At 47.7% G+C, this 117,905-nt stretch overlaps 3 protein-coding genes and 1 long non-coding RNA gene across 10 annotated transcripts; all 4 read left to right on the top strand.

The window, feature by feature from the left end:
• The first annotated feature begins 622 nt into the window (after nt 1-622).
• On the top strand, nt 623-21,623 carry SCAMP3 (secretory carrier membrane protein 3). Of its 2 annotated transcripts, none has more exons than XM_081841286.1 (9): nt 623-772; nt 6,283-6,360; nt 7,428-7,559; nt 9,989-10,109; nt 11,219-11,347; nt 12,748-12,907; nt 14,273-14,374; nt 18,026-18,143; nt 19,315-21,623. In XM_081841286.1, exons 1-9 carry the CDS (start codon nt 716-718, stop codon nt 19,459-19,461), a joined length of 1,044 nt encoding a protein of 347 aa, XP_081697412.1. In that variant the 5' UTR covers nt 623-715; the 3' UTR covers nt 19,462-21,623. The 2 variants fall into 2 exon arrangements, with proteins under 2 accessions (XP_081697412.1, XP_081697411.1); XM_081841285.1 differs by having other exon boundaries at nt 7,425-7,559.
• Nucleotides 21,624-26,902: 5,279 nt separating this feature from the next.
• Nucleotides 26,903-27,530, top strand: LOC309330166. Its single transcript, XR_014151334.1, has 2 exons — nt 26,903-27,065; nt 27,421-27,530. It is a non-coding gene; the product is annotated as an uncharacterized lncRNA (long non-coding RNA).
• A 482-nt stretch (nt 27,531-28,012) lies between these two features.
• Nucleotides 28,013-62,062, top strand: ENTREP3 (endosomal transmembrane epsin interactor 3). 4 transcript variants are annotated; one of them, XM_081840981.1, is made up of 12 exons: nt 28,013-29,065; nt 32,765-32,821; nt 36,995-37,108; nt 38,115-38,216; nt 41,124-41,231; nt 42,449-42,609; nt 44,125-44,224; nt 45,433-45,520; nt 48,920-49,459; nt 52,083-52,154; nt 53,933-54,198; nt 59,075-62,062. In XM_081840981.1, exons 1-12 carry the CDS (start codon nt 28,841-28,843, stop codon nt 59,237-59,239), a joined length of 1,998 nt encoding a protein of 665 aa, XP_081697107.1. In that variant the 5' UTR covers nt 28,013-28,840; the 3' UTR covers nt 59,240-62,062. The 4 variants fall into 4 exon arrangements, with proteins under 4 accessions (XP_081697107.1, XP_081697106.1, XP_081697105.1 ...); XM_081840980.1 differs by having other exon boundaries at nt 38,112-38,216; XM_081840979.1 differs by having other exon boundaries at nt 36,995-37,171.
• Nucleotides 62,063-72,901: 10,839 nt separating this feature from the next.
• LOC309329887 (lysosomal acid glucosylceramidase-like) lies at nt 72,902-115,455 on the top strand. Of its 3 annotated transcripts, none has more exons than XM_081841090.1 (11): nt 72,902-73,000; nt 97,530-97,676; nt 100,065-100,256; nt 102,423-102,569; nt 105,393-105,526; nt 106,940-107,112; nt 108,794-109,031; nt 111,141-111,368; nt 111,918-112,081; nt 113,175-113,300; nt 114,837-115,455. In XM_081841090.1, the coding sequence occupies exons 2-11, from the start codon at nt 97,613-97,615 to the stop codon at nt 114,937-114,939; spliced, it is 1,569 nt and encodes a 522-aa protein (XP_081697216.1). In that variant the 5' UTR covers nt 72,902-73,000; nt 97,530-97,612; the 3' UTR covers nt 114,940-115,455. The 3 variants fall into 3 exon arrangements, with proteins under 3 accessions (XP_081697216.1, XP_081697215.1, XP_081697214.1); XM_081841089.1 differs by lacking the exon at nt 72,902-73,000 and adding an exon at nt 88,150-88,228; XM_081841088.1 differs by lacking the exon at nt 72,902-73,000 and adding an exon at nt 93,755-93,861.
• The last annotated feature ends 2,450 nt before the right edge of the window (nt 115,456-117,905 follow it).

The raw sequence follows: 117,905 nt of genomic DNA, 5'->3' as shown, positions 1-117,905 counted from the left end.
ATGAACGCTCAACAAATTTGGTCACCTGGAGGCCATCACTGAGCTAAGTAGCCATTTCTGGAAACTTAGGCTGCGCCTATGTCATACATTTAAAGCACACAGCTTCCCCGGGAAAAAACCTTGGAACTGCAGTTCCCAGAGCTACAATTCCCAGCACCCTTAACAAACTACAATTCCCAGGATTTTGCGGAGGTGCCACGTGCTTTTCAAGCAAAGTGTGTAGGGCACGGAATCTGTTGCTGGACTCCAACTCCCACCAGCCCCAACCAGCACGGCCAATGGCTACGGACGATGGGAGTTGTAATCCAGCAACTACAACTCCCATCAAGCCTAGCCGCCGGCCATTCTGGCTGGGGCTGATGGGAGTTGGAGTCCATCAGCTCCATGTTGCCTAACCCCTGGTGCGGAGCCTGACTGATACCCTTTTCTTCTTCCGTATCCTATATGGAACTACAGCCCCCAGCATGCCCTGCGCCCAGTCGCCTCTAAACTCAAACTCTGTAGAGAACTACATCTCCCATCATCCCCCGCGCGGGTGACATCTCCCTTTGGGCGTCACGGCGCCACTTCCCCCGTTTCCTCTCAGTCACGTGCGTAGGAATCCCCTCCCTCTCTGCGGGTGACGCGCAGAACCTCGGCAGCCAATGGGCGTTGAGCATCGCAGGCGAGGCGACGCAGTCGAACGCTCGGCGGAGGGAGGGCAGGACGGGCAGGCATGGCCCTGAACGGCGGGGGAAACCCCTTCGAGGGGGAGACGGGGAATCCCTTCCAGGTGCGTCTGGCGGGGGGCGCGCGGGGGGGGGCGGCGGCTTCTCCTCCCCTCCCCCGGGGTGGTGGTGCCCATTCCGGGGTAAAAGGGGCTCTTTACCCGGATAAGGACCGGGGACTCGGGGAGCAGGATTTCCCCTGGGGCGTTGAACTCGTTGAGCCCCTGCCCGTTGTCTTGAGGTGTGGGGGGGTCCTCGTAGCTTACCTGCCCCCAGTCCCTCGGGGGGGGGGTGAGCAGAGGGGTTTTCACCTCCCACTACCCTCCCGTGGTAAGTCCCGAAGTTGGGAGTAAGTCGGGCGCCTGCTTGGCTCTCCCGTTTTGGGTTTGCTTTTGCCCCTGGTACAGTGGTACCTCGGGTTACAGACGCTTCAGGTTACAGACTCCGCTAACCCAGAAATAGTACCTTGGGTTAAGAACTTGGCTTCAGGATGAGAACAGAAATCGTGCTCTGGCGGTGCAGCGGCAGCAGGAGGCCCCATTAGCTAAAGTGGTGCTTCAGGTTAAGAACAATGTCAGGTTAAGAACAGTTACAGATAGGTAGCCGTGTTGTCTGCCATAATCAAAACAAAACAAATTCCTTCCAGTAGCACCTTAAAGACCAACTAAGTCAGACCAAGAACTGACTTAGTTGGTCTTTAAGGTGCTACTGGAAGGAATTTGTTTTGTTTAGGTTAAGAACAGACCTCCAGAACGAATTAAGTACTTAACCCGAGGTACCACTGTACTGTGATTGTGGGGTGCTGGTGTCTCTCCCATCCCCAACCACTGCCAATAAACCAACTTGAATATAATACTGGAGGGGCAGGTAAGCCCCTCCCCACATAATCGATCCCAAGACACGCACACGCATACTATTTGAATGGCAATGCCCATCAACTTGGGCGGGGAGCGGGTGGCCTCGCCCCCTCAAATATTTTATTGGGGAGAGGCGTAAGGGACCTCGGGCCCCTAGGAGTTGGCTCCTAGGAACCAACGTCTGCTTCTTCCCCCATCCCGACTCCTCAGAAGCCACTCTTCCTCCTGGCGACTGTTGGCAGAGCAAGAGCGAGATGTCAGTCAATTGTTGTTGGCGTTTGCTGCTGCTTTGAATCTGGTGGTCAATGGATCCTTTGTAGCCGAGCCTGTAGAGCAGGCTTAATTTTTTTAAATGACCCTTTATTAGTGGAATGAGGGCCTCTCCACTCCCGTCTCATCAGTTGGGGTAAGAAACGCTTGATCTGGCTGGATTTGCTATCCCCATCTCTGTTTAGTCAACCATACTACTCTAGAACGCTGCAGTGTTTGTGCCTGCCCTGCCTTAAAAATAAATTAAAAATCCTCAGGAATAACTGGAGGCTGCCTGTTACGGAGCTAACCGAGCCCTAGAATAACTGAGGGGCTTTACACATACAGCTACTTCTTCAAATGGTATTTCCCGTGGTGCCTTCGTTTATCTCCACCTCCTGAGAATTGCTGCATTCTGTCCTATCTCTGGATTAAATAAACCTAGTTGCTCGCCCAGCCCAGATCTCTTTGGATAATTGGCCGCTTGGCTTCATTCTAATTGCCTCTTCCGCCTTTCAACTCCACGGCTGTGAAACTCTTAAGGTTTGGCCTGGTCCACTGCGTCACTTATCTCTCCTAGAGATAACTAGGATCTGAGGTAGGGTAAACTATTGTCAACTCGATAAGGTTATTAACCTTGGGGTTTTATCGTATGAGACCCCAAGCACGTGGTTCCTTCAAAGCTGTAGGCCTGTTGTTGACTATCTTTTCAAGTGTGGTCGTTTTTTATTGTCAAATAGTGTCTTCTCCGGACTGGGAAATATTTCTGAGATGTTGGTCATCTTGCACGTTGTCTTCCTGTCACTTCTACTGTTCTTTGGGCCCAACCCAACTTTTCTAAGCAAAATGGGTTGCCTAACTTCCATAGGCAATGAGTCTGGGTCAATATTTATCCCTTGGTCAAAAGAGAGGGATGTAAACAGTGCTTGGAGGTCTTGCTTTCCACAAGCTTTTTTCTTTAGGGAAGTTTTTAATGTCTGATGTTTTATTGTATTTTTTACATTTTTACATTTTGTTGGAAGCCACCCAGAGGGGCTGGGGGAACCCAGCCAGATGGGCGGGGTATAAATTATCATTGTTATTATTAATCATCATCATCATCATTATTAAGCCTCTGTGTGGGTGCTATCTTTGGGTGCTCAGAGGTACTCTTATCCATTGTTAGAAATTCAGATATATACAGTGGTACTTTGGGTTACATACGCTTCAGGTTACAGATGCTTCAGGTTACAGACTCCGCTAACCCAGAAATAATACCTTGGGTTAAGTACTTTGCTTTAGGATGCGAACAGAAATCGTGCTCTGGTGGCAGCAGGAGGCCCCATTAGCTAAAGTGGTATTCAGGTTAAGAACAGTTTCAGGTTAAGAACGGACCTCCGGAACGAATTAAGTACTTAACCTGAGGTACCACTGTAAGCTAAGCGCCAAATGGCTCCTTAAACCAAGGGTACAGTCACCATTTTGGGGCAAGACGGCTCTCAAGTCTTATTTTTCAAATAATGGACTGGCTGTGATTGATTCTCAGTTAAACATCTGGCTAGTTCAGATGGCAACTTTGAGCTCAGTTAAGAGCTTAGAGAACTGAAAGAAGAAAAGTCACTTGACCCAGGGACAGTCCACATGTATATTGGCTTATCTCGACCTCTTTTTCTTAATGGCGACAAAGGCCATTCATAACGCCGGGATATTCTTCACAACCGTGATCAGGGCAGCCATGTGGGCTAAGTGAAGACCAGCGACAACAACTCACTGGAACTCCATTCGCTGTTCCTGCCCAGGCTGGCACAGAAAAAAAGCATTTTGGTTCCAGAAATGCTTTCCAGTTGTGCAGGAAAAAATATAACTGACAGAATTTTACAGGATGGGTTATTAGTGTGTGGAAACAGTCCAGATCCAATGATTCCCAGATGGTGGAGATGTCAGGCCCCCTCCTGGCCCCCAGACAGCCTCACTTGGTCACAAGTGGCCAATAGCTTGGTGCAAAATGTGCCTGGCTCATTTTGAACACTGCGCACTAGCAGAGGTCTACTGCACTAAGGTCCTGCTAGTATATGTCCCAGAAGGCAACTGGTTGTAGAATCATAGAATTGGGAAGAGGCCTCGAGGGACCTCTGTGTGCTGGGCCTGGGGGTAACCCGTGAAACGCGGTTCAGGACCAGTCCAGAATCCGAAGGTTCTGCTAGGAGTCAGTCCGACAGGGCCAAGGTGGGACACGAGGCAGGAAACCAGGCAAGGACAGGTACAGGATCTCAGGCAGGGTCAAGCACACAGCAACGTTGCTCCCGCAACCTGGGGCGGGGTCCGACAGCCTTTTATCTTTGTCGGGGTATCGGCCGGTCCTGATCCCCCAACGACTCACATCCCTGTCTCGCCCGAAGGCAAGCACTCCTCCTGCGAGTACTCAGGTCTCTCCTTCTCTCAGACCTCAATCTCTGCAGCTCGGGAGACGTTGGTGGGTTACTAGACCCAGAGGCCGCCTCAGCCTCCCCTGACCCAACCGGTAGTAGAGCAGCTGTAAGTGATGGCCCAGCTGAAGGCGATGAGGTAACCCCGCATCTGGAGCTAGGGCAGGCTCAGGGCCCTGACTCGGCCCAGCTGGTGTTTGTTGCAGGGGAACCTGTGCAGACTGGGACTCTTCAGGATCAGGCCTCAGACTTGGTTCAGATGATGCCTGAGGCAAAGGATCTGGTGCAGACTGAGACTCCTCTGGTTCTGAGTCCGAGTCCCAGGCCATCACACTCTAGTCCAGTGTTTTTCAACCACTGTTCCGCGGCACACTAATGTGCAGCGAGATGTTGCCTGGTGTGCCGTGGGAAAAAATGAAAAATTCGAAAGATTTAAAAATAAAGTATTTTATAATTTTTCATATTTCTGTTTACTTACTATTTCATAATAAAGTAATTATAAAATACTTTCTTTGTGTTTATTTGATTCCTGTTCAAGAGAATTACTTTATATATAGTCAATATAGGCACAGAGTTAATTTTTTAAACATTTTCTAATGGTGGTGTGCCTCGTGATTTTTTTCGTGAAACAAGTGTGCCTTTGCCCCAAAAAGGTTGAAAAACACTGCTCTAGTCCTTCAATGCAAGGAATCACAGCTAAAGGATCGCTGCAAGATGGCCAGCCGAGCTCTGTTTACAAACCTCCAATGAAGGGGTGTCTGTTCCACTGTTTGGCCTCTGTGAGAATAGGATGTTGGACTTAGACGAACCATTAGGCTCAATCTGGCGACGCTGTTGACAGAGGCAGAGAGTTCGAGCATTCTCCTCCACATCCTGCCCATCTCAGGAAGCCATGCGAGAGCTGAGCCACCCGCTTCAGACAGGCTCCGAAGGCAAGCTTCAAATCAAAACATGTAGCTTTAGAGCGCTCCATTACAACACTCCTTTCCCACAAGGTTTTTTTGTGTGCAGAGTTACAATAACAGCGACTGGTCAGCATATAAGCGATTAAAACACAGGGCCTGCTTTGCGAAATCAGAACCAACATCCTGTTTCCAACAACAGCTGGCCGGAAGCTTCCAGAAAGCCGACAAGCGGGGGGGGGGGGCACACCCTCCCTTCTCCGCCCTCCCAGCAAACAGAGTATTCAGAGGTAGACTTCCCCAGCAGATGGGGGCTCCATTCAGCTGCTATCACAGCGAACAGCAAAAAGATAGTGCTGGCGTATTTTGTTCCTAAAAGTTTTTGCAAACCACCAACTCACAGAAGAAACATACGAAGGCAGCGTACAAGGGAATCCTTAAAGCATCACAAACGTTTAAGATTATGAAATTCAGAATGAATGAATCATATTAATTCTCTGAAAACGCTGGGTGAAGCAGAAATGTTTTCTGCAGAATTGCAGGTGCCTCTGTGCTTTCAACAGGAAAAAGCCTTTCAGAGAACTGACACGAAAAGCTTTGATTCTATGTAGGCACTACTAGATGAATACGACTTAAATGTGCAGAGGTCAGGGGGTTTCTAGGGAAGATCTCAAGCGATCAGGGGGTGATATCCATGCCACACATTCAAAGTGTTCCCCCACCTTCTTCCTTTATGTGGAATTGGCAGGGCACAATATGGCCTCCAAAACGAATTAAGTTCTTAACCCAAGGTACCACTGTATTATTATTTATTATTTATTATTTATTATTTATTATTTATTATTTATTATTTATTATTTATTATTTATTATTTATTATTTATTATTTATTATTTATTATTTATTATTTATTATTTATTATTAAGAGTAGGAGCCACTGAGAGCCATTTCCCAACTTCGAGTCTTCCGGTGTTGTTGGACTACAATTCCCATCATGGCTCAGTGACCAGGGATTATGGGAATTGTAGTCCACCAATATCTGGGGATCCAAAGTCAGGGAAGGCTAGTCTACCGTATCAGAGACGGCCTCCGGAGGTGGTGGCGGCCATTGCAACATCTACACCAGTTCTCGAATCTAAACGCAACTTCTTTTGTCTTCTCAGGACCCCGCCATCGTACAGCACAGGCCGACGTCGGATTACGCCACCTTGGATGTCTACAACCCTTTTGACAACACAGCGGTAGGAGGGCTATTCTTTTATTACACCAGTTTCGCTGTTGCTTCTTTTTACAGGGTGAGGGAAGGTCTCCGAGGCCCAGTTTGCAGCTAGGCTGAGCTTGCACTCAGCATATGGGGTACTGAGGGGAAACTCTCTAGAACTGGTGTGCCTTTGAGAGAAATTGCCGTGTCTCTCTTTACACGGGCGCATGGTGGCTGGGGTTCTTTTGAGGCCATCAGGGCAGAATATAGGGAGCCCAAAAGCATGTTAAACTATGGAACTCTCTGCCACAGGAAACTGTGATGGCCGCCATCCTGGATGGCTTTGAAAGAGGATGAGGCAGTTTTTAGCTAATTCTAAAAACTGGAAGAAAAAAACTGTGCCAAAAAAAATGGGAACGGCAAGACAAACAGAGTATATTGAACTGGCTATTAGAGGCAATTAGAGATCACACTAGACAAGAGTTTCAAAAAGCATGGGGGAAATGCAGAGAATCCTTCACAAAACAGTGCCCTAAAATACATACCTGGACTTGTTTCGATTAATGTCTGCAGGAGACTTTGTGGATATTTAAGTTATAATTAGAAAAATCTTGATATAAGTTATTCATAAAGGAAACAGCTTATAAGAAGTAAATAAGGAGGCTAGGTACAGGATAAAGGAAGTCTTTTATTTGGTTGTTTGTATTGTTGTACGTTATGCTTATTGTATGTTATGTTCGTGTTTAATGAGGGTGGATTTCTGTATTTGGGGGGGTTTATGTTATTTATGTTGTAAATACCATTTCCAATAAAAATTAAAAAAAATAAAATAAAAGAGGATGAGGATGAGGGGAAGGCTGCCAGTAGCCTAACTAGCCATGGCGGCTATTCTCTGCCTCAACAGTTGGAGGCGGGAATGCTTTTGAATCCCAGTTGCTGGGAACCGCAGGCGGGGAAAGCGGTCTTGTGTTTGAATCTTGCCTGAGAGTTTTCCATTGGGGCATCTGGTTGGCCGCGGGAAGAACAGGATGCTGGGCTCAGTGGGTCATTGGCCTGATCCAGCAATCAGGCTCATCTTATGTTCTTACGTTCTCCCCTCTGCAGCAGCTGCCCCCTCCGTACGCTGCCCCTCCCTCGGCTTCACCGGCCCCCCTTGCGGCACCGCCAGCTCCTGCCTCGCAGCCCGCCAAGAAGCCAAGCCCCACCGAGCCCAAGAATTACGGCTCCTATGGCACTCAGGTAAGGGGGAAGCGCCTGCGCTTAAACGCTCCTGGGTTCGAGACTATAAATCCAGGATGGTCCCTTTTTATTTTACGTTCTTATTTCCGTTTCTTAAATCCTCCGAAACGGCTTCTGTTTTCTGCACGAGTTCAGACGAATCGGTTTGTTTCCTCGCGGCATTGCTTTTGTGACGGAAATCACAAAAGAGGAATTTAAATACAGTGGTACCTCGGGTTACATACGCTTCAGGTTACAGACTCCGCTAACCCAGAAATAGTGCTTCAGGTTAAGAAGTTTGCTTCAGGATGAGAACAGAAATTGTGCTCCGGCGGCGCGGTGGCAGCGGGAGGCCCCATTAGCTAAAGTGGTGCTTCAGGTTAAGAACAGTTTCAGGTTGAGTATGGACTGACATGGACTCAGCGTTAGTCATCTGAGGCCATTATTTGTGCTCTTCCTCCATGAGAGGTCTGGAGTGGGGGCAACACGCAAAAGGGCCTTTTCTGTGGTGGCTCCGTGTTTGTGGAATGATTTCCCCAGGGAGGTTTGCATTGTGCCTTCATTATATATTTTTAAGTGTCAGGCAAAAGCATTCCTCTTCTCTCAGGCCTTTAAACAATCTATGGCCTTTTAAACTCTCTCTCTCTCTGTGTGGGGGTATTTTTGTTTTGTTTTGTTACTATGTTATGTATTTTTGTGTTTTTATATAGTAAACTGCCCTGTGATCTTTGGACGAAGGGTGGTATAGCAATAATAATAATATAATAATAATAATATAATAATAATTTAATAATAATATGAAGAAACAGTGGTGAAACTTGCACTCTTTGATTCCCCAAGCATGCTGCTCATTTGCTCTTTTCAGCTTCTGAGTTTCTTTCCGGTTTTTTTGCTTGTCTTCCTTCAGTCCAATCTTCAGGACTAGCAACTTGTCATTGTGTGGGTTTTTTAAAAAAATGAAACTGGTATTCTTATAATGCTGCTTTCTGAGGCCACTGCCACTTTCTGTGATTACGTGATGTTGCGCCGGCCAAGGCTTTCTTAACCAGAATGATGGTTCTCCGAAGCTTGGCTTCTTTTTTTAACAAAGATCTATTTTGATTCACTGGCAAACTTCGTTTACATCAAGCAGAAGGCTGCTTTTACAGAAGAAAAGGAAATGAACGAGCGGGGAAAAAGAAACCCAGTTGCTATCATTTCTCAGAAGACTCAACGAGTGCAAGTTAACTCAGAGATATCAGACCACTCTCCCTGTGTCACTCCCAAACCACTTCTCTTAAAGAAACAGCACACCGTTTCCATAGATGGGTTACAGTGCACCTGATTCGGCCGATTAGGGACCTTCTGATGTGTCACAGGCAGGAATTGTTTGTTTGTTTGTTTGTTTGTTTTGTTTTCAATGCAAAATTACAACAAAAATTACAAACATAAAATCCAAAAACAAACAAACAAAAAACAAAGCAAAACAAACAGAAACCAAAAATGAAAAAAAACTAACACATCTACAAAGAAAACTATGCCATCATAAGAATCTTTACATATGTAGGCAGGAAACTATAATAGTTTTCTCATTTTCCCTTTGGAGCAATAGTTTAAGGCTCTTTTTCCAGGGCTGTTAAACAAGACTGCCTTTCTGTGCGTGGATGCTCTGCAGTTAGAGGGGGACCTTGGTTCTCAAACTTGATCCGTTCCGGAAGTCCGTTCCAAAACCAAGGCGCGCTTTCCCATAGAAAGTAATGCAAAACGGATTAATCCGTTCCAGACTTTTAAAAACAACTCCTAAAACAGCAATTTAACATGAATTTTACTACCTAACAAGACCAACTGATCCACAAAATGAAAGCAATAATCAATGTACTGTACTATAAAATAAATAAAACAGTATTGTAGATGATAAAAATTAAAAAAAAAAAAAAACCTGCGCTGATGTTAGTCATTGTTTGGATGGGGGGCTTTTATCCATTTACGCAGTCACACAATCAATCGATCAGTAGCTGAACTGGGATTCACACAGTCACAAAAACAAATTAACGGAAAAAGCCTCAAAACAAAAAACGCAAAATAAATAGCAAAAACAAAAGCACCAAATATAAGCTCCAAATATCACCTTAAAACACTGCAATCTGAAATGGAAGACTTGAATTACAATGGGGGGACTCAAATTAGCAGTGCAACAGTTCTAAAAAACAGTTCGCAAACTGGAACACTTACTTCCGGGTTTGCAGTGTTTGGGTTCCAAGTTGTTTGAGTACGAAGGTGTTTGAGAACCAAGGTACCACTATATTGATACGCATTTTACATATCAATTGTGCGCTGCTTTGAGCATATTCATACGGAAAAGTGGCATAGACATTTAAATAATAATAAAAAATCAATTGGATGAAAAATACACATGGGGAAGGACTGTCCCTCTTTCATTCCTGCTGATTTTTCTCTTGCTTTCCCCCCAGGAGTCGACTGCAGCAGCCACGGCAGAGCTTTTGAAACGGCAAGAGGAGCTGAACCGCAAAGCTGAGGAGCTGGACCGGCGGGAGCGAGAACTGCAGAACGCTGCTCTGAGTGGCGGAGCAGGTATAGCCCACCCTGGCAGGAATAAAAACCCTGACCTCACTCTGGGGGTGTAGTGATCTGGGGCCACAGGGACGCAGTGCCAAAGACCACGACTGTTTCCTGCAGCAGGGTTTGTCGCAGAGTTGCCCAGTCAACAAGAAAGGGGAGCTTTTTAGCCACACGCTCCAGTTGAAGCCCGTCAGAGTGAAAGGAGGGGAATCAGCCTCTGAGGATGGGCTCCAAGGGTCAGTCTGGAGAAAAAAGAGGAGGTTGTTTTGTAGGCTGCAAAGCGAAGTGTTTAGGAACACCGAAACCACAAGGTGCTTCAGTTTCAAGAGAACGACATGCGAGTTCTGTTACCTACAGTGGTTGCGAACGGGATCCATTCCAGAGGCCCGTTCGCAACATGAAAAGAACGCAACCTGCCGCGGTTCATTCGTGTTTGCACAGGTTGCGATTCACCCTTCTGCGCATGTGCATGACATCATTTTGCGTGCATGCGCAAGCGGCGAAACCCGGAAGTAACCCTTTCCGGTACTTCCGGGACGTAACCTGAAAAAACGTAACATGAAGCGGACATAACATGAGGTATGACTGTACAATGGAAAAGTCTACTTTTTCGTGGGACCAAGACAGCACATCGCACATCGACGGAGCGACCAATCGTCTGAACGCTCGCCAGCAACAAATGGCAATCGCCTGCCCAATTGCCGCAGCAGCCAATAGTCTGTGGAACTTGCCGCAACAACAAATCACCCGCCAAAATGCTGCTGACAATCTCCGGCTCAATCACCTGTCCAGCCACATCACTATCCATGTATAAGACAACCCCAATTTTTAAGCTTAGTTTTTGAAGGAAAAAAAACCCTAGTCTTATAAATGGAAAAATACTGTAAGTTACTCTAAAAAAAAAGAAGATATTGGAGTACTCCAAATCATTTCCCCCCATGTAGGTGCGCAGAAAATAGTAGATCTAGTTGATCTGCATGGTGGAGATCTGCATGGATCGTTGCGATGTATTATTCGAGTATTATTGCATAATCTTAGAGGGGTCTTGGCTGTGAGTATCGTGAAAGGACCCTGAATTTGCCACTTGCCTCACTCTTGTTTTTCTGCTTTTGGATTCGCAGCCCATCAGAACAACTGGCCTCCATTGCCTTCCTTCTGTCCGGTGAAGCCGTGTTTCTATCAGGATATCCCTGTGGAGATTCCCGTGGAATCACAGAAAACGGTCACGACCATGTACTACCTGTGGATGAGTAAGTCCTTGAAGCACAGCACAGCGGCAGAGGAGTCCATGTCTTGCAGGCCGAAGGTTGAGTCCCCAGCAGCCACAGGGAGAATTTAGAGCAGACGTGGTCTTAATCCTGCTGGATCAAGCCAAAGGCCCATCACTGTTCCAGTTGAGCCAGTGTGGTGTAGTGGTTAAAAGCGGTGGACTTGTAATCTGGTGAACCGGGTTCGCTTCCCCGCTCCTCCACAAGCAGCTGCTGGGTGACCTTGGGCTAGTCACACTTCTCTGAAGTCTCTCAGCCCCACTCACCCCACAGAGTGTTTGTTGCGGGAGAGGAAGGGAAAGGAGAATGTTAGCCGCTTTGAGACTCCTTCAGGTAGTCATAAAGCAGGATATCAAATCCAAACTCCTCTTCTTCTTCTTCTTCTTCTTCTTCTTCTTCTTCAGCGTCCTCTTTCTCACAGCGGCCAGCCAGGTGTTTAGGGACAGCCCAGGAAGGGGGCCTGAGGGCAACAACAACTGTAAATCTCAAACCTTTATAGACCATTGAGACAGAGTTGATCATAAGGATATAAAGCTCTGAAGTAGAGGATATAAAGTGTGACACAAAGATTTGAATATTAAAAACCGGTTGAAGGGTTGGAGGGCAGTCACGAGCTCAGTAAAGCAAAGAATTTATGTGTTTTGTTATTGGTATGCTGAAATATTGTGTTAAAAAAGAAATTAATAAAAAATCGTATTGAAAAACAACAACAACTTGAGGTTCACGGCAACTGGTCATTCAGAGGCATGCTGCCTCTGACAGTGCAGGGAGAACGTAGATAAACTAGCCTAAGGCCACTGTGTCAATGGGGATCCTCCTCACATGCTTTAGTTAATTTGCAGGTTCAACAGGAAACAAACAGCCACCTGAAGAAGCGTTCTGTGTGCCCTGCAAGCTTGCACACACACACACACACACTCATGTCATAAGTACAAATTAACTAGGAAACACGAGCCATATCATTTTATGTGTGTGCGCTTTTAAATGCTTTTTGGTGTTTTCACTGAATAGGGGTACTGATTTGTTTTTTTTTAATATTTATATTTATTGTGGGGTGCTTTTTGTTTTGTTGTTGTATCTTTTCAAATTTATCCTCTGTGCTGCCTTGGGTTCTGCACTGTGGGAAAAAGGCAGGATAGTAAACAAGCCCAAGCCACAAATAAATAAACGAGCCGCCATTGAGAGCAGATTGCACAGAATTAAAAAGAATGGTTAGTCTTAACTCTGTACAGGGCAGAGAGAGGGGTCACAGCTGCGTCCCGACGGAGGGCTTTAGCTTTCGCCCCCCACCCCGTGGCTGCAGTTTGTGGGGGCCGCCTTTGCCTCTCTCCCCCCACTTCCTCGAGATAAGCTAACCCACACTGCCTTTCTCGTCCCCACAGCCGGCATTGTGACCCTCTTCTTCAACTTCCTGGCTTCCCTGGCCTTTTTCTGTGTGGATTCTGGGGGCGGCTCGGGTTTTGGCCTCTCAATCCTCTGGGCCTTGATTTTCACGCCCTGCTCCTTCCTCTGCTGGTATCGGCCCATGTACAAGGCCTTCAGGTACGGTGGGTGTGCGGCTGCGAGGCCCGATGCTGCCATGGAGTGGGGTAACTTGATGCCAGGCAAATTGGGCAGGGATATTTTGGGAGTTTGTTTCTGCCGCCTAAGGAATGAGGGAACCTTTGGCTCCACCCGAATGTTAACTGGGCTCACAACTCCCTTCAGTCCCAGGCAGCCTAGTCAGGGGAGCACCACATTTTGAAGAGCAAAAACGAGGATGCTACGACGACTCTCATTTTTAAATACTATATGTAGAAGGGATGTGGGTGGAGCTGTGGGTTAAACCACAGAGCCTAGGGCTTGCCGATCAGAAGGTCGGCGGTTCGAATCCCCGCAACGGGGTGAGCTCCCGTTGCTCGGTCCCTGCTCCTGCCAACCTAGCAGTTCGAAAGCACCTCAAAGTGCAAGTAGATAAATAGGTACCGCTCCGGCGGGAAGGTAAATAGCGTTTCTGTGCGCTGCTCTGGTTCGCCGGAAGCGGCTTAGTCATGCTGGCCACATGACCCAGAAGCTGTACTCCAGCTCCCTCGGCCAATAAAGCGAGATGAGCGCCGCAACCCCAGAGTCAGCCACGACTGGACCTAATGGTCAGGGGTCCCTTTACCTTTACCTTTACTATATGTAGGCTATAGAAGCTGTGATCTGTTGCTGAGGGGAGGCAGAAGAAAAGAAGAAAGCAAGTCTTCAACCACCGGTTATGTCTGTGTCTCATCCAGAAGTCATAGCCAGAGACAATTTGGCAAATATTTAAAAAATCCGCCCAGACAGAAGTTTTACCCCTGTAAAAGATGATGTGTCCTGGAAAAAGGGGACACATGACAACGCTGCTCAACAACATTTGAAGTGTCACTGATTTCCCATTCTTGTGGACAGTTTTATATGGATATTTTTTACTGTCTGGTTTTATGTATGACTATTGTGAACCACTCTGACATTTATTTATTTCAATGGAACAGCAGTACAGTGGTGCCCCGCAAGACGAATGCCTCGCAAGACGGAAAACCCGCTAGACGAAAGGGTTTTCCGTTTTGGAGGCGCTTCGCAAAACGAATTTCATATGGGCTTGCTTCGCAAGACGAAAATGTCTTGCGAGTTCCTGCGTTTCCCCCCCCTTTCCCCCCTTTATCTAAGCCGCTTATCTGCTTATCCGCTAAACCGATAAGCTGCTAAAAGCCGCTAATAGCGCTAATCCGCTAAGCCGTCAATGGGCTTGCTTCGCAAGACGAAAAAACCGCTAGACGAAGAAACTCGCAGAACGGATTCCTTTCGTCTTGCGAGGCACCACTGTATCTAAATATTCTTATAAACAGACATAACCCTGTTACAGCAATAGGGTCCTAACTCTTCCTTTCTCTCCTCTTTCAGGAGTGACAGCTCTTTCAACTTCTTTGTCTTCTTCTTCATTTTCTTTGCGCAAGATGTGGTGTACGTTCTCCAAGCCATTGGCATCCCAGGCTGGGGGTTCAGGTAAGGGCGCCATGTTCTTGCTGTCTCGGTGGCCTGCAGTCTTGTGACTTTAATTTATTACCTGCACATCGCCATAAGGTCCCAGGGCAAGCTATAAACAAATTAAGCACTTATGTTGAAAACAGTTTAAATCAACTGGCGATCACAGAAATAAGGTGGGTCCTGGAAATATATGTCTCTGGTTTCAAAAGTCCAGGGATATAAAGGAGGCACACCTTCAGCACTGGCTGAAAGCTGTATAATGAAGGTGGTGGGTTGCGTCTCTGTGGGGAGGGAACTTCACAGCTAAAGGGCAGGGCCACAGGTTTGCCCACAGCCAAGGAGGGAGCCTTCTCTCTTTTTAAAAAAATCAAATTTATTAAAGGTTTTCAACTGAATATACCATGAAATTCAAACTAAGCGAAAAAGAATAAGAGAAAACAATATATCAAACAGAAAAAAACACCAAAGAGAAAAAGAAAGATACATAATCCTCATATAAGATCCTCAGACAGTCGTACCGTGGTTGTTGAACTTAATCCATTCCGGGAGTTCGTTTGACTCCCGAAACATTTCAAAAACCAAGGCGCGGCTTCCAATTGGCTGCACTCAGTCAGAAGCTGCGTTGAACATTCGGCTTCCAAAAAACATTCTCAAACTGGAACACTCGCTTCTGGGCGGGTTTGCAGTGTTTGGGAGCCAAAACGTCCCAGTACCAAGGTGTTTGACAACCAAAGTACGGCTGTATAACACAAAATTATAAATATATCTGTGTGGCCCTCAGTTACCATTTTATCGTAATCTTCACACATACAGAGACCTGATTTCTCTCATCTGGGAGAGGCTTTTCCTCAGCCTCCCACCCTGAGAAAACCCACTCTGACCGGCCTCTCATACAGGCCCCTTCCTTGTCTTTCTGTCAGCTCAGAAGGGCACCTTCTCAAAGCCTGGTTGAGCCGGCTTCGGGAAGGAGGCACGAGGGCCCTGACAGAGTCCTGTCTCCTTCCCAAAACCGGAGAAGCATTTTCTGGGCTTCGGGAAGGAGTCACGGCATGGAGAGGCAAACTAAGGCCCGGGGGCCAGATCTGACCCATTCGCCTTCTAAATCTGGCCTGCGGACGGTCCAGGAATCAGCGTATTTTTACATGGGTAGAATGTGTCCTTTTATTTAAAATGCATCTCTGGGTTATTTGTGGGGCATAGGAATTCGTTTATTTCCCCCCAAAAAAATATAGTCCGGCCCCCCACAAGGTCTGAGGGTCAGTGGACCAGCCCCCTGCTGAAAAAGTTTGCTGACCCCTGATCTAAAGCATGGGTAGGCAAACTAAGGCCCAGGGGCCGGATCCGGCCCAATCGCCTTCTAAATCCAGCCCGTGGACAGTCCGGGAATCAGTGTGTTTTTACATGAGTAGAATGTGTGCTTTTATTTAAAATGCATCTCTGGGTTATTTGTGGGGCATAGGAATTTGTTCATTTCTTTTCCTTTCCAAAATATAGTCCGGCCCCCCACAAGGTCTGAGGGACAGTGGACCGGCCCCCTGCTGAAAAAGTTTGCTGACCCCTGAGTTACGGGGACTCTAGGACCCTGCTAGAGCCACGCAACTCCTTCCCAAAGCCCTGCTTTAAGTGGGTGCCATGAGGGCTGTGAGGAGGGCATCAAATGTTGGCCTCATGCAGGGCGGCCATATTACCATGGTCCGCCCCATCTGCCACAGAGAAGGCCCTCTCTTGGGCCGCCTCCACCACCCAAGCTTCTGAGGGCAGTGGAAGAACCAAGAGGATCCCTTTTGCTGATCTTAACACCCAAGGGGGTCTGTAGGGAAGGAGGCGGCTTTTCAGACGGGGTGGGGGTTTTTTAAGCCGGAACTTTCCGGAACTCTGTTCCAGCCATTGGACGCCATTGCCATTCTGAGGGGATGAGGGAAAGTGTTTACAGTCAGTTCCGGCACCTCTTTTTCTAGAAAAATAGCACTGCTTTCGGGAACCCCAAGCTTGCATCAGAATGAAATGTGGGTGGGGGGACCCTAATGGATTTGGGGAACAACAGCCCAGCAGCAAGGGCTGAGGAAACTCTAGGCACCATACTTCTGACTTGAATGGGGAGTGAATACATATTGGGTGAGGCAGGGAGTGGGGTTGCTCAATCAATCAAATGTATAATTACAGTCAACTGACCATGGAAGATTTGCAGACGATTAAAAAACAGAGGAAAAAACATACAACAGCCTTCAAAGAGCGAAGGTGACAAATTAGGAGCTAACTGTCTCAGTGGGTGTAATATAAGTTACACCCCCTCTGATCTATTGCCACCTTGTTTCATAATAGGTAATAGATTACAGCCTCTCAAGGAAGGAGTTCAATAGTGTCTTTAGGGATGGACCAGGAAACTGGCTCCTAAGGGGATGAATTTAGCGTTCTCTAACACTTTAATAATGCGTACAATAGGGAAAACACGTGAGGGACTGTTTCAAGCTCTTAAGTATATGCAAAGGCAGCACTGATCTTTGAAAAGAAAGTTTAGCAAATCTGCTCTCTGGGGCCTTTGCGGGGAAAGTGTTACAAATGTGCCAACCAAGCAGAATTCATGGAACAGAAGCAGTCCCTGCTTTCCTGGGTTTTTAAAAATTTATTTAGACATTTCATATACAGTGGTACCTCGGGTTAAGTACTTAATTTGTTCTGGAGGTCTGTTCTTAACCTGAAACTGTTCTTAACCTGAAGCACCACTTTAGCTAATGGGGCCTCCTGCTGCCGCCGCACGATTTCTGTTCTCATCCTGAAGCAAAGTTCTTAACCACAGAGCCTAGGGCTTGCTGATCAGAAGGTTGGAGGCTCAAATCCCCGCGACGGGGGTGAGCTCCCGTTGCTCGGTCCCTGCTCCTGCCAACCTAGCAGTTCGAAAGCACATCAAAGTGCAAATAGGTACCGCTCTGGTGGGAAGGTAAACGGCGTTTCTGTGTGCTGCTCTGGTTCGCCAGAAGCGGCTTAGTCCTACTGGCCACATGACCCAGAAGCTGTACGCCAGCTCCCTCGGCCAGTAAAGCGAGATGAGTGCCACAACCCCAGAGTCGGTCACGACTGGACCTAATGGTCAGGGGTCCCTTTACCTTTACCTTTTACTATTTCTGTGTGAGCGGAGTCTGTAACCTGAAGCGTATGTAACCTGAAGCGTCGGTAACACAAGATACTACTGTACTGCTTAATTGCAGAGTTCTCTTAAGCAATGTACAAGGAACGCAATACAACAAAAGCAAAAATCGGTCCAAACTGTAAAACTGGAATTCAATTAAAATGTCTGCTGCATTATTTATCAAAAACAAAAACAAAAAACAAAAAAATGATTGATTGATTGATTGATTGATTGCATTTGTATACTACCTCTATCTTCCAAGGATCTCAAGGTAGTATATGTGGTCCTCCTTCTCTTCCCTGTTTCATCCTCACAACGACCCTATGAGGTAGGGTTAGGCTAAGAGATGGTGACTGGCCATCTTTAAACTCTTATTCTTTGTTTTTAAAATGGTTTGCAAGTTGCTTTGTGTGAGGGGGCGAAATCCAGGGATGTAAGTAATAATTACGCTTTGTGGCTGCTTTTAGGGGAGATTTTCTTTATGCCTAAAATTGCTGGGTTGCACACAGTTATCAATTGCCGCTTCCTCCTCTCAACTGCAGTGGTTGGATCGTCAGCCTCACAGCGCTGAAGCTGAACACTGGGGTGGCCATTCTCATGATGCTGGTGGCCACACTCTTCACGGTTGTTGCCGGACTCGGTATCATCATGCTGAAGCGAGTGAGTATGGCAGCTGCAGGTTGCTGAGTTCCCAGTCTGTTTCTCCTTCCTCCCTTCCTTCCTCCCACATACAATATCAAGGAAGTCATAAAACACGATAGGGATACATTTGAATTTGCAGTTAGGTATAACAGGGACAATACAGATATATCAGCAGTTTAAAAATATATAAATTAAAACATAGTCATTAACATATAACCTAAAATTATCATTTAAAACCTTAATCATTATGGTAGCACAGCTTGTTCCCTAAGTTCCTTCCTTCCTTCCTTCCTTCCTTCCTTCCTTCCTTCCTTCCTTCCTTCCTTGGCAACTGGCCATAGATTTCTTGTGGTTTTGTGGCCACATTTGCACCACGTTACAGGACACCAATACCTCAAGGACTGCCTCTTTCCATACGAACCTACCTGAACCCTGAGATCATCATCTCAGGCCCTTCTTTATGTGCCTCCTCCTTGAGAGGTCTGGAGGGTGGCAACATGAGAACGGGGCCTTCTCTGCAGTGGCTCCCAGCCTGCGGAATGCTCTCCTCAGAGAAGTTCGCCTTCATTATACACCTTTAGGCACCAGGCAAAAACGTTCCTTTTTAACCAGGCCTTTGGTGGATCTGAGTTACATCCTATGCCCTTTTAAAATGTGTTTCTTTGTGGGGAGGAGCCTATTGGGTTGTTGTTTTTATTTTTATTATGTATTTTGTGGTTTTATATGTTGATTTTATACTGTGAGCCGCCCTGAGAGCCCTGGGTATAGGGCAGAATATAAATTCAATAAATAATAATACCTGAGGATCTTGGCACCTGTGCAGGTAGAATGGTAGAGTTGGAAAGGGACCCTGAGAGACATCTAGTCCAACCCCCTGCAGTGCAGGAATCCTGTCCGCAGCCATCCCTGGGTGGGCTCGAACCACCAACCTTCTGGTTGCGTGGAGGAAGTTAACGTCCGTCACCTGGCTGACACCATCCAGGGCAGGCACAGGCAAACTCCGGCCCTCCAGATGTTTGGGACTACAATTCCCATCATCCCTGACCACTGGTCCTGTTAGCTAAGGATGATGGGAATCGTAGTACCAAACAATCTGGAGGGCCAGAGTTTTGCCTATGCCTGATCTAGGGCTTTTATAGGACACAGCCAGCACTTTGAACAACCATCTCCGGTCAATCTCTCCCCACAGATCCACTCTCTCTACCGCCGCACAGGCGCCAGCTTCCAGAAAGCCCAGGAGGAGTTTGCCGCCGGCGTCTTCTCCAACCAAGCGGTGCGCACGGCGGCCGCCAACGCAGCGACCGGGGCGGCGAGCAACGCTTTCCGGCCTTCGTAAAGGCGTGCGTGTGTGTGCGAGCGCGCATGTGTTAGAAATCTGCCGCTGCTCTTCCTCTTCCGGCCCCCTTCCAACCAGGGTGGGGGCAGCTTCGACCGACAAGCCGAGTTGCACTTTCTCTCTCCTTCTCTCCCTCGTCGGAAGTCCTTCCTGTGTGTGCTGATTTTAGAAGGCTGTGCTCTCCCTGCCCGCCCCCGTCCTTTCACTCTCCACCCCCCTCCCCCTGCACCACCACCACCCAGCATGGAATCGGCAACTGCGCCTCGTCTCCTGCAACCGCAACCGTTCTGCGAGAAGTTTTGAACCTCTTTGCCTCGGCGCCGGAGATTGCAGCAGGGGACCTCTCTGCCTTTTCTCCCAAGGCCGCGTGGAGGATGGAGGCCTTGCTAGGAGCAACTCTTCAACTGCTGAAGCCTCTTCACGTGCCCCACCCCCCCTTCAGCTTAGCCCAGGTGGGGTGAGGCAGGGGCCACTTCTCCAAGTTCCCCAAATTTCTTCCTTTGAGCTGCAACCATGGGCTGCCAGATCCTCGCATCTCCCACAATTCTCTCTGCCTCCCTTGCTTCCTTATTGGTTGCCCCCCTTAAATGGCAAGGGGCTCTGATGCCTCGAACATCTTCCCTGCTGTTGGAAAACAGAGCAGGGAGAACTACACTGGCAGGATAAGGGGTCCTCCTCCTCCTGTTTGGTGCAGAGGGGTGCTTCCTGGACCCTTGCTTGTGTGTGTTTGCGGCCTCCTCTGCACTATGCATTTAAAGCAGGATCACACCGCTTTATAAACAGTCACGGCTTCCCCCCAAAGGATCCTGGGAAACTAGTCTGTCAACGGCGCCGAGACCTGTTAGCAGGCCTTCTTTCCCCTCACACAGTTACTACTAGAGGGGTTTAGCGATCGGTCCCTCTTCCCAGGGAACTCTGGGAATTGTAGTCCTCTAATGTGTCCTAGCAGCTCTTGGTACGCTTAACAAACTACAGCTCCCAGGATTCCTTGGGGGAAGCCAAAGTAGCTGCTTAAAGCGGTATGACACAAATGTAAAATGTATATAGTGCAGATTGGGGGCCTGTGCGTGTGGGTCCGTCTGTGGGAGAAGAGGCGCTTGGCTTTTTCTGCTGTGCCCTCTTTATTAGCTAACTGCTGCTCTCAGAGCGGCCATTGCTTCTGCTGTGCTCCCTTTCTAGGCTTTCTCCTCCATCAAGTTTTATAGGGCTTTTTCTTGCCGGTGCTGGCCACTGGAGGGTGGTGTTGGCCTACATCTGTTTTATTTTAGTAAATAGAACAGTACTGGGTTATTTTTCCCCCCTTGTTGTTGAGCTGAACCCTTGCGGGTGATGCCACAGAATTTCATCTCCATGCCTCCTGCTTTCCCCACATGGCCTGTGGGTGGGGAGCTCTGTACCCCAAATCTTTGTACCCCAACTCTCCCTAGGTTTTTCATCCATTACAGCCCTGCCTTGTCTTCATTTTTTAAAGTGGGGGTGAGGGACTGATATAAATAGGTATCTGTTTTGGGTTTGGCACCCTTTTAGAGGTTTCCCAGCACTCCCCGTTCCTTCTCTGCCTCCAGATCTGAGGGGGGAGCCTGCACCCCACTATCCAAATTCTGCTTAAAATGGTCTATTCCTTCTTTCCGTCCCCATCTGCGCTCGCCTTATTCTCCTGAACCATGGCTTAAGGAAAGGAAACAGGTGAAGGTTGGGGGTCTGAGGCCCAGCCTGGTCCCCTTCCTCTCCCTGTGCCTCGAAGGCCTGCTTTTGTGGCCTGGGATGCTCTGAAGAGCAAAAAGAACCTGCCGATTCTTCTCCCCCTGGTCTCGGTTTCACAGCTGTGCTCTTTCTGTCTCTCTTTCTCTCCGCTCCTGCCGGTTCCAGGTCTCAGCCCAGAGGCTTTAGATCCTCTCTTCCGTGGCTCATTCCGTTTGTTTGACCCCCGAAGGCCGACCGCCCTTCTCCTTTTCCCTGCGTCTGAAATTACCGGGTCTGTGCCGCGTAGCCAATGTTTCCCTGACTCACTCGATGCCCTTCCTCTCCCCCCATGTTGGACTTTCTTGTCCGTGCGTGCGTGGTTCTTCCTCCACCCCAACTTTTTTATTATTTATTTTGCTGTGCCAAATGCAAGATGACTTAACGGAACTTTATTTAAGGAATAAACTACATTTTAACTCGCTGGTCTCCTGGGTTGATGTATAAGGGGCTTCGGGGGGGCGGGGAGCCATATTGCATTAGCTTTCCTGATTGTAACGCCAGCGCTTTGTCCTGCCACCCTAACAACAACAACAACAACAACAACAACAACAACAACAACTTTATTATTTATACCCCACCCATCTGCCTGGTTTTTACAACAACAACTTTATTATTTATACCCCACCCATCTGCCTGGGTTTTCCCAGCTGGGTGGTTTACCGTACAGCAAGTTGTTTCTTCTCAGAAACCCAAGAAGCCATTTTTATCTATCTGTTCTCTTAAGCATCCTTTGTTTGCTAAGACGCCAAATGCATGTTCAGCAAGTTTTCAGTTTCAACAACTTGAGTTCATCTGACAAACAATCTTCTGAGTATGTGAGCCCACCTAGAGATCTGCATTGATTGTTGCAGTACAGTGGTACCTCAGGTTAAGAACTTCATTCGTTCTGGAGGTCTGTTCTTAACCTGAAACTGTTCTTAACCTGAAGCACCACTTTAGCTAATGGGGCCTCCCACTGCTGCGGCTGCTGCTGCTAGATTTCTGTTCCATAGCTGTCAACCTTCCCCTTTTTTGCGGGAAATTCCCTTATTCCAGCGCTGCTTCCTGCTGCTATCCCGGATTGTTAGATATCCCGTAGACTGTCCCTGGGACAGGTGAGGATGCTGATCCCTTATTTTCGAGGCTGCTGATCCCTTATTTTCAAATCTGAAAGTTGACAGCTATGTTCTGTTCTCATCCTGAAGCAAAATTCTTAACCCAAGGTACTATTTCTGGGTTAGTGGAGTCTGTAACCTGAAGCGTCTGTAACCCGAGGTACCACTCTACATCCCTGGCGACTATTATTGCATAATTATAAGATTTAATGTGTAATCTTGGAAGGTTGCAGAATATTAAGAAGAGGCTGTGACTTAACCATGAAGGAGGGGCACCCCACCGCTGCTTCAGAGAACCCCCACACATCCGAAAACCCCAGAGAAGACCTTCCTGGTCACACAGGGTGTTGTTGTTGTTGTCAGGCAGATCTGAGCCCTGCTGGCATCGATTTCAATAAATAAGACACGTTTGGGGGGGGGTGAGGCTAATGGCTCCCGCTTTGCTTGGAAGCCTGGGAGCCCTGGCTGGTGTTTTCATGAAAAGACTTCTTGGCACCTCTTGCCACCACCTGCCTGGCCGTTTCCCACTGGTGCCAGGGAACGGGGGAGGCAGTTGGGGGGTGGCGGATGAGCAGGGAGCCACCGGGCCTGGCCCATTTGGGGTTTCCGCCAGCTCTGGCGAGCTGCACTTAGCGTAGGGCGGGGAAGGAGCTGGGCTGCGGCTGGTGGTGGAGGAGCATCCATTAAGCAGCAACGGAGGGCCTCTGGGGAGCTGTCTTGATGGCAGGAGAGGAGAGCTAAAAGCTGGAGTTGCTGGGCTTTCGCTGCCTCTTCCTTCCCGCAGAACAAACCTCTCAGAACGGCTGCAGCATTTGTGGACCAGGCCACGTCGCATATTATATTTCCCCAAGTAGCATCCTCTGGAACCTCGCAAGCAGGGCATGTGTAGACGGCGGCCTTCCTTTGTTTGGTTGCCTCTTTAGGATTTGGAGGTATAGTGTTGCTGGAGCTGGAGGTTCTACTTGGCTACTGAAGCCAATAGCCTCCCTTGTTCGCCCAAGGTAGCTGGAGTTGGTTCTGACCTGGGCACCCCATGAATTTAAATAATCATGTTATTCCTTCCTCCCCTCCACAAAGAATCATGGGAACTTTAGCTTGGTAAGGGTGCTGAATTGCAGTTCTGTGTGGGGAAAACTCCCAGGATTCTTTGGGGGAAATAATATGCTTTTAAAAAATATTTATTTCTTAGTTTTTATTGATACAACAAGAAAAAACAACAACACAAATACCAAATTACACACAGGAATAACGATAGACACATAATTTTCTTAGCAAACAATAAAACATATATTGGTCTTAACACTGAAAGACCCAACCTCCCGTCTATTCCATATTTCAACTTCATATTACTTACTGCCAATACACACTTTTATCATAATTAAACTTATTCCTAATAAACCTAATTTCTTATATCTACCTTGCAACTATTACTGAAGTTCCTCGAATGCTGCAACAGAACTGGAAATAATATGCTTTAAATGTGTATTTTTTGTGTAATGTGCACAGCGCAAGTAACTCGGCATGTTTGCCAACAGAAGTTTTAGTCTCTAGTTAAATGGGGGCAGATACCTAGTGACGGGAAAGAGAGCCTTCCATGCTTGAGACTTCGGGGTGTTGCTGCCAGTCTGAGCCAGCAATACTGAGTCAGGTGGTGGGAACTGGTACTGCGACAGCTGCCGCTTATCCCGTATTTGTAAGAAATTTATCCTCTAGTGTGGCAGAGCCCAACCTTGGGAACTCCCTGCCTATTGACATCAGGTAGGTGCCTTCTCTCTGCTTTTTTCAATGCCTGCTGAAAACATTTTTGCTTGCACAAGCCTTACACAAGGTGCTCCCAGTTTGTGGGACCTTCTCCCCAGGGAGACTGGCCTGGCATCTTCATTGTACACCTTTAGGCGCCAGGAAAAGATGTTCCCTTTCAACCAGGCCTTTTATATAATAATAATGCTGCTGCTGATGATGATGATGATGATGATGATGATAATAATTTATTATTTATACCCCTCTCACCTGGCTGGGTTTTTCCAGCCACTCTGGGCGCCTCCCAACAAAATATTAAAAACACGATAAAACATCAAACATTAAAAACTTCCCTAAACAGGTCTGCCTTCAGATGTCTTCTAAAAGTCAGATAGTTGTTTATTTCCTTCACATCTGATGGGAGGGCATTCCGCAAGACAGGTACAACTACCGATAAGGCCCTCTGCCTGGTTTTAAATATGTTGTGGAAGTGGGGGGAGTTAATGGGTTCTCTTTGTTCTTATTTTTGTTATGTGTTTTGTGTTTTTTTAATTGTAATTTTCTGTTGTGAAGCGCCTCTTTACAGGTATACAGCAATATACAAATTTAATGAACAACAACCTAGTCAGATGGGCAGGGTATAAAAAAAATAAAATTATTATTATTATTAAATAGGACACCCTTATTTTCATCGGAGAAATATTGGAGGATGTGATATCTTTGGACCGTATATAACACGGCACCAAGCGCTTTGCAAATGCTCCCTTTAGCTGGAAGAACAAACACCTACATGGCTTTTAAATCGGCGGAGAAGCTAGCGCAGAGAGAGGAAACAAATAATGGGAGACTCAGCAATGTGCAATTTCAGGCCCTGATGAGAAGAGGGAGGGAGTTGAACTGTAAGATGCTCGTATGAGAACAAGCATTTTACAAAGAGGTCCTCTCTCAAAGAAAAAAAATAATCTGTGAAATGGACAAATGGATGCAGAATGGCCATTTCCAGAGCATAAAAGGGGCCCTGGCGGATCAGGCCAAATGCCCCATTTAGCCCCAGCATCCTGTTCTCGTGTAGCCAGCTCAGTGCCTCTTGGGAAACTCGCAAGCAGTAACTGATTACAACAGCAGTTCTTCCCAACTGCGATTCCCAGCAATTGGCTTTCAAAGACATTCTGCCTGTGACACTGGAAGCAGCACGTGGCTGATAATAATAATAATAATAATAATAATAATAATAATAATAATAATAATATTTATTTATACCCCGCCTTCCCCCGCCAGAGCCAGGTTCAGGGCGGCTAACACCAGTAAAATTTCAGTAAAAACAGTAAGAAAAAGAGAAAAAAAAACAATTTAAAATACAGGTTAAAATGCACCGACAGCCTTTTCCTCCATGAATTTCATAGAAGTGTAGACTTGGAAGGGACCCTGAGGATCATCTAGTCCAACCCTCCTGCAATGCAGGTATAAGCAGCTGTCCCATACAGGGATCAAACCTGCAACCTTGGGGTTATTTGTCCAATCCTCTTTGAGAGGGATAGTCACTTTAGTCTGCTGCAGCAAAAACAGGAAAAAACCCAACTTTGCGACACCTTAAACGTGAACAAATTTGTATTTCTGTTCATGTATGAAAGTGGAAATGCATTAAACCACGAGTGATTAGTTGCTTATATGATGGCAAAAAACACCCCCAAAACCTACTGCGGATAGGGATGGCCACTGGCGTGGGTTGGAACCTGCACCTTGAATAATCCTCAAATAAAAACATATCATCAAGACCATGGGTAGGCAAACTAAGGCCCGGGGGCCGGATCCGGCCCAATCACCTTCTAAATCCGGCCCGTCGATGGTCCAGGAATCAGTGTGTTTTTACATGAGTAGAATGTGTCCTTTTATTTAAAATGCATCTCTGGGTTATTTGTGGGGCATAGGAATTCGTTCATATTTCCCCCCAAAAAAATATAGTCCGGCCCCCCACAAGGTCTGAGGGACAGTGGACCAGCCCCCTGCTGGAAAAGTTTGCTGACCCCTGATCAAGATCCTTTCCAAATGGTCATTGGAACAACATTGATTTCCCCCATTCCCTGAAGTGAGGTGACTAGCTGTATTTATTCAAAAGAAGAGGCACTCTGTGCATGCTCAGATGCAGACACACCCACATGACCTTTGGTGTCAGGTTAAAATTCCAGCTCCTCTTTCTCAGCATAAGGGTTGTGAACAGAGGCAGATTTAAGGGAGTGCAACCAGTTCACTCCCACTGAGCTGAGAGGGCGCTGCTGCGGGTGCTACAACAATGACTTAGAACGGAAGCTGAACGACGGAGGGTGGGGGGTGAATTTTGGCGTTGTGCAGGGTGCTGCTGAAATCTGAAAGCCCAAATTACTGCTTGTAAATTTGGACAGGCCAGATGATACGATTTTATGGGACAGCTGAAGCCTAATGCAGACCTTGAGTTTATTACCCTGTTTTGGAAGCAGAGGATGACTGAACAGATTTCTCCTTAAATACAGCGTCTATGCATTATTATTATTATTATTATTATTATTATTATTATTATTATTAAAAATGTGTATGCACTTATGCCAGGATTAGCACATGAGTCGAGTTCTCAATCAAAACAATACAAAACTAAAAAAAAATCAGCACTGGTCCTGTTAAAGTGGGCAGGCTACTACCAACAATACCTAGCTCATTCCTGAAAGATCTGAGATTTTCCCTGTTCTCCTTATGTCCCCATGCCCCTTGTCATCCAAACAGGGAAACTCTGGAAACACAATTCTCCACACCCACCCTGCCCAAGCTGGGCTCCCTGTACCCTTCCCCTGGCAGGGCAAAAGCATGGGATCCTAGTCCTTGGCTGATTAACTACAACTCCCAAGATGCATCACGGCAGGGCGTGCCCTTCCTTCTTGCAGCATCAGGACCAGCCGAGCATCCTCCAGAGAGAGGGATGCAGGGGGTGGTGGCTCCTGGAACATCCCTAGCCAAGAGCTGCCCTGCAGCTGGGCAGGCAGACTCCTCCCATGCCTGGTAAGTCTGCAGCTGTGTTTAGCTCCTGTGTTTTTTTTTTGGGGGGGGGGAGGAAGAAAGATGAGATGGGGAGCAGAGGGGAGCGGCGTGGGGTGAGGTGGAGGGTGTAGAAGAATCTGTAGCAAGCCAGCCAAGCTGATGGCTGGTCTCTTCCTTTTAGAAACAGTTTAGATGGAGGGATTTGGGTGTTTTGCAAAGTTGGGGGCTTCCCAGTAGACCTCTGGGGTGGGGTGGGGCAGACCAAAGTTTATAGGGAGAAGCTGAGGGGGGTGAGCCCCACTATGATAGGGAAGCCAAGGTGCCCAGCTTTTAACCAAGACGGTTTATTTTATCCTGTGGCAATTCTGTTTTTCAGACGGCTCGGAGTTTTGTGGCCTCTTTAAGAGCTGACGCCTTCTGTCTGCACGGCGCAGAAGAACAAGCCTCTCCCCCCACGGCTGGGACCCTCTCCCCCCCCACCCCCCACCCCCCAAAAAACTTTTCCTGGGTAATGCTTGAACTCTGGCAATTGCCAACCTCTGTGCCGGATGAGACTGGTGCCTTCTGCTGTACCAAGCCGAGCTGCCACCATCTCCTTCTCGGGGTGGTTACCGCAGCGTCAGGTCGGTTTGCCAGCGGTTCAGTGAGAATCCTCTGGGGTTTTGGAGCTGACTCCGGACATCTTTTCCTGATCCATCTGCCAACACTGGGTTGAGGGGAGGAGGCAAGCCGCGTGGATGGCAGCGGTGGTGCCAGGCCGCCCGTCAGAGGAGCAGCGGTCGGCTGAGAATCCATCGCTCGTCCGGGAACCGCTTGGTGTTTCTCATCCGTCGGAAACAGCATCAACCGCTTGCTGCTGCTCTTGCGATTCTCTCTCCTCCTTGGGAGCAAACTCCTGTCTGGATAAACAACCACTCCATGGCTGCCAGGCAAGGGTCCCCTTTGGGCCATGATGATCCCTGATCCAGTCCTTCATCTCCTGGCGGCCTGGAGGCCTTCTTCCAAAGGGAGAGCGCAAAGGCCTGCAGATTCAAAACTGCACGGTGCGTTTTAACCACAGCCAGGGTGAGAAAAAGGGCTAACTTTCCCCATTCGACTCCCAAGTGATGTGGTTAGATGCTGTTCACGTGGGACCTGGAGGATTCACATTCTGCTGGACCGATTCACGTGGAGGATGGGAGGGTTGGGTTGGTGGCTCTGTCTCTCCAACCTCTGGGCTTTTGAGATTGGGATGATCCCTATGCTGAAGCCAAGCTCTGATGTTCCTTCTCCTGGGCAGTGGCTTTCTTGGGCGGGGGGAGATCTGGAAGTTGGCATCTCCTTCTCCCCGGAGGCGGCGTCCAGCTAAAAGCGAAAGTGTGCCAGGGCCAAACTCTCCTCGTCACCCCTCGTCTCCTCCCCTGGAATCCCTCTCCCGTCGGATGCATTTATGTGTGTGTTTGCTCAGGGCAGGGGCCCTCCACGCATGCTCAGAGGCACCCTTTCACCGTTGAGATATCTTCTAGGGCGGTGCCCTGGTGAAGCCGTGTTGCTGCCTTGGAATTATACACCAACATCCGCCCTCCTTTTCGTCGGTTTCTTCTCAAATATACAGAGCCTAGAGAGTCAAGTGGATTTGGGGTTAGCCAACGAGAAGCTGCTTTTGGGAAAGCCATAAAAAACTTGCCTCTTTTGAAAAGCAGGTCCTGTGCCTTACGCAGGAGGGTTCAAGGCCTAGCCTTTGAGGACCAGGGTCGCTTCTGTTTACGGCTGCTTCTGGGGTCCCTCCAGAAGCCGCCCTCCTTTGGGCCAGAGTCATGCCCTCCAGGAGCGATTCCAGCTACTCGCTGACGGCCCGCACAACGTCCCGCAGCTTCACGCACCTCCGCGTCCGGCGGGCCTGGCTCCAGATCATCCTCCTCCTCGGCTTCGTTCAGATGATCCTGGGCGTCCTGATTGTTACGTTGAGCCTGCTGGTAACCACCAACATGCCCTCGCAGAGCCACATCCGGAACGCATGTCCTATCTGGGCTGGTTTTCCGGTGAGTGCATCTTGCATAGCACAGCTGGGTGAAACCTCAGGCTTTCCCCAGATCCATTTTTGGATCCATTATTGATAGATATTGGGCTTCCCCCACCTTCCCCATCCAGCACACATTGATTTAAATGTTTCTAGCCATTTGCAGATGATGTTTTAAAAGAAGAAGGGGGAAAGGCAAAAAAAGCCTGGTGTTATTTACTTATTTAACAGATTTCTGGGATGCCATCCACCAGCCAACACTTCCAAGAAAGATCTTTTTAAAAAACAAACTACCCACTAATTAACACTGAAATCAGCAGCAAAACTGAAAGCAAGTTGATAAGTAGCAATCATAATTAAAATATACAGCAGAAAATCCACTGAAAGCCCAGGGAAATCAAAAACATGTAAGCTGGATCTGGAGAGACAAACAAAATAGATACCAGCTAACTGTCCCAAGGTTAAGAATTATACAGTTAGGGAGCCACCACTATAAAGGCCCTGTCTGATTTCACCACCCACCTCACCTCTGGCAGAGGCGCCTGGAAGCTGGGCCTCTGATGCAGATTGCCATTAATAGGCAATAGGTTCACATGACAGCACTGAGAGCAAGTAGTCATTCCAGTTCATTAATTACTCATTAATTACTCAATAAAAGAGAATAAACTACTCTGCAGACACTGTGGGTGTTTCACCAGGGGGGTTCTGAATTTCAAGTTCTCCCTGGTTTGGCAAACTTTTATTTGGTCTCTCATCATGTCTATTTGATTTAGGCATTTTAACGTTGGTTAGCGTTGGTTTTTACTTTTATAGGGTTAAACTTGTGGGTATAGGGTGGTATATAAGTTCAAACAACAACAACAACGTAATTATTTACAGACACATTTCTAAATACTGCCATATTGTAAAATATCAAGGCGATGTTGTGTGACAAACTGGTGAACTGGAATATTCACTCCCCCATGAATGGGAAGTCAATTGGGGGCCACAGGCAGTGGTGGGGTGGACCCACAGCCAAAAGACCATGTTGGACCTCTGAGGGTGGCAGAGGGCCTCCTCTGCTGATCTCAGCACCCAAGGGGGTCTCAAGGGAAGGAGCCAGCCTCCAGTCCTTTAGAGCTTCAAACTAGTGTGAACACCTTAAATTATGCCCAAAAAGCAACCGGCAATGCATCTGCTTTAGAACACGGTTTTATGAGTTCCGCCTGGCCTTTCAGATGGACTCAGTCTATCCCCCCTCTCATTTATTATTATTATTATTATTATTATTATTATTATTATTATTATTATTATTATTAGGAACCCCTTATATGGGATTTGTAAATAAATTTTCCCTTGGCTCTTTTTGCTGGCCCATGTAGGACCAGCATGGATAGTTGGCCCCGGTGAATATTTGACGTTTTCTCCCCTTATGGCTTTGATCTATGGGCTACCACTAAAACGAGGCTGCATTTTAAGCTGTATTTTAAACTGTATTCTAACCATAGCTGTCAACTTTTCCCTTTTCTTGCGAGGAATCCTATTCGGAATAAGGGAATTTCCCTTTAAAAAAAGGGGAAAGTTGACAGCTATGATTCTAACTTATATTTTAATCAACTGTTTTTTGTTTTAATGTTTTTACTGTATTTATATTCGGTGTTAGCCGCCCTGAGCCCAGTCTTGGCCAGGGAGGGTGGGCTATAAATAAAAAATTATTATTATTATTATTATTATTATTATTATTATTATTATTATTACTATTATTATAATAAAGGCAACCCCAACCAGTAATCTGGCTGCTGCCATTTTGCACCAAATAGAGTCGTCTTCTAGGGCAGTCCCACGTACAGCACACGGCAGTCCTCTAGCACCCAATCTCTAAATATCTCTGAGAGGAGGGCCTGGAACCTCAAACGACACAAAGATACTTGGCCCCCGCCCCCTTCTGAGCATTGTTTACACTGAGATCTAACAAAATCCTGCTCAGAATAGACCCATTGCAGCCAGTTGGCCTCAGTTAACCCTTGAGCATTAATATCAGTGGGTCTCCTCGGAGCAGGACTTAGCTTTAGGCACCAATCCTCCGTTTCCTCAGCTCGAGGCAGTTTCTGCCGGCTCTGTTTTCAATCACATCGCTTATAAAAAAAATGTAATCATGAATAATTTAGAGCGAATGAACTCCATTATAAAATAATAATAATAAAATCCACAGCCTACTGAGAAATGTTGCATCCCTCCTCTGCTATCAGAGTCAACTCGACTGCCAGCAGCCATGGGAAAGAACGCTGAGCTTTGCAGCCTCTCTCCCCTGTTTAATCCGGGACAGAGATGTGCCGACTTATTCCAGGAGGTCCTTCCTAGCAACTGCTAAAAAAAATCTCTGATTCGGTCACGCTTTTTGCAACTGTATTCGAGCTGAAACAGCTTCGAAACCGGCACTTCTCCAGATTTTTTTGTTTGTAGCGCAGTTCTGCAGCTGAGCAACGTGCATGAAAATGCATGCGCTGAGGTAAAGCGTGCCTAAAAATGCGTATGCTAAAGAAAAGAGCAGGCCAAAATGCATTGCGTGTGGGGAAATGTAAATGTGAGGGGAATACACTTTGCAAAAATGTGTATTTTAGGCAATGCTGCATAGAAAAGCATGCCCGTTAGGTTCGCACTAAAATGCTGGCAATTTATTGCGAAGAAATGGTTGTCTTTTAAAACAAACCATACAGTGATGTGAAAATAGGGGAGAACTGAGCTTAAGATAGATAGATAGATAGATAGATAGATAGATAGATAGATAGATAGATAGATAGATAGATTCTTTATTCTTTACTGAAAAATAGTTTCTATCCAAGAGCTGTGGCCTTCTTAAATGCAGTAACTCGATAGTGTGACCTGGGAGTTTGATGGGTGTGGGTGTGGGTGTGGCTGGAATGTGGTTTGTTTGGTTGTTGTTGTTGTTTTGCTTTTGTTGTTTTTAAGGGATGGCATCCAATTTCGTTGCACTTGTGCAATGTTGCACTTGTGTAATGACAATAAAGAATCTATCTATCTATCTATCTATCTATCTATCTATCTATCTATCTATCAAAAGGGCATCGGATGTCAGCTCAGGGCCTGGTTAAATAGGAACGCTTTCTCCTGGTGCCTAAAAGTTTATAATGAGGGCACCAGGCAAGCCTCCCGGGGGAGGGCATTCCACAATTGGGAGCCACCACAGAAAAGGCCTGTTCTCGTGTTGTCGCCATCCAGACCTCTCGTGGAGGAGGCACTCAATGAAGGGCCTCATAAGATGATCTCAGGGTCTGGGCAGGTTCATATGGAAAGAGGTGGTGCTTGAGGTATTGCGGTCCTGAGCTGTTTAAGGCTTTATAGATCAAAAACAGCACTTTGAATTGGGCCTGGAAACTAATTGGCAGCCAGTGCAGTCGGACCAGGATTGGTGTGATATGCTCAAATTGCCGTGCCCCGCTGAGCAACCTGACCGCCGAATTCAGCACTTGCTGAAGTTTCCGGACCATCTTCAGAGCCAGCCCTTTGGGAAAATGAGAAAAGCTTCAATTAATGGAGCGAAAGCTTCCAGTTTGAGGAGACATGTTTCTTCTTTTAAAAACAAAATGGGCCATCCCACCCCTGGCCAAGCTCTCAGCAGCTTCCTTCTCACCTAGAGAGGACCAGCAGTGGTCACTCAAAGCCACTGGTAGATCTTTGGCAATCAGGGCAACCTCTCTTCTCTGTCTGTCTTGATCTCTAGTTGGCATTCTCCGGAGTGGTTGGCATCGTCTCCTGGAGGCGCCCGTTCACCCCGGTGGTAAGTATTGACGCTTCATTTGTGTTTGGAATGAACTAGTCTAGTGTGGTGTAGTGGTTAAGAGCGGAGAACTCGTAATCTGGTGAACCGGGTTCGATTCCCCGCTCCTCCACATGCAGCTGCTGGGTGACCTTGGGCCAGTCACACTTCTCTGAAGTCTTTCAGCCCCACTTACCTCACAGAGTGTTTGTTAGGAGGGAGGGAGGGAAAGGAGATAGTTTGAGCTTTGAGACTCCTTAAGGGGAGTGAAATGCGGGATATCAAGTCCAAACTCTTCTTCTTCTTCTTCTTCTTCCTTCTTCTTCTTCTTCTTCTTCTTCTTCTTCTTCTTCTTCCTTCTTCTTCTTCTTCTTCTTCTTCTTCTTCTTCTTCTTCTTCTTCTTCTTCTTCTTCACACAGTTAACTGAATTAGTTCAGAAATCTGTGGGCTGTGCCTGAAAGTCGTTCCCTTAACTGCCAAGTTAAATGAACACAAAGAAAGTTCTTTTGGCGGTGGAACTTTGGAAGGTTTCTAGTTCATCTTCAAGTCAGTGGCGTAGCGTGGGATGTCAGCACCCGGGGCAAGGCAAGTAATTTTCGCCCCCTAACCTGTGGATTTTAGCACTCGGGCAGAGAGCTGCGAGTGCGAGCACCCCCCCAGATGTTGCGCCAGGTGCGGCCGGCCCCCCCCCCTGCACCCACGCTACGCCACTGCTTCAAGTTCATTCTCTTCATTTGCTTTTTTTAAAAAATAAGCTTTGGACTTTTCGGGCCATTAAAGTACATAATTGATGGGGGAAATACATTGGAAAAAACCATTCATACGCCACCATGTGTTTTGATGTTTTCTTCGTCTTCTTTAAGTATACAGTGGTACCTTGGGTTATGAACTTAATTCATTCCGGAGGTCCGTTTTTAACCCGAAACCATTCTTAACCTGAGGCGCACTTTAGCTAATGGGGGCCTCCTGCTGCTGCCGTGCCGCCGCCACACAATTTCCGTTCTCATCCTGGGGCAAAGTTCTCAACCTGAAGTACTATTTCCGGGTTAGCGGAGTTTGTAACCCGAAGTGTTTGTAACCTGAGGTACCACTGTATTCTATACTTCAGCAGCTTGAAACTGTCTGAATATTGAGGATCATTCGGACAAAGAATCGAACTCTGGCCTGAAAGAGTTTGCTTTGTAAAGGGATGGTATTTTGCTAGAATTTGTTCTTCTTTGGACATCTTGAACATGAACCAAAACAAGTTCTGTTTCAGAACGAACTTCCCAAGCTCTGAAAAGCAAATGTTCTTAGGAAACACAATGGGGGGAAAGGGTTGATGTGCAGAAGGAAGGCTAAGCAGGCATAAATGGAAACAAATTGTCAAGAAGCGCATTTATACTTAGGATTCCTTCCAGCTGAGGTTGTGCCAAAGGCTTTATGGAAAAGGTGGGTTCTGAGGAGGCCTCTGAATGGAAGGCGGGTGGAGAGAGGCATTATCATTCCAAAAGTGGGGCATCATGAGATCGAGAGAAAAAAGAGAGGGGGGGGGGAGTTGTCTTAGAAGGAAACCAACAGACAGGTGAGAGGGACATGATTAGGGCTGGGCAATATATTAATATATTGTCCCAAACTGGTTTGAAGTCCCTATCATGATATCAGATTCATAATTTTTGACCTAGCAATATATCAAAAATCATAATGTGTGTGTGCGTTTGTGTGCTAATCACACAAAACCACAAGGCATGAAAAACCGTGAAGCCAGCCAAGCTCCATCCTTATTTCAGACATTGTGATATATCAGTATATTGCGATGTTGATGAACCAGATATAGCGATGTTGAAAATCAGATATCGCCCAGCCTTGGACATGATTGATGTGCTTAAAATGCTGCATAGCATAAGGAAAGTGGATAAGAGGAAGGTTTTTCTCTCTCCTATAACGCTGGAATTTGAGGACATTGGATGAAGCCAACTGAGGGGAAGATTTGGGTGTCAGACAAAAGATTTGGTTTTCCCCCGCATGGCATCTACTGTGGAACTCACTCCTGCAAGAATTTGCGACGGCCACTAACCTGGACGGCCGTAAAAGGGAATTTTGTGGAGGATAAGTGTTATGTACTGAGTTGAATAGGATCCAAACTGCAGCAGTCTGATTGGTCCTAGAACAATAGGATCCAAATTGCAGCAGTCTGATTGGTCCTAGAACAATAGGATTCAGAATGCAGCAGTCTGATTGGTCCTAGAACAATGCAGCAGTATGATTGGTTGGCAGGAACCACCCAATCATGCTCCAGATATAAGTGAATCCACAACCTGATTGGCTTACAGTAGAATTCCAGAATTAGCCAATCATGTGCAGCCCATTGTGTAAATAATGTATATAAAGCAGATACTTTGAGGGGAACATTCATTCATTCCTCCTCACCACTATGAGCTGAATAAAGAGCATCAAAATGCTACTAGCCAGGATGAAATTTGTTCTCCCTCTGCTTTGTGCTGTTGTGGAAGTCCTCCTTTCCCAGCTCTACTCTGTAGGGTCTAACCCTACTGGTAGCACCTTCCATTGCATGGTGAGCCCCCCCCCCCAGAAATAAAGACACATGACACAAATATTTAGGTTAATGGGCAAAAAATGGCCACAACTTTATTGGTTACAGGAATGAACGGTATTGGCTTAGGTATTGGTCCTAACCGACTATCCGGCTTCAGCCTGATTGCTTGAAGACCGGGAAGGGTTAACCACCAGTAGGGGGAGTCCTGCTGATGCACATCAACTAGGGACTCCCCTGGGGTCACTGATAGGGGGCGTGCCTTAGGCCCTCAGCTCCCTAGGCTTCGGACAGGGCCACGCCCCCCGGAATCCTTTACAGGAATACCCTTCGATATTCGGTGGAGGTGATGGCGCTTCCCATCTACATGCTATTACCCCTACCAATGCCTAACCGCCAATGCCAAGGAAGTTGTGATGATTTGCTACGAGGTAGGTGAAAAACCAAGTGGCTGGTGCCAATTTGCCAAGTGGGAAAAATTCCTACCAGGCCCCTTAATGGCGACCAACCGAGGTCCAGAGCAAGGTCAAAAGGAAAACCTAAGGGGTGGGAGGGTGGGAAAGCTAAAGGGTGATGAGCTGAGGTGGCAAAAGAGGGAGATCCCCGGCCGTGCTAGTGTGATGTCACGCCAGCCACACACCCCCTAGGCCAGCCAATCCCAGGGGATGTCGCGGCCAGGGATCCCCTCAATCGTGCGGAGGCTGAGAGCCGGCCCCCGCGCACGTGGAGAGGGCATGAAGCCTGCAACTCCACCTCCTCTCGAGTTCGGAAGTGGTTTTCTGCACACTTAATCAGCCTGGGGTGGAAGGAAATCTGCCGTCTGAAGATATTCCTCACTGTGACTGTTTGGGGATGGGCTGTAGCTCAGGGGGCACAGTATCTTCTTTCCATGCAGAAGGTCCTGGGTTCGGTCCTCAGCATCTCCAGCTAGGGCTGGGAGGGAGAGAGACCCCTGCCTGGAACCCCGGAGAGCTTCTGCCAACCTGTGTGGACTACAACCTGTGCAGCCTAGGACCCATGTACCTACGGGACCGCCTCTCCTGGTATGCCCCGCGGAGGACCTTACGGTCCACAAATAACAACACTTTGGAGGTCCTGAGCCTCAAGGAGGTTAGATTGGTTTCAACTAGGGCCAGGGCCTTTTCAGCCCTGGCCCCGACGTGGTGGAACGCTCTGTCACAAGAGACTAGGGGGACTTGACATCTTTCCTCAGGGCCTGCAAGACAGAGCTGTTCCGTCTGGCCTTTGGTTTGGACTCGGTCTGACCCTTATGTTTCCCTCCCCTTATGGTCTTGATTTATCAGCTACTTTAAAATGAGGCTGCATTTTAAATTGCATTTTAACCTGTATTTTAAATTGTTTTTTTCCCCTTTTCCTTCCCACCCCCTTTTTCCTCTATTATGTTTTTACTGTGATTTTATTGGTGTTAGCAGCCCTGAGCCCGACTCTGGCTGGGGAGGGCAGGGTATAAATAAATTTATTTATTATTATTATTATTATTATTATTATTATTATTATTATTATTATTATTACTGAGCTAGATGGGACAGCGTTCTGGCTTTGTACAAGACACCTTCTTCCTCCATTTCCTGTGTGTGTCTCTTCCCCCTTCGTTTTCCTTAGGGATTTAACGGCCTTCTTTCTCCCCGCCACCCCCCAGATTACCTTCTTCACGCTCCTCTCAGTCCTCGGAGTCATGCTTACCCTGGCTGGCTCCATCCTCTCCTGCCAAAATGCCCAGCAGCAGGTGAAGTCCCTGGAGGCTTGCGAGCCGGTAAGACAACGGGACCGTTATGCGGTCTGGAAGGAGCAGGGGATACGGAGCCTGGACTTCCAGGTGGGGTTTGACGTAGAGCAGAGCTAATACGTTACGTTCTTCCTCCAGCACAGCCTTCCACAACCAAGTGCTCTCCAGGCATCGCCAAGCTCCCGGCAGCCCTCTGGCAGCTGGCACGGCTAATGCTGAGGGATGATGGGAGTTGTAGTTCAGCCATGTTCTTGGACTCCCGCTCCCATCAGCCTCGGCCAGCCTGGCCAATGGTCACCCATGATGGGGGTTGTGGTTCAACAATGTTATTGGGTTTCCAGCTCCCGTCAGCCTCAGCTAACGCAGCCAATGGTTACGGACGATGGGAGTTGTAGTTCAATGACGGTCTTCGATGATGGGAGTTGTAGTTCAGCAATGTTCTTGGGCTCCAGTTCTCATCATTCTCAAGCGGTGTGGCCAGTGATCAGGGAGAATGACTCCAGCGACATCTGGAGGGCACCTGGTTGGGGAAGGTGGCTTCAAAGGGGGAAAAGCAGCTTTCGAAGGGGGCGCTTTGGAGCAGAGGGATTGGGGAGGAGGGCCCCCTTAACTCTTTCTCTGCCAGCTGCGCCCCCCCCAAAACGCCCCGCTGCATCCCTCTTCCCTCTTCCAAGCATGCATGTACCATTTTACATTAGAGTATTTCTTTGCGTATTTATAGCAATGGGAATATGAATTGTTTTAGTTGCCGCGTAGTTCGGTTTAGTCGCGACAGGGCTGTGGAGACTTGCATGGTTGTGCGCCAAACGCTTCGTGGAAAAGGTGGGTGTCGAAAGAAGTAAGAGGGGAGGCTTCAAAAGTTGTTTTGGGGTGGGGGCAATTCCAAGGATAAAGGAGCAACAGAAGAGGAAGGGAGGAGACTACGAGGCCCATGGTGCTGTGCAACTGCAGGCAGGCCCAGAAACCTTGCCTCGTGTTAAAGTACAACATTTGCCAGCAGCACACTTACAAACTTTTCTTGCCTCCCCAGCAGGGCACCTCTCCATCTCAGCTGTGCCCTTGCTGCCAGCTCGGAAGCTGCGGAAGTAACGCAGAACTGGATCCAAATTGCTCCAAGGTCCGCCTGGTCCTCAAGGTGAGTAAACAAGGGTGCTCCTGATTGCAGACGGATCTATTGGCGGTTTTTGATGAAGGTTACATTCTGCATCCAACGTTTTATGGGAGGTGTGTGTGTGTGTGTGTGTGTGTGTGTGTGAGAATGAGAGTGTAAGAAACAAAAATCTGCCCTTATTCCCTTATGGGGGGCACAAGAGCCCTCATAGAGTCCTTTGTAGGTTCTCCATTGGTGGAGAAAATAACAGAGGCCAACCAGAGAATATTGAGAAGCAAAGCAGCTAGTAAGCCTGATCTTTATTGACTGTTGCAACAGGGTGCTCCCCTCACATACAGGAAAGGAGGAGGACCCAGAACAAAGGTGTGCCTGCCCTTATATAGACATTTTAAATTCCCCACCCTGGAGTCCAAGACCACCCCCAGAAACTTCATACATACATCACAGAAGGGGTGTAGCTCAAGACCACCCCCCAGATACATACCTACATCACAAAAAGGGCGGTCTACAACAGAAATCTGAGTGCGTTGTTTATCTCCTGTCTGGCAGGTTACCTGTTAATGGTCACTTGATTGAATTACCTGGGGAGCCTGGCCAGTCTTTTGTAATGATAAATACTTAATTTCCTGAGCCAGGTCACAGCTCACCCTATTCATACACAGACATACCCTTAAGACGGGATTTGTGAACAAAAGGACAATGGGGAGGCTTTTCCATTTTCCTTCGACCTAACAGAGAAATATTTGAGGTCAATTTGGGAGGGACAAAATGGTTTCAGGAATTTTTCTGTGGGGTTTCAGACATGTGGTTTATATATGCAGTTATGAACATTTATTATATATATATAAGACCTTAAATTTTTTATTTCAAGAGAAAGAAGGAGATTAGGCTTCTGAGATTTAAGTGGGTCTTTCCCCCGCGACGTTGTGTTGTAGAATAAATGGAGCCTGAGGCCAGTGGCTTTCAAATTTCAGCTGTGCCCTGTTGGATGCCAAAATTCGGCGCCCCTCTGCCTCTTGCCGCATTACATCATTGTGGTGGCGCCCTTTGGGCTCGGCACTCAGTGTGGGCAAACCAGCCACACTCCCCGAAATCTGCCTCTTCTGAGGCCGCTTTTACACCATGCATTTAAAGTACCACAACACCACTCTAAACAGAATCCTGGAACCTGTAGTTTGTTTAGGGCACCGAGAGTTGTTGATGTTTTATTGCATTTTTAATATTCTGTTGGAAGCCGCCCAGAGTGGCTGGGGAAGCCCAGCCAGATGGGCAGGTATAAATAAATTATTATTATTATTATTATTATTATTATTATTATTATTATTATTATCATTAGGCAGCCCCTATTCCCCTCACAAAACTACAATTCCCAGAGTGGCTTACAGTCACATGCTGCTTCAAATCCATAGCGTGAACATAGCCTCAGTCCTTTATTCTGCATGGTCCACACACAATCTAGCTTAAAGCGGCCCAGACTCTCGGACCAAATGGACCGCAAGAGCAGTGTTTCCCATCCTTCAGTCTCCAGCTGTTTTCAGACTACAATTCCCATCATCCCTGACCACTGGTCTTGCTAGCTAGGGATGATGGGAGTTGTAGTCCAAAAACAGCTGGAGACCCAAGGTTGGGAAACACTGCGCAAGAGAACTCCGACACAGAACCTTTGGGCCACGCACTGAATTAAATTCCCATATCGTACATTAAGGTGCTTGCAATATATTTAATATTACTAGATATACACAGTTATATTTAATTAAATATATGAAATACACAGTTAATACGTACACAGCAAGGCTATAATAATTTTTAACGTCAATAATTAAATACATGTTAAATACATGTTATCAATAATTAAATACATGTTACCAATAATTTTTTAGATTTTTTAGATTTTTTAGATTTTTAAGGTGTTTTTTTCTTGAGGGTGGCCAAAAAAGGCCGGGGGGGGGGGCACAAGCAGAGGTTCAACTACCCGAATCTAGATCTTTTGCCCCTTTGTTTCCTCTTGAAAGGCCCTTATTGAGAAACTGATTTTGTTCTGAAAATAAAAACTTGTGGCAGATTGCTTATGTATTACTCTGTGATGTGTATAACAGATGTAAGTTGTCCTGCAATGGGGTGTGGGTGTGGGTGTGGGTGTGTGTGGGTGTGTGTTTGTGTTTGTGTGTGTGCCCCACACCAGCCCAGTGCAGTTGTGGGTGGGCAGTACATCAAGCTTGCAATCGCTAATTCCTTCTTCATTAAGGTTACCAGATTTTTTTCAATGAGTCCTGTTATGTACTGAAGTTCTCACCCTGGGCCAGCAGGGGGATACTGTAGATAGTTTTCACTCAGGTCTGCACATGCAAATAAGGAACTGAAAGTGACGTTCAGTGATTGGATAGTTACAGAATGTTGTTACTGTTGCTTTGTAGTTGAGCTCTATATAAGCAGGTTGGCTGAACCCTTCAGTTCAGTTCTGTTCTGGCCTGTGAATAAACAAGAGCCGTCTGAAGAATCGCTGTGTGGTCTGATATGTTCACCCACAACTTAACAAACCCAGGGACACTTTTCAGCTTCAATGGATTTTGTATGGGGACTGGTTTGTAAATCCGGGGACTGTCCCCGGGAAACGGGGACGTCTGGTAACCTTATTCTTCATTCACTTGGGGCCTGGGCAGGGAGAAAAAGGCATGGATAACCAACCCGATCAAGGGAAGGTTTTCCAAATGTGTATCAACTTGATGGCAGGACCTAGAATCAAATCTAGATGAAAAGCAGAGTGTTTAGGGTCCGCAACAAGCTCTTCCGGGTCGAGGAAAGCTACCTTTGTGTGCCGCAAACGGGTTAGTGTCTAGGCAGCCAGACTTATCATCAAGTGTTCCTTTGCAACCGCAGTGACAATGATCTGTTTTGACACCCCCCCACCTCCCCACTTCCCTGCCCCTTCAGGACCTCCTCTTCAGTGTGTGTGGCCTGACTGTTTTCGCCATCGTGGTGTGCACCCTCTCTGCCATTATGTGTTGTATCCAAATCTTCTCTTTCGACATCCTCTATGCGGTGAGTTCCAGAGACAGCCGGCCTTCTCCCAGCTTGCCTCAGATTCACTTGGGAACAATCTGAGCGCTTTCAAAACCTCTCCTTATCCTCTCAAAATCTTTTCAGGGCTGTCTTTCACACCCCCATTTACTGCAAACTCACTGCCAGTTTAGAAATAATAATTTAAATTTATTTTATTTTTATTTTTTTAAAAATAAATTAACATTAATTTTTTTTAATTAAAATGTTTTTTAACGAATTTAAATTAAAAAATTAAAATTATCAATTTACCCCACCTTTTTCCCTGACAGGTAAAATCTTCATGCAAACTGCACATGCATCCTGTATTTTGTTATGAAATACTACTCTAATAACTTTTCTCAAACCAGCTCCACGCAAATTAGGAGTATTTAAGCTTCTCCTAAGTCATCTCTAGCCGAGGTGTGAATGCCTTTACGTAGGGTAATGATGCCCTGGTTCTGCTGTGTAGCCAAACAGAAACAAATCTGACACGGATGAAGTTGTGCTGATGTGAACAGCTGGAATGGGGCGAGGTGGGCCTGTGAAATGCACCAGATGTGTGTGTGGGGGAGAGAAACAACTTCACAGCTGATGGCGGATCAGAACGTTTGCTATCCCTGCCATTCCTGTATGCTAAGACAGAGCCCTCCCGGCCAATCTTTAAACCCCCACCCTCCTGAAAAAACCCACCCCTCACTCACCACTTCCCTTTTGAGCAGTGGGATTGAAAGAAGAATTCCCAGCACCCTCAGCAACAATTCCCAGCACCCTCAGCAAACTAGAGTTCTCAGGATTCTTCATTTGGATGTGACTCTTTCCCCCCCCCCCAATAATATTTATTCAAATTTGGATGTGACTCTTAGACAAGTTTCCCAGGTTCTGATAAATCCAATTTCTGGGCTTCTTTGGGACTGATGGGTTGCAAATTATGCCCAGGAAACAGACTTAACCCCAGGGCTGCATACCCACCATACATTTAAAGCACACACCCGCTTAAAAAAACCTGGAAACCGTAGTTTGTTAAGGGTGCTGGGAACCGTAGTGTGGTGAGGGATAGACTAAAAGTTCCCAGGATCCTTTGAGGGACGCCGTGTGCTTTAGACACATGGTGTGTATCCAGCCTATGTCAACAAGAGAAAGGGCTCCTCAGAACATCAGGAGCCTTTCAGATCTTGCCCAGCCCCCTCACTTACCCTGTTTTCTGTCTCCTTCCACAGCTGTCCCCTCCACGTTCCAGCTCCGTGACGCTGGATTGCACGTCACCCCCGGACACGTTCTTGCAGCATATGTTGGACCTGGAAGAGTTTGTTCCCCCAGTGCCACCTCCGCCCTATTACCCTCCAGAGTACACCTGCAGTTCAGAGACGGATGCCCAAAGGTGGGGGGGGGGGTTGGAGAGGTGGGGGAGATAAGAGGGGGGGCCTGGGAGCAGTTTGGGGGACAAAGAGGCTGAGGATGGAAAGAAGTCTTCCTTGTTTTTAAATACAGAGGTACCTTGGTTCTCAAACAGCTTACCGTATTTTTCGCTCTATAGGACGCACTTTTCCCCTCCTAAAAAGTAAGGGGAAATGTGTGTGCGTCTTACGGAGTGAATGCAGGCTGCGCAGCTTTAGCTGAAGCCAGGAGAGCAAGAGGGATCGATCCCTTTTGCTCTCCTGGCTTCACTTCGCTGGAGAGCCACTGCGCAGCTTTCCCTCTCTGCGCAGCACCCCTTTAGCGAAGGAGCCCCTTCCGTTTCTCCTCCCGCTTTGCTGGAGAGGCGCTGAGCAGAGAGGGAGAGAACATTTTTTTTCTTGTTCTCCTCTAAAACTAGGTGCGTCTTATAGAGCGGAAAATACGGTAGTTGTTGAACAAATCAGCTCCCAAACGCCGCAAACCCAGAGGAGAGTTCCGGTGTGCTGGTCCCAAGGGTTAATCGTGCGGTGAGGTCCAAGTCCAGTTCGAGGTTGACGGTGTGGTATGGAGGCTGTCGGTCAAAGCTGAAGCAGGGTCCAAGGCAGGGAGTCGGGTGGGGTCAGGAACTCTGGCAGAAGAGCAGGACAGGGTGCAGGCAGGAACAGGCTACCAACAATGTTGCTTCCGCAACTTGGAACTGGGGCTGACTGGCTTTTATCTGCCCCGAGGCATAGGGCGGCCCCAGTCCACAGGTGGCTCGCCTCTCCTGGCCTGGAGGCGAGCACTCCTCCTGCGGGAACTTAGTTCCCTCCGCCTTTCTGCCCTGAGCCTCTGCAGCTCAGGAGAGGCTGGAGGGTTACCGGACTCAGAGGCAAACTCAGCTTCCCCTGACGGGGCTGAGAGTGGAATCCCTGTAGGCAATGGGTCCTCCATCACCTCAGGAGCCAGAGCGGACTCAGCTGGTGCCTGCACCTGAGGATCCAGCACAGGTGAGGACCCTTCAGGCTCAAGCCCCAGCCCTGGCTCAGCTGGTTCTGGAGCCGGGGACTCCTGTGCAGGCTGGGATTCCTCAGGTTCAGCCTCCGAGTCCGAATCCCAGGCCATCACATCCGATCTGTGAATGTTTTTCGGAACCCAAACATTTGACGCTGCTTCTGCGTCAATCAGAAGCCGCACCTTGGTTTTCGAATGGTTTCAGGATTTGAATGGACACCCGGAATGGATTAGGTTCGAGAACCAAGGTACCACTGTATGCAGGTTCCTAGTCCTTACTGATGCAAAATGCAGGCTTGAAACTGTACGGATTGTGTGTCTCTCACAGGTGCTTCAGAGCATCTCATCTCTTACTTTTAAAAAACTAATGCTTCCCCCCACCCCACCCCGCTGTTTTCACTGCATACCATTCTGACCTCCTTAAGGGAAAGAGTGAGATATAAATGCATAACCGAGAAGGAAAGTGTGTCATGGACAATGAGGTTATTATTTCTCCTCCTGACAGCATAACCTACAATGGCTCAATGGACAGCCCCGTTCCTCTCTACCCCACTGACTTCCCTCCCAGTTACGAGGCCGTCATGGGACTCCACGGAGACAGCCAGGTATTACATTGGTACAATTCAAGGCAGGAAGGTCTTCCTTTGGGTAGTGGTGGACTTACGTGTTTGTAGCCCTGAAGCTTGAAGTGTCATGGGGACCCCTTTGCAACCAGCAACGAGGTCTGGGTAGCCCCTGCTACCTGGTTACAAGGGGGTTGTTCCATGACAGATTACCACACCTTTACAATATCTGGGCTATATATATATATCAATATATTCCAGGTTCTTTCCCTGGAGGGAAACCAATGTCTTCCTAGAGGAAGTGAAGGAGACTTGAGATAATAATATTAATAATAATAATAATAATAATAATAATAATAATAATAATAATATATGCCACCCATCTGACTGGCTTGCTCCAGACAATCTAGGCAGCTCCCAACAGAAAATAGTAAAAGCACAACACAACAACAAACATTAAAAATTTCCCGATACAGGGCTGCCTTTAGATGTCTTCTAAAAGTCAGAGACCGTTTTACCTCGGTTTTCAAACTCGAACACCGTAAACCCGGAAGTAAATGGTTCGGTTTTCGAATGCGCTTCAGAAGTCGAACTGTAAACACAGCTTCCGTATTGAGTTTTTCGTATTGAGATTTCCATTTTGAGGCTTCCGTTTTGAGTTTTCGGTTTTCAAACGTTTCGGAACTCAAACGGTCTTCCAGAACGGATTACGTTCGAAAATTGAGGTACCACTGCAGTTGTTTATCTCCTTGACATCTGATGGGAGGGCGTTCCACAGGGTGGGTGCCACTACCGAGAAGGCCCTCTGCCTGTAACTTCGCTTCTCGCAGGGAGGGAACTGCCAGAAGGCCCCCGGCGCTGGACCTCGGTGTCCGAGCTGAGCAATGGGGGTGGAGAAACTCCTTCAAGTATACTGGACCGAGGCCATTTAGGGCTTTAAAGGTCAGCACCAACACTTTGAACTGTGCTCGGAAATGTACTGGGAGCCAATGCAGGTCTTAGGACCAGTCGTAAGCTAGTTTCTATCACCTAGCCAGGCAAGTGAGAGACATGGCTGCAATGTGATGGGACGCATTTCAGCCAGGCAAGAACCCGTGAGGAAGGCTTGAAGCCGGACCCAGTAGGGGGTGTGGCTTGGGGAACAGTCATGAGGGCCAGAAAGAGAGGCTTGCAGGGGCCGCATTCAGCCCCCAGGGGCGAGGTGTTCCCGAGTTTGCTGCGCACCAACATTTTCTGCCTTTGCTCTGCAGGTGACTCTGTTTGACTCGCAGTTTACAGATCCCTCACATGGTCCTTGTTCCTGCAACCGGGTCCCATCTGTTGTCCTCAGTGGCGAAGGTAAGGACCTTTGTAGGCATGCATCCCTAATGATAGCATCAGGTCTGGGTGGACCGGATCTCTGACAGGTACAGTGAGGGGGGAAAGTATTTGATCCCCTGCTAAATTTGCCTGTTTGCCCTCTGACGAAGGAATGACCAGTCCATAATTTTAATGGTAGGTTTATTGTAGCTGTGAGAGACAGAATAACAACAGGAAAACCCCCAGAAACCCAGAAGAATAATAATAAATAAATTTTATTTATATCCCGCCCTCCCCAGCCGAAGCTGGCCTCAGGGCGGCTAACAACAATCAAAATAATCCAACGATTCTAAAAACATTTCATTATAAAAATGAATTAAAATCAAATTGATGGCAACCATTAAGCAAAATTCTGTGCAGATTGCCAGAGGAGGGGGGTCAGGCTGCGCCCTGACCAAAGGCCTGGTGGAACAGCTCTGTCTTGCAGGCCCTGCAGAAAGATGTCAAGTCCCGCAGGGCCCTAGTCTCTTGTGACAGAGCGTTCCACCAGATGGGAGCCACCAGATTGGATTTGTCTTTTTGAAGACAAAAGTCAGAGATTGATGTGCATTATAATGAGTGATAGGTGATGGGAGAAAGGCGATGGCAAACCTAGACAGCATCTTCAAAAGCAGAGACATCACCTTGCCAACAAAGGTCCATATAGTTAAAGCCATGGTTTTCCCAGTAGTAATGTATGGAAGTGAGAGCTGGACCATAAAGAAGGCTGATCGCCGAAGAATTTATGCTTTTGAATTATGGTGCTGGAGGAGACTCTTGAGAGTCCCATGGACTGCAAGAAGATCAAACCTCTCCATTCTGAAGGAAATCAGCCCTGAGTGCTCACTGGAAGGACAGATCCTGAAGCTGAGGCTCCAATACTTTGGCCACCTCATGAGAAGAGAAGACTCCCTGGAAAAGACCCTGATGTTGGGAAAGATGGAGGGCAGAAGGAGAAGGGGACGACAGAGGACGAGATGGTTGGACAGTGTTCTCGAAGCTACAAACATGAGTTTGACCAAACTGCGGGAGGCAGTGGAAGACAGGGGTGCCTGGCGTGCTCTGGTCCAGGGGGTCACGAAGAGTCGGACATGACTAAACGACTAAACAACAACAAGAATGAGTGAAATAAGTATTTGATCCCCTATCAACCAGACAGATATCAGGCTACCTGGTATCTTCAATGTATGTAACGAGCTGAGATTAGAAGCACCTGCTGTAAGGAAGAGGTCTTACCTGTAATCCCAGCTCGTTACAGTACCTGTACAAAAGACACCTGTCAACAGAAGCCATCAATCCAGCAGATTCCAAAGTAGCCACCATGACCAAGACCAAAGAGCTGTCCAAGGATGTCAGGGACAAGATTGTAGTATGTATTTTGATGAAGTGATCTGGAATATTTACTTTGCTGCCCCCTCCCCCACCCAAAAAATTCCTGCGGACGCCTGTACTTGGTTGCCCTACTCTAGGCGGGGGGGGGGGGGAGAGAAATTTGATTTCACTTCGCATTCAAAGGCCTAATTGGTACTTTGCAGAACTATACGTGAATCCACACTTCAGAATCCACACTGAATCCACAGTGCATTTCTCCACTGAAATAATGTGTGGAAGAATAGGAACACCAGATGACTATTTTGATAGACAGTAGATTCATATTTCTATCTCCTGCCCATCGAAATGTGATTCACCCTATTGCGTTTGTTTTGTTGCTTTCTGAACTATGTGCAAAATGAGAAAAGAGTATTTTTAACAAAATAAAACACGCATGCACTCAGGCAAAATGTCCATGAAAGGCATACACTCGTGAAAAGAACACACCCCAAAATGCATTATATATGGGGAAATTGCTTTCCCAAAATGCACATGATAGGGGGAATTGCATATGAAAATGTGCACACAGGGAATTTGTGCTAGAATGCGGATGAGTTTAATGAGGACTTCACTTTCTTTTTCTTTTTGATATTAATTTTTATTTGGTTTTGCTTATTTTCATACCACCACACATCCGAAGTTACAAGATTCTCCCAAATCTCTGGACCTCCCACCTTCCCCTCGATGGGTTCTGTTATTAAACCTTTCCTACTGTATCTTTTTAAAACAAACCAAGTTGTTAGGTTTTTTTAAGTAACTCCATTATATCCATAGTTCTTGTTACATTACAAGTGTTATTGCAATCCTGCTAAAGTTTTCAGCTGCTTACAGTGACCTTTAAGGTAAATTGTAAATTTCCCCCTCTCCTTATTAAATTTTTGGTCTTTCTGGTTCCGGAGCTTTCCGGTCAGTTTTGCCATTTCGGCATAGTCCAACAGCTTCATCTGCCATTCTTCTCTGGAAAGAACTTTATCTTCCTCCACGAGGACTTCAAAGATGGGAACGATAAAAATCCCAAACTAGCATGGAAGAACGGGACCTGAGATGGGGAATATGCAAAACGGAGAGGGCTGCAAATGGACAGATTTGATATTAATATTAAAAATAATTTATTATTTATACCCCGCCCATCTGGCTGGTCCTCCCAGCCACTCTGGGCGGCTTCCAACAAAACACCAAAATACAATAACCTGTTAAACATTAAAAGTTTCACTAAACAGGGCTGCCTTCAGATGTCTTCTAAAAGTTTGGTAGTTATTTTTCTCATTGACATCTGGTGGGAGGGCGTTCCACAGGGCGGGTGCCACTACCGAAAAGGCCCTCTGCCTGGTTCCCTGTAACCTGGCTTCTCGCAGTGAGGGAACCGCCAGAAGGCCCTTGGCGATGGACCTCAGCATCCGGGCTGGATGATGAGGGTGGAGACGCTCCTTCAGGTATACTGGGCCAAGGCCGTTTAGGGCTTTAAAGGTCAGCACCAACACTTTGAATTGTGCTCGGAAACGTACTGGGAGCCAGTGTAGGTCTTTCAAGACCGGTGTTATATGGTCTCGGCGGCCACTCCCAGTCACCAGTCTAGCTGCCGCATTCTGGATTAGTTGTAGTTTCCAGGTCAGCTTCAAAGGTAGCCCCACATAGAGCGCATTGCAGTAGTCCAAGCGAGATATAACCAGAGCATGCACCACTCTGGCGAGACAGTCCGCGGGCAGGTAGGGTCTCAGCCTGCGTACCAGATGGAGCTGGTAGACAGCTGCCCTGAACACAGAATTGACCTGTGCCTCCATGGACAGCTGTGAGTCCAGAATGACTCCCAGGCTGCGCACCTGGTCCTTCAGGGGCACAGTTACCCCATTCAAAACCAGGGAGTCCCCCACACCTGCCTGCCTCCTGTCCCCCAAAAACAGTACTCTTGTCTTGTCAGGATTCAACCTCAATCTGTTAGCCGCCATCCATCCTCCAACCGTTTCCCCTGACCCTGGAAGCGTGCCATTTTTACTAAAAGTGCGCTCTCTCGCTCTCTCTCCCCTGCAGCGGTTTCCATGGACAGCGGCTCCCTGATTATGTCGGAGATCGTGGACATTCCTGGCGACAGCAGCCCATCCGAGGACTCCTGCCTGCTGGACGCCAGCGGTTCTGTCTGCTCGGTGGATTACGTCTTGTTCCGCTCCATCCAGCGCAGCCGGGCTGACTACTGCTTGAGCGTGGACTGCGGGCAGTGCAGCTTGCACCCTCAGAGCCCCACCCTGCAGGGCCCTTTTGAGGAGACGCCCCAGGCACGCTTGCGCGGGGAGCGCTCGTACTCCTGCTCCACGCCCGGCTCCACGGGCTACGAGGGCTTGCGGGAGGCGGGCAGTGCCCACACGCACAGCTGCCAGCGCCTGGAGAGCTTAGGCCAAAGTGCCGGGCCTTGCTTCCCCGAGGTGCGGGTCAAGCCCAAGGCCTTGCTGCCGGGACGCAAAGGCGCTGGGCGGCAGCGCCGGAGCAGCGAGGCCTCGTACCGCCTGCCTTCTGTTCGGAGTCCTCTGCTGAGGTCTCACAGCGATCCCGGGATCGTCACGGCCTGCGAGAGTGGTGAGTAGACCGGGTGGGAGGAAGTTGGATGGCGGAGAATGTGGCATGGGTGTGTTTCGTTGCGATGCGGACAGATGCTGGGAAAGGATATACAATGGTACCTCGGGTTACAGACCCTTCAGGTTACATACGCTTCAGGTTACAGACTCCGCTAACCCAGAAATAGTACCTCGGGTTAAGAACTTTGCTTCAGGATGAGAACAGAAATTGGGCGGTGGCGGCGCAGTAGGAGGCCCCATTTGCTAAAGTGGTGCTTCAGGTTAAGAACAGTTTCAGGTTAAGAACGGACCTCCGGAACAAATTAAGTACTTAACCCGAGGTCTCACTGTATGTATTAGATATTATCAGTGCTGTTTTTTTCTAGAAAAAGAGGTACTGGAACTCACCATGAGCGCCTCCCTTGTTCTCTTATAATGGCAATGGTGCCAGTGGCGGAGGAAGGGGGTGTGGGCCGCCCTGGGTGTCATCACTGATGGGGGTGTGTGACGAAATGACAAAAATATGAGTTAAAAAAAATTGGGCTCATGAAACTTTTTAGTTCAGTCAACAAACGTAATGAAACGCAGCCGGCACTGGCAGACTGGCATGTTCCCTCCCTCCTGGTCGATCGTTTGGGAGCTTCAAAAGCTTTCTTCAGCCCGAACACCACAGCGACTGATGCCAACAGACATCCGCACACTTAGGGATCTGCAGAGTCCGCGCAGTTTGTGTGACAGACCTCAGCAACTCAGCATTATGGCTAATCTACTTTATTTACATATAAACACACACGGAGCACTGCAACATGGCTCCCTCTCTCTCTAGCACCAGACAGCAAAGAGAAAAAGAACAAAGGACAATAGTCCCACTTCACGGCACACAGTAACACAAACATCCTGTCTCTGTCACTTCCCACTCTGTGGAGTCAAAACATACACCGTCATGTGAAAGACAACAGTCCCATGACTGCAATCACGGAGCAGGAATTCTAACACTTACCGCAGGGCCTGCAGCGTGCCCAAGCCACGTGTCTCTCCTGGGAGTGACGTGGTGGCTTGGGCACCTGCAAGTTCCACACGGCCTGAAACGGTAGCATGGGGCTTGACCTGCCTACTGCCTCTCCCTCAGCCGCCCTACAGCTGAGGGGGAGGCGGCGGAGAGGCTCCACACAGCGCCCCCGCCCCCATGGGTGGCTCACCCATGCAGCACGAGCGTGCCGCTCCGGGCACCCCAGCAGCTAGCTATGCCGCTGAATGGCGCCCACCTGGAAAAAAACCCAACCCCTGGATATTATCCTTCCTTCCTCAAGTTTGAGTTCAGCAGAATTCCATCCTTTTGCAGCTTCAAAGGAAACTTGGCCTAGTTTTAGCCTTTTGGTTTGAGTAATGCAGGATGCTGTAAGGCAGACTGGATTTTCCTGGCATTTCTCCCCTTAAAATGACAAGCACACAGTCTCGTAAAAGGTAAAATTAACATTTACTTTCTCGGAATACTTGTTGAAGAGTAACCGGTACAGCCAGTGGCGTAGCGTGGGTTGTCAGCACCCAGGGCAAGGCAAGTAATTTGCGCCCCTTAACCCGTGGATTTGCGCCCCCTAACCCTACCCCTAACCCCCAGATGTTGCGCCCGGTGCGGCCGGCCCCCCCTGCACCCCCCACGCTACGCCACTGGGTACAGCAGCTTTGCTCAGGCAGGCGTCAATTGGTAATTCAGCTACAAAGGCTTACTTAAATGGTAAAGGGACCCCTGACCATTAGGTCCAGTAGTGGCTGACTCTGGGGTTGCGGCGCTCATCTCGCTTTATTGGCCGAGGGAGCCGGCGTACAGCTTCCAGGTCATGTGGCCAGCAGGACTAAGCCACTTCTGGTGAATCAGCAGCGCATGGAAACGCCGTTTACCTTCCCACCGGAGCGGTACCTATTTATCTACTTGCACTTTGACGTGCTTTTGAACTGCTAGGTTGGCAGAAGCAGGGACCGAGCCCGGGAGCCCACCCTGTCTTGGGGATTCGAACCGCCGACCTTCTGATCGGCAAGTCCTAGGCTCTGTGGTTTAACCCATAGCGTCCCCAAGGCATACTTAAGCCTGTCTTAAAATGTAGTCTGAGCTTGGAGCTCAAATATGGCAGATGTCGTCACATCTACCTACCCCAGGTAGGAGAATATATAGCTATGCCCACCCCCAGTGTCAGGGCACAATAGGCTTGTCTCTCACCAAATTCTCTCTAGCAGGTTTACAGGAAAACTCTGTGAGCTTCAGCTCCTTTTATGTACCTATCAGCAAAACACAAATTGTTGGTTTGTCTGCATCTTAAATATCCCATACGTGCTGTTTTAAAGGCCGTGCTTTCTCACAAGAGCATGTGCTACGTATTATTGCGTCCTCCCCAGCATTTTTGGGGGTGAGATCTCAGTGCGAAATCACACAAGATCACAGCACTCAAAGTGGCCAGCATGTTCGCACACAGAAAAATGGGATTTCCCGGGTTTTTCCCCCACGGGACACTTGCAAGTTATGTACCACAAGATGCTGGGGATTGAATCTGGGATCTGAATGCAAAAGGTGTTCTCTGCTTCTGAGCTACAAAAATGCCCCCATTTAAAACCATTTCTTTCCCGCCTTTCATTTCCTCACTCCCCACCAGAAGCCGACTTCCAGGAGGTATTCTGCGCCAAGGCGTCGGAGGAGGATGGGCCCAACTCCTCAGCAGATACAGGTGAGGGAAGTGGCTTGCTTTGGTAGCCATCTTTGGACCTGGCTGTTTGTGATCAGGCAGATCCAGCTGAAGGTGCTGGCTGCTGAAGCTGAGTGAGGTTGCCATCTTTGAACCTGGCAAATAATGAGCCAGGGGATACAGGTTGAGGTCAGCGACTGCTTGAATCATGAGGACTGCCACCTTGGAATCCAGACAGTTCCCACCCACCTGTTCCTCCGTGCAGATAAAACATGTCAGGAGTTCAAGGAGTTAATTGCCCTCACAGGATGTCTTGTCTCTAGTTACATCGTTTTATTTTAAGACACAAAGCAGATGATTAATGACAAATTGCCTTGAGTATTATTACTAACAGTTTTTGGCATCATTCTTCTTACGAAAGTGTAGTAAGTCTGAACGCTGTACTCATTCTTACTACAGTGCAGCCTAAAACATTGTGAACATGCTCATCCTTGCATGGCAACTGTGATCCTCAGAAGGGGCACTGCTGAGAGTAACCACCTGCCCTAGCAGTGTCTTTAGCCTGCACTAGAAACTGGACTTTTAGTGTTGCAGCTTCAGCCCTCTGTAATCAATTAACAGCTGAAATGAGACAGGTGTCTAGCGCCTTGAAATCGAGGTGGCTATTGTAAACACTGTACGTTTAAGAAGTATTTCCTGCTTCTGTGACTCAGGGTTCTTCCAGACCTCCTCCTTATTGTCTCTCCATAGCTATTTGTGCTCATTATGGTGTCAGGAAGGTTATAAGGACGACTCCTCACATGTGAGCGATCTACTTGTGTGTGACGGAGCCAGGAACCTAGAAGTGGAACCCGGAAGTGGGGAGCACTCTGGAGAGTCCTTGTGGCTCGTAAGGAGACCCTCCCCAAAGACTCGGGCTCTGGGGAGGATCTTCTCACGAGCCACAGTGCTCCCCGCTTTCATGCGTTCCACTTCTGCGTGCAGGGGCCCTGAATATAAACCCCTCGTAAGTGGGGAGTTGCCTGTGCACAATCCCACTTCCAATATTGTTTTTGCATGAAGAAGTTTCAGGGCGGACGTATTGCTTATTTTCCAGATGGTTTGTGTCCCATCACAATCCCAGTGGGGTGCCATCGCGGCTGCCCCCCTGCCCGCGCTGGGTGCCACGCCCCCAGGAAGCGTGCCATGACCCTATGGGCGGCACGCCCCGCCCCCAGGACAGGTGCCAGCCCTGCCCCCACCTGCTCTCCGCCCCCCCCCCCCGGTGCTGGAGCATAAAGCTCCGCAACTGTGTCCCATAGCATCCTGCAGAAATCACACAACCTCTGATACCCGTGTCCTGTACCCCACCATCAATTGTGATGTTCAGAGGTAGAGTGCCTCTGAAGATGGAGGCTCTTATTAAAGGTAAAGGGTAAAGGGACCCCTGACCATTAGGTCCAGTCGTGACCAACTCTGGGGTTGCAGCGCTCATCTCGCTTTATTGGCCGAGGGAGCCGGTGTACAGCTTCCAGGTCATGTGGCCAGCAGGACAAAGCCGCTTCTGGCAAACCAGAGCAGCGCACGGAAACGCCGTTTACCTTCCTGCCGGAGCAGTACCTATTTATCTACTTGCACTTTGATGTGCTTTCGAACTGCTAGGTTGGCAGGAGCAGGGACCGAGCAACGGAGCTCACCCCATCGCGGGGATTCGAACCGCCGACCTTCTGATCGGCAAGTCCTAGGCTCTGTGGTTTAACCCACAGTGCCACCCGCATCCCGGAGGCTCTTATTACCTGCCATTAATACCTTGCCTCCCTCCTTCCTCCCTCTCTTCCCAGGGCCCTGCTCGGAAGCTTGCCTTTTACACCCGTCACTCTGCGAGCTGCCCCTGCAGGCTCGCTTGGCAGGGAAGGCCAAGCTGGAGGTGCCACGGAAAGCGCCGCTGCAGCACCTGTCCAAGACTGGCACGCGCTCCCTGGGGGACCTGAAGGTGTGCCGTGGGACCCGTGGGCTCGTGGCCCGTTTCCTGCACAGGTCCAAGCGCAACCTGGCTCTGGCGGGAGCAGAAATGGCAGGGCGAAGCAGCACTCCGGGGCGCAAGCAGGTACGGAGGGCAAAACAAGTTTTCACCAGGTAGTGGAATTTCCTATGCTGTTTATTTTTTGTTTTGCGTGAAATGGAGTTGTAATCAACTCACCATTCGCGGTGGCTGGTGGGACAGAAGGCAAGTAAGTGATGATTATGATAATTATTACTTATACCCGGCCCTTTTGACTGAGTTGCACCAGCCACTCTGGTCAGCTCCCGGTAGAATACAGTTGTACCTTGGTTTACGAACTTAATCCGTTCTGGAAGTCCGTTCTTAAACCAAAGGCGTGCTTTCCCATAGCAGCGGGGGACTCAGTTTACAAATGGAGCACACTCAACAGGAAGCGGAACATGTTCTGCTTCCAAGGCAAAGTTTACAAACCAAAGCACCTACTTCCGGGTTTGCAGTGTTCTTAATCCAAGTTGTTCATAAACTAAGCTGTTCTTAAACCAAGGTACCACTGTATAAGAAACACAGCAAGACATCAGACATTAAAAACTCCCCGAGTTGGTAGAGCACGAGACTTTAATCTCAGGGTTGTGGGTTCGAGTCCCAGGCTGGGCAAAAAGATTCCTGCGTTGCAAGGGGTTGGACTAGATGACCCTTGTGGTCCCCCCCCCATTCTACAATGTTTTGTTCCTTTTTGTTCTCTTCATTTGGACAAGAATTCTTTTGTTTTGTCTTAAGAAAGCCCCTTCCCTCTAATAGTGGGGTAGGAGAGCTGGGCGGGGGGGGGGGGATTAACATCTGGCAACCCATGCGCCACTTTGGTTTCAGATACTACATGGGTAGACGAGTCTAAAAAGGCCCAGGGCACAAATTCTCACGGCCCTCTAGTGGTGAATTTACCAGAAGTAATGTATTTAGTATTAACTCTGGAAAAGTATACTCGATTCTGACCAAACTTAGCCTCTGGAGCTACTTGTAAGCTGCCTGTGTGCTATTCCCCCCCCCCAAAAAAACCTCCCCTCCCTCAAATAACAAATGTAATAAATTAAAATCCACCCACAGTGGATTGTTAGGGAAAAATCTAGGTGCGAGGCTGCTCAGTCACCCAGCTCGTCGGGCAGAGCCCGCGGGTCCCTGCGGAATAAAGGAAGGAGTCCAGCCAACCGGAGCAAATAGTTGTAGACCAAAGTTTATTGCACAATAGGTTCAAAGAGCAAATTTTGAACCCCGAGGATGGGGTGACTTTTAAACTTTCCCACCACATCCCAGAATACAGTTCGAAGGGGAGGGGTTAACCTTGGCAAACATGTCCAGACAAGTCCTTGGTACAAGATTAGCATAAGCAGACAGGGCAGGGCAAGACTCAGGTATAAGATTACCATAGACAAATATGTCTTAAGTACCCACCACCCAAAAGTACAATAGAAGTTCCTTTGCATGTCTGGAGCCAGAGGCGAGTCAGGTGATGAGATTTGGCTTCCTTTGGCTAACAATGAGCCCAGCAATTGTCACCTCTGAGAACTCCCTGGAGTCCTTTTGCAAGGAGAAAATAGCTTTGGAATGGGGGGAACTGGGAAAGGAGACGATTTTATATTATTTTTAAAGCTAGGTGACTTCCCTGAGCTGTCAAGTTGGAAGGATATATTTAGGCATAATATTTGTAATATTTATCTTTAAAGATGTGCCCCCCCCATAATTTCCGTAACATAAGAAAGCCCTTTCCCTCTAATAGTGGGGTAGGAGAACTGGGTGGGGGGTGGAATTAATATCTGGCAACCCATGCATCACTTTGGTTTCAGATACTACATGGGTAGACGAGTCTAAAAAAGCCTGGGGCACAAATTGTCACGGCCCTCTAGCGGCTAATTTACCAGAAGTAATGTATTTATCATTAACTCTGGAAAAGTATAGCCTCTGGAGCTACTTGTAAGCTGCCTGTGTGCTATTCCCCCCCCCCACAAAAAATAAACTTCCCCCCTCAAATAACAAGTGTAATAAATTAAAATCCACCTGCAGTGGATGGAAACGGGAAAGAACCCATCAGGAAGGACTCCATGATTAGGCTGTCAAAGGCAAAAATATAACCCCCCCACGCCCAGTTTTGAAAGGCTGGGAAACCCCCATATGATGTGGGCCATTTCAGGTATTTAAGGAGGCAAATTGATGGTGCTGACTAATTAGGGTTAAACATCCTAATTGCCCGAGCCTTAGGGAACAGCTCTTGAAAGAAGGCGACAAAGGAACTGAACCAGCTCCTGTTTAGGTTTCACAATGAATTCTTCCTTGATTAAATCCCGGGTATGTGGGAGGCTGCTTCAGAAATTGAACACCCCTTCTGACTTTTCCCTGAGAGTAAGCCCAAGTATAAAGTCTACCCTCATCAATACTCCCTGATCTCTTGGCGCAAATTGTGGAGGTTACTTCGACGATGCCCTGTCTTTGCTGAGCGTTCCTTCAGACTGGATTGCAGGGGAGTTATACAAGAACAAACATTGCACTGTGCTCACATGCCTCCCTGTTAATCTTTCATGTCTTCCTGTTAAACACGCTTCAGCTCATTTCGCCATCCTTAATCGGAATGTTACCGTAAATGTCTGGTGTTGTTTTTGCAAATGGATGTGTTGCGGTCGGTGACAGAATAAGCCCATCCTCTTTAGTTGCGCAAACCTAAATTTCTGATAAGTGCTTTAACCCCTCCCACAAAATCCCGAGAGACTGCGCCTATGCTGTAAATTTAAAGCACATTTCCCCACCCACAAAGCATCATGGGAACCGTAGTTCGCCCCGCACTGGTGTGCAATGCCCAGTACCCTGAGCAAACTACAGTTCCCAGGATTCTTTGGAGGGAAATAAATAATGTGTGCGCAGCCATGTTGTGGCCTAAAACACGCATTGCGCTTTTTATCCCTCAACAACAGCAAAGCAGGAATAGACATAAAGCTGAAAAAGCATTGGCCACAGATGCAGCAGGCTTCCCAGAGTCGTGCCATTTTGGCTAAGATGGCTCCTTTCTTGACCCTTGCTACCAGATGAAGAACTTGTTGTTTCTGACCAACTCATAGACCTGAGCGAAACATAGGGAAGGCAAGGGTTAAAGGCACAGCAATTGCATTGCATGGTTTAAGCCAGGGGTCAGCAAACTTTTTCAGCAGGGGGCCGGTCCACTGACCCTCAGACCTTGTGGGGGCTGGACTATATTTTCTGGAGGGGAATGAACGAATTCCTATGTCCCACAAATAACCCAGAGATGCATTTTAAATAAAAGGACACATTTTACTCATGTAAAAACATGCTGATTCCCGGACCGTCTGCAGGCCAGATTTACCGTAGAAGGCGATTGGGCCTGATCCGGCCCTCAGGCCTTAGTTTGCCTACTCATGGCTTGGTGTGAGCTGAGATGTTGAGCCAGCAAGTGGCACCTTGGTGAAGTATACCTGAAGGAGCGTCTCCACCCCCATCGTCCAGTCTGGACACTGAGGTCCAGTGCTGAGGGCCTTCTGGCGGTTCCCTCACTGGGAGAAGTGAGGTTACAGGGAACCAGGCAGAGGGCCTTCTCGGTAGTGGCACCCGCCCCGTGGAACGCCCTCCCATCAGATGTGAAGGAAATAAACAACTACCAGACTTTTAGAAGATGCCTGACGGGAGCCCTGTTTACGGAAGTTTTTAATGTTTGATGTTTTATCGTGTTTTAATATTCTGTTGGGAGCCGCCCCGAGTGGCTGGGGAAACCCAGCCAGATGGACAGGGTATAAATAATAAATAATAAATAATATATTATTATTATTATTATTATTATTATTATTATTATTATTATTATTATCATTATTATTATTATTATTATGCAGAGTGGGGTGGGCACAGCAAACAACACACACATATATTAAAATTGCTTTGCAAAAGCATTATTAGTGAAAATAATGTAGAAAAAAGCTATATATGTGTGTGGGTGTGTGCGTGTCTATTTTCTACATTATTTTCACTAATATCTGTATTTATTTTATTAAATTTCTATACCGCCCTTCATCCAAGAGTGGTTTACAGTACAAGGACACATAGCATAGCAACGAACAAGAAAACAACTGTGACATAGGTATCTCTGTACCCATTAATTAGCTGGAGAACTGTGTTGCAAAATTTGGAGAACTGTGAATTTGGAGGGACGGCTCCATGTATTGCTTCAGAAGGTATTTGCTAGGTTCGCCTTTGAATGCAGCCTGAACTGAATCCCTCCCTCCTGTTAACAACACAGTACAGTATCTGAAAATGCAACGCAGCCGGCTTAGCTTCAGGCTTGTGGAGGGTGGGGAGGCGAGCAACCACCAGCATAACCTCTTGTGCAACAGCTGCTAGGTCTGCATTTTTGGAGCAGGAGGATGGAAAAAAAGAAGTATCTCTGGAGAAATCTCCATGGGCCCCTAAGACAATTTTTTACTTTTCTGCCTCGCCCGCCTAAAAAGAAGAGCTGAACTTCTGTTGCGAACCTCTCTGAAACAAGTCTGGCTCTTCAATAATAATAATAATAATAATAATAATAATAATAATAATAATAATAATAATAATAATTTATTATTTATACCCCGCCCATCTGGCCGGGCTTCCCCAGCCACTCTGGGTGGCTTCCCAAAAAATATTAAAATATTGCAATACATTTAGCTGCTAGAAGCCGTGATTCCTGTTTTGAAAGCGCCGCTTGCCAATCTCTCTGTGAGGTCAGAGCTGCTCTCCTTTCAGTATGATTTCTCTTTAAAAATAAATTATTAATGTTATAGAGTACAAATTAGAAAAATTACAAATATACATTTTATACAATTTTTTTTTTAGTACGATTTCTCAAGCTGCACGGCCAAACCTTAGCACTGCTAACAGGGTTCAAGGGCAGGGAAGAAAATTGCAGCTCTGGCTTCATCTTCCTTTACAGGCTGTCATTTTGTTTTTCTCTCAGGTGCCCAGGCAGAGGCTGGAGCGGAGCTCTCCGGAAGGGATTCACCTGCAGAGCTGCGGGGACCTGAGCTCTACCTCCTCCTTGCGGCGCTTGCTCTCTGGCCGCCGGCTGGAGCGAAGGCGCCCCCACAGCCTTAGCGGACTCGTCCGAGAGAGTAACCTGTAAAAGGGCGTTCAACGTGCGTCTTCCTGATGCCAACGATTGGGGCTGCTTCGGGCCTCGGATCAGGAAGCCTGGGGCTAGATTTCTGGAGGAACAGGATTGGGGCTCCTGTAGCAAAAACAAGCAAAAAACCACCCACTCTCCCACCTCAGTCAGGAAGACAGAAGAAAGGAATGCAGTGTGCAGGAGTTCCGCCCTGCGGAGATGGTGCAATGACCAGGTGTTGATTGATGGGCCCATGAGAAGCATCGTTCTCATTCGCTCTGCAACCTCCTCCAGGTTGTGTGGCGTGGGAAGGAGCACTCGCTCTCCAGTGACTCCTGAGGACTTGTACGATGGGGAGCTGGCAAACGCTGCAGTCAGCAGCACTCTTGGCTCCCGCAAATTGACTTGTATGTATCCAAGGAAATGTTGACTGCCTGCCAGCCAGCTGCGGCACGCAGCGGCAGAGGCGGATGCCTTGCACAGGGCAATGGCTCGCTTCCCCACATCCTGATGCTTCACGGCGTTGTGTGGCGGGGTGTGTGTGTGCATGGCAGCCGCTGTCCCGTCTGAAGAGATGCGCGCCCAGGAATCCCGCTTGACCTGGCAAAGGTTTCCTTGGCACGAGAAGAGGGGTGGGGTGGGAATGATCCCAGCTCTTCTATGCACATTTAATTGACATCACCAGGGATTTCCCTGCATGGCCACCTGAGAGGTACCCTACCTGGACTTCTCACCTCCAGCTGCTGCTCCCCCTCCCACAGCCCCCCCATGCACACACACCATGTCCAGGAGCTCAGCTGCCCTAGCGTATGTGTAACAACAAACCCTTTGCCTACTACTGATACCTCACTTTTAGCTGTGCCTTTGATTGACTGTTTGGTTGGTTGGTTGCTTCCTCTCTCTACCCAGGTGCTGGGACAGGGCCAGATGAATTCTCTGGAATCACTTTGGAGAGAAAGAGAGCTTCCCACTAGGGTTGCCGGGTCTCCCAAGACTCGTAAAGACCAAAGCTGACTCATCTGCCCCAAAGCTGCCTCTTTCTCACAGTGGCCCCAAACAGAGATGCCTTTGGGACTCCCAGAAAGCAGGGCATGAGGGCAAGAGCCGTCCCTCTGCTGCCTCACCTCTGCCCTGCAAAAATAGACTGCCTCTAAGCCTGCAGGTTCTGTTGATAGCCACCTCCTCCTTCCCTAACCTTTTAAAGCAATGAGGCAGAAGGTGCCGAGCCTAGGAGCTTAAAGGGTGAGGCCTGGCCACTGGTGGGGCAAGATGGGGCTTAGCATTGCACGGTGTGGGGTGGAGCAGAGCAGGTCTGGCTCCAGATCTGAGGCAAGCCCCAGCCTACCCCAGTCTCGTGTCATGAGTGTATTTTTCCCAGAATGCCCTTCCAATGACCCTGTCGTGGGGCACTGTGGGAATTTTGTTTCAGCGGGCGGCAGGCAGCTATCAAACCACCACTGGGTTTCTGGCAACTGCGGTCAACCCTGTGGACATGCGGGGGCCTCAGTGGCTGCCCTCGGGTGCTGAGTGCTGGCGCCAGCCCTGGGCAAAGGATGGCACATCTCAGGCGGCAGGGGGAAGGGAGTCAAGTTACACCTGCTGCCTCTGCGCAAGAGGAGTCAGAGCGAATAACAAAATGTTCTCAAGTCAAGCAGCGACTTTCCCCACTTCCTTCACTTGACGCTGACCCCTTCTCATACTGATCTATTTTACTCCTCACCTCCCGTTAATAATTCGGATTAATCGTCTACTGTCACAATCAATAGGAAGAGTTGAGCAGACAAATAAATGCTATCTACATTGTTAACAAGGGACACGGGTGGCGCTGTGGGTTAAACCACAGAGCCTAGGGCTTGCCGATCAGAAGGTCGGCGGTTCGAATCCCCGCCATGGGGTGAGCTCCTGTTGCTCGGTCCCTGCTCCTGCCGACCTAGCAATTCGAAAACACGTCAAAGTGCAAGTAGATAACTAGGTACCTCTCCAGTGGGAAGGTAAACAGTGTTTCCGTGCGCTGCTCTGGTTCGCCAGAAGCAGCTTAGTCATGCTGGCCACATGACCCGGAAGCTGTACGCCGGCTCCCTCGGCCAATAAAGCGAGATGAGCGCTGCAACCCCAGAGTTGGCCACGACTGGACCTAATGGTCAGGGGTCCCTTTACCTTTAGATTGTTAACAGTTTCAGTTAACAAGCATTCTTCCTTGCAGAGTCCCTTACTCCGTCCCAACCCAAAACTTACAACTCCTGCCCCCCCCCCCGGCACCTGCTCTGGCCTTCTTCACTTGAAGACTCTGAGAAGGGAGGCTTTTTAGCCCCTGGCAACCTCAGATCAAACTCCGCAAGACCCGGCAACCCTATTTCCTGTTGAAGGAGGAAGTCTGCATGTACACCAATGCCACACACAGCCCCCAACCGGTTTGGTTCCACGCTTTCCTCTGTCGTGTGTCCTCCCACTCTTACCTCGCTCTTTTGCAACACAGGTGCGCACATCTGTAAGATGACAGGGCTCCCTTTTCTCTCTCTCCTTTTTGCAGAGCTGTGGGGAGTACGTGGCGGGGGGGCAAGGGTGGGGTGGAGAGCTCGGTTGGCAAGGAGGGCTACTGACTCTCCCCTCCTTGCAATGATGCCTATGTTCCCTTTAGCAGTCGCATGTGTCAAACAGGCGGCATTTGGCCTGCGAAATGTGGCGATGCAGGTGTTGCCAAATTTCCAACCGTGGCTGCTAAGAAGCAAAGGAGCCAAGTGGAGTTGGGAAAGCTGGCGCCCTGGGAGACGCTCACCACTGTCAGTTTGAGTTGCACAAATACTTATCTGAGATAAACCAAATAAAGCCATATCTATCTAATCTGTAGCTGCTGGTTTTTGTAAGAGGACTTCATTAAAAAAACACCTACACACAGCTAAGATCTCTCGCAGACCTTGTTTAACATCTGATTTGGTTGCGCTACGCTGATGTAGGAATTAGGCAATGCTTTGTCTTTAGTAGAACATCATGCGATTGTTGTTGACATGTCTTCCCATTATACAGTACATTGAACCCACACATTTCACAGCCGTTCCTTATTACTTTCTAGGTTGAATCTGCATGAGGTCTTATCACTTCTCACCTCCCAGACTGGAGTCTGGTGTAATTAGCAATTGCTTGACACCTGCAGTTCACCAAGTGAAGCCTTTTCTCCTGTTGCTGCATGCCCTGTATTGCCTGTCTGCTAATTTAATAGCACAGGAGCCAAGCCAGATGGAAAACGGTGGCTACCCAGGTTGTCACGGAGTCCTGACAATCAAATTGTCGGATGTCCAATGAAGACTGGAAATGAAACTAAAAGCATAAAGAAGTCAGGAGGGGATGGAGGGCTGATGGGGTGGGGTAGGGAACCGATTCTACTCATTTGAATGTGGCAAAATGTGAATTATTTGCAGACGCTGTTCAAAACCACGGAGGGCTCTTCAGTGCAAACTCATTAACTGAAGGACGACCTTTCAGTGGGCTTGGGTGCTGTGTTCACCCCAAGAAGTTAGAATTTTTAGTTTGTGTCCTACTTAGTTGGGGTTGCTTTCCTTTGAAAAAAATGTCACCGGACGATTATTGGGGGGGGGTTCTTTTTTAAAAATGGTGATTATTTAGAAATATACAGGTCTGTCAATATATGGCAGTGATGGGGAGCTGTTTTCAGACTGAGGGCCACATTCTCTTCTGAGCTACCTTTCAGGGGCCACCTGCCAGGGGTAGGTGGGGCTGGAGGGGAACAAGGAGTGTGAATTTTACCTCAGTATAGGAGGCTAGTTTCTGCACACACTCGCTATTGCTGATATTAATATTGTGCAGCATGAAGTGTTTGGATGCATAAGAACTGGCTCGTTTTGGAAAGAAAGCATTGTCCAGACCCATAAAACTATTATTCAGAGTTTACTTGCAGAACTCATCAAAAATGGAACAAAAAAAACAGGAAATGATACACCCAAAATATCCATTAGATCTTGGGCAATGTCCAGCACAGGCTCAGCATCTTCTTAGAAACAAAAGATAATTTAAAAAAAAATCCAAACTGTGTCTCTTCCCCCAAAGCCTGCATTCCAGCCCCCATCGGCCTAAGGCTATGCAGCTTTTGGAGAGCCATTTGCATCCTTTTGTTCTCTGTCGGGTTCAGAGAAACACTGAAGCCACCAACCAACCTTCCAAGATGGCAGTTTTGGAATCCCACACCTTCGTCACCTGATCTAAGGTTACAATACTCACCTGTTTGCTGGCAGGAAACAACCATTAGTTAATTTATCAACTCAGCAGAAGCTCAGAGAGAGCTTGCCATTCCATTGCCTCCAACATTTCTCCAATGAAAATAGGGACATCCTGTTCCATAATAATACATAATAGTTTTATTATTTATACCACGCCAACCTGACTGGGTTGCGCCAGCCACTCTGGACGGCTTCCAACATATAAAAATAATATCAAAACATTAAAAAATAATAATACAGGGCTGCCTTCAGATGTCTTTTAAAGGTTGTAGCGTTACTGATCTCCTTCGCTCATGAGTGGCATAACTCTATACCCTCCAATTTTTCTCAGATGAAAATAAGGAAAAACAGGACATTCAGGGATCAACTCAGAAACCGGGATGGCTTCTGTAAATCCGGGACTGTTCCCTGGAAAACAGGGACACTTGGAAGGTCTGCTATTGTTTAGCTTCAGTGGAATCTCCCCTTGTTAAACCTTTTCACCAGTACACAGACATTCCTATTTCGGTGTCAATTCAGCCAAGACCTAACACTGACACAACCCTCTTTGCCCACCATCCAGGACTGTAGAGAGTCTTGAAAGCCAGAGGGGGAGGCATAGACGGCCGCATTTGACCCCCAACACTTCACTCTGAGTGCTGCCCCCCCAGTCCTGGTTTGCAATAGACCCTGCTAACACACACACACACACACACACACACACAGAGCTCTGTCTTTATTTTTTTGAATGAAATGAGTTAAGCAATTGGATTCGAATTCCAAGCGAAAGAATAGGGCAAACGTGTGGCTCACAGTATAATCAGCAGTGGCTGATAAAATGCCATTAGAACGAGGTGATCAAGATTGTAAGGACGTTGAAGGAGAGATAATTGTTTTCATTAATGAGATTTCTGTGCCAAGTATTTGTTGAGGCCGAGTCACACAAAGTGTGCAATTTGTTTATGGATTTGACACGGTGCCAACTGTTTACAGCAAGGGTGCATAACTAGGGCACCCCAATGTTTTCCCCCCCTAGATCCCATCATCGCTGACCATTGGCCATGCTGGCCACTGGGACTGATGGGAGTCCAGCAACATCTGGAGGGCCACAGCTCCCCACCCCTGTTCCACAGAGCACAGTAGATTTGTAAATATATCAGCAGCTTCAGACTGGAATCCCCATTTGAAACTATTTTTGGGGATTCTGGGGAATGTGGCATTATACATTTCTTCATCCTAAAAACCGCATCAGCACTATGCCTTTAAAGTGCTGTGATACCATTTTAAACAGTCATGGCTTCCCCCAAAGAACCCTGGGAACTGTAGTTTGTTACAGGTGCTGAAAGTTGTTAGGAGTGGGGGGGCCACCAGGTGGCGCGTTGGAAGATGGCCGACAATAACATCTCTCTGACCCATACGAGGTAATTAAGGGACTGCTATGGGAAGTATGCAGTCTTCCTACCCCCCCAGGAGACGGGGGGCGCTGCCTTGCCAGCGGTGTTCACAATGCACCCCCTGATCCGAGAGATGGGGGTGCCGAACACTTGGCACGAGCCCTCGGTGAAGTCAGATCTTCCTGACGCCAATTCCAATTAGCGTGTGCTGGTTAGCTTCAGCTCAGAATTATAATTGGAAACATACGATTGGAATGAAGCTGAAGCACATACATCAAGTAATGTTCGAGAGATAAGACTGCTGATTAATGGATCTCTGTGACCGGGAGTGACGGATGGATAAGTAAATCTTCTGATGAATCACCACTAGGAGACTGTATGTTTGGAATGAAGGGGGCGGGTGGAGGAAAAAACTTTTTTTTCTTTGCACGATGTGATATTAATAACCCTTCACCCCAGATAGAAATAAGATCGTTGCGTTTTTACTAATCACAAGCAGGAATTCAAGAACTGTGTGGGATGGATTATAACAGGAGAGAGGATTGGTGAACGGTGAGAAAGAGGAAAATTTTTATGACGCAGTTAAAAAATGACGTCTCGCCAAGACAGGCTTGCCGGAGAAAGAAGGACAGGGGGAGAAGAATCAGGACCATTCGAAAGAGAAGGAATGTTGGAACGCAAGATTGACCTAACAGAGCCTCCTGATTCATTTGATTTATTTGGCAAGCCTGAGAAAAGTAAAGGACAGACCAAAGATCAAATATTTTTTTATGGAAGCGTTGAACAGAAGCTGTCCCTGAGCGATATGGTCTTTGGAGAGTACAAAACCCACACAGAGGATGCCTGTTTTCAATCTGCTTGTGAAAATGATCAGAGATTGCAAAGAAAGGAATATACGATAATAACAAGAGAAAGAAAGTAATAAAGGACTATCTGGATTGAACTGGATAGAACTGTCTAATTAAAGCAGTAATATAAGTGATGTTTGGACTCGTTCGGAGTTTTGGACTCGTGCAAAGCTTGATGTATGGGTACCCCCAACAAAATTTAAAATTTGGCTGTATAATTTGGAACTAATGTGATTTGGATAATGTGATGTGATTGGCCTGTTAATAATTTTTTTTTTTAAGTTGTTAGGAGAAACACACCCCTTCCCCTCACCAAAGTACAATTCCCAGAGTTCCCTGGGCAGAGGGATTGATTGTTAAACCACTCTGCCCAGGGAATTGTAGCTCTGTCAGGGGAATGGGGGGGGTCTCCTAACAACTCCCACCACCTGTAATAAATTACAGTTCCCAGGAGTCTGGGAGGGGGGAGGTCATGATTGCTTAAAGTGGTATAAAGGTAAAAGGTAAAGGGACCCCTGACCATTAGGTCCAGTCGTGGCCAACTCTGGGGTTGCAGCGCTCATCTCGCTTTATTGGCTGAGGGAGCTGGTGTACAGCTTCTGGGTCATGTGGCCAGCATGACTAAGCCGCTTCTGGCGAACCAGAGCAGCGCACGGAAACGCTGTTTACCTTCCCGTCAGAGCGGTTCCTATTCATCTACTTGCACTTTGACATGCTTTCGAACTGCTAGGTTGGCAGGAGCAGGGACCGAGCAATGGGAGCTCACCCCGTGGCGGGGATTCAAACTGCCGACCTTCTGATTGGCAAGTCCTAGGCTCTGTGGTTTAACCCACAGTGCCACCAGCGTCCCTTTAAAGTGGTATAAACAGCTTTCAATTTCTAGCACAGATAAGGTCTAAGCGTCCATTAGACTCTCTCTGTTGTTTTTGCTGCAACGAAAACAAAGATGACAGCTACGTTTCTGGAATTTGGCAGATTTAGGAATGAGAGGTTTGAGGGATGTCAAAATCTATTTAAAATGGCATGTTGGTACATCGACTAGGATAGGTTATGGAAAACCCATTGATCAGTTAAAAAGATGGCCTGGGTGGTGCTGAAAAAGATTTTTAAAAATGAAATACAGTAAATGTAACTATGATTAATAAATAATGTGTGCAAAAACATCGCCTTGGTGGCTAGCCCCACCTCGTTCCTTCCTACCTCCCACATGGAAGATGACAGTGGCCAAAATATGTGATGACTTCCCATTCCATACTGTACTTGAATGATGATCTGTCCCACAGGAAAGAGGAATTTGGTTGAGGGTTGATTCCACCCTGCTACCCGCAACAGGGTCATGTGCCATTGACATGTAAGGCCAACATTTTTGGGCCGGTAGGAACATAAGGAACATGCCCTCCAACATTTTTCTGATGAAATAGGAGCAGTTTTGTAATTTATACTCTGTCTACCTGAGTGGTTTCCCCAGCCACTCTGGGCTGCTTCCAACATATACAAACACACACACACACACACACACACACACACACACATTAAACTTTTTTTAAACAAACCTTCTCTGTATAGAGCCACCTTCAGATGTCTACTTAAGGTTGTATAGTTACTTATCTCCTAGGCCTGGGGGGGGGGTCGCATAACTCCATAAGGTAAAGGTAAAGAGACCCCTGACCATTAGGTCCAGTCGTGGCCGACTCTGAGGTTGCGGCGCTCATCTCGCTTTACTGGCCGAGGGAGTCGGCGTACAGCTTCCGGGTCATGTGGCCAGCATGACTAAGCTGCTTCTGGCGAACCAGAGCAGCGCACGGAAACGCCATTTACCTTCCCGCCGGAGCGGTACCTATTTATCTACTTGCACTTTGAGGTGCTTTCGAACTGCTAGGTGGGCAGGAGCAGGGACCGAGCACCAGGAGCTCACCCCTTCGCGGGGATTCGAACCGCTGACCTTCTGATCGGCAAGCCCAAGAGGCTCAGTGGTTTAGACCACAGCGCCACCCGCGTCCCATGCACAACTCCATACCCTCCAACATTTCTTTGATGAAAACAGAGACGTCCTAGGGGAAAGTGGGACATTCCGGGATCAAAATGATGATGACGACGAAGATGAAACAGGACATCCCTGTTTTCATCAGAGAAATGTTGGAGGGAATGGGCTCATTCGCCTAAGAATGCCCCTGATTCTGGCAATGGACATAAGGATATGTACACTGGAGTCTGGTTCCCAAGCTCTTCCTTCTCTTCTTTCAATGCCAAGATGGCAAAAAAACTGTGCTAACTCAGCACGCTTGGGTATCAGTACTTGCACTGAATTTATGGAGAAGCTCAGACTCTTCTCTGGCATTTCTGAGGGAGGTTCCTGGCCTTGGGAGAGAATAGACATTAATCCACCCTTCCCCACCCTGTTTAATAGGCCAAGTGTACACTTAATTAAGTGCTTAAGAAGTCAGACATCAGAAGAGCCGTGGCAGACTTTGGTGCCTTCAATTTCAGAGGTCCTCTGCCTGACAATTTTCACGACCAGCCTTGATCCTCAAGAGCCCTGCTGGATCACACCAATGGATCATCTCTTTCCGTATCCTGTTCTCACAGTGGCCAACCAGAAGCCTATGGGAGGAGGCTGTGTGAGCTGGATCTGAGCGCAAGAACACTTTCTCTGCTTGTGGTTTCCAGCAACTGGTTTTTAAAGGCTTAATACCTCTGAAAGTGGAACATAGCCTTGATGGCTCCTAGCCACGGATAGCCTTGTCCTCCATGAGTTTTCCTCGTCCTCATTTAAAGCAATCCAAGTTGGTGCTCCATCACAGCCTCATGTGGGAGGGAGTTCCATAGTCTAAGTATGCGCTGCGTGAAAAACAACATTCTTTTATCTGCCCTGAATATTCCAACATTCAGCTTCTTAACCAGACCTTCCCAGTGTCCCTATTTTCCAGGGACAGTCCCGGATTTACAGAAGCTGTCCCTGTTTCTGATCTGACCCCAGAATGTCCCGCTTTTCCTTAGGACGTCCCTATTGTCAACCGAGAAATGTGGGAGGGTACGGAGTTATGTGACCCACGCCAAGCCTTTAGAAGACATCTGAAGGCAGCCCTGTATAGGAAAGTTTTAAAATGTTTAATGTTTCATTATTATTTTATATATGTTGGATTCAGACATGAATCGATTCAAAGCCTTTTCATAAAAACAAGGTTCGATCAGAGCAGCATTTAACAACAATAACAAAAAGCCTTGTGCTTGCCATCTCCTGCAATGTACCATTTTCAGTGTAAGCGCCTCGGGGCAGGAAGCTTATTCTGATTTTTCGTTTATAAGGTAAAGGGTAAAGGGACCTCTGACCATTAGGTCCAGTCATGGCTGACTCTGGGGTTGCGGCGCTCATCTCGCTTTATTGGCCGAGGGAGCTGGTGTACAGCTTCTGGGTCATGTGGCCAGCATGACTAAGCCGCTTCTGGCGAACCAGAGCAGCACACGGAAACACTGTTTACCTTCCCGCCAGAGCGGTACCTATTTATCTACTTGCACTTTGACATGTTTTCGAATTGCTAGGTCGGCAGGAGCAGGGACCGAGCAACGGGAGCTCACCCCGTCGTGGGGATTCGAACCGCTGACCTTCTGATCGGCAAGTCCTAGGCTCTGTGGTTTAACCCACAGCGCCATCAGCTAATCAGCAATTTAGTCACTGCCCCAGTGAGCAGGTTTTAACAATTCTTTCTCTGTGTTTTGCCCTCTTAACGGTCTTACAACACACCTCTTTTAATCGCTTGTCTTTTTTGCCTCTTGGTACAGAAAAAAATGTTCCAGTGCGGAATGTTCTCTATTTCAGCCAGGTGCGCCCTCTTCTAGGAGACACCATTCCGTTTTAAGAACCTGCACATTCTGTCAGAGGGAGGGTCTGTGTTCCCTTGAGAATCAAGACGTGGCCGACCTGTTCTCTTGCATTGCCAGTGGCCCCCAGTGACCTGGGTATTGTTTCTTAATGTCCTAGGCTAGCTCAGGAATTCCTCTGTAGCTTGTATTTCTCTTTTCCCATCCCAAATAGAGTGGTACCTTGGTTCTCGAATGGCTTGGCTCCCGAACAAATTGGCTCCCAAACACTGCAAACCTGGAAGTAACTGTTCCGGTTCGCGAACGTTTTTTGGAAGCCGAAGGTCCGACGCGACTTCCGCTTGAGTGCAGCCAATCAGAAGCTGCGCCTTGGTTTTTGAACGGTTCCGGGACTTCCGGAACAGATTGCATTTGAGAACCAAGACACCACTGTAATCAAAATCCCACCATTTATTTATATCAATATACAGTCACACCTCGGGTTACAGAAGCATCAGGTTGCGTTTTTTTCAGGTTACGGATGCTCCGAAACCCAGAAGTACCGGAACGAGTTGCTTCCAGGTTTTGGAGTTTGCGCATGTGCAAAAGCGTTAAATCGCGCTTTGCCAGTGGCGTAGCGTGGGTTGTCAGCACCCGGGGCAAGGCAAGTAATTTGCGCCCCCTAACCCATGGATTTGCGCCCCCTAACCCGTGGATTTGCGCCCCCTAACCCTAACCCCCAGATGTTGCGCCCGGTGCGGCCGGCCCCCCCTGCACCCCCCACGCTACGCCAGTGCGCTTTGCGCATGCACAGAAGCGCCGAATCGCAACCCGCGTGTGCGCAGACACGCCGCCGCAGGTTGTGAACGCTGTGGCTTGCAAACGTGCATCCCGCACGGATCATGTTCGCAACCCGAGCGTCCACTGCACACAACTTGCCCATGTGCAGAGGGACATCCTAAGAGGAAGCAGGGCATTCCGGGATCAAATCAGAAACCAGGACGGCTTCTGTAAATCCGGGACTGTCCCTGGGAAACAGGGACTCTTGGAAGGTCTGGAATGTGTCCTTGAGCTCTTGACTTGCTTTGTGGGTGAAGTGAGTCTGTGTAGAAACCAGCCTGCTGGACAAAGACAGAGGAGCTGTTTCCAACTTATTCCTGCTCAGAGTAGGCCTGTTGAAGATAATAGGCCCGAGTTCACCATGCCCACTGGTTTTAGTTTGTCCACTTTGAGCAGAACCAATGCTGATGCAACCCCATAACAACCCTGTTCCGTTTTGCCTCTGGCTGCTCTCGCCCCAGTCATATGTGGACCCCAGAAGAGAATGCAGCCCCCAAGCTGTATTCAATTTTACCCTGTGTCAGTTTTATCACATGCGTATCACAACTTTGTCCTCACAAGGAGCCTGCGAGGGAGGTTAGGTTGATGGCCTATGAGATTTGTGGCTGCCTTCCATGTTCCCCATTTGAACCACAACACCACATTTGGCTTCTCAGGACTGCAATCCCAGTTTATGATAACGTTATGTGCTTTTAAAATTAAAAACTAGACAGCATCTTAAAACTAGACGGCATCTTAAGAAGCAGAGACATCACCTTGCCAACAAAGGTCTGTATAGTTAAAGCTATGGTTTTCCCAGTAGTGATGTATGGAAGTGAGAGCTGGACCATAAAGAAGGCTGATGGCCGAAGAATTGATGCTTTTGAATTCTGGTGCTGGAGGAGACTATTGAGAGTCCCATGGACTGAAAGAAGATCAAACCTCTCCATTCTGAAGGAAATCAGCCCTGAGTGCTCACTGGAAGGACAGATCCTGAAGCTAAGGCTCCAATACTTTGGCCACCTCATGAGAAGAGAAGACTCCCTGGAAAAGACCCTGATGTTGGGAAAGATGGAGGGCACAAGGAGAAGGGGATGACAGAGGACGAGATGGTTGGATACTGTTCTTGAAGCTACGAACATGAGTTTGACCAAACTGTGGAAGGCAGTGGAAGACAGGAGTGCCTGGCGTGCTCTGGTCCATGGGGTCACGAAGAGTCAGACACGACTAAACGACTAAACAACAACAAAATTAAAAATGGTGGAGAGCAAGCCTGATGAGAGGGAAGCCTTTCCCTGAAGGCCTTAAACCATGGGTAGGCAAACTAAGGCTCGGGGGCCGGATCCAGCCCAATCGTCTTCTAAATTTGACCCGCGGACAGTCCGGGAATCAGCGTATTTTTACATGAGTATTTTTATTTATTTACTTATTTTGGGGAGGCAACAGCTCCTGTGCCCCCTGGCAACACCCATGCTCCCCACCCAGCCGCCAATCCTTTGAAAGTCCAAAATGGCCAGAGGTGAAAAACTCCAAATTAAAAGGGTGCGAGAGGTCAGGAACCACACAGAGATGGTGAGGACATCATGTGGACCCCTTGCTTTAACTGGGAGACAGGGAGGTACAAATGCATTTAAGCCACATACCATAGCTGTCAACCTTCCCTTTTTTTGCAGGAAATTCCCTTATTCCAGCGCCGTTTCCCGCTGCTTCCCGCTTATTTCCCAGATTGTTAGATATCCCGTAGACTGTCCCCGGGACAGGTGAGGCTGCTGATCCTTTATTTTTGAATGGCACATACATTTAAGCCACATCCCACAGCACATTTCAAACACATTACTTGCACCACAGAATCCTGGGAACTGTAGTTCTCTCTCTCTCTCTTTCTCACACACACACAGCCATTCCCAGCATCCTTAAACTACAGTTCCCAGGATTCTTTTTTTGGGGGGCGGGGGTCATGTGTTTTAAACATGCATTGATTAAATGTATGGCGTAGTAGATCTACCCATATTATATTCACCATGGAGTCAGCGAGCTGTATTTTTACAGATGACGTTTCTGTATATGATGGAAGCTGTTAAAGAGTAGCTGGGGCGACCCAGTCAGATGGGCGGCGGTACAAATAATAAAATTATTATTATTATTATTAAACACTTTTCCGGGCTTATTTTTTTGTGGGAGGGGGGGGAGCGGAGCGATGAAAGGAGGCTGGGGGAGGCTACGACAGCAGATGACCGATCACGATTTACCAATTATTATGAATCACGATTAATTCCAGAGGGTGAATGACAACGGGAGTCTCCGCGGCAGCCAAGAAAACTGGGTCGACCCTTTTGCAACCCAACAGATCGATTGGGGAGAGGAAGCAAAACTTTCCCACGCCGGGAGAAATTTCCTTGTTTTAAGTCTCTTTGCAGGGCGGATCCGACCCTGCGGCATCTTTTTTGCTCCGAAGCAAGCAACTGCCTCCCTCGAGCCTAGGCTTGCTCCTAAGTAAACGAGCCCCTTCTGCTCCCATGGGGTTAATTGCTCGGCGGATGCCCGGTGCCGGCAGGGCGAAGCCCGCCCCGCCCGCAGGTGTCATGTGACCGCAGATCATATGATCACCTCGCCTTGGGCTGGCTGTAAAAGTCTAGCTGTAAAATCGTAATCGGCTGCTTCCTGGTGGCTGCTGGAAAAGGAAAAAGATACCGACTTTCGTCTTGCTGGGTAAGTGGGTCTCTTTATATTTTTATCTTATTGCTGGGGAGAGATGCTTCTGACCCAACCCACTGCGTTTCCTGGCACCAACTCTTTTATGAGCTGGCTTAAAAGAAGGCTACCAGATTTTTTTCAATGAATCCGGGGACACTTTAAATAAAAAATAAAGTAAAATAAAATAAAATAAAATAAATACTACACGTTCAGGACGTTGATGCAGCGATGGCGGTGGCAGAGGGGCAGCCTCCGCCTTGACCTCAACCGCCACCTTTCCCCTTCCTCTGAGGCTTTTATCTCCTTTCTCCATGAGCCTGGGCAGCCCCTGACTTGTTGGTTCTTCGGTGGTGGTGGGGTGGGGGAAGCGGTGTGCGGTGGGTCAGGCATGGAAGGCAGAGAAGGAGGGCGGAGAGCGGCCCCAATCCCATTCCTACTTGCGTGCAAGCAGCAGGGGGTGGGGTTCACATTGCCTTTCGGCATAGCTGTCAACCTTCCCTTTTTTTGCGGGAAATTCCCTTATTTCAGCGCTGTTTCTCGCTGCTATCCCAGATTGTTAGATATCCCATAGACTGTCTCCGGGACAGGTGAGGCTGCTGATCCCTTATTTTCAAATCCGAAAGTTGACAGCTATGCTGCTGACCTCTTATTTTTGAGGCTGCTGATCCCTTGTTTTCAAATCTGAAAGTTGACAGCTATGCCTTTCGGAGCAGCCCCATCCCAACTCCTACTTGTGTGCAAGCAGGAAGGGGCAGGGATCTCTCAGGCAGCACGATGCCTCCCTTTCCATCGGAGCAGCCCCAATCCCGTTCCTACTTGCCTGCAAGCAGAAGGGTGTGGGGATCCCTCAGCTGGGAAGGGAGGCTTCCCGTTGCCTAACTGAGAGATCCCTGCCCTGATTCCTCTTGCATGCAAGTAGGAGTTGGGATCAGGGTTGCTCCGATAGGCATCATGAAGCCTCCCTTCACAGCTTAGTTGCTGGGGTCAGGGAAGGTGGAGGCAGCCCGGAAGCTGCATCTTTGAGGCCCTGCACCACCATTGTATGGGGACTTCGGAGCAGCCCCTGAAGCCAGCAAGAGTCAACTGCTCTGGGCTGCTGAGACTGCCGCTGCTGCGTTTCCCAGGGGACATTCCAGGGATGGAATTTGTCCGGGGACTTATTCGCAAATCTGGGGACTGTCCCCAGGAAACGGGGATGTCTCTAGCTTAAAACTAACGTCAAGTCTCTCACCCCCACCTCACCTCCTACCTTTAAATAATTATTGTTAGGGTGGCCATATTCCAAAGGTTCCTGTGCATTGTAATTATTGTGTATAGAAAAGGGGATTCCGGCTTCTCTGGTGAAATCCAGCTGCTTAAAGACGCCTGCATGGGACACGGGTGGCGCTGTGGGTAAAACCTCAGCGCCTAGGACTTGCCGATTGCATGGTCGGTGGTTTGAATCCCCACGGCGGGGTGCACTCCCGTCGTTCGGTCCCAGCGCCTGCCAACCTAGCAGTTCGAAAGCACCTCCGGGTGCAAGTAGATAAATAGGGACCGCTTACCAGCGGGAAGGTAAACAGCGTTTCCGTGTGCTGCGCTGGCTCACCAGATGCAGCTTGTCACGCTGGCCACGTGACCCGGAAGTGTCTGCGGACAGCGCTGGCTCCCGGCCTATAGAGTGAGATGAGTGCACAACCCTAGAGTCTGTCAAGACTGGCCCGTACGGGCAGGGGTACCTTTACCTTTTTAAAGACGCCTGCCCCCTATTATTATTATTATTATTATTATTATTCGCCTTGCCTTATAATGCTTGTCAGTTCATTAATAGAAGGCGGGAGGTCTCTGCCCCTAGATGCTTACAGTCAAAAAATCGCTGCAGAAGAGAGAACACCCGAGGGAATGGAGTGGGAAGGAGGCTTAGGTGGATTATTTAGATTTCATAGCGTTAGGCTTAGATACTGTAGGTGTAGGAAAAGGAGAAATTTGGAGGGAGGGAGAGTCCCCACTGCTATATGTACATGCTGTGTGATTTATAGGAGGTTTGTTGCAGTTTTCTACTGCGGGCCGGAGGGTCACCTCAGCAGCATATATTCAAAGCACTAGACCAGCCTTTCTCAACCTGTGGGTCCCCAGATGTTGTTGAACTACAACTCCCATCACCCTAGCTAGCAAGGCCAGAGCTCAGGGACGATGGGAGTTGTAGTCCAACAACATCTGGGGACCCACAGGTTGAGAACCGCTGCACTAGACAGTCACAGTTTGTCCCCCCCCAAAAGAATTCTGGGAATTGTAGTTTGTTCAGAGAGTTTGGGGGAGGCCCCTATTTCCCCATATGATTCCAGTTAAATGGAGCATCCCTCTTCCCGGGGAATTCCCCCCTTTGTGAGTGGGCAAGGTGCAGAGTGGGTGGAACCAGTTCCGCTTCTTCAGGCGTGCTGGGACTGAGTCAACAAACCAAATCCTGTAAAGCCAGATGTCAAACCGGGTGACAAAGTACAGGAACATAGCATTGTAGAGTTGGAAGGGGACTCCTACGGTCATCTAGTCCAACCCCCTGCAATGCAGGAATCCTTCACCCAATGTGGAGATCGAACCCCCAACCCTGAGATTAAGAGTCCCATGCTTTGCAAGGTTTCTTCAACCTTTTCAGACCTGGGGCCACTTTTAACCCAAACAGGGCTGCTGTCAAGGTTACTGAGGCACCGAGATGCTTAAGGTCTTCTGCTGAGGCTCTTTTCCATGGAACTAACGCAGTGTTGTCTACACTGACTGGCAGCAGCACTTCAGGCAAGGGTTTCCACCCGCAACCCCACCTGGGAATGCTGGGGATTTTGTTTGGGACTTTCTGCATGTATAGGAGATGTTCTGCCACTGAGTTTAAAAGGTAAAGGGAACCCGGACCATTAGGTCCAGTCGTGGCCGACTCTGGGGTTGCGGCGCTCATCTCGCTTTATTGGCCGATGGAGCTGGCGTACAGCTTCCGGGTCATGTGGCGAGCATCACTAAGCCGCTTCTGGCGAACCAGAGCAGCGCATGGAAACGCCATTTACCTTCCCGCTGGAGCAGTACCTATTTATCTACTTGCACTGGTGTGCTTTCGAACTGCTAGGTTGGCAGGAGCAGGGACCAAGCAATGGGAGCTCACCCCGTCACAGGGATTCGAACTGCTGACCTTCTGATCAGCAAGCCCTAGGCTCTGTGGTTTAACCCACAGCGCCACCTGCGTCCCTGCCATCGAGTTTATGGCCCTTCTATTCTGCATGGGGATTTGCAAACTGCTTGGCTAGGCCTGCCCCTTTAAGAGCAGCCTAGGGTGTGGGAATTCAAGCAGTGATGCTTTTCTTGTTATGGAGATAAAAATGCAGATAAAATCTTGGGCTGGAACTGAAGTGACTGGGAGGCGGGGCGAGAGCACTTCAAGTGCGGGATTTCTATCTAGCGTGTTGTATTTTGTAAAAAAAACCCCACACACTGTAGAGCATGGGTAGGCAAACTAAGGCCTGGGGGCCGGATGCGGCCCAATCGCCACGGGTGGTCCGGGAATCAGTGTGTTTTCACATGAGTAGAATGTGTCCTTTTATTTAAAATGCATCTCTAGGTTACTTGTGGGGCATAGGAATTCGTTAAAATTTTCCCCAAAATATAGTCCAGCCCCCCACAAGGTCTGAGGGACAGTGGACCGGCCCCCTGCTGAAAAGGTTTGCTGACCCCTTCTGTAGGTAAAGGTAAAGGGAACCCTTACCATTAGGTCCAGTCATGACCGATTTACTCATCTCAATTTACTGGCCGAGGGAGCTGGCATTTGTCCACAGACAGCTTCCGGGTCATGTGGCCAGCGTGACTAAGCCGCTTCTGGCGAACCAGAGCAGCGCACAGAAACGCCGTTTACCTTCCCGCCGGAGTGGTACCTATTTATCTACTTGCACTTTGACGTGCTTTCAAACTGCTAGGTTGGCAGGAGCAGAGACCGAGCAACGGGAGCTCACCCCATCGTGGGGATTCGAACCGCCGACCTTCTGATCGGCAAGTCCTAGGCTCTGTGGTTTAACCCACAGCACCACCCTACTCTAGAGGAAGGGTAATGTTCTGTCTGAGGCAGTTTGTTCACCTGTGGTTCCCAACCTTGCACTCAGCTCTCACCTGTGGCTCCTGGAAGCTGTCAGCATGTGACAGCAGCCATACCCTGGGAATGGCTTTGAGTGAGGGGAGCCAATGGGTCTCTCTTTTTTTATATATAAAGATATTTATTACTTTTAAAGCTTACAAAATAGGAAAAAGAGAGAGAGAGAAAAAAAACACAAGGGAGAAAAAAAACAGGGGAAAAAAGCAATACAATACACAACCTAACTAAACAAATTAAACTAAACTAAACCTTGGGACTTCCGGGTTAGCGCCATCGGTGGATGGCGGAGTTCCTCCGATCGGAGGAATGGGCTCCGTGGAAACTGGGTCTTCCCGCCACGGCGAAGGCGGGGACCCGCTAGAAATCCCAGGTGGAAGAAGCCTGGGAACGTGGGGTTCGGCAGAGCACCAGTAGTGCCTCCCCTACTCGCGGGGAACCCCTTTTGGGGCTCCGGAGCGAAGTGGGGTGAGCAGCGCGGTGCATCGAACCGACTGCTACTTTCACGGAGGGAAGCCGTGCCGCCATCGCCGGAGAGCGCTGACTTTTTTCTGACGACAATTGGACTCTAAAACAAGTACCCATGAGTAAAAACGGAAGATTTGATTAAGAAAACTACAAAATTTATGAATTAGGTACGTCGCGGGAAGGTTTAAACAGGAAGTCCGCCTTCCGCTTTATAAATAGACTGAAGCAAAGATCTTATAAGCTAATCAGCCTGGAAAATTGACTTAAAGACTGAAATTTCCTGCATTTATAAACAACAAAATCCCCCTTGACAGCAGGGGAAAAGGGGGAAAAATTTGATCTCCTAAGCCTGCGGGGAGAGAGTAAAGGAACATAAGCCTCCATCGTCCCAAACCTGGGGACGGGGTGTCAGGACAGAAAGTTTTGGAGATGCCCATCGATTGAAAGTGGTTTACTTTTGACAGACAGTAAAAAGAAGAGAAATAAATTAACTTTAATGCCGCTTTCTGCATCTTGCATGTTAAGGAAACAAAGTATTTGAAAACCGAAAGCAAAGTTTCCTTTGTTGGATACATTTTAAAGATGGATGTGAACTGAAATTGTGTCCCCTAGAGGGAGCTTGTCAATTTGTTGCTGCAGTTTATAGTGAAATTATACAATTGTGGGAATTAGACCGCGGGACCAGCCGCCTGACCTTGAACAGCAATGTGCCGAGAAGAAACTTTGTTGTCTGACCTTGACAGAATAAATGCTAAGCTACAGCAGCTGCATGAGAAAATGGACTTAATGAACAAAAAGTTAGACTCTATATCTGTTGTAGCCAGCAAATATGAACCAACAGAAAATAAGGATAAAGAAGTTCCACAACAACTAACTCAGGAAACTGGCTTGACAGGGCAAGTCCAAGGGCAGATGATGACGGAAGAGGTTGTGATTGCACTTCAAAAGATACAGATGGAGAAACCTAAAGTCCTGCATGACCAAAAGTCGCAGTACTGCAAGATTGAATACGATGTGTCTCTGGAAGTGTTTGGAGTTAAGGAAGCTTTCAGCTCTGGCGGGACTCTGGAACGGGTTGATAACTACTTCTGGAACAACTATTTTTTGGATTACAAAATTAACCTGGGGGAGTGGGACTCTGGGGAATGGGCTAGCTTGATGAAAGAAAATGGAGATTACTACCGATTGGAGTTCCCCGGAAGCCCATCTCCCAAGGAGAAAGGGAAGAAATCACGAAAGAAACCAACAAGGAACAGGGAAGGGTGTAAGAATAAACAGGAACAAGAAAATCTGCAGAGGGGGCACGGAAGTGACTTAAGAGCCTCGGATATCAGAACACCAGATTGATGGACTGGATGTGAGACTGAAAGGACTGACATAACCCAAAACCAGGATCCACCATCTCTTCTCCCTGGTCTCGGATTCTGCCAGTCCTTTCCGTCAATTCCATATAGTCCATCAACCTGGAGATCTTATGTCCGAGGCTCTTAACTCTTTTCCAAGTCCCTTCTGCAGGTCTTCTTCATATTCTTTAATGCTAAAGAGCAGGTCTCGGGGAGACTCCAACCTAACAATGCTTTTGTTCCTTCTCGACAGGTCATCCAAATTTCCATAATTAAAGTTAAGATCCATAAAGCATTTCAAAACATGTTTCAAGCTTCCTCCAAATCCAAAGGCCCCCAGAACTTCAATCTCCTCCTGACCCAAGTCATATCCCAAAAGTCCATTAATCCCTGCATAGAGGGATCTTTCCAACTTTCCTTTTCTAGTCCAGGCCAGGCTCCGATCTTCAAAATCTGACTTTTTCTAGTCTCAGTCATAAAGGGCCTCAACTTGTAGTCCTCAATTTGCCTCTGTAAGGCTAAGGCTCCCCCTTGTATTACTTTAGGTTCGACAACAGCAACTTTCTCCTTCTCCTTTTCAACTTTCTCCTTTTCTCCTTTTCATTTGTCCTGTTGAAATAGATTCCTGTGCCAAATCCTGAATAATTTCTTTATTGGTGCTCACTTTTGGTTCCAAAATGTCAATTTTAGTAGTCATAGCATCCATCTTTTTATGAAGCTGTTCCAACAAATGGTTTATCTTAGAAAATGCAGTCCATAAGGCTTCTCCTGTCAACATTCTTGAATATCCAAGGTCAATCTCTAGTTCTCACAGTTCTTATCAAGCAGCTGGAGATTTCCCAGCTCCACTCTTGTAACAGTTTCAAAAGCTCCCTCTAGAGGGGAACAGTCTCCACTTGTATCAATCCTTTCAAGCACAACTCAAGCAATAAAGTTAGTTTCAATTTTCAGTTACTTTCCTCCTTTTTAAACGCAGAAGGGGACAATGGAAACAGTATCTTTCTCTTATTCAGCTAGCTGTCAAATACGTTCTGCTCACAGTCAATGAATTCTCCCCAAACGTCTCTCTCTCTCTCTCTTTTTTTTTTGGCAGCCCGTTTCCAGGTTCAGAACAGTGGTAATTTGATTTTTCACTCTCTCCTGCAGGCTCGCTAGGTCCAAAATTTCCCCCCTCTTCTCCTGCTTCCAAGGGGGGTTTGATAATTTTAACCGATGGAAATTTAATCCTTTGCCAAAGGCTTTCTGAGACTTTAGCTTGTAACGTCTTTGCTCCAATCTATTTACAAAAGAGGAAGGCGGACTTCCTGTTTAAAACCTTCCTGTTTCTATGCCAAATTAAGGTATTTAAAGATCCAATTTTCCGTTCTACTCACGGGTTGTTGTTTAAAGTTCAATTGTCCACAGGAAAAAGTCAGCGCTCTCCGGCAACAGCAATGCGGCTTCACTCCGTGAAAGAAGCAGTCGATTCAAAGCACCGCGCCGCTCATCCCACGTCGCTCCGGATCCCCACAACAGGGTTTCCCCGTGAGCAGGGGAGGCACAAAAGGTGCCAGCCGAATCCCAGGTTCACAGGCTTCTTCCACCTGTGATTTCAGTGGGTCTCCGCCTTCACCATGGCGGTTCAGACCCTACTTTCCACGGAGCAAGTTCCTCCCGATCGGAGGAGCTCCGCCATTGCCGGAGGCGCCAACCCGGAAGTCCTGGGAGCCAATGGGTCTCAAATCCTTGGTGAGTGAGGGGCTTCCCCGGCATGCAAAGACAGGCTCTGGCGGATGGAGCGGACGAGACCAGGATTGGGTCAAGAAGGGGATTTCTTCACATGCTGCTGAGGGAAGTGAGGGGCAGATTGGGCTCGTCCACCTGGGAAGGGAGCCTATCTCAGAGAAGGAAACCTCCGATCCTAAACCTCCGCTGCCTTGTGGGATATTTTCAGGAGAAGAAAAGGGTCAGGAGTAAACCCTACACAAATCCAGAACAGAGTCCCTAAGATGCGAAAGGAAATCGTAAGATGTTGTTGTTGTTTAGCCATTTAGTCGTGTCCGACTCTTTGTGACCCCATGGACCAAAGCACGCCAGGCACTCCTGTCTTCCACTGCCTCCCGCAGTTTGGTCAAACTCATGCTGGTAGCTTTGAGAACACCGTCCAGCCATCTCATCCCCTGTCGTCCCCTTCTCCTTGTGCCCTCCATCTTTCCCAACATCAGGGTCTTTTCCAGGGAGTCTTCTCTTCTCATGAGGTGGCCAAAGTATTGGAGCCTCAGCTTCAGGATCTGTCCTTCCAGTGAGCACTCAGGGCTGATTTCCTTCAGAATGGATAGGTTTGATCTTCTTAATCGTAAAATAGGCACAGTTATATTTGTGGGTCGAGGTACAAAGTCCAGGTCACGAAAGAGAAGTGAGAATAAAAGCTGTCTTCCAGTAAAGTGAGATGTGGCAGGTGAAAGGTAAGGACCCCTGGATGGTTAAGTCCAGTCAAAGGCGACAATGGGGTTGCGGCGCTCATCTCGCTTTCATGCCGAGGGAGCCGGCGTTTGTCCACAGACAGCTTTCCAGGTCATGTGGCCAGCATGGCTAACCTGCTTCCGGTGCAACGCAACACCGTGACGGAAACCAGAGCGCACGGAAACGCTGTTTATCTTCCCCTCCGTAGCGGTATCTATTTATCTACTTGCACTGGTGTGCTTTCAAATTGCTAGGTTCGCAGGAGCTGGGACAGAGCAATGGGAGCTCACTCTGTCACGGGGATTCGAACCGCCAACGTTCAGTCTGGCAAGCCCAAGAGTCTCAGTGGTTTACACCATAGCGCCACCCATGTCTGGAAATGTGACAAGAATCTCCTGGCAAATGGTTGTCTTGAAAATTATAGTTCCTGCTGTGAGCAAAGCTATTTTTCCTTCTGCCTAATAACAGTGGGTCACCATTCTGCCACTAGGTCTGAAGATGGCTCACCTTCCTCCTCCGCTGTCTCTTGTGCACACCCACACCCCGGATGTGTAGTATCATAAATTGAGTGAAACATCTGGGTTCCCTATCTGTACGTGACATCTATGATAATAATAATGTATTATTTATATCCCGCCAGTCTGGTTGGGTTTCCCCAGCCACTCTGGGCGGCTTCCAACAGAATCTTAAAATACAATAACCTATTAAACATTAAAAGCTTCCCTAAACAGGGCTGCCTTCAGATGTCTTCGAAAAGTCTGGTAGTTGTTCTTCTCTTTGACATCTGGTGGGAGGGCGTTCCACAGGGCGGGTGCCACTACCGAGAAAGCCCTCTGCCTGGTTCCCTGTAACTTGGCTTCTCGCACTGAGGGAACCGCCAGAAGGCCCTTGGCACTGGACCTCTCCCTTTGGCACCCTTAGCTGTGGCCTTATCTTGCCTAGGCTGGGGTGCGGCCTACCTTACGTGGAAACAACCAGCAATTTGGGACACACGTTGCCAGGAGGAAGAGCTGTGGACCTACTTCCAGACTACGTGTTCTCTGATTGGTTTGCGGGAGCGTAGAGGATGTCGGCTGCTTAATGTGCGTCCATAATTCCCGCAAAGAGGGACTCCCTGTTTAAACCAGAGTTTTCCAAACCGTGTGTCGTGACATGTTAGTGTGTCGGCTGCAGTGTGCGGTTGTGTCGTGCAAATGCTCCCCATGCTCCTCCCGGGGCTGGAAAGGGGCTAGTTTAACCCCTGGTTTGCTAGTAAAACTGGATGACCGCATTGCACAACGATGCGTGTCTAAAAATTGGGTCGCCAAAGTGAAAAGTTTGGAACGCTCTGCTTTAAACCACAATTGTAGTTCTGGAAGGGGAATAAGGGGTGTCTCCTAACAGCTCTCAGCACCCTTAACAAACTGCGTCTCCCAGAATTCCTTGGGGAAGCCATGACTGTCTACACTTCTAATACATTCGTACATCGGAAGCCAAACGCCTTGCGATTTGGGACATTTGGCTCCTGAATGCCGCAAACCCGGAAACGAGTGTTCCGGTTTGTGAACGTTCTTTGGAACCTGAATGTCCAACGTAGCTTCCAATTGGCTGCAGGAGCTTCTTTTTTTGATATAATTTTTCTTAACAAACCAATCAAATCACATTAATTCCAAATTACAGAGTCAAATTTTTAAATTTTTGTTGGGGGTACCCATGCTTTGAGCTCAGAAAGGGATCCAATCATCTCTCTTGCTGCTGCTTTGATGTTCACAGTTCTGTCCAAATAATATTCACATTTCTATCCATTCTTCTCTATGGTTTTCCTCATCTTCTTGTTGTTACCGTATATTTTTCCTTTCTGATAGTCTCCACAAGCGAGTTGAAAACAAACGTATTATAGTCCTGTGTGGATTTTTCATTTCTCCAAGAGCTATATTCAAACAGACAGACGCCATTTCAACACTTCTGTACAAAACAATCTTAACGTCTGCCCATTAATCTTCGCAGGCCTGTCACTCTCTCCTCAATCTTCTTAGGGGGTTCTGGCAGGTCATACTCAGAGTCCAATATGATGACGAAGCGGTTGGCCTCCTCCCCCTCGATCGTAAATCTTGCAACAAAGCCTACCTCTGGCGAGTCTCTTTTTATAAACTGTGTCATTCCAAAAGCCTTTCATTCCTTTCCAGATATTCCACAGACCATGTCTTTGGTTAGTAATTCATTTCCACACAGTTCTTAATCATCCCGCTTATAATTAATTTGTACAATGTTTCTTCTGGGGGGATTGTTAGGTAATCACATAAAAAAGATAAAAAGAAAAGCCCCCCCCCCCCGCTTTCTGTCCCATTCCAACATACCAACAGCTTTGATGTGTCTTCTTCTTGATATATTTTCCTTTTGGATCCAGCCCGTCGCTCAACTTCACAGAGGTCACTTCACATAGCAGTCTAAACTCCCGTTCTTCACTCGAGACATGTGCATTTGCTGCTCTCTAATTGTTTATTTTGAGCTGCTGCAACCAGGCGCGCGATCAGAGACAGCGTCCGGGAGAGCCATAAACCCACACAAGGGCTGTGCGCCTAGTGCCCTCACCCCCTGCATCTTTCGAACTCGGGGGTGATTTATCGGCAACCGCAGGTGAAGGCAGTGTTTCCCCATTCCCTGGGGTGACAAAGGGAGGCTGCATACTCCCATATCAGCCTCTTAATTACCTCGTGTAAGCCAGAGAGATGGTATTGTCAGCCATCTTCCAATGCGCCCCTAGCGGCCCCCCGGCTGCAGGAGCTTCTTGCAGCCAATCGGAAGCTGCGCCTTGGCTTCCGAACGTTTTCCGTTCAACGGATTCCAGCAGAGGTTATATTTTTTGAGAATCCTCTGGAAAAACAATCTCTCAAAGGACCTGCTGATGGCATTTTACCATTGTACTGTGGAGAGCATATCAACTGATGGTCTGTGTGTGTGGTTTGGCAGCTGCATGGTCAGGGGAAAAACAATGCTGTCCAGGGTTGTAAAGACTGCAGAGAGAATAACTGGGTGCACTCTTCCCACCTCGGATCAAATCTATGCTTTCAGGTGCCATAAGAAAGCTGCAGAGATAGCGCAGGATAGTGCGCACCCCGGAAATGACCTCTTTCAGCTTCTGCCTTCTGGAAGAAGGGACAGGGTTATAAAGACTAGGACTAGCCGCTTGAGAAACAGTTTCTACCCAAATGCGATTTTGGTTTTAAACTCAGTGCAAGGAGTCTCTTTGGGAGTATATTGTATTTTAAAATGGGGTATCAGAGTATTTAGAGGGCTAACCAGGCTGGGATAGCTGGGAATGTTTTATGTAGTTTTGTAGTAGTTTTTCATAAGTTTTTCAATTTCATTGTTCTGCATGGGACAATGACAATAAAGATATCGTTTATCGTATATCATATCGTATAGTAGGCTTGTTGGTTTTGGAATGTCTTGTGTAGATTTTTCAATTTCGTTGTTCTGTATGGGACAATGACGATAAAGATTATTGTATTGTACCGTACCATATCGTATATGCCTTAATTGGACACAGCCCTCTCAGCTGGAGGGTGGGGGCTCTGGATTCTGCCACAGCCCTTGGAGCCAATGATGGGTGCTGCCTTGTCTCTCAAGCACCAGGTAAGCTTGTTCCCATCTGCCAGCCACCTCACACCCTGCAAAAAAGAGGAGGCGGATGTAACAGTTAGTTTCCCCGGAGATGAGGAAGCAATGGGGAATTACAGTCTGGAACCAGTTCCTCGTACCAGTCTGTGGTTTGGATGTGACTCCAGATCTCTGGAATCCCAAGATTGCTCTGTGGTCAGAGGTTTAATTGTACTTTATTTGCTATTACAAATGCCTTGCCTTCCTATTACAGTGGTACCTCGGTTCTCGAACGCCTATTACAGGGAGTTCGGTTCTCGAACTCCCTATTACAGTGGTACCTCGGTTCTCGAACGCCTCTGTTTCAGAACCCGAACGCCAAAAACCTGGAAGTAAATGCTTCCGTTTTCAAATGCGCCTCAGAAGTTCCGCTGTGTGTTTTTGAATTTTCTCAGTTGAATTTGCAGACAGCCCTTTGCGCCTCGGTTTTCGAATGTTTCGGAACTCGAACGGTCTTCTGGAACGGATTACGTTTGAGAACCAAGGTACCACTGTATATCCTCACTACAGCCCCATGAGGTTAGGTTAGGCTGAGTGACCGTGACAACAATGACAACAAAAGCCAAAATACCTTAAATAAAAATGGAGGGGGAGCAGGAGGCCTTAGCCAAGGGGGTGTCTCTGAATGCCATGTTGCCACGGGGCACTTGAGTGCTAACCTAAGAAAACAAAGAAAGCATAAGCTTTAGCCTTTCCTCATTAAGGTGTTTCAACACTGTGATTGTTTTTTGAAGCCTGAATTACACGCGGTTTTCCAAATGCCCCCTAGAAATCGATTCCTCAGCTCAGGAAGCTCGTTCCAAGGAACCTGTTCCAAGTTCAACATCCCCTAAGGAACGAATTTCAGCACACGTCTTTCCCTTACAACATGAGCCAGTTTGGTGATAAAGTTAGTTCAACCCATCTTGATAATAATTTTGATTAGTTTTCAGTTACATCCAATAATAGCCTCATTATAACAATACCAATTTATAAGTCAATTATTAATACCAATAGTTCACATACCGTATTAGATACTGTGGTACCACCGGTTGTGGACGGGATCCGTTCTGGAGCTCTGGTCGGATTCTGAGGTTTCCGCAACCGGAGGCACTGCTTCTGTGCACGTGCGCAGAATGGTAAAGCGCTTCTTCGCATGTGCACGCAGCAAAAACCCGGAAATATACTTCTGAGTTTGCTGCTTATGTATCCTGAAGTTTACATAACCAGAAGGATAAGTAAGCGGAAGAAGGACTGTAATTTAGATAAGGTGCTAGAATTGATGGCTTGATTATTTGCTTCATTTCTGCGTTCCAACATCTTATTAATTCCTATTCCATTGCGGTCATAATAATAATCCCTTCTACCAGGGGTGGCCAACTCCCAAGAGACTGTGATCTACTCACAGAATTAAAAACTGCCAGTTTTTGGAGGTGCAGATCAAAGCCCCATTTTTTGGGAGATCCGTCTTTCGTTCTGCAGATCATGCAACAATGGAGGGCGGGGCCGGATTCTAAATTACAAATAGATTTGGAATGGAAAGGGACCTGGCGAGATCTACCAATACCTCCCAGTCGTCTACCAGTAGATCGCGACTGACCTGTTGGACGTCCCTGCTTATACAACAACTGCAGTATTCATAACTTCTAATCGTGTTCACACATTAAATGATTAATGAAACTACAGGTGGAACACTCAAACTATATTCCTGTTCTTCCTGTGTGTGGCAATTATTCTGTCCATGGTGTTTCTTTCTGTCCTTGTAAAATTTTATGTCTGTCTTTTCCCACTTCGTGCTGTTCTCCATCATGCCTTGGGCAGAGCTGAAATCCCATTGTTGTTCCAGAAATTTCTCCCTCCCTCTGTCCTTTGTTGTTTTGCAACTTTAATAACAACTGCAAAAACCACGCATTCCCAATAAATATCCTGTTTTCGCCATTTTTCCTCTCAGTCTGGGAAGAAGAGTGGTCTGTCGAACTGCAGAGGACCTTGGCAAGTTCGCAGGCTCCTTTCGTTCTTCCGTCTGACTGAAGATAAATGAGCAGTTTTAGTTTCAATTACCATAATTTAAATTCCAAGTCGTCTTAGCGTTATTGTTATTCAGAGTCAGCTCAAGTTTCCATTGTAAACCTTTTGCAAAATAGAGCTTCCCCTCCCCTTTCCCCCCTTTTTTACACACACAGTTCCCTTTAATGTTATATTCCATATCTATAAATCAATTCCTTCCATCCTCACTTGTCCAGATATAATTTGAACTAAATATTCAGTGTGTTTCCTTGGAAAGGGTGATATAAATGTGACAAATTAATAAATAAAACCAGACACGTCTAAATCACCTGATACAATCATTGAATACAATTCCATGCGCCATACGTAAGTTGGTGCATATCTCGCTAAATATTGTGTACTCCGGGAGTAATTATTGTTTACCTCAAAATGATACACCCCAGAAGTAATGGGCTAGCTAGCCCCACCTTGCAGGGCTGGTGGGAAGAGAGGGTGGGAGTTGTGGTCCAGCAACTTCTGGAGGGCCACAGCTGCATCATCACTGTCCCAGACACATGTCCCAACCAGTCAGGGACCACATAATCACACTCACAGGGGTGTGGAGGAGGGATGAGCAGTGTGTGGCTCTCCGTAGACAGATGCCATCTGGCCTCGAAGCCGGAATATGACTGATCGTCACCTCCTGCAAGAAGTCAGGCAAGATCTTTGCAGAGATTTGATTTTGGAACGTTCTCAAAAAGCACTTGGGCAAGCCGTGGAACCGTCTGCCTACTGATTAGCTTATCTTTATTGCTGTTGTGACGTGGGGTTTGTGATTTCAGCTCTCTCTTGACAGAATATGCTGGAGACAGTTCTCTAGTAACACTTCTTTATTAACGCAACAAGACTGAAACTTGAGGAGGGGAGAGCTACATTTATAGGGACAGGGAACTAGCTAGAAAGGATACATTTTGGAGGGAACAGTGGTTTGTGGTCCGTTTCAATGGAGAAATGACAACTACACATAATCATGGAACTTTTTGATTCCTGCCACAATTGCAAGCGCCTCTTTGTCAATTTGAGCATAGTTGGATACAGGGTGTCTTGACCAAGAAAAGGAAGCCAGGGGGAGGCCCATTGCCCGCGGAAGGGGTGTGGCAAGAGTGGGTGAGTCAGCGATGCAAATAAAACTGCTGAGGGTTGGCATGGAGGTAGGCAGGTGGTGGATGAATGGCACGGAGGGCACAACTGCCAATCTGAAGGAGAGAGAGCGAAGCTTGACGGGTAGGTTAAAGAGCCATGTGGCGCAACGATTTAAACCAGAGATGGAGAGCTTTTCGCTCTGTGGATGTTGACGGACTACAACTCCCATCGTCCCTGACCGTCGATTGTGCTGGCGGCTGAGAGCTGGAATCGAGCACATCTCGAGGGACGCAGGTTCCCCAGCATCGCTTGGAAAAGTGGGGGTCTGTGTGAGTTTTTGCCAGTGGGGTCGAGTAAGATGAAAGAGGGGGAGCAGGCTAATTTCTTGCGGAAAAAATAAGAACAGGGCCTGTAACTTTTCATTTCATATCTCAGGTTCTACCAGTGCTAGAATCTCTCTCTCTCTCTCTCTCTCTCTTTCTCTTTTTAATGCAAGATGGGGATTTGGGGCTTCTGGTTCATTTGGTTCAGGGGGGCTTGGCCTGCGCCTTTTTGCCCCTCCCTCGTGACACCCATGAGGGTGAGCTGTGAGCCAAGATGCTCTAGGTTCAGAGGCCGTCCTGGCTGTGAACTCACTAAGGACGCGATCCCTGCGGCTGTTTCACGGTGTCGGTTGTCTTAGGTCAAGACACCCCCTTGTAGACTGGGATGCACTTGCGGAATCCTTACAGTAATAATGCATTTTTGACAGTAATGTGGTTTATAAGAGTGATAATTATCAATAGTTGTAAGTGGTGCAAGTCTGCTAAGTTCTGCTTAGTGTGTGTGTGTGTGTGTGTGTGTATATATATATATATATATATATATATATAATAATATTTATTAGATTTTGTTTAACAATAAAAGCACATAATAACATAACATTTTCCAATATCCACATTTCGTACATTTCCTTGGACTTCCTCACACCTCTTGTTCCTGCTTTCTAAACTCATAAATTTTGCCAGCAAATTATTAACTTAGTTTAGTTTATATAATAAAAATTTCCACTATTAATATCTCAAATTTTGCAATTTAACAACTCTCTTATTGAAACTTAATTATAAAATACTAATTATCCAAAATTTGTCTTTTCTTTCAATTACGTTCAAATTTATATTCCTTGTTACTAATTTGTTGGAGCCGTGTTATTACAGATCTTACATCTTTCTTAACATTCATACAATTTACAATGTTTTTGTAGATAATCCTTAAATTTCTTCCAATCCTCCTCCACCAGTTCTTCTCCCAGGTCTCGGATTCTGCCAGTCATCTCAGCCAGCTCCATGAGGAGATTTCACCCCTCCCATACCCAAGAATCTCCTGATCATCTCCTGAGGTCTCTGCTGACTCTACAGAGAGGAGGAGCAATGTACTGCTCTCTACTTAATTAGTCAAGTGAGTGAATATCTGTGTGTGTGAGAGTCAGTCAGTGTGTCGGAGAGAGAGTGCAAGAGATCGTGTTTATAGATAAGGTTGCTGCTAAGAGCAGCTGCAGGCACTCAGAATATAGCATTGATTTATGCTCAGAATATTTAGCTCTGTATATAGTTTTGTATCATAGTTGTAGTTACAGAATAAAAGGAAGATACTTTACAGAGCTGCTCTCCGAGTAGTTTATACTCTGCAAGACTCTGCAAAACGCTGCTGCGCAACGACTGTATTATTGAGACAGTGAATCCGGTGCTCTCAGCTCCAAGCTGTGAGTCCACAGCGCTGTGACCTGTTCCTGTGGGAAAGGAGGTCTCTGGCAGTGCTACCCAGCTCGCCTAGCCCAGTCGGGGCTGTAGTGCTTGAGTCCAGTTGGTACACTGGCTCAAGGGCGATGCTGACACTCCGTATAGTCCATCAGTTGCATCTGCCAATCTTTCAGTGTGGGTAAATCTTGAGTTTTCCAGCATTTAGCAATGAGTATCCTTGCTGCTGTTGTAGCATACATAAAAAAGGTTCGATCCTTCTTTTGCACACTCTGGCCGACAATGCCTAAGGGAAAGGCTTCTGGTTTCTTAGGGAAGGTATACTTAAATACCTTTTTCATCTCATTATATATCATTTCCCAGAAAGCCTTCACTCTAGGGCAAGTCCACCAGAGGTGAAAGAATGTTCCTTCAGCTTCTTTACACTTCCAACATTTATTGTCAGACAGATGGTATATCTTTGCAAGCTTGACTGGAGTCATGTACCACCTATATATCATTTTCATAATATTTTCTTTTAAGGCATTACATGCCGTAAATCTCAAACCTGTGGTCCATAACTTTTCCCAGTCAGCAAACATGATGTTGTACCCTATGTCCTGTGCCCATTTTATCATAGCTGATTTGACCGTTTCATCCTGTGTATTCCATTTTAGCAGCAAGTTATACATTCTTGAAAGTATCTTAGAGCTGGGTTCTAACAGTTCTGTTTCTAACTTTGATTTTTCCACCTGGAATCCTATTTTTTTATCTGACTTAAAAGCTTCTTTGATCTGAGCATAATGTAACCAATCTCGCACTTTCCCCTTTAGTTTCTCCAAACTCTGCAACCTCCAATTGTCTCCATCTTTTTCTATTATTTCCCAATATTTCGGCCATTTGGCCTCCATATTGAGTCTTTTCGGGGCCTTAGCCTCCATTGGTGATAACCACCTTGGGGTCTTATTTTCCAATAAGTCCTTATATTTTAACCAGACATTAAACACTGCTTTTCTGACAACATGATTCTTGAAAGCCTTGTGTATTTTAACCTTGTCATACCACAGATATGCATGCCAACCAAACGCATTATTGAATCCTTCCAAATCTAAAACATCAGTGTTTTCAAGAAGTAGCCAATCTTTCAACCAGCAGAAAGCTGCTGTTTCATAGTACAACTTTAAGTCTGGCAGGGCAAAGCCCCCTCTTTCTTTAGCATCAGTTAATATCTTAAACTTGATTCTGGGCTTTTTGCCCTGCCAGACAAATTTGGAAATATCTCGCTGCCACCTCCCAAAACACTCCATTTTATCCACTATCTGCAAAGTTTGAAACAAAAACAACATTTTTGGCAATACATTCATCTTGATAACAGCAATACGTCCTGAGAAGGAGAGTTTCAATCTTGACCATACATCTAGATCCCTTTTAATTTCAGACCAACATTTTTCATAATTGTCTTTAAACAGATTCCTGTTCTTCGCTGTTATGTTTAAGTTCTGCTTAGTATAGACCAGGCATGTCCAACTGGTAGATCACTGGATGTTTGTGGTAGATCACTGGCTCTCCCCAAAGAAGCTGAAAAACTTTGGCTCCCCTAAGAAAGCTCAAGAACATAGGCCTGATCCCAAACAACCAGGCCTTCCTTCTTAAAAAAAAGCTCAATCCTGAATCCCGAAAAAAATGGGGGTAGATCACTGCGATCTGCTCACTGTTTTTAACTGTGAGTAGATCGCAGTTTCTTGGGAGTTGGCCACCCCTGGTATAGACCCACTGAAATGCATGGCTCCAAGGGGTTGTGATGACAGATTTCAGAACGTGTGCTTTGAGTAGAATTAACACAAGCTCAAGGGCAGGACTATTGACTGAAATAATTGGCAGGCTCATTCAATTCTGGAACACATAGTACTTTCCTTAACAGATAGGGAACATAATCTTTTCATGTTCATGTAGCTTCAGTGGCATGAAGAACATTGTTTGGGTTGAGGCTGATGCACAGACAGTGAGCAGCTGCAGTTATTATTATTATTATTATTATTATTATTATTATTATTACTACTACTACTACTACTGGAGAGCCAGTGTGGTGTAGTGGTTAAGAGAGGTAGACTTGTAATCTGGGGAACCGGGTTCGCTTCCCCGCTCCTCCACATGCAGCTGCTGGGTGACCTTGGGCCAGTCACACTTCTCTGAAGTCTCTCAGCCCCACTCACCCCACAGAGTGTTTCTTGTGGGGGAGGAAGGGAATGGAGAATGTTAGCCGCTTTGAGACTCCTTTGGGTAGTGATAAAGCGGGATATCAAATCCAAACTCTTCTTCTTCTCTGTTGTTGTTGTTATTGGCCTTTGGCCTCATCCAACAGTGCTCTTCTTAGATTCTTACCTCTAAAAAGGATAAAAATACCGCAAGTAAATAAATAGATAATGGGAAAGTATAACTTAACAAATTGTGTGGTTGCTCCAGTGAACGAGATGTTTCACTCAATTTATGACACTACACATCCGGGGTGTGGGTGTTTGCAAGAGACAGCAGAGGAAGAAGGTGAGCCATCTTCAGACCTAGTGGCAGAATGGTGATCCGCTGTTATTAGGCAGAAGGCAGGAAAAACCCCAATTCCAGGTGATGTGGTGCCCCGTTATGGACTCTTCAGCAGGTTGGGCAAAACAAAACAATACAGTGGTGCCCCGCAAGACGAATGCCTCGCAAGACGGAAAACTCGCTAGACGAAAGAGTTTTCCGTTTTGGAGGTGCTTCGCAAAACGAATTTCCTATGGGCTTGCTTTGCAAGACGAAAATGTCATGCGAGTTCCTGCGGGTTTTTCCCCTCCCCCCCCTTTTTCTAAGCCGCTAAAAGCCGCTAATAGCGCTAATAACGCTAATCCGCTAAGCCGTCAATGGGCTTGCTTCGCAAGACGAAAAAACCGCTAGACGAAGAGACTCACGGAACGGATTCTTTTCGTCTTGCGAGGCACCACTGTATTAACATCTTACTTGCTTTGTTCTGAAATATTCGTTGAAATTGGATTATTCGGATGCTAGGGTAAGGATAATACAGATGTACAGCAGAGAAGTTATAGAGCAGATGTTTGGGAGTCTGCGGCCTTCCAGATTCTGGACTCTAGCTCCCATCAGCCCCAGCCAGCATGGCCAGTGGTCAGGGATGATGGGAGTCGGAGTCCAGAAACATCGGGGCGGCCTCAACCCTCTTCTTGACACATGTCCTAATCAATCAGGGTCACATAATAGAGGTGTAAGGCAAGGATGGAGGAAGCCGGTGCCTTCTCGATGGTGTTGGTGCCATTGGCTAATCGTGAGGGGGTGAAGGGAGGGCACCAGGTTGGGGAAGGGTGTTGAGGGACACTGTAGGTGCTATTTAGTGTGTGTGTTTGTTTAGCTTTTAGGGAGAGAAAACAGGTAAGTTTGTGCATATCTCGCTAGATATTGTTTACTCCAGGAGTAATTATTGTTTACCTCAAAATGATACACCCCAGAAGTAATGGGCTAGCTAGCCCCACCTTGCAGGGCTGGTGGGAAGAGAGGGTGGGAGTTGTGGTCCAGCAACTTCTGGAGGGCCACAGCTGCATCATCGCTGTCCCAGACACATGTCCCAACCAGTCAGGGACCACATAATCACACTCACAGGAGTGTGGAGGAGGGATGAGCAGTGTGTGGCTCTCTGTAGACAGATGCCATCTGGCCTCGAAGCCGGAATATGACTGATCGTCACCTGTAAGAAATCAGGCGAGATCTTTGCAGAGATTTGATTTTGGAACGTTCTCAAAAAGCACTTGGGCAAGCAGTGGAACCGTCTGCCTACTGATTAGCTTATCTTTATTGCCACTGTAGTGTTGTGGGCCCCTTGATTTCATACAGGGTGTCTTGACCTAGAAAGGGAAGCCAGGGGGAGGCCCATTGCCCGCGGAAGGGGTGTGGCAAGAGTGGGTGAGTCAGCGGTGCAAATAAAACTGCCGAGGGTTGGCATGGAGGTAGGCTGGTGGCAGATGAATGGCATGGAGGGCACAACTGCTAATCTGAAGCAGAGAGAGTGAAGCTTGACGGGTAGGTTAAAGAGCCATGTGGCGCAACGATTTAAACCAGAGATGGAGAGCTTTTCGCTCTGTGGATGTTGACGGACTACAACTCCCATCGTCCCTGACCGTCGATTGTGCTGGCAGCTGAGAGCTGGAATCGAGCACATCTCGAGGGACGCAGGTTCCCCAGCGTCGCTTGGAAAAGTGGGGGTCCGCGTGAGTTTTTGCCAGTGGGGGCGAGCAAGATGAAAGAGGGGGAGCAGGCTAATTTCTTGCGGAAAAAATAAGAACAGGGCCTGTAACTTTTCATTTCATATCTCAGGTTCTACCAGTGCTAGAATCTCTCCCTCTCTCTCTCTCTCTCTCTCTCTCTCTCTCTCTAATGCAAGATGGGGATTTGGGGCTTCTGGTTCATTTGGTTCAGGGGGGCTTGGCCTGCGCCTTTTTGCCCCTCCCTCGTGACACCCATGAGGGTGAGCTGTGAGCCAAGATGCTCTAGGTTCAGAGGCCGTCCTGGCTGTGAACTCACTAAGGACGCGATCCCTGCGGCTGTTTCACGGTGTCGGTTGTCTTAGGTCAAGACACCCCCTTGTAGACTGGGATGCACTTGCGGAATCCTTACAGTAATAATGCATTTTTGACAGTAATGTGGTTTATAAGGGTGATAATTATCAATAGTTGTAAGTCAGCTAAGTTCTGGCTAGTATAGACCAGGTATGTCCAACAGGTAGATTGCGACCTGGTAGATCACTGGACTGTGGTAGATCAATGGCTCTCCCCAAAGAAGCTCAAGAACATAGGCCTGATCCCCCCCCCAAAACCAGGCCTTCCTTCTTAAAAAAAAGCTCAATCCTGAATCCCTAAAAAATGGGGGTAGATCACTGCGATCTGCTCACTGTTTTTAACTGTGAGTAGATCGCAGTTTCTTGGGAGTTGGCCACCCCTGGTATAGACCCACTGAAATGCATGGCTCCAAGGGGTTGTGATGACAGATTTCAGAATGTGTGCTTTGAGTAGAATTAACACAAGTTCAAGGGCAGGACTATTGACTAAAATAATTGGCAGGCTCATACAATTCTGGAACACATAGTACTTTCCTTAACAGATAGGGAACACAGCCCAAGGAGAGCAATTAACTTAATCTTTTCATGTTCAGGTAGCCTCAGTGGCATGAAGAACATTGTTTGGGTTGAGGCTGATGCACAGACAGTGAGCAGCTGCAGTTATCCATGCCCTGGGAACTTCAGCGCTTGATTACTGCAATGTGTGTTACGTGGGGCTACCCTTGAAGACAGATGGGGAACTGTAGCTAGCCCAGAATAAGCATGCTATGTTGCTAACTGGATCTGGAGAGGAGAGCCTCTCTTGCTGGTATTGAATCACATGTTCCAAAAGGAAGGAGAGCTTTCCCCCTTCAGGAAGATGGTTTTATGCTCAGGCAAATGCATGCAAATTAAGCTGACCAATCCACGGATCGGCTCAACGCATGCAATTAATCCAGATGAGATTTCTCTTGGCCGGGTGATGACTCAGTTGTTTTTGTTTTTGCTGTTATCAATTCATATTGACTAGTTGAATTCTTTTGCGCCAAAAATTGACCCGAAGCGGTAAAGATAGAAATAGCAAGGTCATTGAAATTAGATATAATAACAGTCACAGAAATATCCATCTGAAGCTGGGTGGATTTGATTTAAATTGGACTCGGAGGCTGAACCTGAGGAATCCCAGCCTGCACAGGAGTCCCCCCCCCCTCCAGAACCTGCTGAGCCGGGTCTGGGGCCTGAGCCTGAAGGGTCTGTACCTGTGCTGGATCCTCAGGTGCAGGCACCAGCTGAGTCTGTTCTGGCTCCTGAGGTGATGGAGGACCCAATGCCTGCAGGTGCTCCACTCTCAGCCCCGTCAGGGGAAGGTGAGGTTGCCTCTGGGTCCGGTAACCCTCCAGCCTCTCCTGAGCTGCAGAGGCTCAGGGCAGAAAGGCGAAGGGAACTAAGTTCCCACAGGAGGAGTGCTTGCCTCCAGGCCAGGAGAGGTGAATCACTTGTGGACCGGGGCCGCCCTATGCCTCAGTGCAGATAAAAGCCAGCCAGCCCCAGTCCCAAGTTGCAGGAGCAACGTTGTTGGTAGCCAGTTCCTGCCTGCACCCCGACCTGCCAGATCTCCTGACCTCACCCGACTCCCTGCCTTGGACCCAGCTTCAGCTTTGACGGACGGCCTCAATACTACACCCTTGACCTCGGTCTGGACTTGGACCTCGCCTCACAGAAACTCACGGGACCAGCACAGGGGCAAAAGTGGAATCAGCTGCGTATGGCGCCACCTACTGTTGGCTTCCTGCCTTCCGCTCTCCTAGTCCTAAAGGGCGCTAGCAGCCACTGTGGCGCAATGCATATCATGCAGTTTTTGATCTTTGTCTATTATGTCTTCGTACACGTTACCTGATCGGAGAACGGCATTGCGAAATTCACAGAGGCATGCCCTGGCTATGTTTCGGCTCGCCAGCAGTTTTCAAAAGTGCAGATTAGGAAGAGCTGCCTTGAATTGCGAGCTGGATCGCATTTCTACGCCACCCGCCTTCCCGCCGCTGGCTCGGAAGGGGTGTGGGTCAAGCTGGTATCTGAAGAAAACAGGAAGCAACTTTAGACCGAGTCAGGCTGCTGTTTTGGTTGTCACGCCGGTTTCCTTTCCATTTCATCACCCACCCTTCACCCCAAGGACACAGTTATAATATTATAATAATTTATTATTTATACCCTGCTCATCTGGCTGGGTCCCCCCAGCCACTCTGGGCGGCTTCCAACAAAACACTAAAATACAATGACCTATTAAACATTAAAAGCTTCCCTAAACAGGGCTGCCTTCAGATGTCTTCTAAAAGTTTGGTACAGTGGTGCCTCGCAAGACAAAAAGAATCTGTTCCGCGAGTCTCTTCGTCTAGCGGGTTTTTCGTCTTGCGAGGCATTCGTCTTGCGGGGCACCACTGTAGTTCTTTTTCTCTTTGACATCTGGTGGGAGGGCGTTCCACAGGGCGCTGCTACTACCGAGAAGGCCCTCTGCCTGGTTCCCTGTAACTTGGCTTCTCGCAGCGAGGGAACCGCCAGAAGGCCCTCGGCGCTGGACCTCAGTGTCCGGGCAGTTGCAGCAATTATAAAAATGCATTAAAAATTAGTTTAAAACAAATTAGAACAAGATGTGCCCTAATCTGTGCTTTCTTCCTAGAAGAAAATATGCTGGAACTCCCCGCGAATGAACCTTTGTTCTAGTACAGGGGACTCCCGCTTTACACAGAGGTTCTGTTCTAGGTGCCTACGCACATACATGATATTGCATGTGGTGATGAGCGGGGAGGCTCCATCCTTATGCCCCAGCCCTGTCTCTCCAGCTCCAAGCAGAAAGGACCAGGGCAGCTTTCCCATGTGTCAGCTGTTAGCCGAGAAGCTGTGCTGCCCAGCTGAGGGGTGGCAGTGCTGTGCTCTGGCAAGCTCCAGCTAAAAAACACACACCCCTGATCCGAATATTTGAGTATTTATCTCAGTTGTCAAAGACCCGGGTAAATGGGCGCACCTGCAGCATTTATCACCATACATCGCCCTGCTGCAAATGCAGAAGAGCCCAGACTCGCTGGAATCAACTCTGGGTTTGGGGCAACTGTCTAAAATGCTTTGAAAGGTTTTAAAAGTCTCTTCTCCTTGTGTGCAGATGCGAAGAGGCATCGTGGTGGGCCTCGTTCTCCCGGGTCCATCCTCGTCCAGCCTTGACACCGTTTGGACTCCAGCGCCACGATGGGGTTCTGCCGAGCTAGACTTCTGGGTTTGCTTTTGCTGCACGTAGCAGCTGGAGTGATGGGTGAGTAAGATGTTGGTGAAGCTGTTTGCGCGCTGGGGAGAAAATCACCAAGGACTTGTGTAGAGTTTGTTATTTGGAGGTATTCCCTTAGTTCTGAGAAGTCGGTCAGTTGGCAGCCTGAATCAAGAGCCCAGTTGCTGCTGCACAATTTTGGCCCCGGAGGCCCTGAAGAGTAAAGCTGTTGCTCATTCCTCTAGTCCAGCGGTTCTCAACCTGTGGGTCCCCAAATGTTGTTGGACTACAAATCCCATCATCCCTGAACTCTGGCCTTGCTAGCTAGGGGTGGTGGGAGTTGTAGTTCAACAACAACTGGGGACCCACAGGTTGAGCAAGGCTGCTCTAGTCTGTTCATGGGCCCAGAATCATTACCTCATGTCCGAAGTGCAGAATGAGGCGTACCTAGAACCAGCTGGCAGCAGTTTTCTGGATGCACAGCTCAAAACAGCTAGATGCTAAGGCCACATTCATTTAAAACACTTTATCACTTCAAACAGTCCTGGCTCCCCCCCCCCACAGAATTATGGGAGCTGTAGTTTGTCAAGGGTGCTGAGAGTTATTAGGATACACCCATATTCTCCTCCCGGAACTAGAATTCCCAGAGTTCTTTGGGAAGAGGCATTGATGGAGAAACCACTCTGGAATTTGTGAGGCCTCCTTCTGCCTTTCCTCACCAATGGCAGAGGCCAGAGTTCGCTTGCCTCTGATTCTGTGGTTCCAGGGCACTATGCCATTTTTTAAAGTTAAATACTCTGCAGGAATACAGGCGGAGGGCCTTCTTGGTAGTTGTGCCTGCCCTGTGGAACGTCTTCCTGTCAGATGTAAAGGAAATAAACAAGTATCTGACTTTTAGAAGACACCTGAAGGCAGCCCTGTATGGGGAACTTTTTAATAATGGATTTTTTACTGTGGTTTTATAATTGTTGAGAAGCAAATTATCTACCGTATTTTTCGCTCTATAAGACGCACCAGACCACAAGACGCACTTAGTTTTTGGAGGAGGAAAACAAGAAAAAAATATTCTGAATCCCAGAAGCCAGAACAGCAAGAGGGATCGCTGTGCAGTGAAAGCAGCAATCCCTCTTGCTGTTCTGTCTTCTGGGATAGCTGTGCAGCCTGCATTTGCTCCATAAGACGCAGACACATTTCAGCTTGCTTTTTAGGAGGGGAAAAGTGAGTCTTATAGAGCAAAAAATACGGTAAATTGTTGTTGTTGTTGTTGTTGTTGTTGTTATTGTTATTATGCTTTTTCTGATTCACACTGCTGACAGGCATTTTGAAACTGGCTAATGAAGGCCACAGTCTGAGTAGTCGTTATATTTATAGAATTCTCTTGACTATTTTGGGACTGCATTGCCCGGAGCAGAGCAAAGGAACTATTTCAGGTCAACTGTTTCAGAGGACCGGGAACATCAGTATACAAGTGGGACCTGCAACTGGATTTTGCAGTGTAAACAGGGCCGTTCCTAAAGGCGTGCAGAGCCCCAGGGGTCAGTCACACTGTTTAGGGGTAGCGGCCCGGTATAATATGTGTACCGTATTTTTCGCTCCATAAGACACACTTTTTTCTTCCTAAAAAGTAAGGGGAAATGTCTGTGCGACTTATGGAGCGAATGCATGTTCCCTGGAGCCGAATTGCCCAGGGGCAAAAAGCAGATCATGCGCTTTTTTTTTTTTTTTTTTTGAAAGAGGGAAATGGGTGTTGAAACAAAGCCGCTGATCGTTTGCCGATCAGGAGGGAGATAAGGGACGCTAGCAATAAAGGAGGCTGTCTGGGAGGGGGGAGGTAAAGACAGCAAACTTGCAAGTAGAGGAGACAGGACCAAGCAATGAGGAGAGAAATTAGAAGAAAAGGAGGAGCAAAAAACTGCTTCAGCTAAGGAAAAGACACTAAGGCAAACAAGAGGGAAGGGAGTGTTGAAAGGAAGCAGCTGATCAGTAAGGGATCGGGAGAGAGATAAGGGAGGCTAGTGATAAAGGAGGCTGCCTGAGAGCGGGGAGGTAAAAGCCCATGGATCCTCAGGATTTTTACATTGGGTCACCCCAAATTCACCATCAGATCACATAGCATGTCCATGGCTACAGTCTACACCAAAAAAATCACGCATCCACTGTTTCGTGGGGCTGCAATGGTGCAAAAACATGGTTACAAAACACGGATCCACATGGATCCTCAGAATTTTTGCATAGGGTCACCCCAATTTCACCATCAGATCACATAGCATGACCAATACGATATATCATTTTGGGTTTTTTTCCATGCTGAGTCCCCTTATAAGGGCTGCCCTGTTCTCCTTCCACGTCTGTCTTTCCTGGGGGGGGGGCTCGGAGTGAAGATGTGGGTCTTGCTCTGCCCCACCCAACAACTGACCTCTTCCTTATCGCATCCAGGGAGCCGGCCCTGCATCCCAAAGTTCTTTGGCCGGGACTCAATGGTTTGCGTCTGCAACAGCACCTATTGCGACACGCAGGACCCAGTCTCCCTCCCGCCCGCCGGCTACTTCGTCAAGTACGAAAGCAGCAAGTCCACTAGCCGGATGGAGCGCAGCGAAGGGAAATTCCAGGGGAAAACGACCACCCCAGGTACCCCTTTTTGTTTGTTTTTTTTCTTTTTCTTTCTTATTTATTGCTTCACGTAAAACTTTGCTATTAATGTGTATCTGAAGAAGTGTGCATGCACACGAAAGCTCATACCTAGAACTAACTTAGTTGGTCTTTAAGGTGCTACTGGAAGGAATTTTTTGTTTTTGCTATTAATGTACATAAAAATAATTACACAAATCTAGAGGGGAAAATGCCTGTTGTCTTTGTCCATGGAGTTTTCTTGGCAGGGATACTGGAGTGGCTTGCCGGTTCCTGCTCCAGGTGGATCACGTTTGGTCAAAACTTTCCACTACGACCTGTCCATCTTGGGTGGCCCTGCACGGCATAGCTCATAGCTTCTCTGAGTTATTCAAGCCCCTTCGCCACGGCAAGGCAGTGATCCATGAAGGGGTTTATGGAAGTGATGTATGGAAGTGAGAGCTGGACCATAAAGAAGGCTGATCGCCGAAGAATGGATGCTTTTGAATTATGGTGCTGGAGGAGACTCTTGAGAGTCCCATGGACTGCAAGAAGATCAAACCTCTCCATTCTGAAGGAAATCAGCCCTGAGTGCTCACTGGAAGGACAGATCCTTATCCAAGACTTTGGCCACCTCATGAGAAGAGAAGACTCCCTGGAAAAGACCCTGATGTTGGGAAAGATGGAGGGCACAAGGAGAAGGGGACGACAGAGGACGAGATGCTTGGATAGTGTTCTCGAAGCTACCAGCATGAGTTTGACCAAACTGCGGGAGGCAGTGGAAGACAGGAGTGCCTGGCGTGCTCTGGTCCAGGGGGTCACGAAGAGTCGGACACAACTAAACGAATAAACAACAAAGAGGAGCAAATCTAAAATATTCTATCCAATTTTTTCCTGCATTATTAAATCTCTCTGTATAGTGATTTGTCTTCCCCCAAATTAAGATGACATTGACATGAAGATGACACTGGCCCACTTTGCATACAGCCTTGAATATTTGTTTTATGAACAACAGCTGCAGTTTCACATGAACAAGCAGCATTCGTTGGAACTTCCCTTCCTGGAGAAATGAGCTTGGCTCCCTCCTTTTGGCCGGCAGTTCAAGGCTTCCTTGTGCCAAGAGGCTTTGGGGGAAGTGACAGCTTTGCATGAAAGTGCTGGTGACTTTTTGGGATCCTCTGAGTGTGAAAGAATCAGAGAGTTGCGATGGTTTGTAAGCTAGCTGTCAAAGCCAATCCATGACACTAGCCCAGTGATCTCGAGGTTTTTTGACCTTCCAGGTCAAGGGAAGTCATTGTCCTGCTCTGTTCTGCCTTGGTCAGACCACACCTGGAGTCCTGTGTCCAGTTCTGGGTGCCTTAATATAAGAAGGATATCGACAAGCTGGAAGGTGTGCAGAGGAGGGCAACCAAGATGATCAAGGGCCTGGAAACCGAACCTTATGGGGAACGGTTGAGGGAATTGGGCATGTTTAGCCTGGAAAAGAGGACATGATAGCCATCTTCAAATATCTCAAGGACTGTCACGTGGAAGATGGAGAAAGCTTGTTTTCTCCTGCTCCAGAACATGTCCTTGACCCAGAATATTGTGTCCCGTTCTGGGCACCACAATTTAAGAAGGGTGTTGACAATCCGGAACATGTGCAGAGGAGGGCAACCAAGATGATCAAGGGTCTGGAAACCAAGCCAGATGAGGAACAGCTGGGGGAACTGCGTATGTTTAGCCTGGAAAAGAGGAGACTGAGAGTCGATCTACACACGGGGGATGGGGGAATGCTATCAATAAATCAGAAATTAAGTAGTCTGCTAATCAAGGTACAAGAAAGGAGATTCCGACTAAATATCGGGAAGAACTTTCTTACAGTAAAAACTGTTCAACAGTGGAACGGTCTTCCTCAGAAGGTGGTGGATTCTCCTCCCTTGGAGGTTTTCAAGCAGAGGTTCGATGGCCATCTGTCATGGATGCTTTAGCTGAGATTCCTGCATTGGACTAGATGTCCTTTGGGGGTTCCTTCCTAATCTACAATTCTATGATTCTATAAGCCTGGCTAAACACAAATGTTCTCAAATTCCCCTGGAAAGGTAATAATGATGGCATACCAGGGAGCCAGCACTGAAAAGGCCCTGGTGGATGTCTCACTCCTGCTGAAAGCACACCCTTCTCTCCTTCTGTATTTCTGCTGCTCAGCCCTGGTCCTGGTTCTGGAGGTGGCCCAGCGGTACCAAATCATCAAAGGCTTCGGGGGCTCCATCACTGACTCGGTTGGCATAAATGTCTACTCTCTGACAAAAGAAACCCAGGACAATCTGCTACGTTCCTACTTCTCAGATGAAGGTAAGGGCTCGGACTGGTGGTTGGAGCGGGTTGGGGCAATCAGCACTTGGGGAGACCAGGGAAAGGGCTGGATCCATCCAGCATTGACCAGGTCTTTGGGTCTGAGGCTACATTGTCAACAGCTAAGGATCCAGACCTGATTCCTGGCTCTGAGCTGGGGGGATAGAACTAGGAACCTCACGCTTTATAGTTTTAATAAAAATCTCAAAGCGGTTTACAGCATATTAAGTAAATCAATCAATAAAACAATAGCCGGGCGATGTTTCCCCGGCCTCATGTGGAGCCTCTTCAATAGGGCTGGTGAGTCTGGGCCTCACCCCCTAGACCAGGTGGAAAATACCTTGCAAGGAGTGGCCTTCACAGCCAGGTAATGTTCCTCTGGCCTCATGAATTATGATCTTTAGAGGTCCCAAGCACTTCAAAGCTTTTGGTGCCCTCCATATATATCTAATTCAAAATATAGACAACAATAAATCGTAGAATAGCGTATTTTTCGCTCCATAAGACGCACCTTTTTCCTCCTAAAAAGTAAGGGGAAATGTCTGTGCGTCTTATGGAGCAAATGTGTGGTCGATCGCTGACTCCCTTTCCGGCCCTGCCCCCTTGCCCAGGCTTCCATTGTTCAATGTTCTGCAGATGGAGGCTGTTTGTTTCCCCAGCGACATGTGACAGGCTGATTAGATTATCTGTCTGGAAACTGTAGAAATGGCTCCTTTCCTTTCCTAAAGAAGCTGCAGAAATGTGAGTTGAACCCCATAAAAACCGGATTTTTTCCCTTTGCAAAGTACTGTATTTTTTGCTCTATAAGACTCACTTTTTCCCTCCTAAAAAGTAAGGGGAAATGTGTGTGCGTCTTATGGAGCGAATGCAGGCTGCGCAGCTATCCCAGAAGCCAGAACAGCAAGAGGGATTGCTGCTTTCGCTGCGCAGCGATCCCTCTTGCTGTTCTGGCTTCTGAGATTCAGAATATTTTTTTCTTGTTTTCCTCCTCCAAAAACTAGGTGCATCTTGTGGTCTGATGCGTCTTATAGAGCGAAAAATATGGTAAGCTCAACTTTGAGCTGATCCTCAAAAAAAGGAGGCTTTTCCCCTTTGCAAAAGCAGCTGCACAACTTTCAGCTGATCCTCAAAAAAAAGGGCTTTCCCCCTTTGCAAAAGAAGCTGCACAACTGTGAGCGGATCCCCCCAAAAATGGGGCTTTCCCCCTTTCCTCCTCTAAAAACTAGGTGCGTCTTATGGTCAGGTGCGTCTTATGGAGCAAAAAATACTGTAGTTTTTTAGTTTTTCAAAATAAAACAGACAGTAAGATGGGGAATAATGTTTGTTTTTTTATACTTCCACTTTATTTATATTTCTTTAAAAATCTGCTTTTTTCTAATTGCAAAGTCTTTGATCGGATCCTTATGTAACACATCTGCTTCTATGCATGGTATAGGGGCATCCAGCCTGCCTTGTTGCATAGTAGTTCTGCTGGAATTTTTTGATACTCTCCAGCTGAGGAAATGAACGCTCAGCAGAGCAATCTGTGGCCATTAATGTTAATGGAAAATTTACGTGGTGCCCCCTTTCCCTCGATGCCCTAAGCATGTGCCTGTTTTGCTTAATGGTTAATCCAGCCCCGGAGATCAGAGGCTCTGCATGCAGAAGGCTGAGTCCCCAACATTTCTACTTGGGTAGAAGGGCTGAGGGAGATCCTGGAAGAGTGGCTGCTGATTGGAGTAGACCAGGGAAGCTGTGGTCCTCCAGATGTTGCGGAACTACAACTCCCATCCGCCCTGCCCATTGGCCATGCTGGCTGGGGGTTGGTGGGAGCTGGAGTCCAGCAGTCAGTCAGTCACTTTTATTGCACATAGCCAAATGCTGCCACAATGTACACAGAATCATTCAACAATTAAAAGAAAATATACTGGCTTGATACAAAAAACTTAAAACATTTATATTATCAAGACATTACCTACTCTAAACAGAGCTATAAAAGTACCTCAATATACAAGTTAAGACATTAAACACTAAAATTTATAAGCTAAAATTATCACATGGCCACTAATATTTTAAAAAATAATGTGCAATTATATTTGGAGTTTGATGATAAAGATAGAATATACAGGTGAAAGTCGGAAAATTAGAATATCGTGGAAAAGTTCATTTATTTCAGTAATTCAACTTAAAAGGTGAAACTAATATATGAGATGGACTCATGACATGCAAAGCGAGAAATGTCAAGCCTTTATTTGTTATAATTGTGATGATCATGGCGTACAGCTGATGAAAACCCCGAATTAACAGTCCCAGAAAATTAGAATATTAAATGAAATCAGCAAAACAAGGATTGCAAATAGACCAATATTGGACCTTGCTTTGCATGTCATGAGTCTATCTCATATATTAGTTTCACCTTTTAAGTTGAATTACTGAAATAAAGCTCACTGGAAGGACAGATTGTGAAGCTGAGGCTCCAATACTTTGGCCACCTCATGAGAAGAGAAGACTCCCTGGAAAAGACCCAGATGTTGGGAAAGACGGAGGGCACAAGGAGAAGGGGAGGACAGAGGACGAGATGGTTGGACAGTGTTCTCGAAGCTGCCAACATGAGTTTGACCAAACTGGGGGAGGCTGTGGAAGACAGGAGTGCCTGGCGTGCTCTGGTCCAGGGGGTCACGAAGAGTCGGACACGACTAAACAACAACAATAACTGAAATAAATGAACTTTTCCACGATATTCTAATTTTCTGAGTTTTACCTGTAGCTTGATGCAGCACTCAGCTCGATGGATCGGTGCTCTGACTTGGTATAAGGTGGTCTTCTCTCCCTCCACACCTGCAGGAATCGAGTACAACCTGTTGCGCATGCCTATGGCAAGCTGCGACTTCTCCGTGCGCCCTTACTCTTATGACGACTCGCCGTACGACTTCGAGTTGAAGAACTTTAGCTTGGTTCACGAGGACATCAAACTGAAAGTGAGTGGGGCAGCCGCGGAGGTGCCCGGGGGTTGGCAGGCAGGGGGTGGCGGCTGCAGCCTTCCTCCCTTGTGGGCAGAGGCCTGTGTCGTTTATCTTGCTTAATTTATATTCTTCTTTGGCGATCCCTCGTAGCCGAGTAAGATTGTCTTCCATAAACACGGTTTTAACAGTGAGTCCGCAAGTGACTGTGGAGGCCAGTTCTGGGTCCACACGTCCTTCCACAGTGGGGAAGGGTTTGCCAAGCGTGCCTTCCTCTTAGCACGTTTCTCCTTTTCGTCCTGAGTTTGAGCGTCTTTAAAGCCCATGACACCTTTGGTAAAGGCTGTTCTCCAATTGGAGCGCTCGCAGGCCAGTATTTCCCAGTTGTTGGTGTTTATTTAATTTACCGTATTTTTCGCCCTATAGGACGCACTTTTCCCCCTCCAAAAATGAAGGGGAAATGTGTGTGCATCCTATGGGACGAATGCAGGCTTTCACTGAAGCCTGGAGAGCGCACCGACCCCTCTCGCTCTCCAGGCTTCGCGGACCTCTCCTCAAGCAGCAGGAGCGCTCCCGCTGCTTGCGGAGAGTTGCCTGCATGCTGAAGCCTGCGCGCGCTGAGCTTAGCGCGTCCAGGCTTCGCGGACCTCTCCGCAAGCAGCGGGAGCCAGCGCTGGGCTCCCACGGCTTGCAGAGAGCTGCCTGTTTGGGGACTGGGGTCGAGGGAAGCTTGGGCCTCCCCCGCCCCATCCCTGCGCCTGGGGGGAAATAATTTTTTTTCCTTTATTTCCCCCCCAAAAAACTAGGTGTGCCTTATGGGACGGTGCGTCCTATAGGGCGAAAAATACGGTATATCAGGTGCGGGGAACATCTTTGGCCTTCCAGATGTTCCTGAAATTCAACTCTTATTGTCCCTGGGTGTGAAGTCCAGTGGGCCACCCTCTCCCTGGATGACCTGCAGTGGGACTTTATTTTTCAGATACGGGGACCAATGTCGATAAAATCAATTCCCTGCTGCCTAGTTCGAACAAACCGGTTATGTTTAACACAGCGAAGTTTGCAATAAAAGCTTCTCAACTCAGGAAAGCCCAAGAGTCCTGTCTGGTGCCCTAAGTTTTCTGCCATTTGTGGATTATTATGTTTTCATCATATGAGCTATATTATGCTTTTGAGACCCGTCGTTTCTTTCTTTCTTTGTTTTTCGCTATAACCTGTATTTGGTTTGACCACTAGAACCTGATGATGATTATGATGATATGGCAACACCCCCAAAAATGGTTTTAAAAGGATTTGCTCTAGAATATGCAGAGGCGTCCTTCCGGCCTTGAGCTTTAATCAAACGAGTTGCACCTTTTGAAGGAATAACCGGAGCTTCAGTTCCTTTTGTCCGAAATCTTCCTCACCGGCTCCTTGTTCTCTTTCTCCCCACAGATCCCCCTCGTTCACCGTGCCAAGGCTATGTCTAAGAAACCCTTATCCCTTATGGCCAGCCCCTGGTCCTCTCCACTTTGGATGAAAACCAGCAATGCGTGGAAAGGGAAGGGGTCCCTCAAAGGGCAGGCGGGAGACCGGTACCACAAGGCGTGGGCCAACTATTTTGTCAGGTAAAATCGGTATTAGCGGAGGGAAGGGACTGAAGATGAGAGAGAGAGAGAGAGAGAGAGAGAGAGAGAGAGAGAGAGAGCGCGCGTGGACAGCGGTGTGGCAGGGTGATCCGCGCCCATGCGGACAGGGCAAGCCTCTCCGCCGCCTCCACCTCAGCTGTAGGGCGGCTGAGGGAGAGGCGGTAGACAGACGCAAGTCCCATGCTGCCGTTTCAGGCCGCGCAGAACCTGCCGGCGCCTAAGCCACCACGTCACTCCTAAAAAGTTTCATGAGCCCAATTTTTTAAAAATACATTTTGTTGTCCCCCCCCCCCCCAGTGATGACACCTGGGGCAGACTGCACCCCCCCTTCCTCCACCACTGAGCGTGGATTCATGGTGCTGGACTCTGGGAGACCAGGATTCACATCCCCACTGGGAAGGTTTAGCCCAGTCACTGAGTCTCTCAGCCTGACCGACCTTGTTGTGAGGATGGATGTATGAAGCTGCCTCGTGCCAAGCCAAAGCCCATGGCTGTCTAGTCCAGAGGCTGCCAGCCATGGTATGTGTGTGAGGGCCTTCATTGGCCAGGGGCTGTGAGCTTTCATTTAAACACACACACACACACACACACACACACACACACAGAGTAGTCTCTAGGCCTGGAAGGAAGGAAGGAAGGAAGGAAGGAAGGAAGGAAGGAAGGAAGAAAGAAAGAAAGAAAGAAAGAAAGAAAGAAAACAGCCACATACTACCCATCTACGTGGACGCGGGTGGCGCTGTGGGTTAAACCACAGAGCCTAGGACTTGCTGATCAGAAAGTCGTCAGTTCGAATCCCTGCGATGGGGTGAGCTCCCGTTGCTCGGTCCCTGCTCCTGCCAACCTAGCAGTTTGAAAGCATGTCAAAGTGCAAGTAGATAAATAGGTACCACTCTGGCGGGAAGGTAAACAGCATTTCTGTGCGCTGCTCTAGTTTTGCTAGAAGCGGCTTAGTCATGCTGGCCACATGACCCGGAAAAACTGTCTGCAGACAAACGTTGGCTCCCTCAGCCAGTAAAGCGAGATGAGCGCCGGAACCCCAGAGTCGGCCACGACGGGACCTAATGGTCAGGGATCCCTTTACCTTTACCTTACCCATCTACGTAGTTTTTGTGAGTTGGGCCAGCCTGGCTGTTGCCTCCTGTCAGCAATCTTAGCCATTGTGGCTGCTGGCCATTTGCAGCCTTCTCCTTGAATTGGTCAAATCCTCTTTTAAAGCCATCTAGGTTGGTGGCTGTCACTGCCTGGTGTAGGAGCAAGCGCCATCATTTGCCCTGTGTGAATAAGTCCTTTTTAAAAAAATCTGTCCTCAAACCTCCATCTTTTAACCTTCACTGAACGTCCACAAGTTCTTCTGATAGGAAGGAGGGAGAAAAGCTTTGCTCTGCCCACTTACCCCATGCCAGGTGTAAATTTCATAAACTTCTCTCTTTTCTCCAAACGAAAAGTTCCCAAATAATTGCTTCATCCTCGTTTCCGTTGCCCTTTCCCCCCGAACCTTTTCCAACCCTACAGTATTGTTTCTGAAGCGACCAGAACCGAACATGGCATTCCAAAGGCAGTCGCACAACAGATTTATACCTTAGTATGGTTGCTTAGAATCGAAGGTTTCGAGGCAGTCTCACTTAAAGCAACAGGTATATTCCCCCCGTCCCTCTGCCAGGTTCCTGGATGAATACGCCAAGCGGAATGTGACCTTCTGGGCGGTGACGGCGGAAAATGAACCTAGCGCGGGGCTTCTGGAAAACTACCCCTTCCAGTGTCTGGGCTTCACAGCTGAGCAGCAGCGGGACTTTATTGCTCTGGATCTGGGCCCTGCCCTGGCAAACAGCTCCTACAAGGATATCCGGCTCATAATCCTGGATGACAACCGCATACATTTGCCTAGCTGGGCCAAAGTGGTGAGTACCGCATGGTGTTTTATTTGAAAAAAGGAGGTGCCAGTAAGCTCCCTCCCCCATAGCTGTCAACTTACGGATTTGAAAATAAGGGACCAGCAGCCTCAAAAATAAGGGATCAGCAGGCAAAATAAGGGATTTCCCCAGCACAGGTATGTTCAACTTCTGAGCCCCTCCAAGCCAAAGCCAGAACGCCCAGCCAGCAGCCAAACGAAGCCTCAAGCGGTGGTTCCCACAGCGCAGCAACCCAGCAAAGGGGATGCAGCAAGGAAAACCACCGTCACCTCTCCGCTGGGAAGCGCTGAGCAAAGGCGAGTCTCCAGGCAACGCAGCCGATTTGATCAGCACAAGGCATGCAAGCTCCACCCCCCAGTCGTTCTTAGACTCCTTATTGGGTGAGCAATGCAGCCAAGCAACACAGTTGGAGCCTCCCTCCTCCCTGGCCGGCAGGGAGGGAGGGAGAGGAGCTGCTTCCTTTGAAACCCGGGAAATTTAAGGGACATCATCAATATGGGACAGCAGCGGGACACGGCGCTGGGATAAGGGACTGTCCCGCTATATAAGGGACACTTGACAGCTATGCCCTCCCCTGCCTGCCCCCCCCCCCGCGCCACTGCTGCTTTCGGCCCACTGGAGGAGTTTTGGTGTGAAAGTAGCACTGCTAGAGCTGAAGGACTTGATCTCCTTCCCCAGGGCCTGTAAGACAGAGCTATTCCACCTGGCCTTCAATTTGAATTAGCCTGATTCTCCGTTCCCTTTTCCCTTTCCTTTTTTTATGAAGATACCCTTCTGGGACCCCACATTTATACTTTTCCCTGGTCTCCTTGCTGGCCCTAGTAGGACAAACTTGGCCAGTTAGCCCTGGTCATCATTTGATGTTTTCTAACTGGGTCGCCACCCCCCCCCCCCCGCAAAAAAATGATCCTGAATTTTTGAATTTTATTGACATTGATACTGCATTATGTGTTTTTATGTTGTTTTTAAGTCGCATTTTAATCATTGTTTTATATTTGCTGTTAGTCGCCCTGAGCCCGGTTTTTAAACCGGGAAGGGCGGGGTATAAATATAATAATAATAATAATAATAATAATAATAATAATAATAATAATAGTTGTTGTTGTTGTTTTCCCTTATTTCCTTGCCGTGTGAGCCGCTCTAGCCGGGCCACTTTGTTGTAGACCTGCATTGGTGGATCACACCAAAGCGCCACCTTGTGGTAGAGGAGAACAGCTTTGCTCGACCACAAAGCAGCACGGTTAGAGCGGCCGGCACGTCAAGCAAAGGAAGAAAAAGAAGAGCCAGCTGCTCTAGCCGTGCCACTTTGTGGTAGAGCAAAGCAGTCCTCCTCTATCACAATGTGGTGGGGCTAGAGCGGCCCACATGTTAAGGAAAGGGGGGGAAGATATGTACCGTATTGGCCTGAAAATAAGCCACGTTTCCCCCACCCTCCCTCCCAAATTCTGACTGTGAAAAGTTAAAGTGTAGCTTACCATATTTTTCGTCCCATAGGACGTTCCGCCCCATAGGACGCACCTAGTTTTTTGGGGGAGAAATAAAGGAATTTTCCGACCCCTCTCGCTCTCCAAGCTTCAGCGAAAGCCTGCATTCGCCCCATAGGATGCACCCAGATTTCCCCTTCATTTTTGGAGGGGAAAAAGTGCGTCCTATAGGGCGAAAAATACAGTATATTCGCAACCTTATGTTGCCAGCAAAGCTCCCCCAGGAAGCAGCTTGAGTATTATTTTCTTTTTCTTTTCTCCCCTTCAATTTTGAAGGTGCGGCGTATTTGTGGGTGCGGCTTATATTTGGGCCAATACGGTACCTGAACATGTTTTTGAATGTGATTCCCCCCTGCATAATAATAATAATAATAATAATAATAATTTGTATATTTTTAAATGATTTTTCCCCCTGCAGGTTTTTTGTTTTTTTGAATTAATATGCCCCCCTTCTTCCCCTACAGAGGTTGGCAGTAATCAGAGGTGGCAACGGAAATTGCGGGTTGCCGGACGTGACGTCCTGACGTTGCTGTTCCCTTTCTTTCTCTGTCCGTGTGCATGTCTTCCCCCTGGCTCGATAATCAACTGACGCTTCCTTCTCTTCTTCTGCTAGGTGCTGAGCGGAGACAGCCCGGCTCACCGTTACGTCCACGGCATTGGTGTCCACTGGTACCTGGACTTTATTGCCCCCATCGCCAACACAGTAGGAATCACCCAACAGCTCTTCCCGGATTACTTCATTATCTCCACCGAAGCCTGCGCCGGGTCACACTTTTGGGAGAGGGACGTGGTCCTCGGCTCCTGGGATCGGGGGAACCAGTACAGCCGCAACATCTTAGCGGTAGGACCTGTGGTGGCTGGGCTGGGGAGGTGGTTTGGGCCACCCTGGCTCCTCCTCTCCTCTCCCCTCCAGTTGGCAGCGCGCGAGACTCTTGATCTCAGGGTTGTGAGTTCGAGCCTCGCGTGGAGCAAAAGATTCCTGCATTGCAGGGGTTTGGATTAAATAATAATAATAATAATAATAATAATAATAATAATAATAATAATAATAATTTATTTATTTATATCCCGCCCTCCCCAGCTGAAGACGGGCTCAGGGTGGCTAACAACAATAAAAAAAGAACATTCTAAAATCATTTCATTATAAAATTAATTCAAATCAAATTGATGGTAACCATAGGGCTAGAGTTCTGTGAAGATTGGCAAAGGAGGGAGTCAGGCTGTGCCCTGGCCAAAGGCCTGGTGGAACAGCTCTGTCTTGCAGGCCCTGCGGAAAGAGGTCAAGTCCCGCAGGGCCCTAGTCTCTTGTGACAGAGCGTTCCACCAGATCGGAGCCACAGATGACCCTTCTGACTCTTTGCAGTTAAAACCTAGCAGCTTCTCCTTACAGAACCTTAACCAACACGTCACGGGCTGGATCGACTGGAACCTGGCCTTGGATCTGGAAGGCGGACCCAACTGGGTCAAGAACTTTGTGGACAGCCCCATCATCGTAGATGCGGGCAACGATATTTTCTATAAGCAGCCGATGTTCTACCACATGGGTCACTTCAGGTGAGGCAATGCCTGCTGCTGGCATGTTTGCTGCCCTTGTGGTATACTGGTTAGAGGCCTGGCCTGGGTCCTGGGTTCAAATCCCTCAGCGCTTACTGGATTACCTATCAGACTATCATTCTTATATGAAATCATGCGCAGGCTTTGAGATAGGAGCAACGGAAGAACGTAGAGAATGGACTTTGGGAGCTTAGAAAATTAATATAGATGTGTTTTAATGAAGCTACTAAGGGGGAATATTGAAAAAAGCATGAGGGAAGGGGCGACAGGAAGTCAAGAAGAAAATGTGTAACAACAACAAAATGATACCGTATTGGCCCGAATACAAGCCGCACCCGCAAATAAGCCGCATCTTTAAAATTAAAGGGGGGGGGGAGAGAAAAAGACAATACCCGGATATAAGCCACTCCCTTAAAATTAGAGAAAAAGAATAGTAAATTTAATTCAGGGGATAAAATAGTGGTTTTATTTTACCATGTACCAGATATCTAATATTTGGAAAACAATAGCTAAAATCGCAAATTGCTATTCCGCAGGCACTCACACCTGCAAATGGCAAATGTAGAAGAAAATCCTACAGGTGCTAGAGAAGACCCATCAGTGGCTTGAACACCTGTTCGTAACATCGTAAATGCAAATAAAAAATCAACACTGCACTGTAAAATATGGGGAAAGCGATGGATGACATTAGAATTAATTGCACAACAGTCTCAAGCTTGCAAACCGGCAATAAAACATTTCTTTGTTCCGTTTTACTGTATGTCTGTTTCAGCTGCAATATCGTAAAAGCCATATTTGTAAGGTCGCGAATTTAAGCCACACTTTAAATTTTCATGGTTGGATTTTTTGGGGGGAAAGTGCGGCTTATATTCTGGCCAATACAGTATGTGTGATTGGAATTATGAATTATTGCATGGTTTGGAAGGTTTAATAAAAGATTTAATTAAAAAATCATTACTAAAATAATAATAATAAATCCCCCAGCGCTTTCCACAAGGCCAGGCTTTCCTGGTCTTCCTCTGATGAGGAACTCCCCGGCTGAGACCTGGCAGTTATCAGATTCTCTGTCTCCTCTCTCTTTCTCTCTGCGCAGCAAATTTATTCCGGAAGGCTCCCAGCGCATCGGGCTGAGCGTAGTGCAGAAAGGCTTTGGGTGCAGCCTGGAGCATGTGGCTGTACTTCGTCCCGACGGAGCTGCCGTGGTCGTTGTTCTTAACCGGTGAGTGTCGGGCACTCGGGTCAAAGGCACAGGGCAGATCTTGCAAGCAGGGAACTGAGAGAGTGAGACATGGCCAGCCAGCGGCAAGCAGGGTAAAAGCAAAAAGCAAAACGGCGCAGTGGTGTAGCAGTCTGGCACCGCAGGGGAGTCTAGCCTGATAGGTGAGCTGTTCAGAAAGCACAGTCGACCATATCATGTCAATCCAACCTTTTTTAAAAAAAGATAAGGTAAAGGTAAACGGAGCCCTGACCATTAGGTCCAGTCGTGACCGACTCTGGGGTTGTGGCGCTCATCTCGCTTTATTGGCCGAGGGAGCCAGCGTACAGCTTCCGGGTCATGTGGCCAGCATGACTAAGCCGCTTCTGGCAAACCAGAGCAGCGCACGGAAACGCCGTTTACCTTCCCACCGGAGTCGTACCTATTTATCTACTTGCACTTTGACGTGCTTTCGAACTGCTAGGTTGGCAGGAGCAGGGACTGAGCAACAGGAGCCCACCCCGTCACGGGGATTCGAACCACCGACCTTCTGATCGGCAAGTCCTAGGCTCTGTGGTTTAACCCACAGCGCCACCCGCATCCCTCTTTTTAAAAGATAGGCCAGCCTTATTCTTCCAGAGCAGTCTTGTTTTTCAGCACGTGTTACCTACGGGTACCTACGGGACCGCCTCTCCTGGTATGCCCCGCGGAGGACCTTAAGGTCCACAAATGACACTTTGGAGGTCCCGAACCTCAAAGAGGTTAGATTGGTCTCAACTAGGGCCAGGGCCTTTTCAGTACTGGCCCCGACTTGGTGGAATGCTCTGTCACAAGAGACTAGGGCGCTGCCGGACTTGACATCTTTCCGCAGGGCCTGCAAGACAGAGCTGTTCTGCCTGGCCTTTGGTTTGGACTCAGTCTGACCGTTATGTTTCCCTCCCTTTATGGTTTTGATCTATGGGCTACCATTAAAATGAGGCTGCATTTTAAATTGTATTTTAACCTGTATTTTAAATTGGGTCCCCCCCCCATTATGTTTTTGTTGTAATTTTACTGGTGTTAGCCGCCGTGAGCCTGGGGAGGGCGGGGTATAAATAAAAAATTGTTTATCTTTTTATTTATTATATAATGAGCATTCATTCTGATCTGTATGCAGGGAGAAGAAATGTAATCAAAGTTACAAAACATAGGAGCAGAACAGAGACAGTTTCCCCCCTGCCAAAAAAAAAAAAAATTAGATAATGCAGAAAAGTTAAAAGCATTTTTAAAAAACCAGTCAAATCCTCTTAAGCTAATAATTTCAAGGCTTCTGAAAGCAGTCTATTTCAGCCATGAAATGTTTGGGGGAATAGGAATGTGTTGTTTTTTTTTTTAAAAAAATCCTCCTCAATGTTAATAATGAAAGGGAGGGAGACCCATCTCACCAGGGAGATCCCACATAGAGGGAGCCACCACCTAAAAAGCCCTGTCATTGTTCAACACCAACCCATGCAGTCCTGATACGAAGTATTGTTTATTCCTCCTCTCACGTTCTTAATTTGCTTCCTTCCCCCTTCTCAGCTCCGGGTTCAATGTCCCCTTTGCCATTTCCGACCTGAATGGCCTTATTCTGACCGAGATCCCCGCCAACTCCATCCAGACTTATCTGTGGAAGCGCCAGTGAGCCCAGCGCTCAGGATTTCACCCCCCACACTTGGAAAACTGTGAGCTTCTTCAGCACGATGCACAATGATACCCAGGCCTGGTCTGAGGCCTGCCTCGCTTCCTCTCAGATCCAAGTGGGCCTTACTTGGTGGATCTACTACTGACCGGGCCTGGTTTGGGATCTACCTCATGAACTTGCACTTAAAGCAGATTTAAGTGGCGACGCTTTTGTTTCTGCCGCACATTTGAAATGAGCCAGACTGCAGGGAGACCTGAAGGAAACGACCGGAAATTCGTTCTCTTGCTCAGTGCAAGAAGAGGAACCACTCTGAGCATGAGAGCACCCAGATTGAATGAAATGAAATATAAAATGAAGAAGGCCCCGCTGGATGGGTGCCCAGATTTGATTTGAAAGGGGAACAACGTGTTCTCTTTGCCTGCTGCTTAGGAGCCTGTTGTTGTTGTTGTTGTTGTGTTATGTGTGATTCTTTTTCTCGTCGGACTTCTGGCATGCATTAAAAGAGATCCCACTTGGCCACGTTGCCCGCTCTCTGTGTTTCCTCCTCATATCTGCAAGAGCTGTGTGGCCCCTCCACACACGCACCCCCAACTGTACCTATATCCTCGGGGATCTCCCAATTGAAAAGGGATCATTGGAAGGGATCCTGAGGGTCATCTAGCCCAACCCCGCCCTATCACAACCCACGGTCCCCCATCCAATTGGAAACCATACCGGACCCTGCTTAGCTTTGAAAATGTGCTCACAGTTTTAGCGCTGCACCACTTTGGGTCTGTTTTAACCTCTGTGGGTACTTCCAGGCATTAGACAGTTCGGCAGCACTCAGCCATTGCTGTTCTGCTTCCACCACAAGTGGAACGGCAACTCTGCTTTCGGGTTTCTGAAATCCCAGGTTAAGTTTCTGGTCACTACCACAGCCGTGCATTTAAAGCACAACACTCCCCACCCCCCCTTTCTGTCAGGGAGGAAACTACAACTCCCAGGATTCTTTCAGGGAATCCATGGCTATAAATGTGCTTTAAATGTATGATGAGGATGTGCCCCAGCCTTTTCCTCAGACCCCAACGTTGACATAAGGGGGCATGATTTTCATTGGGACCATATGCGGCCTAGGACCCATGTACCTACGGGACCGCCTCTCCTGGTATGCCCCGCGGAGGACCTTAAGGTCCACAAATAACAACACTTTGGAGGTCCCGAGCCGCAAGGTGGTCAGATCGGTCTCATTAAGGGCCAGGGCCTTTTCAGTACTGGCCCCGACTTGGTGGAAGGCTTTGTCACAAGAGACTAGGGCCCTGTGGGACTTGACATCTTTCCGCAGGGCCTGCAAGACAGAGCTGTTCCGCCTGGCCTTTGGTCTGGACTCAGTCTGACCCTTATGTTTCCCTCCCCTTATGGTTTTGATCTATGGGCTACTATTAAAATGAGGCTACATTTTAAATTGCATTTTAATTTGTTTTTTCCCCCTATTATGTTTTTACTGTAATTTTACAATTTGCCGCCCTGAGCCCGGCTCTGACCGGGGAGGGTGGGGTATAAATAAAATTTATTATTATTATAGTGGGTGGGCGTGTTTAAGGTGGAAGGTGGTGGACTCTCCTTCATTTGATGGTTTCAAGTAGAGGTCGGATGGCCAACTGTCAGGGTCTCTTCAGCTGTGATTTGTGCATTGCAGAGGGTTGGACTAGATGATGCCTATGATTCTATGAAATATTTTTCCTCACTTGGTGCACTCTCAGTCATTATTCCTGCCCCTCCACTGCAGTTTAGAGGGGGTGCCGCTGTGGTCTAAACCACTCAGCCTCTTGGGCTTACCGATCAGAAGGTCGGCAGTTCGAATCCCCACGATGGGGTGAGCTCCCGTTGCTCGGTCCCTGCTCCTGCCAACCTAGCAGTTCAAAAGCACGTCAAAGTGCAAGTAGATAAATAGGTACCGCTCCGGCGGGAAGGTAAACGGCATTTCCGTGCGCTGCTCTGGTTTAGTTAAGCGGCTTAGTTATGCTGGCCACATGACCCGGAAAAACTGTCTGCAGCTTCCTCGGCCTGTAAAGCGAGATGAGCGCCGCAACCCCAGAGTCGTTCGCGACTGAACTTAACCGTCAGGTGTCCCTTTACCTTTAAGAGAAGAAATGGATATAACGACAATGCTGTTTTGGAAGGGGTTAAAGTCACAGAGTAATAATAATAAAAAATAATAATATGATCAAAGTATGACTCCACAATAATTGCCCAGTGTGGAAGCAGTCACCCTCATCTTTCCAAAATATAAAAATTGCCTAGTTTACTCACTAGGTGGGGCTGGAATTTGTCATAGTGCTGGGAGTTTTTCTCTCTGTACCTGTCTTGCTGGATAGAGACAATTAAGTCTTGCTTTACTTCTGGACAGACATGTACAGTAGTACCTCAGGTTAAGAACTTAATTCGTTCTGGAGGTCCGTTCTTAACCTGAAACTGTTCTTAACCTGAGGTACCACTTTAGCTAATGGGGCCTCCTGTTGCTGCTGTGTGATTTCTGTTCTCATCCTGAAGCAAAGTTCTTAACCCGAGGTACTATTTCTGGGTTAGCGGAGTCTGTAACCTGAAGTGTCTGTAACTGGAGGTACCACTGTACTCTAAGCCTTTCATGACATCCCTCATTTCCATCTCTCATTTTGCATCCTTTGGCCTGCATTAAAAAACAAACAAACCAAACATTCAAACCTCGATTTTCAAACGTCTCGGCTGCCGAACGTTTTGGAAGCCAAATGCCGAAAACCCGGAAGTGAATGCTTACTTTTTTTCTTTTTTATTTCTATTTTACAACAAGAGAACTTGACAGGCATTACTTTAATCAGGATGTAGCATTTAACCAGTTCATCACCAGAAAATAAAAGAACATATATATTTGTTTAAAAGAAGTGAATGCTTACGTTTTCAAATGCACCTTTGGAAGACGAACGGCTTCCAAGGCGCGTTTTCCATTATTT

The sequence above is a fragment of the Podarcis erhardii genome (genome assembly GCF_964252035.2).
Source record: "Podarcis erhardii genome assembly, chromosome: 15".
Taxonomy (NCBI): domain Eukaryota; kingdom Metazoa; phylum Chordata; class Lepidosauria; order Squamata; family Lacertidae; genus Podarcis; species Podarcis erhardii.
The sequence above is the reverse complement of the archived record's forward strand: the minus strand, read 5'-3'. Positions and strand labels throughout refer to the sequence as shown.

What these genes read in the sequence shown, in the direction of transcription:
- SCAMP3 (XM_081841285.1), top strand. Translation starts at nt 716, where the DNA reads ATGGCCCTGAACGGCGGGGGAAACCCCTTCGAGGGGGAGACGGGGAAT. An exon ending in ACCCTTTTGACAACACAGCG is followed by an intron (nt 6,361 to 7,424) that starts GTAGGAGGGCTA and finishes TCCCCTCTGCAG; the next exon opens with CAGCTGCCCCCTCCGTACGC. An exon ending in TGCTCTGAGTGGCGGAGCAG is followed by an intron (nt 10,110 to 11,218) that starts GTATAGCCCACC and finishes TTGGATTCGCAG; the next exon opens with CCCATCAGAACAACTGGCCT.
- ENTREP3 (XM_081840978.1), top strand. Translation starts at nt 28,841, where the DNA reads ATGCCCTCCAGGAGCGATTCCAGCTACTCGCTGACGGCCCGCACAACG. An exon ending in TACGGAGCCTGGACTTCCAG is followed by an intron (nt 37,172 to 38,111) that starts GTGGGGTTTGAC and finishes TTGCCTCCCCAG; the next exon opens with CAGGGCACCTCTCCATCTCA. An exon ending in CTTTCGACATCCTCTATGCG is followed by an intron (nt 41,232 to 42,448) that starts GTGAGTTCCAGA and finishes CTCCTTCCACAG; the next exon opens with CTGTCCCCTCCACGTTCCAG.
- LOC309329887 (XM_081841090.1), top strand. Translation starts at nt 97,613, where the DNA reads ATGGGGTTCTGCCGAGCTAGACTTCTGGGTTTGCTTTTGCTGCACGTA. An exon ending in TTCCTACTTCTCAGATGAAG is followed by an intron (nt 102,570 to 105,392) that starts GTAAGGGCTCGG and finishes CCACACCTGCAG; the next exon opens with GAATCGAGTACAACCTGTTG. An exon ending in ACAGCCGCAACATCTTAGCG is followed by an intron (nt 111,369 to 111,917) that starts GTAGGACCTGTG and finishes TTCTCCTTACAG; the next exon opens with AACCTTAACCAACACGTCAC.